Below are 142,432 nucleotides of genomic sequence, written 5' to 3'. Positions count from 1 at the left end.
GTTTTAGTGTTCTGTTCAATCCCTGCTCTAGTTTGAGTGCTCTGTTCAATCTCTGCTCTAGATTGAGTGCTCTGTTCAATACCTGCTCTAGTTTGAGTGTTCTGTTCAATCTCTGCTCTAGTTTGAGTGTTCTGTTCAATACGTGCTCTAGTTTGAGTGCTCTCTTCAATACCTGCTCTACTTTGAGTGCTCTGTTCAATCTCTGCTCTAGTTTGAGTGTTCTGTTCAATACCTGCTCTAGTTTGAGTACTCTGTTCAACACCTGCTCTAGTTTGAGTGTACTGTTCAATACCTGCTCTTGTTTGAGTGTTCTGTTCAATCTCTGCTCTAGTTTGAGTGTTCTGTTCAATACCTGCTCTCGTTTGAGTGTTCTGTTCCATACATGCTCTAGTTTGAGAGTTCTGTTCAATACCTGCTCTAGTTTGAGTGTTCTGTTCAATCTCTGCTCCAGTTTGAGTGTTCTGTTCAATACCTGCTCTAGTTTGAGTGTTCTGTTCAATCCCTGCTCCAGTTTGAGTGTTCTGTTCAATCTCTGCTCTAGTTTGAGTGTTCTGTTCAATCTCTGCTCTAGTTTGAGTGTTCTGTTCAATCTCTGCTCTCGTTTGAGTGTTCTGTTCAATACCTGCTCTAGTTTGAGTGCCCTGTTCAATACCTGCTCTAGTTTGAGTGCTCTGTTCAATACCTGCTCTAGTTTGAGTGTTCTGTTCAATACCTGCTCTAGTTTGAGTGCTCTGTTCAATCTCTGCTTTAGTTTGAGCGCTCTGTTCAATACCTGCTCTAGTTTAAGTGTTCTGTTCAATACCTGCTCTAGTTTGAGTGCTTTGTTCAATACCTGCTCTAGTTTGAGTGTTCTGTTCAATACCTGCTCTAGTTTAAGTGCTCTGTTCAATCTCTGCTCTAGATTGAGTGCTCTGTTCAATACCCGCTCTAGTTTGAGTGTTCTGTTCAATACCTGCTCTAGTTTGAGTGTTCTGTTCAACCTCTGCTCTAGTTTGAGTGTTCTGTTCAATCTCTGCTCTAGTTTGAGGGTTCTGTTCAATACCTGCTCTAGTTTGAGTGTTCTGTTCAATAGCTGCTCTAGTTTGAGAGTACTGTTCAATCTCTGCTCTAGTTTGAGTGCTCTGTTCAATACCTGCTCTAGTTTGAGTGTACTGTTCAATCTCTGCTCTAGTTTGAGTGCTCTGTTCAATACCTGCTCTAGTTTGAGTGTTCTGTTCAATCTCTGCTCTAGTTTGAGTGCTCTGTTCAATGCCTGCTCTAGTTGGAGTGTTCTGTTCAATCTCTGCTCTAGTTTGAGTGTTCTGTTCAATACCTGCTTAGTTTGAGTGCTCTGTTCAATCACTGCTCTCGTTTGAGTGCTCTGTTCAATACCTGCTCTAGTTTGAGTGTTCCGTTCAATACCTGCTCTAGTTTGAGTGTTCTATTCAATACCTGCTCTAGTTTGAGTGCTCTGTTCTATACCTGCTCTAGTTTGAGTGTTCTGTTCAATCTCTGCTCTAGTTTGAGTGTTCTGTTCAATCTCTGCTCTAGCTTGAGTGTTCTGTTCAATACCTGCTCTAGTTTGAGTGTTCTGTTCAATACCTGCTCTAGTTGGAGTGTTCTGTTCAATACCTGCTCTAGTTTGAATGTTCTGTTCAATCTCTGCTCTAGTTTGAGTGCTCTGTTCAATACCTGCTCTAGTTTGAGTGTTCTGTTCAATACCTGCTCTAGTTTGAGTGTTCTGTTCAATACCTGCTCTAGTTTGAGTGCTCTGTTCAATACCTGCTCTCGTTTGAGTGCTCTGTTCAATACCTGCTCTAGTTTGAGTGCTCTGTTCAATCTCTGCTCTTGTTTCAGTGCTCTGTTCAATACCTGCTCTAGTTTGAGTGCTCTGTTCAATACCTGCTCTAGTTTGAGTGTTCTGTTCAATACCTGCTCTACTTTGAGTGTTCTGTTCAATACCTGCTCTAGTTTGAGTGCTCTGTTCAATACCTGCCCTAGTTTGAGTGTTCTGTTCAATCTCTGCTCTAGTTTGAGTGTTCTGTTCAATACCTGCTCTAGTTTGAGTGTTCTGTTCAATACCTGCTCTAGTTTGACTGTTCTGTTCAATACCTGCTATAGTTTGAGTGTTCTGTTCAATTCCTGCTCTAGTTTGAGTGCTCTGTTCAATCTCTGCTTTAGTTTGAGTGCTCTGTTCAATACCTGCTCTAGTTTGAGTGTTCTGTTCAATACCTGCTCTGGTTTGAGTGCTCTGTTCAATACCTGCTCTAGTTTTAGTGTTCTGTTCAATCCCTGCTCTAGTTTGAGTGCTCTGTTCAATCTCTGCTCTAGATTGAGTGCTCTGTTCAATACCTGCTCTAGTTTGAGTGTTCTGTTCAATATCTGCTCTAGTTGGAGTGTTCTGTTCAATCTCTGCTCTAGTTTGAGTGTTCTGTTCAATACCTGCTCTAGTTTGAGTGTTCCGTTCAATACCTGCTCTAGTTTGACTGTTCTGTTCAATACCTACACTAGTTTGAGTGTTCTGTTCAATGCCTGCTCTAGTTGCAGTGTTTTGTTCAATCTCTGCTCTAGTTTGAGTGTTCTGTTCAAAAGCTGCTTAGTTTGAGCGTTCTGTTCCATCTCTGCTCTAGTTTGAGTGTTCTGTTCAATACCTGTTCTAGTTTGAGTGCTCTGTTCAATCACTGCTCTAGTTTGAGTGCTCTGTTGAATACCTGCTCTAGTTTGAGTGTTCCGTTCAATACATGCTCTAGTTTGAGTGTTCTATTCAATACCTGCTCTCGTCTGAGTGCTCTGTTCAATAACTGCTCTAGTTTGAGTGTTCTGTTCAATCTCTGCTCTAGTTTGAGTGTTCCGTTCAATACCTGCTCTAGTTTGAATGTTCTGTTCAATCTCTGCTCTAGTTTGAGTGCTCTGTTCAATACCTGCTCTAGTTTGAGTGTTCTGTTCAATACCTGCTCTAGTTTGAGTGTTCTGTTCAATACCTGCACTAGCTTGAGTGCTCTGTTCAATACCTGCTCTAGTTTGAGTGTTCTGTTCAATCCCTGCTCTAGTTTGAGTGTTCTGTTCAATCTGTGGTCTAGTTTGATTGTTCTGTTCAATCTCTGCTCTAATTTGAGTGTTCTGTTCAATCTCTGCTCTAGTTTGAGTGTTCTGTTCAATCTCTGCTCTAGTTTGAGTGTTCTGTTCAATCTCTGCTCTAGTTTGAGTGTTCTGTTCAATACCTGCTCCAGTTTGAGTGTCCTGTTCAATACCTGCTCTAGTTTGAGTGCTCTGTTCAATCTCTGCTTTAGTTTGAGTGCTCTGTTCAATACCTGCTCTAGTTTGAGTGTTCTGTTCAATACCTGCTCTAGTTTGAGTGCTCTGTTCAAAACCTACTCTAGTTTGAGGGTTCTGTTCAATACCTGCTGTAGTTTGAGTGCTTTGTTCAATCTCTGCTCTAGTATGAGTGCTCTGTTCAATACCTGCTCTAGTTTGAGTGTTCTGTTCAATCTCTGCTCTAGTTTGAGTGCTCTGTTCAATGCCTGCTCCAGTTGGAGTGTTCTGTTCAATCTCTGATCTAGTTTGAGTGTTCTATTCAATACCTGCTTAGTTTGAGTGTTCTGTTCAATCTCTGCTCTAGTTTGAGTGTTCTGTTCAATACCTGTTCTAGTTTGAGTGCTCTGTTCAATCACTGCTCTAGTTTGAGTGCTCTGTTCAATACCTGCTCTAGTTTGAGTGTTCCGTTCAATACCTGCTCTAGTTTGAGTGTTCTATTCAATACCTGCTCTAGTTTGAGTGCTCTGTTCAATACCTGCTCTAGTTTGAGTGTTCTGTTCAATCTCTGCTCTAGTTTGAGTGTTCTGTTCAATCTCTGCTCTAGCTTGAGTGTTCTGTTCAATACCTGCTCTAGTTTGAGTGTTCTGTTCAATACCTGCTCTAGTTTGGGTGTTCTGTTCAATACCTGCTCTAGTTTGAATGTTCTGTTCAATCTCTGCTCTAGTTTGAGTGTTCTGTTCAATCTCTGCTCTAGCTTGAGTGTTCTGTTCAATACCTGCTCTAGTTTGAGTGTTCTGTTCAATACCTGCTCTAGTTTGAGTGTTCTGTTCAATACCTGCTCTAGTTTGAGTGCTCTGTTCAATACCTGCCCTAGTTTGAGTGTTCTGTTCAATCTCTGCTCTAGTTTGAGTGTTCTGTTCAATACCTGCTCTAGTTTGAGTGTTCTGTTCAATACCTGCTCTAGTTTGACTGTTCTGTTCAATACCTGCTATAGTTTGAGTGTTCTGTTCAATACCTGCTCTAGTTTGAGTGCTCTGTTCAATCTCTGCTTTAGTTTGAGTGCTCTGTTCAATACCTGCTCTAGTTTGAGTGTTCTGTTCAATACCTGCTCTGGTTTGAGTGCTCTGTTCAATACCTGCTCTAGTTTGAGTGTTCTGTTCAATACCTGCTCTAGTTTGAGTGCTCTGTTCAATCTCTGCTCTAGATTGAGTGCTCTGTTCAATACCTGCTCTAGTTTGAGTGTTCTGTTCAATATCTGCTCTAGTTGGAGTGTTCTGTTCAATCTCTGCTCTAGTTTGAGTGTTCTGTTCAATACCTGCTCTAGTTTGAGTGTTCCGTTCAATACCTGCTCTAGTTTGACTGTTCTGTTCAATACCTACCCTAGTTTGAGTGTTCTGTTCAATCTCTGCTCTAGTTTGAGTGCTCTGTTCAATCTCTGCTCTAGTTTGAGTGTTCTGTTCAATACCTGCTCTAGTTTGAGTGTTCTGTTCAATCTCTGCTCTAGTTTGAGTGTTCTGCTCAATACCTGCTCTAGTATGGGTGCTCTGTTCAATCTCTGCTCTAGTTTGAGTGCTCTGTTCAATACCTGCTCTCGTTTGAGTGTACTGTTCAATCTCTGCTCTAGTTTGAGTGCACTGTTCAATGCCTGCTCTAGTTGCAGTGTTTTGTTCAATCTCTGCTCTAGTTTGAGTGTTCTGTTCAATACCTGCTTAGTTTGAGCGTTCTGTTCCATCTCTGCTCTAGTTTGAGTGCTCTGTTCAATACCTGCTCTAGTTTGAGTGTTCTGTTCAATACCTGCTCTAGTTTGAGTGCTCTGTTCAATACCTGCTCTAGTTTGAATGTTCTGTTCAATACCTGCCCTAGTTTGAGTGCTCTGTTCAATCTCTGCTCTAGATTGAGTGCTCTGTTCAATACCTGCTCTAGTTTGAGTGCTCTGTTCAATACCTGCTCTAGTTTGAGTGTTCTGTTCAATACCTGCTCTTGTTTGAGTGTTCCGTTCAATACCTGCTCTAGTTTGACTGTTCTGTTCAATACCTGCTCTAGATTGAGTGTTCGGTTCAATCTCTGCTCTAGTTTGAGTGCTCTGTTCAATCTCTGCTCTAGTTTGAGTGCTCTGTTCAATACCTGCTCTAGTTTGAGTGTTCTGTTAAATCTCTGCTCTAGTTTGAGTGTTCTGTTCAATACCTGTTCTAGTTTGAGTGCTCTGTTCAATCACTGCTCTAGTTTGAGTGCTCTGTTCAATACCTGCTCTAGTTTGAGTGTTCCGTTCAATACCTGCTCTAGTTTGAGTGTTCTATTCAATACCTGCTCCAGTTTGAGTGCACTGTTCAATACCTGCTCTAGTTTGAGTGTTCTGTTCAATGTCTGCTCTAGTTTGAGTGTTCTGTTCAATCTCTGCTCTAGCTTGAGTGTTCTGTTCAATACCTGCTCTAGTTTGAGTGTTCTGTTCAATACCTGCTCTAGTTTGAGTGTTCTGTTCAATACCTGCTCTAGTTTGAATGTTCTGTTCAATCTCTGCTCTAGTTTGAGTGCTCTGTTCAAAACCTACTCTAGTTTGAGTGTTCTGTTCAATACCTGCTCTAGTTTGAGTGCTCTGTTCAATACCTACTCTAGTTTGAGTGCTCTGTTCAATACCTGCTCTAGTTTGAGTGTTCTGTTCAATACCTGCTCTAGCTTGAGTGCTCTGTTCAATACCTGCTCTGGTTTGAGTGTTCTGTTCAATACCTGCTCTAGTTTGAGTGCTCTGTTCAATCTCTGCTCTAGTTTGAGTGTTCTGTTCAATCTCTGCTCTAGTTTGAGTGTTCTGTTCCATACATGCTCTAGTTTGAGTGTTCTGTTCAATACCTGCTCTAGTTTGAGTGCTCTGTTCAATCTCAGCTCTCGTTTGACTGCTCTGTTCAATACCTGCTCTAGCTTGAGTGTTCTGTTCAATACCTGCTCTAGTTTGAGTGTTCTGTTCAATACCTGCTCTAGTTTGAGTGTTCTGTTCAATACCTGCTCTAGTTTGAGTGTTCTGTTCAATACCTGCTCTAGTCTGATTGTTCTGTTCAATACCTGCTCTAGTTTGAGTGTTCTGTTCAATCTCTGCTCTAGTTTGAGTGTTCTGTTCAATCTCTGCTCTAGTTTGAGTGTTCTGTTCAATCTCTGCTCTAGTTTGAGTGTTCTGTTCAATCTCTGCTCTAGTTTGAGTGTTCTGTTCAATACCGGCTCTAATTTGAGTGCTCTGTTCAATACCTGCAATAGTTTGAGTGCTCTGTTCAATACCTGCTCTAGTTTGAGTGTTCTCTTCAATACCTGCTCTAGTTTGAGTGTTCTGTTCAATACCTGCTCGAGTTTGAGTGTTCTGTTCCATGCATGCTCCAGTTTGAGTGTTCTGTTCAATAACTGCTCTAGTTTGAGTGCTCTGTTCAATACCGGCTCTAGTTTGAGTATTCTGTTCATTACCTGCTCCAGTTTGATTGTTCTCTTCAATACCTGCTCTAGTTTCAGTGTTCTGTTCAATCTCTGCTCTAGTTTGAGTGTTCTGTTCAATCTCTGCTCTAGTTTGTGTGTTCTGTTCAATCTCTGCTCTAGTTTGAGTGTTCTGTTGAATCTCTGCTCTAGTTTGAGTGTTCTGTTCAATACCTGCTCTAGTTTGAGTGCTGTCTTCAATACCTGCTCTCGTTTGAGTGTTCTGTTCAATCTCTGCTCTAGTTTGAGTGTTCTGTTCAATACCTGCTCTCGTTTGAGTGTTCTGTTCCATACATGCTCTAGTTTGAGTGTTCTGTTCAATACCTGCTCTAGTTTGAGTGTTCTGTTCAATCTCTGCTCTAGTTTGAGTGTTCTGTTCAATACCTGCTCTAGTTTGAGTGTTCTGTTCAATCCCTGCTCTAGTTTGAGTGTTCTGTTCAATCTCTGCTCTAGTTTGAGCGTTCTGTTCAATCTCTGCTCTAGTTTGAGTGTTCTGTTCAATCTCTGCTCTAGTTTGAGTGCTCTGTTCAATCTCTGCTTTAGTTTGAGTGCTCTGTTCAATACCTGCTCTAGTTTGAGTGCTCTGTTCAATACCTGCTCTAGTTTGAGTGTTCTGTTCAATACCTGCTCTAGTTTGAGTGCTCTGATCAATCTCTGCTCTAGATTGAGTGCTCTGTTCAATACCTGCTCTAGTTTGAGTCTTCTGTTCAATACCTGCTCTAGTTTGAGTGTTCTGTTCAATCTCTGCTCTAGTTTGAGTGTTCTGTTCAATACCTGCTCTAGTTTGAGTGTTCCGTTCAATACCTGCTCCAGTTTGACTGTTCTGTTCAATAACTACTCTAGTTTGAGTGTTCTGTTCAATACCTGCTCTAGTTTGAGTGCTCTGTTCAATACCTGCTCTAGTTTGAGTGCTCTGTTCAATACCTGCTCTAGTTTGAGTGTTCTGTTCAATACCTGCTCTAGTTTGAGTGCTCTGATCAATCTCTGCTCTAGATTGAGTGCTCTGTTCAATACCTGCTCTAGTTTGAGTCTTCTGTTCAATACCTGCTCTAGTTTGAGTGTTCTGTTCAATCTCTGCTCTAGTTTGAGTGTTCTGTTCAATACCTGCTCTAGTTTGAGTGTTCCGTTCAATACCTGCTCTAGTTTGACTGTTCTGTTCAATACCTACTCTAGTTTGAGTGTTCTGTTCAATCTCTGCTCTAGTTTGAGTGCTCCGTTCAATCTCTGCTCTAGTTTGAGTGTTCTGTTCAATACCTGCTCTAATTTGAGTGTTCTGTTCAATCTCTGCTCTAGTTTGAGTGTTCTGTTCAATACGTGCTCTAGTTTGAGTGCTCTCTTCAATACCTGCTCTAGTTTGAGTGCTCTGTTCAATCTCTGCTCTAGTTTGAGTGTTCTGTTCAATACCTGCTCTAGTTTGAGTACTCTGTTCAACACCTGCTCTAGTTTGAGTGTACTGTTCAATACCTGCTCTTGTTTGAGTGTTCTGTTCAATCTCTGCTCTAGTTTGAGTGTTCTGTTCAATACCTGCTCTCGTTTGAGTGTTCTGTTCCATACATGCTCTAGTTTGAGAGTTCTGTTCAATACCTGCTCTAGTTTGAGTGTTCTGTTCAATCTCTGCTCCAGTTTGAGTGTTCTGTTCAATACCTGCTCTAGTTTGAGTGTTCTGTTCAATCCCTGCTCCAGTTTGAGTGTTCTGTTCAATCTCTGCTCTAGTTTGAGTGTTCTGTTCAATCTCTGCTCTAGTTTGAGTGTTCTGTTCAATCTCTGCTCTCGTTTGAGTGTTCTGTTCAATACCTGCTCTAGTTTGAGTGCCCTGTTCAATACCTGCTCTAGTTTGAGTGCTCTGTTCAATACCTGCTCTAGTTTGAGTGTTCTGTTCAATACCTGCTCTAGTTTGAGTGCTCTGTTCAATCTCTGCTTTAGTTTGAGCGCTCTGTTCAATACCTGCTCTAGTTTAAGTGTTCTGTTCAATACCTGCTCTAGTTTGAGTGCTCTGTTCAATACCTGCTCTAGTTTGAGTGTTCTGTTCAATACCTGCTCTAGTTTAAGTGCTCTGTTCAATCTCTGCTCTAGATTGAGTGCTCTGTTCAATACCCGCTCTAGTTTGAGTGTTCTGTTCAATACCTGCTCTAGTTTGAGTGTTCTGTTCAACCTCTGCTCTAGTTTGAGTGTTCTGTTCAATCTCTGCTCTAGTTTGAGGGTTCTGTTCAATACCTGCTCTAGTTTGAGTGTTCTGTTCAATAGCTGCTCTAGTTTGAGAGTACTGTTCAATCTCTGCTCTAGTTTGAGTGCTCTGTTCAATACCTGCTCTAGTTTGAGTGTACTGTTCAATCTCTGCTCTAGTTTGAGTGCTCTGTTCAATACCTGCTCTAGTTTGAGTGTTCTGTTCAATCTCTGCTCTAGTTTGAGTGCTCTGTTCAATGCCTGCTCTAGTTGGAGTGTTCTGTTCAATCTCTGCTCTAGTTTGAGTGTTCTGTTCAATACCTGCTTAGTTTGAGTGCTCTGTTCAATCACTGCTCTCGTTTGAGTGCTCTGTTCAATACCTGCTCTAGTTTGAGTGTTCCGTTCAATACCTGCTCTAGTTTGAGTGTTCTATTCAATACCTGCTCTAGTTTGAGTGCTCTGTTCTATACCTGCTCTAGTTTGAGTGTTCTGTTCAATCTCTGCTCTAGTTTGAGTGTTCTGTTCAATCTCTGCTCTAGCTTGAGTGTTCTGTTCAATACCTGCTCTAGTTTGAGTGTTCTGTTCAATACCTGCTCTAGTTGGAGTGTTCTGTTCAATACCTGCTCTAGTTTGAATGTTCTGTTCAATCTCTGCTCTAGTTTGAGTGCTCTGTTCAATACCTGCTCTAGTTTGAGTGTTCTGTTCAATACCTGCTCTAGTTTGAGTGTTCTGTTCAATACCTGCTCTAGTTTGAGTGCTCTGTTCAATACCTGCTCTCGTTTGAGTGCTCTGTTCAATCTCTGCTCTTGTTTCAGTGCTCTGTTCAATACCTGCTCTAGTTTGAGTGCTCTGTTCAATACCTGCTCTAGTTTGAGTGTTCTGTTCAATACCTGCTCTACTTTGAGTGTTCTGTTCAATACCTGCTCTAGTTTGAGTGCTCTGTTCAATACCTGCCCTAGTTTGAGTGTTCTGTTCAATCTCTGCTCTAGTTTGAGTGTTCTGTTCAATACCTGCTCTAGTTTGAGTGTTCTGTTCAATACCTGCTCTAGTTTGACTGTTCTGTTCAATACCTGCTATAGTTTGAGTGTTCTGTTCAATTCCTGCTCTAGTTTGAGTGCTCTGTTCAATCTCTGCTTTAGTTTGAGTGCTCTGTTCAATACCTGCTCTAGTTTGAGTGTTCTGTTCAATACCTGCTCTGGTTTGAGTGCTCTGTTCAATACCTGCTCTAGTTTTAGTGTTCTGTTCAATCCCTGCTCTAGTTTGAGTGCTCTGTTCAATCTCTGCTCTAGATTGAGTGCTCTGTTCAATACCTGCTCTAGTTTGAGTGTTCTGTTCAATATCTGCTCTAGTTGGAGTGTTCTGTTCAATCTCTGCTCTAGTTTGAGTGTTCTGTTCAATACCTGCTCTAGTTTGAGTGTTCCGTTCAATACCTGCTCTAGTTTGACTGTTCTGTTCAATACCTACACTAGTTTGAGTGTTCTGTTCAATGCCTGCTCTAGTTGCAGTGTTTTGTTCAATCTCTGCTCTAGTTTGAGTGTTCTGTTCAATACCTGCTTAGTTTGAGCGTTCTGTTCCATCTCTGCTCTAGTTTGAGTGTTCTGTTCAATACCTGTTCTAGTTTGAGTGCTCTGTTCAATCACTGCTCTAGTTTGAGTGCTCTGTTGAATACCTGCTCTAGTTTGAGTGTTCCGTTCAATACATGCTCTAGTTTGAGTGTTCTATTCAATACCTGCTCTCGTCTGAGTGCTCTGTTCAATAACTGCTCTAGTTTGAGTGTTCTGTTCAATCTCTGCTCTAGTTTGAGTGTTCTGTTCAATACCTGCTCTAGTTTGAATGTTCTGTTCAATCTCTGCTCTAGTTTGAGTGCTCTGTTCAATACCTGCTCTAGTTTGAGTGTTCTGTTCAATACCTGCTCTAGTTTGAGTGTTCTGTTCAATACCTGCACTAGCTTGAGTGCTCTGTTCAATACCTGCTCTAGTTTGAGTGTTCTGTTCAATCCCTGCTCTAGTTTGAGTGTTCTGTTCAATCTGTGGTCTAGTTTGATTGTTCTGTTCAATCTCTGCTCTAATTTGAGTGTTCTGTTCAATCTCTGCTCTAGTTTGAGTGTTCTGTTCAATCTCTGCTCTAGTTTGAGTGTTCTGTTCAATCTCTGCTCTAGTTTGAGTGTTCTGTTCAATACCTGCTCCAGTTTGAGTGTCCTGTTCAATACCTGCTCTAGTTTGAGTGCTCTGTTCAATCTCTGCTTTAGTTTGAGTGCTCTGTTCAATACCTGCTCTAGTTTGAGTGTTCTGTTCAATACCTGCTCTAGTTTGAGTGCTCTGTTCAAAACCTACTCTAGTTTGAGGGTTCTGTTCAATACCTGCTGTAGTTTGAGTGCTTTGTTCAATCTCTGCTCTAGTATGAGTGCTCTGTTCAATACCTGCTCTAGTTTGAGTGTTCTGTTCAATCTCTGCTCTAGTTTGAGTGCTCTGTTCAATGCCTGCTCCAGTTGGAGTGTTCTGTTCAATCTCTGATCTAGTTTGAGTGTTCTATTCAATACCTGCTTAGTTTGAGTGTTCTGTTCAATCTCTGCTCTAGTTTGAGTGTTCTGTTCAATACCTGTTCTAGTTTGAGTGCTCTGTTCAATCACTGCTCTAGTTTGAGTGCTCTGTTCAATACCTGCTCTAGTTTGAGTGTTCCGTTCAATACCTGCTCTAGTTTGAGTGTTCTATTCAATACCTGCTCTAGTGTGAGTGCTCTGTTCAATACCTGCTCTAGTTTGAGTGTTCTGTTCAATCTCTGCTCTAGTTTGAGTGTTCTGTTCAATCTCTGCTCTAGCTTGAGTGTTCTGTTCAATACCTGCTCTAGTTTGAGTGTTCTGTTCAATACCTGCTCTAGTTTGGGTGTTCTGTTCAATACCTGCTCTAGTTTGAATGTTCTGTTCAATCTCTGCTCTAGTTTGAGTGTTCTGTTCAATCTCTGCTCTAGCTTGAGTGTTCTGTTCAATACCTGCTCTAGTTTGAGTGTTCTGTTCAATACCTGCTCTAGTTTGAGTGTTCTGTTCAATACCTGCTCTAGTTTGAGTGCTCTGTTCAATACCTGCCCTAGTTTGAGTGTTCTGTTCAATCTCTGCTCTAGTTTGAGTGTTCTGTTCAATACCTGCTCTAGTTTGAGTGTTCTGTTCAATACCTGCTCTAGTTTGACTGTTCTGTTCAATACCTGCTATAGTTTGAGTGTTCTGTTCAATACCTGCTCTAGTTTGAGTGCTCTGTTCAATCTCTGCTTTAGTTTGAGTGCTCTGTTCAATACCTGCTCTAGTTTGAGTGTTCTGTTCAATACCTGCTCTGGTTTGAGTGCTCTGTTCAATACCTGCTCTAGTTTGAGTGTTCTGTTCAATACCTGCTCTAGTTTGAGTGCTCTGTTCAATCTCTGCTCTAGATTGAGTGCTCTGTTCAATACCTGCTCTAGTTTGAGTGTTCTGTTCAATATCTGCTCTAGTTGGAGTGTTCTGTTCAATCTCTGCTCTAGTTTGAGTGTTCTGTTCAATACCTGCTCTAGTTTGAGTGTTCCGTTCAATACCTGCTCTAGTTTGACTGTTCTGTTCAATACCTACCCTAGTTTGAGTGTTCTGTTCAATCTCTGCTCTAGTTTGAGTGTTCTGTTCAATCTCTGATCTAGTTTGAGTGTTCTATTCAATACCTGCTTAGTTTGAGTGTTCTGTTCAATCTCTGCTCTAGTTTGAGTGTTCTGTTCAATACCTGTTCTAGTTTGAGTGCTCTGTTCAATCACTGCTCTAGTTTGAGTGCTCTGTTCAATACCTGCTCTAGTTTGAGTGTTCCGTTCAATACCTGCTCTAGTTTGAGTGTTCTATTCAATACCTGCTCTAGTTTGAGTGCTCTGTTCAATACCTGCTCTTGTTTGAGTGTTCTGTTCAATCTCTGCTCTAGTTTGAGTGTTCTGTTCAATCTCTGCTCTAGCTTGAGTGTTCTGTTCAATACCTGCTCTAGTTTGAGTGTTCTGTTCAATACCTGCTCTAGTTTGGGTGTTCTGTTCAATACCTGCTCTAGTTTGAATGTTCTGTTCAATCTCTGCTCTAGTTTGAGTGTTCTGTTCAATCTCTGCTCTAGCTTGAGTGTTCTGTTCAATACCTGCTCTAGTTTGAGTGTTCTGTTCAATACCTGCTCTAGTTTGAGTGTTCTGTTCAATACCTGCTCTAGTTTGAGTGCTCTGTTCAATACCTGCCCTACTTTGAGTGTTCTGTTCAATCTCTGCTCTAGTTTGAGTGTTCTGTTCAATACCTGCTCTAGTTTGAGTGTTCTGTTCAATACCTGCTCTAGTTTGACTGTTCTGTTCAATACCTGCTATAGTTTGAGTGTTCTGTTCAATACCTGCTCTAGTTTGAGTGCTCTGTTCAATCTCTGCTTTAGTTTGAGTGCTCTGTTCAATACCTGCTCTAGTTTGAGTGTTCTGTTCAATATCTGCTCTAGTTGGAGTGTTCTGTTCAATCTCTGCTCTAGTTTGAGTGTTCTGTTCAATACCTGCTCTAGTTTGAGTGTTCCGTTCTATACCTGCTCTAGTTTGACTGTTCTGTTCAATACCTACCCTAGTTTGAGTGTTCTGTTCAATCTCTGCTCTAGTTTGAGTGCTCTGTTCAATCTCTGCTCTAGTTTGAGTGTTCTGTTCAATACCTGCTCTAGTTTAAGTGTTCTGTTCAATCTCTGCTCTAGTTTGAGTGTTCTGTTCAATACCTGCTCTAGTTTGAGTGCTCTGTTCAATCTCTGCTCTAGTTTGAGTGCTCTGTTCAATACCTGCTCTCGTTTGAGTGTACTGTTCAATCTCTGCTCTAGTTTGAGTGCACTGTTCAATACCTGCTTAGTTTGAGCGTTCTGTTCCATCTCTGCTCTAGTTTGAGTGTTCTGTTCAATACCTGTTCTAGTTTGAGTGCTCTGTTCAATCACTGCTCTAGTTTGAGTGCTCTGTTCAATCTCTGCTCTAGTTTGAGTGCTCTGTTCAATACCTGCTCTAGTTTGAGTGTTCTGTTCAATACCTGCTCTTGCTTGAGTGCTCTGTTTAGTACCTGCTCTAGTTTGAGTATTCTGTTCAATACCTGCTCTAGTTTGAGTGTTCTGTTCAATCTCTGGTCTAGTTTGAGTGTTCTGTTCAATCTCTGCTCTAGTTTGAGTGTTCTGTTCAATCTCTGCTCTAGTTTGAGTGTTCTGTTCAATACCTGCTCTAGTTTGAGTGTTCTGTTCAATACCTGCCCTAGTTTGAGTGTTCTGTTCAATACCTGCTCTAGTTTGACTGTTCTGTTCAATACCTGCTCTAGTTTGAGTGTTCTGTTCAATCTCTGCTCTAGTTTGAGTGCTCTGTTCAATCTCTGCTCTAGTTTGAGTGTTCTTTTGAATACCTGCTCTAGTTTGAGTGTTCAGTTCAATACCTGCTCTAGTTTGAGTGCTCTGTTCAATACCTGCTCTAGTTTGAGTGTTCTGTTCAATACCTGCTCTAGTTTGAGTGTTCTGTTCAATACCTGCTCTAGTTTGAGTGCTCTGTTCAATACCTGCCCTAGTTTGAGTGTTCTGTTCAATCTCTGCTCTAGTTTGAGTGTTCTGATCAATACTTGCTCTAGTTTGAGTGTTCTGTTCAATACCTGCTCTAGTTTGACTGTTCTGTTCAATACCTGCTATAGTTTGAGTGTTCTGTTCAATACCTGCTCTAGTTTGAGTGCTCTGTTCAATCTCTGCTTTAGTTTGAGTGCTCTGTTCAATACCTGCTCTAGTTTGAGTGTTCTGTTCAATACCTGCTCTGGTTTGAGTGCTCTGTTCAATACCTGCTCTAGCTTGAGTGTTCTGTTCAATACCTGCTCTAGTTTGAGTGCTCTGTTCAATCTCTGCTCTAGATTGAGTGCTCTGTTCAATACCTGCTCTAGTTTGAGTGTTCTGTTCAATATCTGCTCTAGTTGGAGTGTTCTGTTCAATCTCTGCTCTAGTTTGAGTGTTCTGTTCAATACCTGCTCTAGTTTGAGTGTTCCGTTCAATACCTGCTCTAGTTTGACTGTTCTGTTCAATACCTACCCTAGTTTGAGTGTTCTGTTCAATCTCTGCTCTAGTTTGAGTGCTCTGTTCAATCTCTGCTCTAGTTTGAGTGCTCTGTTCAATACCTGCTCTAGTTTGAGTGTACTGTTCAATCTCTGCTCTAGCTTGAGTGCACTGTTCAATGCCTGCTCTAGTTGCAGTGTTTTGTTCAATCTCTGCTCTAGTTTGAGTGTTCTATTCAATACCTGCTCTCGTCTGAGTGCTCTGTTCAATCTCTGCTCTAGTTTGAGTGCTCTGTTCAATACCTGCTCTAGTTTGAGTGTTCTGTTCAATACCTGCTCTAGTTTGAGTGTTCTGTTCAATACCTGCACTAGCTTGAGTGCTCTGTTCAATACCTGCTCTAGTTTGAGTGTTCTGTTCAATCCCTGCTCTAGTTTGAGTGTTCTGTTCAATCTGTGGTCTGGTTTGATTGTTCTGTTCAATCTCTGCTCTAATTTGAGTGTTCTGTTCAATCTCTGCTCTAGTTTGAGTGTTCTGTTCAATCTCTGCTCTAGTTTGAGTGTTCTGTTCAATCTCTCCTCTAGTTGGAGTGTTCTGTTCAATCTCTGATCTAGTTTGAGTGTTCTATTCAATACCTGCTTAGTTTGAGTGTTCTGTTCAATCTCTGCTCTAGTTTGAGTGTTCTGCTCAATACCTGTTCTAGTTTGAGTACTCTGTTCAATACCTGCTCTAGTTTGAGTGCTCTGTTCAATACCTGCTCTAGTTTGAGTGCTCTGTTCAATACCTGCTCTAGTTTGAGTGTTCTGTTCAATCTCTGCTCTAGTTTGAGTGTTCTGTTCAATCTCTGCTCTAGCTTGAGTGTTCTGTTCAATACCTGCTCTAGTTTGAGTGTTCTGTTCAATACCTGCTCTAGTTTGAGTGTTCTGTTCAATCTCTGCTCTAGTTTGAGTGCTCTGTTCAATCTCTGCTCTAGTTTGAGTGTTCTGTTCAATACCTGCTCTAGTTTAAGTGTTCTGTTCAATCTCTGCTCTAGTTTGAGTGTTCTGTTCAATACCTGCTCTAGTTTGAGTGCTCTGTTCAATCTCTGCTCTAGTTTGAGTGCTCTGTTCAATACCTGCTCTCGTTTGAGTGTACTGTTCAATCTCTGCTCTAGTTTGAGTGCACTGTTCAATACCTGCTTAGTTTGAGCGTTCTGTTCCATCTCTGCTCTAGTTTGAGTGTTCTGTTCAATACCTGTTCTAGTTTGAGTGCTCTGTTCAATCACTGCTCTAGTTTGAGTGCTCTGTTCAATCTCTGCTCTAGTTTGAGTGCTCTGTTCAATACCTGCTCTAGTTTGAGTGTTCTGTTCAATACCTGCTCTTGCTTGAGTGCTCTGTTTAGTACCTGCTCTAGTTTGAGTATTCTGTTCAATACCTGCTCTAGTTTGAGTGTTCTGTTCAATCTCTGGTCTAGTTTGAGTGTTCTGTTCAATCTCTGCTCTAGTTTGAGTGTTCTGTTCAATCTCTGCTCTAGTTTGAGTGTTCTGTTCAATACCTGCTCTAGTTTGAGTGTTCTGTTCAATACCTGCCCTAGTTTGAGTGTTCTGTTCAATACCTGCTCTAGTTTGACTGTTCTGTTCAATACCTGCTCTAGTTTGAGTGTTCTGTTCAATCTCTGCTCTAGTTTGAGTGCTCTGTTCAATCTCTGCTCTAGTTTGAGTGTTCTTTTGAATACCTGCTCTAGTTTGAGTGTTCAGTTCAATACCTGCTCTAGTTTGAGTGCTCTGTTCAATACCTGCTCTAGTTTGAGTGTTCTGTTCAATACCTGCTCTAGTTTGAGTGTTCTGTTCAATACCTGCTCTAGTTTGAGTGCTCTGTTCAATACCTGCCCTAGTTTGAGTGTTCTGTTCAATCTCTGCTCTAGTTTGAGTGTTCTGATCAATACTTGCTCTAGTTTGAGTGTTCTGTTCAATACCTGCTCTAGTTTGACTGTTCTGTTCAATACCTGCTATAGTTTGAGTGTTCTGTTCAATACCTGCTCTAGTTTGAGTGCTCTGTTCAATCTCTGCTTTAGTTTGAGTGCTCTGTTCAATACCTGCTCTAGTTTGAGTGTTCTGTTCAATACCTGCTCTGGTTTGAGTGCTCTGTTCAATACCTGCTCTAGCTTGAGTGTTCTGTTCAATACCTGCTCTAGTTTGAGTGCTCTGTTCAATCTCTGCTCTAGATTGAGTGCTCTGTTCAATACCTGCTCTAGTTTGAGTGTTCTGTTCAATATCTGCTCTAGTTGGAGTGTTCTGTTCAATCTCTGCTCTAGTTTGAGTGTTCTGTTCAATACCTGCTCTAGTTTGAGTGTTCCGTTCAATACCTGCTCTAGTTTGACTGTTCTGTTCAATACCTACCCTAGTTTGAGTGTTCTGTTCAATCTCTGCTCTAGTTTGAGTGCTCTGTTCAATCTCTGCTCTAGTTTGAGTGCTCTGTTCAATACCTGCTCTAGTTTGAGTGTACTGTTCAATCTCTGCTCTAGCTTGAGTGCACTGTTCAATGCCTGCTCTAGTTGCAGTGTTTTGTTCAATCTCTGCTCTAGTTTGAGTGTTCTATTCAATACCTGCTCTCGTCTGAGTGCTCTGTTCAATCTCTGCTCTAGTTTGAGTGCTCTGTTCAATACCTGCTCTAGTTTGAGTGTTCTGTTCAATACCTGCTCTAGTTTGAGTGTTCTGTTCAATACCTGCACTAGCTTGAGTGCTCTGTTCAATACCTGCTCTAGTTTGAGTGTTCTGTTCAATCCCTGCTCTAGTTTGAGTGTTCTGTTCAATCTGTGGTCTGGTTTGATTGTTCTGTTCAATCTCTGCTCTAATTTGAGTGTTCTGTTCAATCTCTGCTCTAGTTTGAGTGTTCTGTTCAATCTCTGCTCTAGTTTGAGTGTTCTGTTCAATCTCTCCTCTAGTTGGAGTGTTCTGTTCAATCTCTGATCTAGTTTGAGTGTTCTATTCAATACCTGCTTAGTTTGAGTGTTCTGTTCAATCTCTGCTCTAGTTTGAGTGTTCTGCTCAATACCTGTTCTAGTTTGAGTACTCTGTTCAATACCTGCTCTAGTTTGAGTGCTCTGTTCAATACCTGCTCTAGTTTGAGTGCTCTGTTCAATACCTGCTCTAGTTTGAGTGTTCTGTTCAATCTCTGCTCTAGTTTGAGTGTTCTGTTCAATCTCTGCTCTAGCTTGAGTGTTCTGTTCAATACCTGCTCTAGTTTGAGTGTTCTGTTCAATACCTGCTCTAGTTTGAATGTTCTGTTCAATCTCTGCTCTAGTTTGAGTGCTCTGTTCAATACCTGCTCTAGTTTGAGTGTTCTGTTCAATACCTGCTCTAGTTTGAGTGCTCTGTTCAATACCTGCTCTAGCTTGAGTGCTCTGTTCAATAGCTGCTCTGGTTTGAGTGTTCTGTTCAATACCTGCTCTATTTTGAGTGTTCTGTTCAATCTCTGGTCTAGTTTGAGTGTTCTGTTCAATCTCTGCTCTAGTTTGAGAGTTCTGTTCAATCTCTGCTCTCGTTTGAGTGTTCTGTTCAATCTCTGCTCTAGTTTGAGTGTCCTGTTCAATACCTGCTCTAGTTTGAGTGCTCTGTTCAATCTCTGCTTTAGTTTGAGTGCTCTGTTCAATACCTGCTCTAGTTTGAGTGTCCTGTTCAATACCTGCTCTAGTTTGAGTGCTCTGTTCAATCTCTGCTTTAGTTTGAGTGCTCTGTTCAATACCTGCTCTGGTTTGAGTGTTCTGTTCAATACCTGCTCTAGTTTGAGTGTTCTGTACAATACCTGTTCCAGTTTGAGTGCTCTGTTCAATCTCTGCTCTAGTTTGAGTGCTCTGTTCAATACCTGCTCTAGTTTGAGTGTTCCGTTCAATACCTGCTCTAGTTTGAGTGTTCTGTTCAATCTCTGCTCTAGTTTGAGTGTTCTGTTCAATACCTGCTCTAGTTTGACTGTTCTGTTCAATACCTGCTCTAGTTTGAGTGTTCTGTTCAATCTCTGCTCGAGTTTGAGTGCTCTGTTCAATCTCTGCACTAGTTTGAGTGTGCTGTTCAATACCTGCTCTAGTTTGAGTGTTCGGTTCAATCTCTGCTCTAGTTTGAGTGTTCTGTTCAATACCTCCTCTAGTTTGAGTGCTCTGTTCAATCTCTGCTCTAGTTTGAGTGTGCTGTTCAATACCTGCTCTAGTTTGAGTGTTCGGTTCAATCTCTGCTCTAGTTTGAGTGTTCTGTTCAATACCTCCTCTAGTTTGAGAGCTCTGTTCAATCTCTGCTTTAGTTTGAGTGCTCTGTTCAATACCTGCTCTAGTTTGAGTGTTCTGTTCAATACCTGCTCCAGTTTGAGTGCTCTGTTCAAAACCTGCTCTAGTTTGAGGGTTCTGTTCAATACCTGCTCTAGTTTGAGTGCTCTGTTCAATCTCTGCTCTAGTTTGAGTGTTCTGTTCAATACCTGCTTAGTTTGAGTGCTCTGTTCAATACCTGCTCTAGTTTGAGTGTTCTGTTCAATACCTGCTCTAGTTTGAGTGCTCTGTTCAAAACCTGCTCTAGTTTGAGGGTTCTGTTCAATACCTGCTCTAGTTTGAGTGCTCTGTTCAATCTCTGCTCTAGTATGAGTGCTCTGTTCAATACCTGCTCTAGTTTGAGTGTTCTGTTCAATCTCTGCTCTAGTTTGAGTGCTCTGTTCAATGCCTGCTCTAGTTGGAGTGTTCTGTTCAATCTCTGCTCTAGTTTGAGTGTTCTGTTCAATACCTGCTTAGTTTGAGTGCTCTGTTCAATCTCTGCTCTAGTTTGAGTGCTCTGTTCAATGCCTGCTCTAGTTTGAGTGTTCTGTTCAATACCTGCTGTAGTTTGAGTGTTCTGTTCAATCTCTGCTCTAGTTTGAGTGTTCTGTTCAATACCTGCTCTAGTTTGACTGTTCTGTTCAAAACCTACTCGAGTTTGAGTGTTCTGTTCAATCTCTGCTCTAGTTTGAGTGTTCTGTTCAATCTCTGCTCTAGTTTGAGTGTTCTGTTCAATCTCTGCTCTAGTTTGAGTGTTCTGTTCAATCTCTGCTCTAGTTTGAGTGTTCTGTTCAAAACCTGCTCTAGTTTGAGTGCTCTGTTCAATCTCTGCTCTAGTTTGAGCGCTCTGTTCAATACCTGCTCTAGTTTGAGTGTACTGTTCAATCTCTGCTCTAGTTTGAGTGCTCTGTTCAATGCCTGCTCTAGTTAGAGTGTTCTGTTCAATCTCTGCTCAAGTTTGAGTGTTCTGTTCAATACCTGCTTAGTTTGAGTGTTCTGTTCAATCTCTGCTCTAGTTTGGGTGTTCTGTTCAATCTGTGCTCTAGTTTGAGTGCTCTGTTCAATACCTGCTCTAGTTTGAGTGTTCTGTTCAATACATGCTCCAGTTTGAGTGTTCTGTTCGATACCTGCTATAGTTTGAGTGTTATGTTCAATCTCTGCTCTAGTTTGAGTGCTCTGTTCAATCTCTGCACTAGTTTGAGTGCTCTGTTCAATCTCTGCTCTAGTTTGAGTGCTCTGTTCAATCTCTCCTCTAGTTTGAGTGTTCTGTTCAAATTCTGTTCTACTTTGAGTGTTCTGTTCAATACCTGCTCTAGTTTGAGCGCTGTGTTCAATATCTGCTCTAGTTAGAGTGTTCTGTTCAATACCTGCTCTCGTTTGAGTGCTCTGTTCAATCTCTGCTCTCGTTTGAGTGCTCTGTTCAATACCTGCTCTAGTTTGAGTGCTCTGTTCAAGACCTGCTCTAGTTTGAGTGTTCTGTTCAAGACCTGCTCTAGTTTGAGTGTTCTGTTGAATCTCTGCACTAGTTTGAGTGTTCTGTTCAATACCTGCTCTAGTTTGAGTGTTCTGTTCAATCTCTGCTCTAGTTTGAGTGTTCTGTTCAATACCTGCTCTAGTTTGAATGCTCTGTTCATTCTCTGCTCTAGTTTGAGTGTTCTGTTCAACACCTGCTCTAGTTTGAGTGTTCTGTTCAATCTCTGCTCTAGTTTGAGTGTTCTGTTCAATACCTGCTCTAGTTTGAATGCTCTGTTCAATCTCTGCTCTGGTTTGAGTGCTCTGTTCAATACCTGCTCTAGTTTGAGTGCTCTGTTCAATACCTTCTCTAGTTTGAGTGTTCTGTTCAATCTCTGCTCTTGTTTGAGTGTTCTCTTCAATACCTGCTCTAGTTTGAGTGTTCTGTTCAATCTCTGCTCTAGTTTGAGTGTTCTGTTCAATACCTGCTCTAGTTTGAGTGTTCTGTTCAATACCTGCTCTAGTTTGAGTGTTCTGTTCAATCTCTGCTCTAGTTTGAGTGTTCTATTCAATACCTGCTCTAGTTTGAGTGTTCTGTTCAATACCTGCTCTAGTTTGAGTGTTCTGTTCAATACCTGCTCTAGTTTGAGTGCTCTGTTCAATACCTGCTCTCGTTTGAGTGTTCTGTTCAATACCTGCTCTATTTTGAGTGCTCTGTTCAATCTCTGCTCTAGTTTCAGTGCTCTGTTCAATACCTGCTCTAGTTTGAGTGTTCTGTTCAATACCTGCTCTAGTTTGACTGTTCTGTTCAATACCGACTCGAGTTTGAGTGTTCTGTTCAATCTCTGCTCTAGTTTCAGTGCTCTGTTCAATCTCTGCTCTAGTTTGAGTGTTCTGTTCAATACCTGCTGTAGTTTGAGTGTTCTGTTCAATCTCTGCTCTAGTTTGAGTGTTCTGTTCAATACCTGCTCTAGTTTGAGTGCTCTGTTCAATCTCTGCTCTAGTTTGAGCGCTCTGTTCAATGCCTGCTCTAGTTGGAGTGTTCTGTTCAATCTCTGCTCAAGTTTGAGTGTTCTGTTCAATACCTGCTTAGTTTGAGTGTTCTGTTCAATCTCTGCTCTAGTTTGGGTGTTCTGTTCAATCTGTGCTCTAGTTTGAGTGCTCTGTTCAATACCTGCTCTAGTTTGAGTGTTCTGTTCAATACATGCTCCAGTTTGAGTGTTCTGTTCGATACCTGCTATAGTTTGAGTGTTATGTTCAATCTCTGCTCTAGTTTGAGTGCTCTGTTCAATCTCTGCACTAGTTTGAGTGCTCTGTTCAATCTCTGCTCTAGTTTGAGTGCTCTGTTCAATCTCTCCTCTAGTTTGAGTGTTCTGTTCAAATTCTGTTCTACTTTGAGTGTTCTGTTCAATACCTGCTCTAGTTTGAGAGCTCTGTTCAATCTCTGCTCTAGTTTGAGTGTTCTGTTCAAATTCTGTTCTACTTTGAGTGTTCTGTTCAATACCTGCTCTAGTTTGAGCGCTCTGTTCAATATCTGCTCTAGTTAGAGTGTTCTGTTCAATGCCTGCTCTCGTTTGAGTGCTCTGTTCAATCTCTGCTCTAGTTTGAGTGCTCTGTTCAATACCTGCTCTAGTTTGAGTGCTCTGTTCAAGACCTGCTCTAGTTTGAGTGTTCTGTTCAAGACCTGCTCTAGTTTGAGTGTTCTGTTGAATCTCTGCACTAGTTTGAGTGCTCTGTTCAATCTCTGCTCTAGTTTGAGTGCTCTGTTCAATACCTGCTCTAGTTTGAGTGTTCTGTTCAATCTCTGCTCTAGTTTGAGTGTTCTGTTCAATCTCTGCTCTAGTTTGAGTGCTCTGTTCAATACCTGCTCTAGTTTGAGTGTTCTGTTCAATTCCTGCTCTAGCTTGAGTGCTGTGTTCAATACCTGCTCTAGTTTGAGTATTCTGTTCAATACCTGCTCTAGTTTGAGTGTTCTGTTCAATCTCTGGTCTACTTTGAGTGTTCTGTTCAATCTCTGCTGTAGTTTGAGTGTTCTGTTCAATCTCTGCTCTAGTTTGAGTGTTCTGTTCAATACCTGCTCAAGTTTGAGTGTTCTGTTCAATACCTGCTCTAGTTTGAGTGTTCTGTTCTATACCTGCTCTAGTTTGAGTTTTCTCTTCAATCTCTGCTCTAGTTTGAGTGCTCTGTTCAATCTCTGCTCTAGTTTGAGTGTTCTGTTCAATACCTGCTCTCGTTTGAGTGTTCTGTTCAATCTCTGCTCTAGTTTGAGTGTTCTGTTCAATCTCTGCTCTAGTTTGAGTGCTCTGTTCAATCTCTGCTCTATTTTGAGTGTTCTGTTCAATCTCTGCTCTGGTTTGAGTGCTCTGTTCAATCTCTGCTCTAGTTTGAGTGTTCTGTTCAATACCTGCTCTAGTTTGAGTGTTCTGTTCAATCTCTGCTCTAGTTTGAGTGCTCTGTTCAATACCTGCTCTAGTTTGAATGTTCTTTTCAATCTGTGGTCTAGTTTGAGTGTTCTGTTCAATCTCTGCTCTCGTTTGAGTGTTCTGTTCAATCTCTGCTCCAATTTGAGTGCTCTGTTCAATACCTGCTCTAGTTTGAGTGTTCTGTTCAATCTCTGGTCTAGTTTGAGTGTTCTGTTCAATCTCTGCTCTAGTTTGAGTGTTCTGTTCAATACCTGCTCTAGTTTGAGTGTTCTGTTCAATACCTGCTCTAGTTTGAGTGTTGTGTTCAATACCTGCTCTAGTTTGAATGCTCTGTTCAATCTCTGCTCTGGTTTGAGTGCTCTGTTCAATACCTGCTCTAGTTTGAGTGCTCTGTTCAATCTCTGCTCTAGTTTGAGTGTTCTGTTCAACACCTGCTCTAGTTTGAGTGTTCTGTTCAATCTCTGCTCTAGTTTGAGTGTTCTGTTCAATACCTGCTCTAGTTTGAATGCTCTTTTCAATCTCTGCTCTGGTTTGAGTGCTCTGTTCAATACCTGCTCTAGTTTGAGTGCTCTGTTCAATACCTTCTCTAGTTTGAGTGTTCTGTTCAATCTCTGCTCTAGTTTGAGTGTTCTCTTCAATACCTGCTCTAGTTTGAGTGTTCTGTTCAATCTCTGCTCTAGTTTGAGTGTTCTGTTCAATACCTGCTCTAGTTTGAGTGTTCTGTTCAATACCTGCTCTAGTTTGAGTGTTCTGTTCAATACCTGCTCTAGTTTGAGTGTTCTGTTCAATCCCTGCTCTAGTTTGAGTGTTCTGTTCAATACCTGCTCTAGTTTGAGTGTTCTGTTCAATCTCTGCTCTAGTTTGAGTGTTCTATTCAATACCTGCTCTAGTTTGAGTGTTCTGTTCAATACCTGCTCTAGTTTGAGTGTTCTGTTCAATACCTGCTCTAGTTTGAGTGCTCTGTTCAACACCTGCTCTAGTTTGAGTGTTCTGTTCAATACCTGCTCTATTTTGAGTGCTCTGTTCAATCTCTGCTCTAGTTTGAGTGCTCTGTTCAACACCTGCTCTAGTTTGAGTGTTCTGTTCAATACCTGCTCTAGTTTGACTGTTCTGTTCAATACCTACTCGAGTTTGAGTGTTCTGTTCAATCTCTGCTCTAGTTTCAGTGCTCTGTTCAATCTCTGCTCTAGTTTGAGTGTTCTGTTCAATACCAGCTCTAGTTTGAGTGCTCTGTTCAATACCTGCTCTAGTTTGAGAGCTCTGTTCAATCTCTGCTCTAGTTTGAGCGTTCTGTTCAATCTCTGCTCTAGTTTGAGTGCTCTGTTCAAAACCTGCTCTAGTTTGAGTGTTCTGTTCAATACCTGCTCTAGCTTGAGTGCTCTGTTCAATACCTGCTCTAGTTTGAGTGTTCTGTTCAATCTCTGCTCTAGTTTGAGTTTTCTCTTCAATCTCTGCTCTAGTTTGAGTGCTCTGTTCAATCTCTGCTCTAGTTTGAGTGTTCTGTTCAATACCTGCTCTAGTTTGAGTGTTCTGTTCAATCTCTGCTCTAGTTTGAGTGTTCTGTTCAATCTCTGCTCTAGTTTGAGTGCTCTGTTCAATCTCTGCTCTAGTTTGAGTGCTCTGTTCAATCTCTGCGCTAGTTTGAGTGTTCTGTTCAATCTCTGCTCTATTTTGAGTGTTCTGTTCAATCTCTGCTCTAGTTTGAGTGCTCTGTTCAATCTCTGCTCTAGTTTGAGTGTTTTGTTCAATACCTGCTCTAGTTTGAGTGTTCTGTTCAATCTCTGCTCTATTTTGAGTGTTCTGTTCAATCTCTGCTCTAGTTTGAGTGCTCTGTTCAATCTCTGCTCTAGTTTGAGTGTTCTGTTCAATACCTGCTCTAGTTTGAGTGTTCTGTTCAATCTCTGCTCTAGTTTGAATGTTCTTTTCAATCTCTGGTCTAGTTTGAGTGCTCTGTTCAATCTCTGCTCTAGTTTGAGCGTTCTGTTCAATCTCTGCTCTAGTTTGAGTGCTCTGTTCAATACCTGCTCTAGTTTGAGTGTTCTGTTCAATCTCTGGTCTAGTTTGAGTGTTCTGTTCAATACCTGCTCTAGTTTGAGTGCTCTGTTCAATCTCTGCTCTAGTTTGAGTGTTCTGTTCAACACCTGCTCTAGTTTGAGTGTTCTGTTCAATCTCTGCTCTAGTTTGAGTGTTCTGTTCAATACCTGCTCTAGTTTGAATGCTCTGTTCAATCTCTGCTCTGGTTTGAGTGCTCTGTTCAACACCTGCTCTAGTTTGAGTGTTCTGTTCAATCTCTGCTCTTGTTTGAGTGTTCTGTTCAATACCTGCTCTAGTTTGAATGCTCTGTTCAATCTCTGCTCTAGTTTGAGTGCTCTGTTCAATACCTTCTCCAGTTTGAGTGTTCTGTTCAATCTCTGCTCTAGTTTGAGTGTTCTCTTCAATACCTGCTCTAGTTTGAGTGTTCTGTTCAATCTCTGCTCTAGTTTGAGTGTTCTGTTCAATACCTGCTCTAGTTTGAGTGTTCTGTTCAATCTCTGCTCTAGTTTGAATGTTCTTTTCAATCTCTGGTCTAGTTTGAGTGCTCTGTTCAATCTCTGCTCTAGTTTGAGCGTTCTGTTCAATCTCTGCTCTAGTTTGAGTGCTCTGTTCAATACCTGCTCTAGTTTGAGTGTTCTGTTCAATCTCTGGTCTAGTTTGAGTGTTCTGTTCAATCTCTGCTCTAGTTTAGTGTTCTGTTCAACACCTGCTCTAGTTTGAGTGTTCTGTTCAATCTCTGCTCTAGTTTGAGTGTTCTGTTCAATACCTGCTCTAGTTTGAATGCTCTGTTCAATCTCTGCTCTGGTTTGAGTGCTCTGTTCAACACCTGCTCTAGTTTGAGTGTTCTGTTCAATCTCTGCTCTAGTTTGAGTGTTCTGTTCAATACCTGCTCTAGTTTGAATGCTCTGTTCAATCTCTGCTCTAGTTTGAGTGCTCTGTTCAATACCTTCTCCAGTTTGAGTGTTCTGTTCAATCTCTGCTCTAGTTTGAGTGTTCTCTTCAATACCTGCTCTAGTTTGAGTGTTCTGTTCAATCTCTGCTCTAGTTTGAGTGTTCTGTTCAATACCTGCTCTAGTTTGAGTGTTCTGTTCAATACCTGCTCTAGTTTGAGTGTTCTGTTCAATACCTGCTCTAGTTTGAGTGTTCTGTTCAATCCCTGCTCTAGTTTGAGTGTTCTGTTCAATACCTGCTCTATTTTGAGTGCTCTGTTCAATCTCTGCTCTAGTTTGAGTGCTCTGTTCAATACCTGCTCTCGTTTGAGTGTTCCGTTCAATACCTGCTCTAGTTTGACTGTTCTGTTCAATACCTACTCGAGTTTGAGTGTTCTGTTCAATCTCTGCTCTAGTTTCAGTGCTCTGTTCAGTCTCTGCTCTAGTTTGAGTGTTCTGTTCAATACCTGCTGTAGTTTGAGTGTTCTGTTCAATCTCTGCTCTAGTTTGAGTGTTCTGTTCAATACCTGCTCTAGTTTGAGTGCTCTGTTCAATCTCTGCTCTAGTTTGAGTGCTCTGTTCAATACCTGCTCTAGTTTGAGTGTACTGTTCAATCTCTGCTCTACTTTGAGTGCTCTGTTCAATGCCTGCTCTAGTTGGAGTGTTCTGTTCAATCTCTGCTCAAGTTTGAGTGTTCTGTTCAATACCTGCTTAGTTTGAGTGTTCTGTTCAATCTCTGCTTTGTTTGGGTGTTCTGTTCAATCTGTGCTCTAGTTTGAGTGCTCTGTTCAATACCTGCTCTAGTTTGAGTGTTCTGTTCAATACATGCTCCAGTTTGAGTGTTCTGTTCGATACCTGCTATAGTTTGAGTGTTATGTTCAATCTCTGCTCTAGTTTGAGTGCTCTGTTCAATCTCTGCACTAGTTTGAGTGCTCTGTTCAATCTCTGCTCTAGTTTGAGTGCTCTGTTCAATCTCTGCTCTAGTTTGAGTGTTCTGTTCAAATTCTGTTCTACTTTGAGTGTTCTGTTCAATACCTGCTCTAGTTTGAGAGCTCTGTTCAATCTCTGCTCTAGTTTGAGTGTTCTGTTCAAATTCTGTTCTACTTTGAGTGTTCTGTTCAATACCTGCTCTAGTTTGAGCGCTCTGTTCAATATCTGCTCTAGTTAGAGTGTTCTGTTCAATACCTGCTCTCGTTTGAGTGCTCTGTTGAATCTCTGCTCTAGTTTGAGTGCTCTGTTCAATACCTGCTCTAGTTTGAGTGCTCTGTTCAAGACCTGCTCTAGTTTGAGTGTTCTGTTCAAGACCTGCTCTAGTTTGAATGTTCTGTTGAATCTCTGCACTAGTTTGAGTGCTCTGTTCAATCTCTGCTCTAGTTTGAGTGCTCTGTTCAATACCTGCTCTAGTTTGAGTGTTCTGTTCAATCTCTGCTCTAGTTTGAGTGTTCTGTTCAATCTCTGCTCTAGTTTGAGTGCTCTGTTCAATACCTGCTCCAGTTTGAGTGTTCTGTTCAATACCTGCTCTAGCTTGAGTGCTGTGTTCAATACCTGCTCTAGTTTGAGTATTCTGTTCAATACCTGCTCTAGTTTGAGTGTTCTGTTCAATCTCTGCTCTAGTTTGAGTGTTCTGTTCAATACCTGCTCAAGTTTGAGTGTTCTGTTCAATCTCTGCTCTAGTTTGAGTGTTCTGTTCAATACCTGCTCTAGTTTGAGTGTTCTGTTCAACACCTGCTCTAGTTTGACTGTTCTGTTCAATACCTGCTCTAGTTTGAGTGTTCTGTTCAATCTCTGCTCTAGTTTGAGTGCTCTGTTCAATCTCTGCTCTAGTTTGAGTGTTCTTTTGAATACCTGCTCTAGTTTGAGTGTTCTGTTCAATACCTGCTTTAGTTTGAGTGTTCTGTTCAATACCAGCTCTAGTTTGAGTGCTCTGTTCAATACCTGCTCTAGTTTGAGAGCTCTGTTCAATCTCTGCTCTAGTTTGAGCGTTCTGTTCAATCTCTGCTCTAGTTTGAGTGTTCTGTTCAAATTCTGTTCTACTTTGTGTGTTCTGTTCAATACCTGCTCTAGTTTGACTGCTCTGTTCAATCTCTGCTCTAGTTTGAGTGCTCTGTTCAATCTCTTCTCTACTTTGAGTGTTCTGTTCAATCTCTGCTCTAGTTTGAGTGCTCTGTTCAAAACCTGCTCTAGTTTGAGTGTTCTGTTCAATACCTGCTCTAGCTTGAGTGCTCTGTTCAATACCTGCTCTAGTTTGAGTGTTCTGTTCAATCTCTGCTCTAGTTTGAGTTTTCTCTTCAATCTCTGCTCTAGTTTGAGTGCTCTGTTCAATCTCTGCTCTAGTTTGAGTGTTCTGTTCAATACCTGCTCTAGTTTGAATGTTCTGTTCAATCTCTGCTCTAGTTTGACTGTTCTGTTCAATCTCTGCTCTAGTTTGAGTGCTCTGTTCAATCTCTGCTCTAGTTTGAGTGCTCTGTTCAATCTCTGCGCTAGTTTGAGTGTTCTGTTCAATCTCTGCTCTATTTTGAGTGTTCTGTTCAATCTCTGCTCTAGTTTGAGTGCTCTGTTCAATCTCTGCTCTAGTTTGAGTGTTCTGTTCAATACCTGCTCTAGTTTGAGTGTTCTGTTCAATCTCTGCTCTATTTTGAGTGTTCTGTTCAATCTCTGCTCTAGTTTGAGTGCTCTGTTCAATCTCTGCTCTAGTTTGAGTGTTCTGTTCAATACCTGCTCTAGTTTGAGTGTTCTGTTCAATCTCTGCTCTAGGTTGAATGTTCTTTTCAATCTCTGGTCTAGTTTGAGTGCTCTGTTCAATCTCTGCTCTAGTTTGAGTGTTCTGTTCAATCTCTGCTCTAGTTTGAGTGCTCTGTTCAATACCTGCTCTAGTTTGAGTGTTCTGTTCAATCTCTGGTCTAGTTTGAGTGTTCTGTTCAATCTCTGCTCTAGTTTGAGTGTTCTGTTCAATACCTGCTCTAGTTTGAGTGCTCTGTTCAATCTCTGCTCTAGTTTGAGTGTTCTGTTCAACACCTGCTCTAGTTTGAGTGTTCTGTTCAATCTCTGCTCTAGTTTGAGTGTTCTGTTCAATCTCTGCTCTAGTTTGAATGCTCTGTTCAATCTCTGCTCTGGTTTGAGTGCTCTGTTCAATACCTGCTCTAGTTTGAGTGCTCTGTTCAATACCTTCTCCAGTTTGAGTGTTCTGTTCAATCTCTGCTCTAGTTTGAGTGTTCTCTTCAATACCTGCTCTAGTTTGAGTGTTCTGTTCAATCTCTGCTCTAGTTTGAGTGTTCTGTTCAATACCTGCTCTAGTTTGAGTGTTCTGATCAATACCTGCTCTAGATTGAGTGCTCTGTTCAATACCTGCTCTAGTTTGAGTGTTCTGTTCAATACCTGCTCTAGTTTGAGTGTTCTGTTCAATACCTGCTCTAGTTTGAGTGCTCTGTTCAATACCTGCTCTAGTTTGAGTGTTCTGTTCAATACCTGCTCTAGTTTGAGTGTTCTGTTCAATCCCTGCGCTAGTTTGAGTGTTCTGTTCAATACCTGCTCTAGTTTGAGTGTTCTGTTCAATCTCTGCTCTAGTTTGAGTGTTCTATTCAATACCTGCTCTAGTTTGAGTGTTCTGTTCAATACCTGCTCTAGTTTGAGTGTTCTGTTCAATCTCTGCTCTAGTTTGAGTGCTCTGTTCAATACCTGCTCTAGTTTGAGTGTTCTGTTCAATACCTGCTGTAGTTTGAGTCTTCTGTTCAATCGCTGCATCAAATTTGAGTGTTCTGTTCAATACCTGCTCTAGTTTGAGTGTTCTGTTCAATACCTGCTCTAGTTTGAGTGTTCTGTTCAATACCTGCTCTAGTTTGAGTGCTCTGTTCAATACCTGCTCTAGTTTGAGTGTTCTGTTCAATACCTGCTCTAGTTTGAGTGTTCTGTTCAATACCTGCTCTAGTTTGAGTGCTCTGTTCAATACCTGCTCTAGTTTGAGTGTTCTGTTCAATACCTGCTCTAGTTTGAGTGTTCTGTTCAATACCTGCTCTAGTTTGAGTGTTCTGTTCAATACCTGCTCTAGTTTGAGTGTTCTGTTCAATCTCTGCTCTAGTTTGAGTGTTCTGTTCAATACCTGCTCTAGTTTGAATGTTCTGTTCAATCTCTGCTCTAGTTTGAGTGCTCTGTTCAATACCTGCTCTAGTTTGAGTGTTCTGTTCAATACCTGCTCTAGTTTGAGTGCTCTGTTCAATACCTGCTCTAGTTTGAGTGCTCTGTTCAATACCTGCTCTAGTTTGAGTGTTCTGTTCAATACCTGCTCTAGTTTGAGTGTTCTGTTCAATACCTGCTCTAGTTTGAGTGCTCTGTTCAATACCTGCTCTAGTTTGAGTGTTCTGATCAATACCTGCTCTAGTTTGAGTGTTCTGTTCAATACCTGCTCTAGTTTGAGTGCTCTGTTCAATACCTGCTCTAGTTTGAGTGCTCTGTTCAATACCTGCTCTAGTTTGAGTGCTCTGTTCAATCTCTGCTCTAGTTTGAGTGTTCTGTTCAATCTCTGCTCTAGTTTGAGTGTTCTGTTCAATACCTGCTCTAGTTTGAGTGTTCTGTTCAATACCTGCTCTAGTTTGAGTGTTCTGTTCAATACCTGCTCTAATTTGAGTGCATAGGTTTAGGTTAACCACGGAGCTAAAAATAACGCGGAGAGGAAGTTAAACCCAAAGTCAGCTGCTTTTTCTTTCAGTTTTCATTTTCTTCCGCCTCTTTCTCATGTCTTCTCCTGCTGCTGTGGGTTTTGCAGTCTAACACAGCAGCAGTGCTAACATTTCACCCGACTATTGACTTTCACTAAATGACTTGCATGGTGTGAGTTATGACAGTGTTAGGTCTGCTGAGTCAGTTGTGCAGCGTTAGAATGACCCCATCCGCCACCTTAAACATTCACTCCCTCCCCCACCGGCGCACCGTGGCTGCAGTGTGTACCATCTACAAGATGCACTGCAGCAACTCGCCAAGGCTTCTTCAGCAGCACCTCCCAAACCCGCCACCTCTTCCTCCTAGAAGGACAAGGGCAGCAGGCGCATGGGACACCACCACCTCCAAGTCACACACCATCCTGACTTGGAAATATATCGGTCGTTCCTTCATCGTCGCTGGGTCAAAATCCTGGAACTCCCTCCCTAACAGAGCTGTGGGAGCACCTTCACCACACGGACTGCAGCGGTTCAAGAAGGCGGCTCACCACCACCTTCTCAAGGGCTACTAGGGATGGGCAATAAATGCTGGGCGTGGCCAGCGACGCCCACATCCCGTGAATTAATCTTTAAAATCTTAGCAGTCGCTGACATGCATATCCTGTACTCCAGTACGCTCTGTTATGATTGGTTGAATGAGCCACCCTCTCTGAGCCTCAGTGCCCTTTGGCCCTGGCGGGCTCAGCACGCAGCAGGCAGCTGACGGGAAAATCATGGGTGCGTTGATTTCGACGGAGACTAAACCGTGAGCAGAGCCCCTGCGATTCTCTCCCGGTCCGCAGGAGACCCCGCCAGTGGAGCAGGGCTTCGGAGAAATCTTTGGGCCCAAAGTCAAATTCCAGTTGTACTGTGTCGGAATCCATGGGGACTTTTAACCGCTATTTCAGGGATCACGTTCCATGAAAAAGTTATGCTCAACCTTGATAAAACACTGGGTCGGCCCCAGCTGGAGTATTGCGTCCAATTCTGGGCACCACACTTTAGGAAGGATGTCAAGGCCTTGGAGAGGGTGCAGAGGAGATTTACTGGAATGGTCCCAGGGATGAGGGACTTCAGTTATGTGGAGAGACTGGAGAAGCTGGGCTTGTTCTCCTGAGAGCAGAGGGGAGATTTAACAGAGGTGTTCAAAATCATGAAGGGTTTTGATCGAGTAAATAAGGAGAAACTGTTTCCAGTGGCAGGAGGGTCGGTAACCAGAGGACACAGAGTGAAGCTATTTGGGAAAAGAACCAGAGGGAGGTGAGCAGAATGTTTTTCTGCAGCGAGTTGTTGTGATCCGGAATGCGCTGCCTGAAAGGGCGGTGGAAGCAGATTCAATCGTAACTTTCGAAAGGGAATTGGATAAATACTTGGAAAGAGCAGGGGAGGCGTTGGGACGTTTTACTATGTTAACGGCGCGAGATAAATTCAAGTTGTTGTTAGTGTTGATAGCTCTTTCAAAGAGCCGGCACATAACAGTGACTAAACATCAAAAGGTACTTCATTGGCTGTGAAGCGCTTTGGGATGTCCCGAGGGTGTGAAAGGCGCTATAGAAATGCAAGTCTTTCTATTACAATTAGGCCCATTTGTTTATCCGTGATTGAATAAGTTTTATTACGGGGGGTTGCAGAGTAAATTCAGCACCAGTGCCAGAGGTGACCAGGGCAGATGTGGAAATGAGAACCTGCTGCTGGGAATGAGCCATTCCAGCAACACAACCTGAGTAACACTGGGCATGAGGAATAGCGACACACTCCCCGAGTCCAGCTCTGGTGACACTGGGCGTGAGGAACAGCGACACACGCCCTGAGTCCAGCTCTGGTAACACTGGGCGTGAGGAACAGCGACACACTCCCTGAGTCCAGCTCTGGTAACACTGGGCGTGAGGAATAGCGACACACTCCCCGAGTCCAGCTCTGGTAACACTGGGCGTGAGGAATAGCGACACACTCCCCGAGTCCAGCTCTGGTAACACTGGGCGTGAGGAACAGCGACACACTCCCTGAGTCCAGCTCTGGTAACGCTGGGCGTGAGGAATAGCGACACACTCCCCGAGTCCAGCTCTGGTAACACTTGGCATGAGGAATAGCGACACACTCCCCGAATCCGGCTCTGGTAACACTGGGCGTGAGGAATAGCGACACACTCCACGAGTCCAGCTCTGGTAACGCTGGGCGTGAGGAATAGCGACACACTCCCCGAGTCCAGCTCTGGTAACACTGGGCGTGAGGAATAGCGACACACTCCCCGAGTCCAGCTCTGGTAATACTGGGCATGAGGAATAGCGACACACTCCCCGAGTCCAGCTCTGGTAACACTGGGCGTGTGGAATAGCGACACACTCCCCGAGTCCAGCTCTGGTAACACTGGGCGTGAGGAATAGCGACACACTCCCCGAGTCCAGCTCTGGTAACACTGGGTGTGAGGAATAGCGACACACTCCCCGAGTCCAGCTCTGGTAACACTGAGTGTGAGGAATAGCGACCCACTCCCCGAGTCCAGTTCTGGAAATACTGGGCGTGAGGAATAGCGACACACTCCCCGAGTCCAGCTCTGGTAACGCTCGGCGTGAGGAACAGCGACACACTCCCCGAGTCCAGCTCTGGTAACACTGGGTGTGAGGAATAGCGACACAGTCCCCGAGTCCAGCTCTGGTAACACTGGGTGTGAGGAATAGCGACCCACTCCCCGAGTCCAGTTCTGGTAATACTGGGCGTGAGGAATAGCGACACACTCCCCGAGTCCAGCTCTGGTAACGCTCGGCGTGAGGAACAGCGACACACTCCCCGAGTCCAGCTCTGGTAACACTTGGCGTGAGGAATAGCGACACACTCCCCGAGTCCAGCTCTGGTAACGCTGGGCGTGAGGAATAGCGACACACTCCCCGAGTCCAGCTCTGCTAACGCTGGGCGTGAGGAATAGCGACACACTCCAGGAGTCCAGCTCTGGTAACGCTGGGCGTGAGGAGTAGCGACACAGTCCCCGAGTCCAGCTCTGGTAACGCTGGGCATGAGGAATAGCGACACGCTCCACGAGTCCAGCTCTGGTAACGCTGGGCGTGAGGAATAGCGACACACTCCACGAGTCCAGCTCTGGTAACGCTGGGCGTGAGGAATAGCGACACACTCCACGAGTCCAGCTCTGGTAACGCTGGGCGTGAGGAATAGCGACACACTCCCCGAGTCCAGCTCTGGTAACGCTGGGCGTGTGGAATAGCGACACACTCCCCGAGTCCAGCTCTGGTAACACTGGGCGTGAGGAATAGCCACACACTCCCCGAGTCCAGCTCTGGTAACACTGGGCGTGAAGAACAGCGACACACTCCCCGAGTCCAGCTCTGGTAACGCTGGGCGTGAGGAACAGCGACACACTCCCCAAGTCCAGCTCTGGTAACACTGGGTGTGAGGAATAACGACACACTCCCCGATTCCAGCTCTGGTAACACTGGGCATGAGGAATAGCGACACACTCCCCGAGTCCAGCTCTGGTAACACTGGGCGTGAGGAACAGCGACACACTCCCTGAGTCCAGCTCTGGTAACACTGGGCGTGAGGAACAGCGACACACTCCCTGAGTCCAGCTCTGGTAACACTGGGCGTGAGGAATAGCGACACACTCCCCGAGTCCGGCTCTGGTAACACTGGGCGTGAGGAATAGCGACACACTCCCCGAGTCCAGCTCTGGTAACACTGGGCGTGAGGAACAGCGACACACTCCCTGAGTCCAGCTCTGGTAACGCTGGGCATGAGGAATAGCGACACACTCCCCGAGTCCAGCTCTGGTAACACTTGGCATGAGGAATAGCGACACACTCCCCGAGTCCGGCTCTGGTAACACTGGGCGTGAGGAATAGCGACACACTCCACGAGTCCAGCTCTGGTAACGCTGGGCGTGAGGAATAGCGACACACTCCCCGAGTCCAGCTCTGGTAACACTGGGCGTGAGGAATAGCGACACACTCCCCGAGTCCAGCTCTGGTAATACTGGGCATGAGTAATAGCGACACACTCCCCGAGTCCAGCTCTGGTAACACTGGGCGTGTGGAATAGCGACACACTCCCCGAGTCCAGCTCCGGTAATGCTGGGTGTGAGGAATAGCGACACACTCCCCAGGTCCAGCTCTGGTAACGCTGGGCGTGAGGAATAGCGACACACTCCCCGAGTCCAGCTCTGGTAATGCTGGGTGTGAGGAATAGCGACACACTCCCCGAGTCCAGCTCTGGTAACACTGGGCGTGAGGAATAGCGACACACTCCCCGAGTCCAGCTCTGGTAACACTGGGCGTGAGGAATAGCGACACACTCCCCGAGTCCAGCTCTGGTAACATTGGGCGTGAGGAATAGCGACACACTCCCCGAGTCCAGCTCTGGTAACACTTGGCGTGAGGAATAGCGACACAGTCCCCGAGTCCAGCTCTGGTAAAACTGGGGGTGAGGAATAGCGACACGCTCCCCGAGTCCAGCTCTGGTAACACTGGGTGTGAGGAATAGCGACACACTCCCCGAGTCCAGCTCTGGAAACACTGGGCGTGAGGAATAGCGACACACTCCCCGAGTCCAGCTCTGGTAACACTGGGTGTGAGGAATAGCGACCCACTCCCCGAGTCCAGTTCTGGAAATACTGGGCGTGAGGAATAGCGACACACTCCCCGAGTCCAGCTCTGGTAACGCTCGGCGTGAGGAACAGCGACACACTCCCCGAGTCCAGCTCTGGTAACACTGGGCGTGAGGAATAGCGACACACTCCCCGAGTCCAGCTCTGGTAACACTGGGCGTGAGGAATAGCGACACACTCCCCGAGTCCAGCTCTGGTAACACTGGGTGTGAGGAATAGCGACACACTCCCCGAGTCCAGCTCTGGTAACACTGGGTGTGAGGAATAGCGACCCACTCCCCGAGTCCAGTTCTGGTAATACTGGGCGTGAGGAATAGCGACACACTCCCCGAGTCCAGCTCTGGTAACGCTCGGCGTGAGGAACAGCGACACACTCCCCGAGTCCAGCTCTGGTAACACTTGGCGTGAGGAATAGCGACACACTCCCCGAGTCCAGCTCTGGTAACACTGGGCGTGAGGAATAGCGACACACTCCCCGAGTCCAGCTCTGCTAACGCTGGGCGTGAGGAATAGCGACACACTCCAGGAGTCCAGCTCTGGTAACGCTGGGCGTGAGGAACAGCGACACACTCCCCGAGTCCAGCTCTGGTAACGCTGGGCGTGAGGAGTAGCGACGCACTCCCCGAGTCCAGCTCTGGTAACGCTGGGCATGAGGAATAGCGACACACTCCACGAGTCCAACTCTGGTAACGCTGGGCGTGAGGAATAGCGACACACTCCACGAGTCCAGCTCTGGTAACGCTGGGCGTGAGGAATAGCGACACACTCCATGAATCCAGCTCTGGTAACGCTGGGCGTGAGGAATAGTGACACACTCCCCGAGTCCAGCTCTGGTAACGCTGGGCGTGTGGAATAGCGACACACTCCCCGAGTCCAGCTCTGGTAACACTGGGCGTGAGGAATAGCCACACACTCCCCGAGTCCAGCTCTGGTAACACTGGGCGTGAGGAATAACGACACACTCCCCGATTCCAGCTCTGGTAACACTGGGCGTGAGGAATAGCCACACACTCCCCGAGTCCAGCTCTGGTAACACTGGGCATGAGGAATAGCGACACACTCCCCGAGTCCAGCTCTGGTAACACTGGGCGTGAGGAACAGCGACACACTCCCTGAGTCCAGCTCTGGTAACGCTGGGCATGAGGAATAGCGACACACTCCCCGAGTCCAGCTCTGGTAACACTTGGCATGAGGAATAGCGACACACTCCCCGAGTCCGGCTCTGGTAACACTGGGCGTGAGGAATAGCGACACACTCCACGAGTCCAGCTCTGGTAACGCTGGGCGTGAGGAATAGCGACACACTCCCCGAGTCCAGCTCTGGTAACACTGGGCGTGAGGAATAGCGACACACTCCCCGAGTCCAGCTCTGGTAATACTGGGCATGAGTAATAGCGACACACTCCCCGAGTCCAGCTCTGGTAACACTGGGCGTGTGGAATAGCGACACACTCCCCGAGTCCAGCTCTGGTAATGCTGGGTGTGAGGAATAGCGACACACTCCCCAGGTCCAGCTCTGGTAACGCTGGGCATGAGGAATAGCGACACACTCCCCGAGTCCAGCTCTGGTAACACTGGGCGTGAGGAATAGCGACACACTCCCCGAGTCCAGCTCTGGTAACACTGGGCGTGAGGAATAGCGACACACTCCCCGAGTCCAGCTCTGCCAACACTGGGCATGTGGAATAGCGACACACTCCCTGAGTCCAGTTCTGGTAACACTGGGCATGAGGAATAGCGACACACTCCCCGAGTCCAGCTCTGGTAACACTGGGCGTGAGGAATAACGACACACTCCCCGAGTCCAGCTCTGGTAACACTGGGCGTGAGGAATAGCGACACACTCCCCGAGTCCAGCTCTGGTAACACTGGGCGTGAGGAATAGCGACACACTCCCCAAGTCCAGCTCTGGTAACACTGGGCGTGTGGAATAGCGAAACACTCCCCGAGTCCAGCTCTGGTAACACTGGGCGTGTGGAATAGCGACACACTCCCCGAGTCCAGCTCTGGTAACACTTGGCGTGAGGAATAGCGACACACTCCCCGAGTCCAGCTCTGGTAACACTGGGCGTGAGGAATAGCGACACACTCCCCGAGTCCAGCTCTGGGAGCACTGGGCGTGAGGAATAGCGACACACTCCCCGAGTCCAGCTCTGGTAACAGTGGGCGTGTGGAATAGCGACACACTCCCCGAGTCCAGCTCTGGTAACACTGGGCGTGAGGAATAGCGACGCACTCCCCGAGTCCAGCTCTGGTAACACTGGGCGTGTGGAATAGCGACACACTCCCCGAGTCCAGCTCTGGTAACACTGGGTGTGAGGAATAGCGACACACTCCCCGAGTCCAGCTCTGGTAATGCTGGGCGTGAGGAATAGCGACACACTCCCCGAGTCCAGCTCTGGTAACACTGGGCATGAGGAATAGCGACACACTCCCCGAGTCCAGCTCTGGTAACACTGGGTGTGAGGAATAGCGACACACTCCCCGAGTCCAGCTCTGGTAACACTGGGTGTGAGGAATAGCGACCCACTCCCCGAGTCCAGTTCTGGTAATGCTGGGTGTGAGGAATAGCGACACACTCCCCGAGTCCAGCTCTGGTAACGCTGGGCGTGAGGAATAGCGACACACTCCCCGAGTCCAGCTCTGGTAACGCTGGGCGTGAGGAACAGCGACACACTCCCGAGTCCAGCTCTGGTAACACTTGGCGTGAGGAATAGCGACACACTCCCCGAGTCCAGCTCTGGTAACACTGGGCGTGAGGAATAGCGACACACTCCCCGAGTCCAGCTCTGCTAACGCTGGGCGTGAGGAATAGCGACACACTCCAGGAGTCCAGCTCTGGTAACGCTGGGCGTGAGGAACAGCGACACACTCCCCGAGTCCAGCTCTGGTAACGCTGGGCGTGAGGAATAGCGACACACTCCCCGAGTCCAGCTCTGGTAACGCTGGGTGTGAGGAATAGCGACACACTCCCCGAGTCCAGCTCTGGTAACGCTGGGCATGAGGAATAGCGACACACTCCACGAGTCCAGCTCTGGTAACGCTGGGCGTGAGGAATAGCGACACACTCCCCGAGTCCAGCTCTGGTAACGCTGGGCGTGTGGAATAGCGACACACTCCCCGAGTCCAGCTCTGGTAACACTGGGCGTGTGGAATAGCGACACACTCCCCGAGTCCAGCTCTGGTAACACTGGGCGTGAGGAATAGCGACACACTCCCCGAGTCCAGCTCTGGTAACACTGGGCGTGAGGAATAACGACACACTCCCCGATTCCAGCTCTGGTAACACTGGGCGTGAGGAATAGCGACACACTCCCCGAGCCCAGCTCTGGTAACGCTGGGCGTGAGGAATAGCGACACACTCCCCGAGTCCAGCTCTGCTAACGCTGGGCGTGAGGAATAGCGACACACTCCAGGAGTCCAGCTCTGGTAACGCTGGGCGTGAGGAGTAGCGACACAGTCCCCGAGTCCAGCTCTGGTAACGCTGGGCATGAGGAATAGCGACACGCTCCACGAGTCCAGCTCTGGTAACGCTGGGCGTGAGGAATAGCGACACACTCCACGAGTCCAGCTCTGGTAACGCTGGGCGTGAGGAATAGCGACACACTCCACGAGTCCAGCTCTGGTAACGCTGGGCGTGAGGAATAGCGACACACTCCCCGAGTCCAGCTCTGGTAACGCTGGGCGTGTGGAATAGCGACACACTCCCCGAGTCCAGCTCTGGTAACACTGGGCGTGAGGAATAGCCACACACTCCCCGAGTCCAGCTCTGGTAACACTGGGCGTGAAGAACAGCGACACACTCCCCGAGTCCAGCTCTGGTAACGCTGGGCGTGAGGAACAGCGACACACTCCCCAAGTCCAGCTCTGGTAACACTGGGTGTGAGGAATAACGACACACTCCCCGATTCCAGCTCTGGTAACACTGGGCGTGAGGAATAGCGACACACTCCCCGAGTCCAGCTCTGGTAACACTGGGCGTGAGGAACAGCGACACACTCCCTGAGTCCAGCTCTGGTAACACTGGGCGTGAGGAACAGCGACACACTCCCTGAGTCCAGCTCTGGTAACACTGGGCGTGAGGAATAGCGACACACTCCCCGAGTCCGGCTCTGGTAACACTGGGCGTGAGGAATAGCGACACACTCCCCGAGTCCAGCTCTGGTAACACTGGGCGTGAGGAACAGCGACACACTCCCTGAGTCCAGCTCTGGTAACGCTGGGCATGAGGAATAGCGACACACTCCCCGAGTCCAGCTCTGGTAACACTTGGCATGAGGAATAGCGACACACTCCCCGAGTCCGGCTCTGGTAACACTGGGCGTGAGGAATAGCGAAACACTCCACGAGTCCAGCTCTGGTAACGCTGGGCGTGAGGAATAGCGACACACTCCCCGAGTCCAGCTCTGGTAACACTGGGCGTGAGGAATAGCGACACACTCCCCGAGTCCAGCTCTGGTAATACTGGGCATGAGTAATAGCGACACACTCCCCGAGTCCAGCTCTGGTAACACTGGGCGTGTGGAATAGCGACACACTCCCCGAGTCCAGCTCCGGTAATGCTGGGTGTGAGGAATAGCGACACACTCCCCAGGTCCAGCTCTGGTAACGCTGGGCGTGAGGAATAGCGACACACTCCCCGAGTCCAGCTCTGGTAATGCTGGGTGTGAGGAATAGCGACACACTCCCCGAGTCCAGCTCTGGTAACACTGGGCGTGAGGAATAGCGACACACTCCCCGAGTCCAGCTCTGGTAACACTGGGCGTGAGGAATAGCGACACACTCCCCGAGTCCAGCTCTGGTAACATTGGGCGTGAGGAATAGCGACACACTCCCCGAGTCCAGCTCTGGTAACACTTGGCGTGAGGAATAGCGACACAGTCCCCGAGTCCAGCTCTGGTAAAACTGGGGGTGAGGAATAGCGACACGCTCCCCGAGTCCAGCTCTGGTAACACTGGGTGTGAGGAATAGCGACACACTCCCCGAGTCCAGCTCTGGAAACACTGGGCGTGAGGAATAGCGACACACTCCCCGAGTCCAGCTCTGGTAACACTGGGTGTGAGGAATAGCGACCCACTCCCCGAGTCCAGTTCTGGAAATACTGGGCGTGAGGAATAGCGACACACTCCCCGAGTCCAGCTCTGGTAACGCTCGGCGTGAGGAACAGCGACACACTCCCCGAGTCCAGCTCTGGTAACACTGGGCGTGAGGAATAGCGACACACTCCCCGAGTCCAGCTCTGGTAACACTGGGCGTGAGGAATAGCGACACACTCCCCGAGTCCAGCTCTGGTAACACTGGGTGTGAGGAATAGCGACACACTCCCCGAGTCCAGCTCTGGTAACACTGGGTGTGAGGAATAGCGACCCACTCCCCGAGTCCAGTTCTGGTAATACTGGGCGTGAGGAATAGCGACACACTCCCCGAGTCCAGCTCTGGTAACGCTCGGCGTGAGGAACAGCGACACACTCCCCGAGTCCAGCTCTGGTAACACTTGGCGTGAGGAATAGCGACACACTCCCCGAGTCCAGCTCTGGTAACACTGGGCGTGAGGAATAGCGACACACTCCCCGAGTCCAGCTCTGCTAACGCTGGGCGTGAGGAATAGCGACACACTCCAGGAGTCCAGCTCTGGTAACGCTGGGCGTGAGGAACAGCGACACACTCCCCGAGTCCAGCTCTGGTAACGCTGGGCGTGAGGAGTAGCGACGCACTCCCCGAGTCCAGCTCTGGTAACGCTGGGCATGAGGAATAGCGACACACTCCACGAGTCCAACTCTGGTAACGCTGGGCGTGAGGAATAGCGACACACTCCACGAGTCCAGCTCTGGTAACGCTGGGCGTGAGGAATAGCGACACACTCCATGAATCCAGCTCTGGTAACGCTGGGCGTGAGGAATAGCGACACACTCCCCGAGTCCAGCTCTGGTAACGCTGGGCGTGTGGAATAGCGACACACTCCCCGAGTCCAGCTCTGGTAACACTGGGCGTGAGGAATAGCCACACACTCCCCGAGTCCAGCTCTGGTAACACTGGGCGTGAGGAATAACGACACACTCCCCGATTCCAGCTCTGGTAACACTGGGCGTGAGGAATAGCCACACACTCCCCGAGTCCAGCTCTGGTAACACTGGGCATGAGGAATAGCGACACACTCCCCGAGTCCAGCTCTGGTAACACTGGGCGTGAGGAACAGCGACACACTCCCTGAGTCCAGCTCTGGTAACGCTGGGCATGAGGAATAGCGACACACTCCCCGAGTCCAGCTCTGGTAACACTTGGCATGAGGAATAGCGACACACTCCCCGAGTCCGGCTCTGGTAACACTGGGCGTGAGGAATAGCGACACACTCCACGAGTCCAGCTCTGGTAACGCTGGGCGTGAGGAATAGCGACACACTCCCCGAGTCCAGCTCTGGTAACACTGGGCGTGAGGAATAGCGACACACTCCCCGAGTCCAGCTCTGGTAATACTGGGCATGAGTAATAGCGACACACTCCCCGAGTCCAGCTCTGGTAACACTGGGCGTGTGGAATAGCGACACACTCCCCGAGTCCAGCTCTGGTAATGCTGGGTGTGAGGAATAGCGACACACTCCCCAGGTCCAGCTCTGGTAACGCTGGGCATGAGGAATAGCGACACACTCCCCGAGTCCAGCTCTGGTAACACTGGGCGTGAGGAATAGCGACACACTCCCCGAGTCCAGCTCTGGTAACACTGGGCGTGAGGAATAGCGACACACTCCCCGAGTCCAGCTCTGCCAACACTGGGCATGTGGAATAGCGACACACTCCCTGAGTCCAGTTCTGGTAACACTGGGCATGAGGAATAGCGACACACTCCCCGAGTCCAGCTCTGGTAACACTGGGCGTGAGGAATAACGACACACTCCCCGAGTCCAGCTCTGGTAACACTGGGCGTGAGGAATAGCGACACACTCCCCGAGTCCAGCTCTGGTAACACTGGGCGTGAGGAATAGCGACACACTCCCCAAGTCCAGCTCTGGTAACACTGGGCGTGTGGAATAGCGAAACACTCCCCGAGTCCAGCTCTGGTAACACTGGGCGTGTGGAATAGCGACACACTCCCCGAGTCCAGCTCTGGTAACACTTGGCGTGAGGAATAGCGACACACTCCCCGAGTCCAGCTCTGGTAACACTGGGCGTGAGGAATAGCGACACACTCCCCGAGTCCAGCTCTGGGAGCACTGGGCGTGAGGAATAGCGACACACTCCCCGAGTCCAGCTCTGGTAACAGTGGGCGTGTGGAATAGCGACACACTCCCCGAGTCCAGCTCTGGTAACACTGGGCGTGAGGAATAGCGACGCACTCCCCGAGTCCAGCTCTGGTAACACTGGGCGTGTGGAATAGCGACACACTCCCCGAGTCCAGCTCTGGTAACACTGGGTGTGAGGAATAGCGACACACTCCCCGAGTCCAGCTCTGGTAATGCTGGGCGTGAGGAATAGCGACACACTCCCCGAGTCCAGCTCTGGTAACACTGGGCATGAGGAATAGCGACACACTCCCCGAGTCCAGCTCTGGTAACACTGGGTGTGAGGAATAGCGACACACTCCCCGAGTCCAGCTCTGGTAACACTGGGTGTGAGGAATAGCGACCCACTCCCCGAGTCCAGTTCTGGTAATGCTGGGTGTGAGGAATAGCGACACACTCCCCGAGTCCAGCTCTGGTAACGCTGGGCGTGAGGAATAGCGACACACTCCCCGAGTCCAGCTCTGGTAACGCTGGGCGTGAGGAACAGCGACACACTCCCGAGTCCAGCTCTGGTAACACTTGGCGTGAGGAATAGCGACACACTCCCCGAGTCCAGCTCTGGTAACACTGGGCGTGAGGAATAGCGACACACTCCCCGAGTCCAGCTCTGCTAACGCTGGGCGTGAGGAATAGCGACACACTCCAGGAGTCCAGCTCTGGTAACGCTGGGCGTGAGGAACAGCGACACACTCCCCGAGTCCAGCTCTGGTAACGCTGGGCGTGAGGAATAGCGACACACTCCCCGAGTCCAGCTCTGGTAACGCTGGGTGTGAGGAATAGCGACACACTCCCCGAGTCCAGCTCTGGTAACGCTGGGCATGAGGAATAGCGACACACTCCACGAGTCCAGCTCTGGTAACGCTGGGCGTGAGGAATAGCGACACACTCCCCGAGTCCAGCTCTGGTAACGCTGGGCGTGTGGAATAGCGACACACTCCCCGAGTCCAGCTCTGGTAACACTGGGCGTGTGGAATAGCGACACACTCCCCGAGTCCAGCTCTGGTAACACTGGGCGTGAGGAATAGCGACACACTCCCCGAGTCCAGCTCTGGTAACACTGGGCGTGAGGAATAACGACACACTCCCCGATTCCAGCTCTGGTAACACTGGGCGTGAGGAATAGCGACACACTCCCCGAGCCCAGCTCTGGTAACGCTGGGCGTGAGGAATAGCCACACACTCCCCGAGTCCAGCTCTGGTAACACTGGGCGTGAGGAATAGCGACACACTCCCCGAGTCCAGCTCTGCTAACGCTGGGCGTGAGGAATAGCGACACACTCCAGGAGTCCAGCTCTGGTAACGCTGGGCGTGAGGAACAGCGACACACTCCCCGAGTCCAGCTCTGGTAACGCTGGGCGTGAGGAATAGCGACACACTCCCCGAGTCCAGCTCTGGTAACGCTGGGCGTGAGGAATAGCGACACACTCCCCGAGTCCAGCTCTGGTAACGCTGGGCATGAGGAATAGCGACACACTCCACGAGTCCAGCTCTGGTAACGCTGGGCGTGAGGAATAGAGACACACTCCACGAGTCCAGCTCTGGTAACGCTGGGCGTGAGGAATAGCGACACACTCCCCGAGTCCAGCTCTGGTAACATTGGGCGTGTGGAATAGCGACACACTCCCCGAGTCCAGTTCTGGAAATACTGGGCGTGAGGAATAGCGACACACTCCCCGAGTCCAGCTCTGGTAACGCTCGGCGTGAGGAACAGCGACACACTCCCCGAGTCCAGCTCTGGTAACACTGGGCGTGAGGAATAGCGACACACTCCCCGAGTCCAGCTCTGGTAACACTGGGCGTGAGGAATAGCGACACACTCCCCGAGTCCAGCTCTGGTAACACTGGGTGTGAGGAATAGCGACACACTCCCCGAGTCCAGCTCTGGTAACACTGGGTGTGAGGAATAGCGACCCACTCCCCGAGTCCAGTTCTGGTAATACTGGGCGTGAGGAATAGCGACACACTCCCCGAGTCCAGCTCTGGTAACGCTCGGCGTGAGGAACAGCGACACACTCCCCGAGTCCAGCTCTGGTAACACTTGGCGTGAGGAATAGCGACACACTCCCCGAGTCCAGCTCTGGTAACACTGGGCGTGAGGAATAGCGACACACTCCCCGAGTCCAGCTCTGCTAACGCTGGGCGTGAGGAATAGCGACACACTCCAGGAGTCCAGCTCTGGTAACGCTGGGCGTGAGGAACAGCGACACACTCCCCGAGTCCAGCTCTGGTAACGCTGGGCGTGAGGAGTAGCGACGCACTCCCCGAGTCCAGCTCTGGTAACGCTGGGCATGAGGAATAGCGACACACTCCACGAGTCCAACTCTGGTAACGCTGGGCGTGAGGAATAGCGACACACTCCACGAGTCCAGCTCTGGTAACGCTGGGCGTGAGGAATAGCGACACACTCCATGAATCCAGCTCTGGTAACGCTGGGCGTGAGGAATAGCGACACACTCCCCGAGTCCAGCTCTGGTAACGCTGGGCGTGTGGAATAGCGACACACTCCCCGAGTCCAGCTCTGGTAACACTGGGCGTGAGGAATAGCCACACACTCCCCGAGTCCAGCTCTGGTAACACTGGGCGTGAGGAATAACGACACACTCCCCGATTCCAGCTCTGGTAACACTGGGCGTGAGGAATAGCCACACACTCCCCGAGTCCAGCTCTGGTAACACTGGGCATGAGGAATAGCAACACACTCCCCGAGTCCAGCTCTGGTAACACTGGGCGTGAGGAACAGCGACACACTCCCTGAGTCCAGCTCTGGTAACGCTGGGCATGAGGAATAGCGACACACTCCCCGAGTCCAGCTCTGGTAACACTTGGCATGAGGAATAGCGACACACTCCCCGAGTCCGGCTCTGGTAACACTGGGCGTGAGGAATAGCGACACACTCCACGAGTCCAGCTCTGGTAACGCTGGGCGTGAGGAATAGCGACACACTCCCCGAGTCCAGCTCTGGTAACACTGGGCGTGAGGAATAGCGACACACTCCCCGAGTCCAGCTCTGGTAATACTGGGCATGAGTAATAGCGACACACTCCCCGAGTCCAGCTCTGGTAACACTGGGCGTGTGGAATAGCGACACACTCCCCGAGTCCAGCTCTGGTAATGCTGGGTGTGAGGAATAGCGACACACTCCCCAGGTCCAGCTCTGGTAACGCTGGGCATGAGGAATAGCGACACACTCCCCGAGTCCAGCTCTGGTAACACTGGGCGTGAGGAATAGCGACACACTCCCCGAGTCCAGCTCTGGTAACACTGGGCGTGAGGAATAGCGACACACTCCCCGAGTCCAGCTCTGCCAACACTGGGCATGTGGAATAGCGACACACTCCCTGAGTCCAGTTCTGGTAACACTGGGCATGAGGAATAGCGACACACTCCCCGAGTCCAGCTCTGGTAACACTGGGCGTGAGGAATAACGACACACTCCCCGAGTCCAGCTCTGGTAACACTGGGCGTGAGGAATAGCGACACACTCCCCGAGTCCAGCTCTGGTAACACTGGGCGTGAGGAATAGCGACACACTCCCCAAGTCCAGCTCTGGTAACACTGGGCGTGTGGAATAGCGAAACACTCCCCGAGTCCAGCTCTGGTAACACTGGGCGTGTGGAATAGCGACACACTCCCCGAGTCCAGCTCTGGTAACACTTGGCGTGAGGAATAGCGACACACTCCCCGAGTCCAGCTCTGGTAACACTGGGCGTGAGGAATAGCGACACACTCCCCGAGTCCAGCTCTGGGAGCACTGGGCGTGAGGAATAGCGACACACTCCCCGAGTCCAGCTCTGGTAACAGTGGGCGTGTGGAATAGCGACACACTCCCCGAGTCCAGCTCTGGTAACACTGGGCGTGAGGAATAGCGACGCACTCCCCGAGTCCAGCTCTGGTAACACTGGGCGTGTGGAATAGCGACACACTCCCCGAGTCCAGCTCTGGTAACACTGGGTGTGAGGAATAGCGACACACTCCCCGAGTCCAGCTCTGGTAATGCTGGGCGTGAGGAATAGCGACACACTCCCCGAGTCCAGCTCTGGTAACACTGGGCATGAGGAATAGCGACACACTCCCCGAGTCCAGCTCTGGTAACACTGGGTGTGAGGAATAGCGACACACTCCCCGAGTCCAGCTCTGGTAACACTGGGTGTGAGGAATAGCGACCCACTCCCCGAGTCCAGTTCTGGTAATGCTGGGTGTGAGGAATAGCGACACACTCCCCGAGTCCAGCTCTGGTAACGCTGGGCGTGAGGAATAGCGACACACTCCCCGAGTCCAGCTCTGGTAACGCTGGGCGTGAGGAACAGCGACACACTCCCGAGTCCAGCTCTGGTAACACTTGGCGTGAGGAATAGCGACACACTCCCCGAGTCCAGCTCTGGTAACACTGGGCGTGAGGAATAGCGACACACTCCCCGAGTCCAGCTCTGCTAACGCTGGGCGTGAGGAATAGCGACACACTCCAGGAGTCCAGCTCTGGTAACGCTGGGCGTGAGGAACAGCGACACACTCCCCGAGTCCAGCTCTGGTAACGCTGGGCGTGAGGAATAGCGACACACTCCCCGAGTCCAGCTCTGGTAACGCTGGGTGTGAGGAATAGCGACACACTCCCCGAGTCCAGCTCTGGTAACGCTGGGCATGAGGAATAGCGACACACTCCACGAGTCCAGCTCTGGTAACGCTGGGCGTGAGGAATAGCGACACACTCCCCGAGTCCAGCTCTGGTAACGCTGGGCGTGTGGAATAGCGACACACTCCCCGAGTCCAGCTCTGGTAACACTGGGCGTGTGGAATAGCGACACACTCCCCGAGTCCAGCTCTGGTAACACTGGGCGTGAGGAATAGCGACACACTCCCCGAGTCCAGCTCTGGTAACACTGGGCGTGAGGAATAACGACACACTCCCCGATTCCAGCTCTGGTAACACTGGGCGTGAGGAATAGCGACACACTCCCCGAGCCCAGCTCTGGTAACGCTGGGCGTGAGGAATAGCGACACACTCCCCGAGTCCAGCTCTGGTAACACTGGGCGTGAGGAATAGCGACACACTCCCCGAGTCCAGCTCTGCTAACGCTGGGCGTGAGGAATAGCGACACACTCCAGGAGTCCAGCTCTGGTAACGCTGGGCGTGAGGAACAGCGACACACTCCCCGAGTCCAGCTCTGGTAACGCTGGGCGTGAGGAATAGCGACACACTCCCCGAGTCCAGCTCTGGTAACGCTGGGCGTGAGGAATAGCGACACACTCCCCGAGTCCAGCTCTGGTAACGCTGGGCATGAGGAATAGCGACACACTCCACGAGTCCAGCTCTGGTAACGCTGGGCGTGAGGAATAGCGACACACTCCACGAGTCCAGCTCTGGTAACGCTGGGCGTGAGGAATAGCGACACACTCCCCGAGTCCAGCTCTGGTAACATTGGGCGTGTGGAATAGCGACACACTCCCCGAGTCCAGCTCTGGTAACACTGGGCGTGAGGAATAGCGACACACTCCCCGAGTCCAGCTCTGGTAACACTGGGCGTGAGGAATAACGACACACTCCCCGATTCCAGCTCTGGTAACACTGGGCGTGAGGAATAGCGACACACTCCCCGCGTCCAGCTCTGGTAACACTGGGCGTGAGGAATAGCGACACACTCCCCGAGTCCAGCTCTGGTAACACTGGGCGTGAGGAATAGCGACACACTCCCCGAGTCCAGCTCTGGTAACACTGCAGGGTGTGGAAGAGGACTTTAGGAGTTAAAGGGCCTCCTTGCCTTGCAGCATGATTGATTGACAGGCCCGCAGGACGCTCTACACCACAACAGGTACTTTGGCAATAACCGCCGCACCCACACCCCACCCCACAGCGGGCACAGCCGGGAAACCGCCAGGTGATTTAAATGTTTCTCCGCCAGGGTCTGCACTGACGGGGACAGATGGCTCCAAAGTTTGTCGGGGAGTCCAGACCTCGAGGGGCTGGATGGCCTACTGCTGTTCCTATGTTCCTATAGAATGACGGGAGATGGGGATAAAGGCCGTTTGACTGACGGTCAGGATTCATCCAGTTGGGTGATGAAGCGTTTATTCACTTTCCGATTGGTTGTGGGTAGGCGGGGCGCCGAGGGGATGGACATGCCGGGCGACCAATGGCGTGGGGGGGTGGGGCAGTGGGAGGCGAGAGGTCTCGCGATGAGTCCTTCAGGAATATGACCAACCAGATTTGGCAACCCCAGTGCTGGCGGGTTGGCACAAAAAGCAAGGAAGACTTGCATTTATATCGCGCCTTTCACAACCACCGGACGTCCCAAAGCACTTTATACCCAAATGAAGTACTTTTTTTTTTGAAGTGTGCGCACTGTTGTAATGTAGGAAACGCGGCAGCCAATCTGCACACAGCAAGCTCCCACAAGCAGCAATGTGATAAATGACCAGATAATCTGTTTTACAAGAGCCTTTGTCTCTTGGGATGGAGCCTGGGATACTCCAATGAGCAGCAGTTATTTCTTCTGCAACAACCTGCCGCGCAGTGCACGCCCAGAAAGCGGTGCGGGCGGTTCTGAAGTAGATACTCAGTCCGATGAGTCCACACACTGAGGAGAAACACACTGGAGACAGAAAGTATCAGCATCGCGAAAATCCAATGGCTTGTGCACCATCGTGGTGAGATTTGAAGGAAAATCTATCCCTTAGTCAATCAACATTTGGCCACTCAATTATTGTTGTCGTTTGCCCGCCGATCGCTGACAGTTTATAGACTGGCTACTGTGGTGCTGGGGACCTCAGGAGGAGGCCGATATGGATCATCCACTCGGCACTTCTGGCTGAAGATGGTTGCAAATGCTTCAGCCTTGTCTTTTGCACGCGTGTGCTGGGCTCCACCATCTTTGAAGATGGGGATATTCATGGAGCCTCCTCCTCCTGTCAGTTGTTTAATGGTCCACCATCATTCACAACTGGATGTGGCAGGACTGCAGAGCTTTGATCTGATCCATTGATTGTGGGATCGCTTAGCCCTGTCTTTAGCATGCTGCTTCTACTGTTTAGCATGCCTGTAGTCCTGTGTTGCAGCTTCCCCAGGTTGGCATCTCATTTTTAGGTACGCCTGGTGCTGCTCCTGACATGCCCTTCTACACTGCTTATTGAACCAGGGTTGGTCCCCTGGCTTGGTGGTAATGATAGAGTGAGTGATATGCCGGGCCATGAGGTTACAGATTGTGGTGGAGTACAATTCTGCTGCTGCTGATGGCCCACAGCGCCTCATGGATGCCCAGTTTTGTGGTGGTCACTGCTACTAATGCTGTCATAGACACATGCATCTGCAACAGGTAAATTATTGAGGACGAGGTCAAGTAGGTTTTTCCCTCGTGTTAGCTCTCTCACCACCCTCCGCAGGCCCAGACTGGCAGCTAAGCCCTTCAGGACTCGGCCAGCTCGGTCAGTAGTGGTGCTACCGAGCCACTTGTGGCGATGGACATTGAAGTCCCCAACCCAGATCTGTGCCCTTGCTACTCTCAGTGCTTCTTCCAAGTGGTGTTCAAAACGGAGGAGTACTGATTCATCAGCTGAGGGAGGGCGGTAGGTGGGAATCAGCAGGAGGTTTCCTTGCCCATGCTTGACCTGAAGCCACGAGACTTCATGTGGTCCAGAGTCAATGTTGAGGACTCCCAGGGGCACTCCCTCCAGACTGTATACCACTGTGCCACCACCCCTGGTGGGTCTGTCCTGCCGGTGGGACAGGATATACCAGGGATGCTGATGGAGGAGTTTGGGACATTGGCGGAAAGGTATGATTCTGTGAGTATGACTATGTCAGGCTGTTGCTTGACTAGTCTGTGGGACAGCTCTCCCAATTTTGGCTGAAGATGTTAACCTTCCAGACGTTAGTGAGGAGGACTTTGCAGGGTCGACTGGGCTGGGTGTGCTGTTGTCGTGTCCGTAGCCGGTGCCGAGGTCGATGCTGGGTGGTCGTTCCTGTTTTGTTATTATTGTTTCTCATAGCGTTTTGTTACAACTGAGTGTCTCGCTCGGCCATTTCAGAGGCCAGTTAAGAGTGAACCACATTGCTGTGAGTCTGGAGACACATATCGGCCAGACCGGGTAAGGGCGGCAGATTTCCTTCCCTAAAGGACATTAGTGAACCAGACGGGTTTTTACGACAATCCGATAGTTTCATGATCACCGTTACTGATATATATATTCCAGATTTATTTAATTAATTGAATTTAAATTCCCCAGTTGCCGCGGTGAACTCACGCTCTCGATCATCAGTAACCTAACCTCTATGCTACCGTTCCCAGTAGCATACACGCATACATATTTTACACATACATACAGAGACAAATCAAACATAGCCAAAACATCCGTTACTCCAACTTACTACTTTATTTTAATTTTGCCAACTTTGTATTAAGTTATGAAGATATAACTTCAGGACAGAAACAAGTGAACAACAGAGGGAGCAGTTATATTTCAACATGTAGTTATACACATCAGGTACATGTACAACAGGCTAGGGAGGTAGGCACGTGATGGGATGTGGAAGGTCTTACTTATCAATAACCATTTAGTACTGAGGGAGCGCCGCACTGTTGGAGGGGCAGTACTGAGGGAGCACCGCACTGTCAGAGGGGCAGTACTGAGGGAGCGCCGCACTGTCGGAGGGGCAGTACTGAGGGAGCGCCGCACTGTCGGAGGGGCAGTACTGAGGGAGCGCCGCACTGTCGGAGGGGCAGTACTGAGGGAGTGCCGCACTGTCGGAGGGGCAGTACTGAGGGAGCGCCGCACTGTCGGAGGGGCAGTACTGAGGGAGCGCTGCACTGTCGGAGGGGCAGTACTGAGGGAGCGCCGCACTGTCGGAGGGGCAGTACTGAGGGAGCGCCGCACTGTCGGAGGGGCAGTACTGAGGGAGCGCCGCACTGTCGGAGGGGCAGTACTGAGGGAGCGCCGCACTGTCGGAGGGGCAGCACTGAGGGAGCGCCGCACTGTTGGAGGGGCAGTACTGAGGGAGCGCCACACTGTTGGAGGGGCAGTACTGAGGGAGCGCCGCACTGTTGGAGGGGCAGTACTGAGGGAGCGCCGCACTGTTGGAGGGGGCAGTACTGAGGGAGCACCGCACTGTCAGAGGGGCAGTACTGAGGGAGCGCAGCACTGTCGGTGGGGCAATACTAAGGGAGCACTGCACTGTCAGAGGGGCAGTACTGAGGGAGCGCAGCACTGTCAGTGGGGCAGTACTGAGGGAGTGCCACACTGTCGGAGGGGCAGTACTGAGGGAGCACTGCACTGTCAGAGGGGCAGTACTGAGGGAGTGCAGCACTGTCAGTGGGGCAGTACTGAGGGAGTGCCGCACTGTCAGAGGGGCAGTACTGAGGGAGCGCCGCACTGTCAGTGGGGCAGTACTGAGGGAGTGCCGCACTGTCAGTGGGGCAGTACTGAGGGAGTGCCGCACTGTCAGAGGGGCTGTACTGAGGGAGCACCGCACTGTCGGAGGGGCAGTACTGAGGGAGCGCCGCACTGTCAGTGGGGCAGTACTGAGGGAGTGCCGCACTGTCAGAGGGGCTGTACTGAGGGAGCACCGCACTGTCAGTGGGGCAGTACTGAGGGAGCGCCGCACTGTCAGTGGGGCAGTACTGAGGGAGTGCCGCACTGTCAGAGGGGCTGTACTGAGGGAGCACCGCACTGTCGGAGGGGCAGTACTGAGGGAGCGCTGCACTGACAGAGGTGCCGTCTTTCGGATGAGATGTTAAACCGAGGCCTCATCTGCCCTCTCAGGTGGACGTAAAAGATCCCAAGGCACTATTCAAAGAAAAGCAGGGGCGTTCTCCCCGGTCTCCTGGCCAATATTTATTCATCAATCAACGTCACTAAAGCAGTCTGGTCATTATCACATTGGTTTTATTTGGGAGCTTGCTGTGCACAAATTGGTTGCATTAGAAATGTAATTCATTGGTTGTGAAGCGCTTTGGGGTGTCCTGAGCTTGTGAAACCCGCGCTGTCTGTCTTTCTTTCGAAGTTGACTAAATCTGCCTGAACAAAGAATTAAGAGCATTATAGGGAGCAGGGCTACACCTGACGGTTCCCGGGACAACTCCGACGCTCTCCATCTGCAGTGCAACTTGTTGAACAAGTAGCGCCATTTGACAGACGAGCAAGTCCCAGAGTCAGCCTCAATGCCAGTTTCTGACTGGATCTGAGCCACTTGAACTGCCTAAAGATGAGGGCATGTCGCCGAGACCAGAATCATTGTTTTTTGCCCAGAGAGAGAAAAGAATAGCAAAATGGAATACAATTTTATTGGGAATGAAAGCCTGTAAAACACGATGAGCTGAAGCATTGAGACAGCAGGTTGGCTGGAAAGGATAATTGTTGCTACAATCATCAGTTTACTTCCAGCTGTCGGAGCCGAGAGGCTTTACCTGCTTCTCTCTCCCCCTCCCTCCCTCCCCTCACCCCACTGTACTAATCCTCGGCCAGAGGGCTCGCAGGCAACCCGCTCGCAGGCTTCCACGGCCGAGTTGCCCCAGAAGGAGAGGCTCGTGTCCCAGGTTTCCTCCTCCCAATTTCATTCCCCACCCCCCTCTCCCTCATGATTCATTCAGGGCCGTGTGGCAAATTGCAGGGGCAAATCTTCGAGAGTGTCCGTCAGTGCTAAGTCTCCTCAGCTCACCTCCAATCATCATTTAGGATTGGCTTACCCCCTTGCTCAAATTATTTGGTCCCCTTTTTCTCCAGGATTTTTACGAGTACATTGTCATATTCGCTTTCCACGTTGAGGTTGTCCTTTTGGCGCAACCTCTCTCTCGATTTCTTCTTCCCGATGCGCTGTTTGGCTGCTTTGGGCACCGCATAGTCATCCATGTTTGGGTTGTACGGGTACTCGTGGCCCCGTGGGTCGCAATCCAAGCCCTGAAGCTTCCACGCGTGGCCTTTGACCTCTTCCGGGTTGTCGTAGACGGAAGGAGCGGCCACTCCTTCCGGGTCATCGTAGATGTGGTCCTTCGGGGAGCAGTTGGACGAAGCTGGCTTTACCTTGCTCCGGAAGTTAGATTCATCGATGGTGTCGTAAAGAGGGTCTGCAAATTCCTCATCGCTCAGAGGTAGAAATGTAGAAAATGTCATTTCAGAAACTTCGTTGTCCAGTCGGCCTAAAGGAGGAAGGCGCAATGTCTTCGCTATGGCGTCGAAAGGGATCGCATATTCAGACTCAGCCGCCGGCTGGTTCTCTTGCGATTTCTTCCCAGCTTGACTTTTGGTGGTTGGTTTTGCATTGCCGCGTGTGCTGGGCTGCACAATGACATCCCTTACCTCAGAGTAGGTTGACTGGACCTCCGGAAGAAGTTGAAGCAGGTTTCCTTTGGCCCCGGCACCCTGCAGCGTTTTGCCACCGGTCACTGGGTATGGCTGGTGATGGCTCTTTGCCGCCATCCGCCAGGGCATCGTGGAGGCCGACTTGGCATCGCAGGTGGACTCCAGCGACAAACCCCTCAGGGAAGGGAGAGTGGCATTTGACATTTCACCTTTGACCTTGATTGGCTGCGGCCCTTCATCAAGGTCACTTGGCGTTGCCTCCTCTTCCGCCTCATGCGCACGGATTGGTAAAGGCCTCGAACTTAGAAGCGTCTCATTCTCCAAACTGCTGGGTAGCTGGTTATCCTCCTCGTTGCTTTGCTTCTGCACTTTGATGGCGGATTCAATGATTTGGAAAATCCCATTCCCCTGCCTGGTGTCAAACTCAAAGTTGCCTTCTCCAGATGCACATCGCCTCCCAGCCTCAAAGGAAAATGTCACCTAAAAACATAACAGACAGACAACATGTTTTACAAAGCCGGGTCATCACGGTGGACCTTCAGTTCCAAGTAGACATCAATGATTATTTTCCCTCCCTAAACCTCTCCGCCTCTCTCCCCTCCTTTAAGACACTCCTTAAAACCAACCTCTTTCACCAAGCTTTTGGTCACCTGCCCTAATATCTCCTTTTGTGGCGCGGTGTCAAATTTTTGTTGGATTACGTTCCTGTGCAGCGCCTTGGGACGTTTTACCACGTTAGAGGGTCTATATAAATGCAAGTTATTGTTGCTGTTGTTGGAATGACCGTGTGATGCCTCCCAAAAGCACAATAAACACCAGGAACAGTGTCCTGTGTCACGAGGTGGCAGCCAGCAGACTGCGATGATTGAAATGCCTAGCAAATGTTTCAGAATAATGAGTTTGTTTGGACAATGTCGGAGGTGGACTTTGGAGTGAGTTAAAATGTGTAACTCAATCTAATAATAATAATAATAATAATCAACTTTATTGTCATTGTTAGTGCACAAGTGCAGTACAACGAAATGTAGGCTTGCGGCTCCCGAGAGTGTACATTTAGATTAAGACATTTAAACATTCAACATTCATTTGGCTTGTAATACATTAACATAAACATAATAAAGTGCATTGGCAGATGTGCAGGCTTTAGAGTTTATTTGTGGAGTTCAGTAGGATGACAGCCCTGGGAAAGAAGCTGTTCCTAAATCTGGTCGTTCGGGTGCGAATGCATCTGTAGCGTCTCCCAGATGGCAGGAGGGCGAACAGACTGTGGCTGGGGTGGGTAGGGTCTTTGATGATGGTCCGTGACCTCCGTAAACAGCGTTTCTGGTATATGTGCTCTATGGTCGGTAGCCGGGTGCCGGTAATGCGTTGGGCAGTTTTGACTACCCGCTGCAGGGCTTTCCGGTCATAGTAGCTACAGCTGCCATACCATACTGTGATACAGTTCGTCAGGATGCTCTCTATTGTGCAGCGGTAAAAGTTAGAGAGGATCAGGGGTGACAGGTTACATCCCTTCAGCCTCCTTAGGAAATATAGGCGCTCAGGTGGCATTTTATAAAAGCCTCAAGCTTCGAATATAATTAAAACTCCTCAATTGAATTACAACCTCATAATGCAGCTCAGGAAATCTGCGGTTCTGAAGATTAAAATCCTGTTAAAGCAGACACATTGTGTTGCTGACAGAGCGGCTGGTTCAGATCAACACTGCGTTACCAACACTGCACACCTAGTGGAGGATCGGTACGGTACGGCACTGCACTGAATCAACATGAGAAATCCAAGCGTTTACCTTGTCCCGTCCAAAACGTCTCAGAAACCTGTATGGCCAGATGTGGAGGACCTCCCCGCTTTTAGGATCCTTCAGCTCCAAGCCATCCTTCTCTGCTTTGAGAAGGAATATTCCCCGCAGTCGACATCTCTCCGCCGCTTCCGTCTTCCTCACTGTCACCCGGAATTCATTCACTGCAACAAAACAAATGTACGACGTGAAAGATGTAGATCGGGCGGGCGGGGGTGCGGGGAAACTGCGATGACAATTCGTTCTCACTGCTGATGCGCCGGGTTGAGAGATGGGACTCACTGCAATTCATCTTATACGATAGCAAAATACTGCGGATGCTGGAAATCCGAAATTACAACAGAAAACGCTGGAAAAACTCAGCAGGCCAGGGCAGCATCCGTGGAGAGAGAAACGGAGTCAAAGTTTCAGGTCAAAGACCCTTCGTCAGAACCGGAAAAAAGCAGGAAATGGAAAGCATATTTAGGGGCTGGGAAAAAGGGGAGGGGAGGAAAGAACGAAAGGGAAGGTCAGAGATCGGATAGATGAACAAGGTTGAAGAGACAAATGGAAATCCCGTCGAAGAGAAGAGCAGAACTTCTTCAAGGTGTGAGAATTGCAGTACTGAGGGAGTCCTGCTCAGTACTGAGGGAGTCCCGCTCAGGACTGAGTGAGTCCCGCTCAGTACTGAGGGAGTCCCGCTCAGCACTGAGGGAGTCCCGCTCAGTACTGAGGGAGTCCTGCTCAGTACTGAGGGAGCCCTGCTCAGTACTGAGGGAGTCCTGCTCAGTCCTGAGGGAGTCCTGCTCAGTACTGAGGGAGGCCCGCTCAGTACTGAGGGAGTCCTGCTCAGTACTGAGGGAGTCCTGCTCAGTCCTGAGGGAGTCCTGCTCAGTACTGAGGGACTCCTGCTCAGTACTGAGGGACTCCTGCTCAGTCCTGAGGGAGTCCTGCTCAGTACTGAGGGACTCCTGCTCAGTACTGAGGGACTCCTGCTCAGTACTGAGGGAGTCCTGCTCAGTACTGAGGGAGGCCCGCTCAGTACTGAGGGAGTCCTGCTCAGTACTGAGGGAGTTCTGCTCAGTACTGAGGGACTCCTGCTCAGTACTGAGGGAGTCCCGCTCAGTACTGAGGGAGTCCCGCTCAGCACTGAGGGAGTCCTGCTCAGTACTGAGGGAGGCCCGCTCAGTACTGAGGGAGCCCCGCTCAGTACTGAGGGAGTCCCGCTCAGTACTGAGGGAGCCCCGCTCAGTACTGAGGGAGTCCTGCTCAGTACTGTGCGAGCCACCATATTTTAGATGAGATGTTAAACCGAAGTCCTATTTCTCTGTTCTGATGATGCAACTCCCCATGGAACTATTCAAAGACCGTCACCTGGTCAATATGTCTTCCCTCAGCCAACACCACTAAATACAGAATCATTGGTCATTCACCTCACTTTTTGTTAGTGAGATCTTGCTGCACAACCCAGGCTGACACTCCAGTGCAGTACTGAGGGAGTGCTGCACTGTCGGGGGGGCAGTACTGAAGGAGTGCTGCACTGTCGGAGGGGCAGTACTGAGGGAGCGCCGCACTGTTGGAGGGGCAGTACTGAGGGAGCGCTGCACTGTCGAAGGGGCAGTACTGAGGGAGCGCTGCACTGTCGGACGGGCAGTACTGAGGGAGAGCTGCACTGTCGGAGGGGCAGTACTGAGGGAGCGCTGCACTGTCGGAGGGGCAGTACTGAGGGAGTGCTGCACTGTCGGAGGGGCAGTACTGAGGGAGCGCTGCACTGTCGAAGGGGCAGTACTGAGGGAGCGCTGCACTGTCGGAGGGGCAGTACTGAGGGAGAGCTGCACTGTCGGAGGGGCAGTGCTGAGGGAGCGCTGCACTGTCGGAGGGGCAGTGCTGAGGGAGAGCTGCACTGTCGGAGGGGCAGTACTGAGGGAGTGCTGCACTGTCGGAGGGGCAGTACTGAGGGAGTGCTGCACTGTCGGAGGGGCAGTACTGAGGGAGCGCTGCACTGTCGAAGGGGCAGTACTGAGGGAGCGCTGCACTGTCGGAGGGGCAGTACTGAGGGAGAGCTGCACTGTCGGAGGGGCAGTACTGAGGGAGCACTGCACTGTCGGAGGGGCAGTACTGAGGGAGTGTGACACTGTTGGAGGGGCAGTACTGAGGGAGCGCCACACTGTTGGAGGGGCAGTAGTGAGGGAGCGCTGCACTGTCGGAGGGGCAGTACTGAGGGAGCGCCGCACTGTCGGAGGTGCCGTCTTTCAGTTGAGACGTTAAACCAAGGCCCCATCTGCCCTCTCTCAGGTGGATGTAAAAGATCCCACGGACACTATTGGAAGAAGAGCAGGGTGTCCTGGGGCCAATATTTATCCCTCAACCAACATCACTAAAACAGATTATCTGGTCATTATCACATTGCTGTTTGTGGGAGCTTGCTGTGCACATATTGGCTGCTGCGTTTCCTACATTACAACAGTGACTACACTTCAAAAAGTACTTCATTGGCTGTACAGCGTTTTGAGACATCCTGAGGTGGTGAAATGCAAGTTCTTTCTTTTTCTTTTAATTTCACTGTACGTGACATGTTTTCAGATGTTTTTAAGAATCTCGGTCTTGAATATACTCAACGACTGAGCGTCCACAGCCTGTGGGGTAGAGAATTCCAAAGATTCACCACCCTCTGAGTGAAGAAATTTCTCCTCATCTCAGTCTTAATTGGCCGACCCCTTATTCTGAGACTGTGACCCCTGGTTCTAGACTCCCCAGCCAGGGGAAACATCCTCCCTGCATCTACCCTGTCGAGCCCTGTAAGAATTTTGTATGTTTCAATGAGGTCACCTCTTATTCTTCTAAACTCTAGAGAATATAGGCCTAGTCTACTCAATCTCTCCTCATAGGACAATCCCCCCATCCCAGGAACCAGTCTGGTGAACCTTCGTTGCACTCCCTGTATGGCAAGTATATCCTTCCTTAGGTAAGGAGACCAAAACTGTACACAATACTCCAGGTGTGGTCTCACCAGGGACCTATATAATTGCAGTAAGATGTCTTGGCTGAAAAATTCGGTTGCTTTGCGCTTCCCGTTAGCATCTTAAGAGGGCGCTAATGGGTCGCAAAGCAACTAGCACCCGGGCGCGGCGATATTTGCGCCACTCGCGAATTTGACCAGACATTTTGCAGCAGCGCTAAACACTACCGCCACGATCTCCTGCGCCGGCAGATTGTGACGTCAGTCGAGCGTGCAATGACCTGGTACCGCCCCGGACTGGATATTGAGTGGCGCCCCCTGCCTTACCGCCTGCCGCTAGCAACGACAGGTTGAGGGGAGCGTTTTGCAGTCAGGAAGGGACTGGGGGAGCACTATTTAAAGGTGACCACTTCCTGCCTTTTTGTGTCGGCGACATTTTTTCACCACGCATTCTGAGAGAGAGAGAGAGACTTCTGGAGAGATTCAACGCTGTGTGAAGGAGTTTTGGGGACTGAGCAACACTTTGCAGGTTCATTTTAATTTGACCTTCCTTGTATCGATTTAGAAGAGACTGTGGGGGCTGCACTCTGAGCTCTTTCCCTGGGCCTCTCCATTGTTCTTTCCAGCAGATTTGATGTATAGGTCTCTCCAGGCCAAGACTCAAGGCTGCAATGAGCAGGATGTGGATGGAGAGCAAGATCGACCCTCCCTTTTAAGAACTGGCCGGCGCCAGTGTGTCTGTGTTCCATTGCTGACTGACATCACATGAGCTTCGCTGGCGCTCTGAGGTAGCACCTCGCTCCTCGGCATTAGCGCCTTAAGAGAGGTGTGTAGCGCCTGATTTAGTGCTCCAATCACCTCCAGGGGCGATAGAGGCCAAGTTTGCAGTCGGAGGCGATAATTAGCGCCAGGCGATAATCTTTGCGCCCGGCTGATAATCTCGCCCCAAACGGGGTGATACCGAATTTCTCCCCCCTTTACTCTTATACTCAAATCCTCTTGTAATAAAGGCCAACATACCATTTGCTTTCTTCATTGCTTGCTGTACCTGCATGTTAACTTTCAGTGATTCGTGTACAAGGACACCCAGGTCCCTCTGAACACCAACATTTCCCAATCTCGCACCATTTAAAAAATACTTTGCTTTTCTATTTTTCCTACCAAAGTGGATAACTTCACATTATATTCCATTTGCCATGTTCTTGCCCATTCACTTAGCCTGCCTATATCCCCTTGAAGCCTCTTTGCATCCTCCTCACAACTTACATTCCCACCCAGCTTTGTATCAGCAGCAAACTTGGACATTTGGTCCCCTCTTCCAAATCATTGATGTAGATTGTGAATAGCTGAGGCCCAAGCACTGATCCTTGCGGTACCCCACTAGTTACAGCCTGCCAACCCGAAAATGACCCATTTATTCCTACTCTCTGTTTTCTGTCCGTTAACCAGGTGGAAAACCCTTAAAATTACATTAGTTAAGGTGAAATATCGCGTTAAAGATCAACTGAAATGATAATAAACATTTGGCGCATGTTCACAGCATGTTTGGAGTTCCAGTGAGTGAAATGCATGTTTGATGGCACGTTCCTTCAGAGCAACAGGACACAGGTGGGCGCAGCAGAGGGGAGGCGGAGGCGGCAGCGAAAAATGGAAAACCGAGGACAACCTCGACATCGAAAATTGCATGAAAGTGCACTGGTCCCACACTCCCAGGCTGAAAGGGAATGCGAGTCAAAATAAAATCAGCCCTCGGTGTTGTAGACACTGGTGGGTGCGGTCACAACTCCTGCGGGGAGTGTGGGATTGCTGAATCTCAGGTAAAGTGTGGCCACAGTGACTTCACTCAAAGCTGTGGGCGGTGTGTTTCTGTTCTGCGCTGCAGTGTGTGTTGTGGTACCTTTCACCTTGCCCGTACCTTCCACTGCCGATCGGTCAGTCTGGCGTGTTAGTTGTAGGAGGCTCCTGTTCTACTCTTTCACAATAAAACGCAAGGAAAGTACAAGTCACCCAGCTCAGGAAATAAAAAAGTGGGCTAAGAACTGTAGAACGCTTTAAATGAAGAAATTCGACACGTTTTTCTCCAGGTGTGACTATACTATACTTGATAAGTGTAACAAAGTGGTTTACTTGTGATAGTTTGTTTTCCACCCACGAGCATCAAGTGTAGGGTGTCGCAATCTAAACTTATTTCAATTTGAATGACGACCAAAAACTCCCATACCTACTCGGGGAAGAGAGAAATTGTGTAACCTGAGCGGCACACGATGTTACAGCTTGCCATAAACAGAGGGACAACCACTAAATATAAGAAAAGAGTATATACAAATTATATGAATGTATATTTATACACTCAGGGATATATCTGTTTATACACTGTATGAATAGATCTGTATTTATGTGTTCAACCATGAATGTTTTTCGATGCTTTGGCAACATAAGATGTACCTTGTCATGCCAATAAAGCGATTTGAATTGAATTGAATACCCCTCGGTCCTTGTTATCAGTTGAGAAGAAGAAAAACACACTTGCATTTCTGTAGCACCTTGTACATTCTCAGGACATCACAAAGCGCTCCACAGCCAATGAAATACTTTTGAAGTGTGGTCACTGTTGTAATGTAGGGAAACGTGGCTGCCAATCTGCGCACAGCAAGCTCCCACAAACAGCAATGAGTTAAATGACCAGACGACGCGTTCTTGATGCTGGTTGAAGATGATTGTTGTCCAGGACACCCCTGCTCTTCTTTGAATAGTTCCAAGGGATCTTTCACGTCCAAGAATGCTGCTGAGTAAACCAGCTGACCCTTATTAACCTGTAGACTGTGGGAGGAATGGAGGACTGGCGAGATGAGGAGTTCTATAGTTTTGAGGCCGAGAAAGGACGGGTCAGAGTAGGAAATGGTGAGAGTCTCTTTAAAATGAGAAGGCAGGGAGCAAGAACATGCAATATTTTATATCAGACAAGTCAAGGGACAAGAGGAGCGATCTACATAGCGGTATCAAGAGAGACAAGAACGGCTGTGAGAGACAGAGGTTGGAGGCAAGATTTGGGAAAGTTTGCTAATTGGTAAATTTCAGAGATAGAAACTAGGAGCAAGGATTGGTCAGCACCGTCAGTGTACAGACCAGGTATTGGCCATATTAAATTCAACAAACCATTGAATACATAGAATCTACAGCACAGAAACAGGCCATTCGGCCCAACTGGTCCGTGCCGGTGTTTATGCTCCACATGAGCCTCCTCTCACCCCTCTTCATCTCACCCTATCCTTCTATTCCTTTCTCCCTACAACTATCTCCCAGACAAACACTTATATTTATAAACACTTTTAACATTAAAAGGTGCCTCACTAATGGAAATAGGGAATGGATGCCAAGCCATGGTGGGAGAGATCAGATGGGGAGATCGGAAGTCTAATTGGTCAAAAAGTTCTTTTAAGGGAGAGGCGAGAAGTAGAGAGGCAAAGGGTTTCGGTGGGGAATAGCAAGTGGGCCAAGGTGGCTGAAGGCACAGCCGCCAATGGTGGGGTGAAGGGGCGGTGGGGAGGAACGGATACACAAAAAGACCAGAGTGAGAAGGCGGAATGATGTGAGGGTGGAAGAGCGGAAGGCTGCAGGAGATTGCAGAGACAGGGTGAGACAATGCCCTCAAAAACAGATAGTGTGATTCTGTCTCACTGCGTTCACAGAAAAGATAGGCCGGGTCAGGAAACAAGAGACCTGCAGGAACATCTGCTTTTTCCTTTGTAGCATAAAAAACATTCCAACTACTCTCCCTACAGAGCAGTGAGTTCGTGCGGTATCCTGGTCAACGCTCCTCTCTCACCCAGCAATACCAAAAAAAAACAGATTAACCCATTATTCATCTCATCGTTGTTTGTGGGATCTTGCTGTGCATAAAACGGCTGTCACGTTTGCTAACAAAACAGTGACCACGCTTCAAAGTAATCGATTGTATGTGAAGCACTTTGGGGTATTCCTGATAGATCCGACCAGGTGCGAGGTAAAAGCTTCTTTCTCGCTCTTTGGCCGGTGCTGAGAGGACGGGATCAGAGGTGGGTCAGCCGTGAAAATGGACATGATTGATAGCGGGTAGGGAACCCACTGTCAACCCGCCTCCATGCGCGTCTCCCTGGTGTCGGGTCTGTCAGCGCTGAACAGACCCAACACCAAGCGGCGGGGGAGACAATTGATATCATTAAATGCATTGTTGAGAAGCAATTAAGTCTTATTTTAACCTCACTTTTAGAATTTTAGAGTTCGCCCACGGCTTCCGCGCTGCTTGGGGATCACGTCAGGTCAGGAGGTCGGGAGTTGTGTCAGCATGTGATGGTTTCTTTACTTCACAGCTCCAAATGGTCTATAAAAGCTTCCATTTCATAGAGCTCACTCTCCAAGGTTAGAAGCTGTTGCTTACTGCATTTGGAAGACAGATTGAGCTTTATGCAGCTTGCAAGTGTTTGGAGCAAATTCTCTATCCAGTGTCACCTCATTAGGACAACCTCTCTCACCATTGACAGATCGCTTTTGTCATCTCAACCTCACCTGCCATCTATTCCATCAGCATCAGTGCCCTTGAACAAATCTCACCTTGGTCCTCAGAATCCCATCACGATCAGCCCCAACACCAGCATCACTGGGCACACCAGCAACACCAACATCAACACCAACTTTCTCTGCAATCACCTGATGCTGCACAGAACACAGGGCATCAGCACCCGACCACAATGCTGCCCGGCAGGCCAGCGATGGCCTCACCATGGCCACATTTACTTCACTTGACGCTGTACACCCTGGCTGCCACATGATGCACCAGGTTGGCACCACCCCACACCAACATCATAAAGCATCCCTACAATGCCCAAGCCATTCCTTTCACACTCATCAGTTTAGCAGGGGGTACCGTTATGTCTCACCATTCACTGCAACTCACTAAGCCAATCGAAAGGCGCACACAAATCTGTCCAAGAAATTAAGTGTTCAAAATAAAGATTTCAATGTTTGACACCACATTAACAGAAACTTCACATGACCATTGGATAAACCATGGCTGCATTCATTTTGACAGTTGTGCTGTCAGTGTTCTACAGCATTGAGGTGCTGCAAACACTAACAAGCACTACACAGAGGGGCAGGGCTGCACTCAGGCTCTCCCATGACTCCCTCCATAAGCATATGGAGGGAGTCACAGCACACAGGGAGGTCCTCTTCCCTTCCCATGGGTGGAAGAGACCTTCCAAGGAGATCAACACAGCCTGGTTGCACATTGCACAGGAGGACACAAGCAGGGATGTGGTCAGGAGGACCAGGCTGCAGTGACGCAAACCTTTCAATGATCTCAGTAGATCACGAAACGTTACTGCAAAGCCACACTCAACCTCATCCTGCTGTGTCACTCATCACATCCCCATCACTCTGCCTTCCCTACCCTACTCCTGCACATCCTTACTCACACCAACTTACCTTGCACCTCCACCCATCCCTCTCTATCTATATTATCACTTCCCCATCTCACTAGCCACCCCTCACACTCACCCTCATTCAAGTCCAATCATACCAACTAACACCACACAAGGGTAGGCACTTGGGTGTTTTATGCAATGTTCATGTAATTTTTCTGTTAATGTGTTGTCAAACATTGAAATCTTTATTTTCAACACTTTGCCTTATTGTACAGATCTGTGCTCACCTTTGGAAGTGTCTTAGTGAGTTGCAGTGAATGGTGAGACATAACGGAATCCCCGCAATGGCGATGAGTGTGAAAGGAACGGCTTGGGCATTGTAGGGATGCTTTATGGTGCTGGTGTGGGGTGGTGCCAACCTGGCGCATCATGTGGCAGCCAGGGTGTACAGCATCAAGTGAAGTAAATCTGGGCATGGTGAGGCCATCGCTGGCCTCCCGGGCAGCAATGTGGTCGGGTGCTGATGCCCTGTGTCCTGTGCAGCATCAGGTGATTGCGGAGAAGGTTGGTGTTGTTGTTGGTGATGTTGGTGTTGGAGCTGATCGTGGAGGGATTCTGAGGACCAAGGTCTGATTTTTTCAAGGGCACCGATATTGCTGGAATAGATGGCAGCTGAAGTTGAGATGACAGAAGTGAGCTGTCAATGGTGAAAGAGCTTGCTCCAAGGAGGTGACAATGGATAGAGAGTTTACTCCAAACACTTCCAAATTGCTTACAGCTCAAAAGTGTCTTCCAAGTCCTGAAGGCTCAAGCTTCTGACATTGGAAAGTGAACAGCTGTGAAATTGGAGCTTTCAGACCACTTTTGCAGCTGTCACCTATTCACAGCAATGGGGAGACATAGAGAACCCGACCTACTTACCTGACGTGATCTCCAAACAACGTGAACCCCGGTAAAAATGTGGGAAAATAGAAAAAGGCTGGTAAAATAGTAGTAAACAAGCGTTTAACAAACATTTAACTATCTGAAATGCCTCCCCCACCGCTTGGTGTCGGGTCTGTTCTGAAATCGCAGACCCAACACTTTGAAAACTTGCATGGAGGCGGGTTCGGAGTGGGCTCTCAACCCGCTATCAATCATTTCGAATTTGACAGCGGACCCGCCTCTGAACCCGCCCTCTGAGCGCCGGCAAAATTCAGCCCACTGTCTGGTTTTACCCCGGCCGCGATTTCACCAGCCATGGCGAGTCCAGTGCAGCCGGAGCAGACAGCGGCCTCAAACTCCGCAGCCGTCTTCATCCCGCCTCCTCCAAGTGACTTTGCTCTGATTGGGCTTGTTACGCCCTGCGAGGTTCCCGGCCAATTAAAAGGAAGCGGGTCTAATGACGTCATCTGATGATGCATCATCAGCCAGTTTCCTTAAAGGGACCATGTCCACATTAATTTTGACAGTTGTGCTGTCTGTGTTCTGAAGCATTGAGGTGCTGCAAACACTAACAAGCGCTGCACAGAGGTGCACGGCTACACTCAGGCTCTCCCATGACTTCCTCCTTATGCTTATGGAGGGAATAACAGCACGCAGGGAGGTCCTCTTCCCTTCCCATGGGTGGAAGAGACCTCCCCAGGACACCAACACAGCCTGGTTGCACATTGCACAGGAGGGCACACGCAGGGATGTGGTCAGGAGGACCAGGCTGCAGTGGCGCAAACCTTTCAATGATCTCAGTAGATCACGAAACATTACTGAAAAGCCACACTCAACCTCATCCTGCTGTGCCACTCATCACATCCTCATAACTCTGCCTTCCCTACCCTACTCCTGCACATCTTTACTCACACCAACTTACCTTGCACCTCCACCATCCCTCTCTATCTACATTATCACTTCCCCATCTCACTAGCCACCCTTCACACTTACCCTCATCCTAGTCCAATCATACCAACTAACAACTCACAAGGGTAGGCACTTGTGTGTTTTAGCCAATGTTCTTGTAAACTTTCTGTTAATGTGCTGTCAAACATTGAAATTCTTATTGTCACCACTTCCCCTTCTTGGACAGATTTGTGGCACCTTTGGAAGTGGCTTTGTGAGTTGCAGCGAATGGTGAGACATAACCGTACCCCCGCAATGGTGGTGAGTTTGAAAGGAATGGCTTGGGCATTGTAGGGATGCTTTATGATGCTGGTGTGGGGTGGTTTTAACCTGGCGCATCATGTGGCAGCGAGGGTGTACAGCATCAAGTGAAGCAAATCTGGACATGATGAGGCCATCGCTGGCCTCCCGGGCAGCAATGTGCACAGGTGATGATTGTTTTGATTTCGTTTTGGGTTCAATAAAGACTCATTTCTGAAAGAGAATGTTGTTTAATCTAAAGTCTTGTTCAAGACTTTCTACAGCTTTTTACAGAACACACTATGCTGTGACGCATCTAGAATGAAACTGAAAGTAAAACTCCTCTGGACTGCTTGTCTCTCACATGACCTCTGCTGGTCAGGCACAAGTAATCAAAAACACAGACAAATATGCTGTAAGGCATAAGTAATCAAACACAGACAAATATCATCACTATTTGCTGATATCATTACATCTCCCTTTCTTAAAACAAAAGTATTTTACTTTTAACTAACAACATTTAATGAACTTACATTATCATTATCATGATCAAGGTTTTTTACCCTTGCTTTGTGTGTTCACATGAAATATGTCAATACACTAGAACTTGAAGAAAGAATAAGATAACATTACTTCCTTCTTTAACAATAGTCCTTAAATTTGCTCAATGAGTCTCTCAGGAGGCTTCACGTGTCTTGAGGATTTTCTGATTGATTGTCCTTGAATCTGAGTTGTTGCCTCAGATGATTGGTTCTCAGCTGTGTGATCAGGTTGTTCACCAGTATCAGTCTCTTGACCTGCTGTGGCTGGTCCCATGAGAAGATCTCGACGATTTCTTCTCAGAACAGCACCCTCATCAGTCTGAATGGTGTATGATCTTGGTTGAACTTCATTCAGGACAGCTCCCTTCTGAGTCCATGTGTTTGTTTTGTCTTTCAACCTTACTTGGTCACCAGTGTGGAGTTCAGGTAGGTTTTGTGTTCCTCTGTCATAGTAGTACTTTTGCTTTTCTTTCTGTTGCTCTTTGAACTTCCTCACTTTCTCCCCCTCTTTTGTTTTCAGGAGGTTCTCCGGGATGGGTAGGTTTGACCTTAGCCGACGTCCCATCAGGAGTTGGGCTGGTGACATACCACACTCGAGCGGCGTTGTGCGGTATACAAGCATGCTTTGGTAGAAGTCAGTTCCACTGTCTTTTGCCTTGTACATCAGTCTTTTCACTGTCTGGACCGATTTTTCCACTAGTCCATTGGACTGTGGATAGTGAGGACTTGATGTTGTGTGGACAAAGTCCCACTCTTTGGCAAAGTGTCGGAAATTTGCATTGTTAAACTGGGGTCCGTTGTCTGTGAAGACCTCACTTGCCACGCCATGTCTGGAGAATATGGCTTTCATACTTCTTATCACAGCTTCTGCAGTGGTGGTGTACAGTCTACAAACCTCTGGATACAGGGAGTAATAGTCTGTGACGACAAGATAGTCCTTCCCTTGACATACGAATAGGTCAGCGCCTACCTTCTGGTAAGGTCTGTCTGGTGCTGGGTGTGGCTTTAGTGGTTCTACCGGATTGCTTGCTCGATATTTCAGGCATATTGTGCAGTTTGACACCTCATTTGTCACATCTTGGTTGATTCGTGGCCAGTACATCACCTCTCGTGCTCTTTTCTTACACTTTTCGATTCCCAGATGTCCTCCATGGATCTTTTTTAGCATCTCTCTTCTCAGACTCTTTGGGATAACTATTTTACTTCCTTTGTAGATGATGTCTTCGACCACTGATAGTTCCGCCCTGCAGTTCCAGTACTCTGCCATGTCAGGTGAGCAGTCTTGCTTCATGTTGGGCCATCCATCCAAGATGCTTTTTCTCAGTCGTCTCATTGTTTCATCTTTGTTTGTCTCAGTCTTTATGAGTTCCATTTTTGCATCTGCTATGGGCAGTGCACTTGTGATCATGTCCATGTAGGCGTTCACTTTTTCATCCATTGTGGTGTTTGCGGGCTCACTTGGGTCAACAGCTCTGGACAACGTGTCTGCTGTATACATCAGCTTACCCGGTGTGTACGCAACATTCAGTGTATAGCGTTGCAGCCTGATCATCATTCTTTGTATTCTAAGCGGACAGCTATTCAGTGGCTTTTGGAACAATGCAATCAAGGGCTTATGGTCAGTCTCTACACTGATTGCTTGTCCTGCCACAAACTGGTGAAATCTTTCACAGGCGTATGTGATGCTGAGCAGCTCCTTTTCGATTTGAGCATATCGCGTCTCCGCGTCTGTCATTGAGCGCGATGCATATGCAATAGGTTGCCAGTAGTCATATTGTTGCAGAAGAACGGCACCGAGCCCACTCTGTGATGCATCTGATGATATCTTGATGGGTCTCGCTGGGTCATAAAACCTCAGAACTGGTTCCTCTGTGAGCAGTTTATTTAGATCGCTCCATGACTTCTCATGCTCATGATTCCGTTCCCATTCTATGTTCTTTTCAGTTAGTCTTCTCAGTGGCGCTATTTTTTCTGAGAGGTTGGATATGAATTTACCCATGTAGTTGATCATTCCATTAAACCTCTGCACGTCCTTTTTGCATTGTGGCCTTGGCATATTCTCAATGGCGGACACCTTTCTGGGATCTGGTCTGATGCCCTCACTGCTAAGGATATCTCCCACGAATGTCAGTTCTGTCACCCCGAGCTGGCATTTCTCTCTATTCAGCTTCAGGTTTGTTTTCCTTGTTGCTTCCAGCACTTTTTTCAGTCTCTCGTCATGCTCAGTTCTCGTGGTTCCCCATACTATGATGTCATCCATTGATGTATCAACTCCCTCCAGGTGCTCATAGATCATTTGGATAGTCTTGTGATACACTTCAGGAGCTGAGGCAATGTCAAATGGTAACCTTAGGAATCTGTATCTGCCAAATGGAGTGTTGAACATGCACAGTCTTGAACTTGCTTCGTCCAGCTTCATCTGCCAAAATCCTGAGGACGCATCTAACTTGCTGAAATATTTTGCATTTGCAAACTGTGCCATGATTTCCTCACGTGTAGGAAGCTTGAAGTGCTCTCTCTTTATTGCTCTGTTTAGATCTCTTGGATCCAGGCAAATTCTGAGCTTTCCATTCTTTTTGTCCACTACGACGAGGGAACTCACCCACTCAGTTGGCTCATCTATCTTCTGAATCATGTTCAGGCTTTCCATCCTGTCCAACTCTGCCTTCAGTTGCTTTTGAAGAGCAAACGGAACTTTTCTGCATGGATGTATGACCGGTGTCATACTTTTATCTACTCTGATCGTGTGTTCTCCTGGAATGCAGCCTAGACCCTTAAATAGGTCTTTGTACTCTTTCATGAGTTCATCATAGACTGTCTCTCCTTCGCTTTCCAGAACGAGGACTCTCTTTACCAGGTTCAGTCTCTCACAGGCTTTTAACCCTAGTATGGCTTGCACATCCTTTGGCACCACGATTAATGCTAGCGTGTGCTCTCTGTCCTTGTGTGTTACTTTGACAATGCATTTTCCTTTCACTGGTATATCAGTACCTGAGTATCCGGTCACTTTCACTTGTATTCCATGTAACTTTGGTCTGGGTCTAATTCTCTTAAAATCGGTCTCTGATATCACATTAACTTGTGCTCCAGTATCCAATTTAAATGGAATGTGTATGCCATTCACTTTTAGTGTCAACATCCAGTCTCTTTCTTTTTTGTTTTCAGACACAACATCTACATTGAATTCCTCTATCTCGCTTTCATCTACTGTATGGACCTTGCTTTGTTGCGCTTGGTTCTTACAGCAACGGGCATAATGGTTGTTTTTGTTGCATCTATTGCATGTTTTACCATATGCTGGACACTTTCTTGGTGGATGCTGTGTACCGCATCGACTACATGACTTCCGATTGTCTCTTTCATTTTCATTTGCTGGCCACGTCTCTTTTTTCACATTGGCGCTCTCTTTGTTAAACGGTTTGTATCCGTTCTTTCTCACTGCATCCACGTTGCAGCTACTGTCACTGAACAGCTCCTTTGCCTGCAACTTCACAGTCTCTGTAGCCCTACACAATGCTATGGCTTTTCCCAGGTCTAGATCTTGCTCTCTTAGCAGCCTTTCCCTTTGACCATTATCTGGAATACCACACACCAGTCTGTCTTTTATCAGCGAGTCTGTGAGTCCCCCAAATTCACACGATTTGCTCCGGTTTCTCAGTTCAGTCACATACTGATCAATAGTCTCGCCGATTTTCCGTACACATGTGAAAAATTTGTGCCTCTCAAAGGTCACGTTGCGTTTAGGTATGCAGTAGGCCTCAAACTGTTCCATTATTTTATCTAGCTTCATTTTGTAGTGTATGTAACGTTCCACCTTTAAGAGAACTATTTTAAGGGTTGCACTACTTTGTCTTGGCTACTGTACACTGTAATACCGGTGGTGACCACACCGGTATATAAGTGCTGTGTAAGGATTGATTGGGCAGATTCGCCCTGACCTTCGAATAGTAAAGTCCTGTTAAAGTTACTCTTGTAGTCTGTGTATTAATTCACCATATAACCCACAGACTTTACAGTGGCGACGAGTTCGATCTTACCCTGCGGCAGCGATACATCCGAAGCAGTTAACGAGCGTCGAGAGGAGGCACCCGCCCTCGTCATTCTGCTGAGAGAAGACTCAAGTCTGCAGAGCAAGGAAGAAGGAAGAATTCAGACACGAAGCCTTCCATCAGCAACAGGCAGTGATCGTCCCTTCTGCCATGGTGGTGAGTGAGCCGATCAGCCACGAGAAGCAAGTCGGCCACGTTGACTGTGAGTAGGGGGAAAATAAAAATAAAAAACGGAGGAAGGGCGGTGAACTCGACCACGGTCGGGGGGAAAGGAGCCGGACAGAAGTCGGGCCCAGAGGTGCTGAGACTGGGGCAGCGTGGGGCACGGAAGCCGCGGTGCAAGCGGGAATGCAGCCGGTGTGAGAGACTGGGCTACCAGCGGGAACGCAGCCGGTGTGAGAGACCGGGCTACAAGCGGGCTGGGAGATGCAACAGCGTCGTGAGACAGCTCGACCGCGACCGGCGAAAGGCCGGGCAGCTACCGAGGCCGCGAGGCGCTGCGACCGGGATCGTAAGGCGCGGGAAGAAATAAAAATAAGAAACCGCGGAGAACTCAGCCGCAGCCGGGGGAGGAAAGGACCGGACTGCGAGAGGGCTGGGAGGCGCGATTGGAAGCCGCTGAGGGAGAGACAGAGCCCGAGCGAGCGGGAGAGACAGAGCCGAGCGAGGGAGACCGAGGAGATTCAGCCAGCGGCTGGAACTGTTCGCCGTCAACGGGTTGTCCCCAGCGCCGGTTGCCCTGCCGAGAAAAGGGAACAAAGAACGCACTGAAGCCGGCGCGCAGGCTGCGAACCCCGAAAGCCAGCGGTCGTCGCCCAAGGGAAAAGCTTACCCCTCCCGCCAGTAGGCGGAGAAGAAGACAGGAGCGGGAAACCGCCATTTTGAAAGTGGGCGGGGAAGAAGACAAGCGCGGGAAACCGCCATTTTTGGAAAAAAAAAGTTGAAGAAAAATTTCGTTGTTGTTTCTCAGGAAGAGTGTGAAGATGCCTAAGCGTGGCAACATCAACGAATTCGATTCTGATGTGGAAGATTGGACCACGTATGTAGAACGCATCGAGATATATTGTAAGGTCAATAAGATAGCAAATTATGATAAAGCTCTAACCTTACTAAACTCAATGGGTGCGAAGACATACGGGTTATTGAAGCATCTTCTATCACCAGCTAAACCGGCGGATCAGTCTTTCGCTAATAGTGTTGCTGTCCTGAAGGATCATGTGAACCCCACACCGCTGATGTTAGCGGAACGAGCTAAATTTTACGGGAGAACGCAACTAAAGGAGGAAAGCAACGCGGAGTACCTGGTTGAACTGCGTAGGCTAGCAAAATACTGTGAGTTTGGGGTAAATCTGACAGAGGCACTGAGAGACAAGTTTGTGTGCGGGATGTCGAAGGAAGGAACACAAAAGCGACTGCTCGAAGAGAACGATCTTACACTTGATAAGGCTGTCCTTATTGCAGCATCGCACGAAGCCGCAGCGAGAGGCACGGCGGAAATGCAGCTGAAGACAGCGGTACTCAGTGTGGATCAAATGACTTCGGGTACAACGAAATGTTACCGTTGTGGGAAGACAACACACGACCAGAACCAATGCTGGTTTAAAAACCAGGAATGTAGAAAATGTGGCAAACTTGGTCACATATCTAAAGTATGCCGGTCAGGAAAGAAGACCAGCAACAATAAGTCACCGCAGAAGAAGTACAGAAAGGTACATAAGGTGACTGTGAAGAGTCCAGATGAACTGAATTCGGATTCAGACCCCAACAGCAAGGAACTGGGTAGTCTGAGGATTCACAATGTGAGTAAAGAAGCTGACCGACAAACTATCTGGGTCACACTGCAGATTGCAAAAGTCCAAGTGAAGATGGAAGTGGACATCGGATCGGCGTTGACGGTCATGAATAAACAAGATTACAAAAAGTTATTCAAACATATTCCCCTACGGGATACGGAGATAGTATTGCAGACATACACGGGGCATAAAGTATACCCCATCGGAAAGATAAAAGTCAAGGTGAGACACAAGGGCAAAGATCACCAAGGAATGGACTTATATGTACTACCCGAGGGAGGTCCACCACTTCTGGGACGGGAGTGGATCAGGAAAATAAAGATAGACTGGAACTCACTAAACACAATGACGGTAGATTTCGGAAAGAAAGATGTCAAACCTGAACGGTTGTCCAGAATATTGGACGAGGCTAAAGAGGTATTCCAGCAGGGACTGGGAACACTGAGAGGAATTAAGGGAAAAATCAAGATTGCAGAACATGCAAGCCCAAAATTTTTCAAAGCCAGATCGGTACCTTACGCGATACGACCTGCTGTGGAGGCAGAACTGGAGGAGCTTGAACGTGCAGGGGTACTGTCGAAGGTGGACTGGAGTGAGTGGGCCACGCCCATTGTTCCCGTCATGAAGTCTTCATCAAGTAACAAGCCAGGGGGACCGGGGAAGGTCCGCATCTGCGGAGACTTCAAGATCACAGTTAATCCGGTGCTTCACACGGTACAATACCCGCTTCCGCGGATTGAGGATATCTTTGCTTCATTGTCTGGCGGGAAACACTTCACCAAGATAGACCTGGCACAAGCATATTTACAGATGGAGGTCGAGGAAGAGTCACGCCAGTATCTCACAATCAACACGCACAGAGGCTTGTATCGATATAATAGACTGGTTTTTGGAGTAGCTTCGGCTCCAGCAATTTGGCAGAGGGCCATGGAGCAGGTCTTACAGGGTATTCCAAGCACTCAGTGTTACTTGGACGATATCCTGATTACGGGAGAAGACGAGGAGGAACACCTCACAAATTTGAAACTGGTGCTCACCAGGTTGAAGGAATATGGCCTTCGAGTTAATCGCCAGAAATGTGAGTTCTTCCAGAAACGGATCTCGTACTGCGGTCATGTCATTGACCAAGAGGGGCTGCACAAGTCACCTGACAAGATCGAAGCGGTCGTGAAGGCCCCCGCTCCAGAAAATGTATCACAGTTGAGGTCGTTTCTGGGGTTGATTAATTATTACCATAAGTTTCTGCCAAATCTATCCACGGTGCTGCATCCGCTGAATGCTCTGTTGCGGAAAGAAGTACCATGGAAGTGGAGCGAGGACTGTAAGAAGGCCTTTCGCAGAAGCAAGGCGTTGATTACCTCTGAGGAAGTGTTGGCTCACTTCAACCCAACGCTACCTCTTCGTCTAGCTTGTGATGCTTCCCCTTATGGTATTGGAGCTGTACTCTCACACAAGTTACCAAATGGCTCGGAAAGGCCAGTCGCATTTGGGTCCCGATCATTGACCTCCGCTGAGCGAAATTATGCTCAGATAGATAGGGAGGCTCTCAGCCTTGTGTGGGGAGTAAAGAAATTCAATCATTACCTGCAGGGCAAGAAGTTTACATTGCTGACAGACCACCAGCCGTTGGTGTCCATATTCAACCCTAACAAGGCCGTTTCCACTATGACAGCACAAAGGCTACAGAGGTGGTCCATTCTACTAGGGGCACACCAATATGACATCGAATACAAAAGGTCCAAACAGCATGGAAATGCTGATGGGTTATCGCGCCTACCGTTGCCAGTGGAAGAAGAGGCGACTACAGTGGACCCAGTGGAGATGTTCCACTCAACCATAATGGAATGTCTACCAGTAACAAATTCCATGATCGAAAAGGAAACAAGAAATGACCCGACTCTCTCACGAGTCTACGATTTAACGGTGGAGGGATGGCCAGTACATGGCGAACCAATGCTGCCAGCATTTTCGCACAGAAGAGAACAGCTGTCAGTATGCCGAGGAACCTTGATGTGTGGATCTAGAGTGGTGATTCCACCCAAACTCCAGCAGAAAGTACTAAAGGAGCTTCACGAGGGGCATCTGGGTGGAGTGAAAATGAAGAACCTAGCCAGAGCGTTTGTGTGGTGGCCAGGTATTGATGGAGACATCGAAGAAATAACCAAGAGCTGTCTAGGATGCCAGAAGGTCCAAAACGCGCCACCACAAGCTCCTCTGCATCCATGGGAGTGGCCCTCATCTCCATGGCAAAGGGTACATATCGACTTTGCTGGTCCATTTATGGACTCAATGTTTTTAATCGCGGTGGATGCACACTCCAAGTGGCCGGAGGTAATAAAAATGTCCTCCACCACCACGGAAAAAACCATCACAGTATTAAGGACCATATTTGCCAGAAATGGGCTGCCGGAACAGATCTGTTCTGATAATGGACCGCAATTTGTGTCCGAAGAATTCAGGAAGTTCTTAAAAAGCAATGGGGTTAAGCACTATACGTCCGCCCCATACCATCCCGCCACCAATGGATTAGCTGAAAGGTTTGTCCAGACCTTCAAGAAGGCCATAAAGGCCATGGGTAATGAAGACATAAATCTACAACATAAGGTAGATAACTTCTTGTTGGCGTACAGGAATGCAACACATGCGGTCACAAATCAAACTCCCGCCATGATGTTTTTCAATAGAAGAATAAGATGCCGGCTGGATTTGATTAAGCCAAACGTCAGAAGGGACGTAGAGAACCGGCAATTTCAAGGCATGAATGAAAGGCCAACTAGATCCTTTCAGATAGGTCAACAAGTTTTGGCCCGGGACTACCGTACCGAGAAATGGCAGCCTGGAACTATTGGAAAATGGCTAGGACCGTTGATGTATACCGTGGACATTGGTGAAAGCATAATAAGGCGCCATGTTGACCAGATCATAGAATCATCCACAAAGGCCCAACCTACTCCACAACTCTATACGTCTAATGTTGAAGCAGAGATACCCAGAGCATCTACCTCCGCTCCGGTAATACTGGAATCCGATGAACCTGAAACGGTCCTTCAAGCCGAATCGACCTTGACAGAAGAACCTACTACACCACCGAAAACGACTACACCACCGAGGCGTTATCCGGACAGAGTCCGGAAGCCTCCAGAGAGACTGAATCTGTGAACTGTTTCACATAAAGTTGTATATATGTTAAGATGTTATATTAATGGGAATATGTATATATTGTTAACCTAAAAAGGGAGGATTGTAGTGTATGTAACGTTCCACCTTTAAGAGAACTATTTTAAGGGTTGCACTACTTTGTCTTGGCTACTGTATACTGTAATACCGGTGGTGACCACACCGGTATATAAGTGCTGTGTAAGGATTGATTGGGCAGATTCGCCCTGACCTTCGAATAGTAAAGTCCTGTTAAAGTTACTCTTGTAGTCTGTGTATTAATTCACCATATAACCCACAGACTTTACACATTTTGTCTCCATCAACAGCAAATATGAAATTATTATATACCTCCAGCGCTGCATCACCCACGACATGTAAGAACACGGACGATTTTTGTTTATCACTTTTCTCGTCAGCTCCGATTGCCGCTAAATATAACTCTAAACGTTGTTTGAACCTTCTCCAATTTTCAGCCACATTATCTGTCAATTGAAGCGTCGCCGGTGGGAGTAAACCTTCCATTTTTTCACTTCGTTAGCTATTCTCTAATGGTAAGCAACGATGTTCTCTTCTGGCTTGCTAATATGTGGAGAGCTGATTTCGCTTACTTGCCACAACTGCTTTCACTGTCCCATCAAGTTGCTAACTTCAGATTTTTTCTCTTTCAGCCACTTCTGACATCATGTTTTGATTTCTTTTTGGGCTCAATAAAGACTCATTTCTGAAAGAGAATGTTGTTTAATCTAAAGTCTTGTTCAAGACTTTGTACAGCTTTTTACAGAACACACTATGCTGTGATGCATCTAGAATGAAACTGAAAGTAAAACTCCTCTGGACTGCTTGTCTCTCACATGACCTCTGCTGGTCAGGCACAAGTAATCAAAAACACAGACAAATATGCTGTAAGGCATAAGTAATCAAACACAGACAAATATCATCACTATTTGCTGATATCATTACAATGATGCCCTGTGTCCTCTGCAGCATCAGTTGATTGCGGAGAGGGTTGGTGTGGATGTTGGTGCTGCTGGTGTGCCCGGTGAAGCTGGTGTTGGGGCTGGAAGGATTCTGAGGACCAAGGTGAGATTTTCTCAAGGGCACCGATGCTGATGAAATAGATGGCAGGTGAGGTTGAGATGACAGAAGTAATCTGTCAGTGTTGAGAGAGGTTGTTCCAAGGAGGTGACAGTGGATAGAGAGATTACTCCAAACACTTCAAAAGTGCATGAAGCTCTAAAGTGGTTTCCAAATCATTAATGCTCCAGCTTCTAAGATTGGGACGTGAACAACTGTGAAATGGTGGGTTTTAGACCACTTCTGCAGCTTTCACCTATTCACAGCAATCCACAGTCATTGAGAACCCGACATACTCACCAGAAGTGATAGCCGCTCTCTGGGAACTTCGTTAAAAACCTGGTGAAATGGTAAGTACATGGGGAAAAGGTTCTTAACTACCTTTTAACTGTCTAAATTAGCTGACCGGCCGCTTGGTGTCAGGTCTGTTCAGGGATGACAGACTCGACACTTGGGAAACTCACAAGGAGGCGGGTTCAGAGTGGGATACCAACTCGTTGTCAATCTTTGTGATTTTAACAGCGGACCCGCCTCCAAACCCGTACTCTGAGCGCCGGCAAATTCAGCCTACATTCCCTGATTTTACACTCCCTGATTTTACACTCCCTGATTTTACACTCTCTGATTTTAGATTCTCTGATTTTACACTCCCTGATTTTACACTCCCTGATTTTACATTCTCTGATTTTACACTCCCTGATTTTACACTCCCTGATTTTACATTCTCTGATTTTACACTCCCTGATTTTACACTCTCTGATTTAACATTCTCTGATTTAACATTCTCTGATTTTACACTCCCTGGTTTTACACTCCCTGATTTTACACTCCCTGATTTTACACTCTCTGATTTAACATTCTCTGATTTTACACGCTCTGATTTTACCCCCTGTCCGATTTTAAACGCCTTTTGTTTGTGCCACGATGTCTGGAGATCTTCTGACCAAATTTTAAGCAGGGGCCCACCTTTGCATGGTGATTGATTGTTAACGTTGTTGGTGTTGTTTCCTTCCACCGCCAGTGGAATATTCAAATTTCAAGTACCTGACCGACTGTTCCTTGCAAAGGGCTCAGTATAAATTTGCATTGTGCTGTGTCATGGAATCAGGGAAGAGTTTTCACCACAGGAGTTCTCTCCTCTCCGTCGTCCTAGCAGTTTGAGAGTGGGCAGGACACAAGGTTTCACTGTCTCGTAGGGAGGAGGAGCATTGCTGGGTCTAACGATCATTGTTTCACCCTACTTTCCATATGTTCCCAACACGTGCAGCAGGCTGTGATCTCTCTGATACATGGCTCGCTGTGGTAAGCGATTCCTGAATTATCCAGCCTCGCTTGCACTGACTATTGTCAGTTCCACATCAGACGCGTGGTTACATAGAACTAGAGGTTGAATGACAAGATAAAATCTAGCTCTTTGGAGTGAGGGCGGGAAGGGTCCGGGCGGGGGTGTTATCTGTTTTCGGAATGTGAGCGATGTTGGAAAGGCTGCCTTTATTGTCCATCACTACCCTAATATTAATGACCTAGATGAGGGAACTAGATGTAATATCTCCAAGTTTGCAGACAACACAAAGCTGGGTGGGCGTGTGTGCTGTGAGGAGGATGCCGAGAAACTCCAGTATGATTTGGACAGGTTGGGTGATTGGGCAGATGCATGGCAGATGCAGTATAATGTGGATAAATGCAAGGTTATCCACTTTGGTGGCAAAAACAGGAAGGCAGATTATTATTTGAATGGCAATAGATTGGGAGAAGGGGAAGTGCAACAAGACCTGAGTGTCCTTGTGCACCAGTCGCTGAAGGTAAGCATGCAGGTGCAGCAGGCGGTTAAGAAGGCAAATGGTATGCTGGCCTTCGTAGCGAGAGGGTTTGAGTACAGGAACAAGGATGTCTTGCTGCAGTTGTACAGGGCCTTGTTGAAACCACATCTTGAGTATTGTGTGCAGTTTTGGTCGCCTTATCTGAGGAAGGATGTTCTTGCCGTGGAGGGAGTGCAGCGAAGATTCACCAGACTGATACCTGGGATGGCAAGAATGACGTATGAGGAGAGATTGTGCCGATTGGGCTTATACTCACTGGAGTTTAGAAGATTGAGAGGGGATCTCATCGAAACCTATAAAATTCTGTCAGGCCTGGACAGACTAGATGCAGGAAGGATGTTTCTGATGGCCGGGGAGTCCAGAACCAGGGGTCACAGTCTAAGGATAAGGGGTAAGCCATTTAGGACTGAAATGAGGAGGAATTTCTTCACCCTGAGAGTGGTGAACCTGTGGAATTCTCTACCACAGAAGGCAGTAGAGGCCAATTCATTAAATATATTCAAGAAGGAGTTAGATATATTTCTTAAGGCTAAAGGGATCAAGGGATATGGGGAGAAAGCAGGGACAGGGTACTGAGTTTGGATGATCAGCCATGATCTCATTGAATGGCAGAGCAGGCTTGAGGGGCCGAATGGCCGACTCCTGCTCCTATCTTCTATGTTTCTATGTTTCTAACTCATGGGATGGGATTGGTTGCCCGATTTTACTCGTACTTGTCTTTGGCCACAATGTCTGGAGATTTCTGTGACTGATGGGGACCCACTTTTGCATGGCCATTTGAAAGTTAAATATTCTACTGATGTTCGGAGGCTAATAACTCAATTAACATTCACCACCCCTGCGTGGGAGTGGTTAAAGTGGCCTGTGGAGATACTTCAAAGTGACAGATTTTACAACGAAGTGACTTCAGCAGGTCCCCTTCACTGAAGGTGAACCAGTTGGGATTTTCCAACAATCTGCCAGCTTTCACCGTCAATTTATGCCAAAGCCATAACGGCTGCACTACCCGTGGGATTAGCGAGGGCACCTCGACATTGGCAGGTTTTATTACTGGCCCCTCCAGGCCTGTTGCTCATCGCCCTGATGGCCTAGTAGTGCCTTTCAAGCTGGGCTGGCCAGACTGGAGCAGAGCATTGCCATCGGCAACCCAGCTCTCGAAACCGACCCATCTCATTCTGGTACCCCTTATATTTCATGTTGGTCGGTTTGTCCTGTTTCAGCCCTCTGGTGCCTGGAGGTTTGGGAAGGGCCGTTCTTAGCGCTGTCTCCACATTGTTGGATAAATCCTCGATCAGAACCCGAGAGCTGCTGCTATCAGTGGCTTGAGATATCGGCAAATTAACGGTGGATTTAAACTTAAGTGGCTCCTCGACGGTCCATGGTATGCATCAGGACAGGAAGCTGGGACAGACCTACAGTGCAGCACTGTGGATTTGAGTGGAAGGTGAATCCCTTCCTCTGCTAGATGTGGAGAATGCCACGCTCTCCCAAACCTGGGTCACCACTGGCCATTTGTATAGGTGCAGTTCAATTCAATTCAATTCAATTCAAATCGCTTTATTGGCATGATAAGGTACATCTTATGTTGCCAAAGCATCGAAATACATTTATGGTTGAACACATAAACGCAGATCTATTCATACATTGTATAAACAGATATATCCCTGAGTGTATAAATATACATTTGTATAATTTGTATATACTCATTTCTTAGGTTTACTGGTTGTCCCTCTGTCTATGGCAAGCTGTAACATAGTGTGCCGCTAAGGTTACACAGTTTCTCTGTTCCCCTAGTAGGTATGGGAGTTTTTGGTCGTCATTCAAATTTCTGAATTCAGGGCATATTTGTGTGAATTTTTGGTAGAAATTCTCCCTGATGCCCTGATATTTTCCACAAGCTGTGAGGAAGTGCATCTCTGTCTCCACCACTCCCTGACTGCAGTGAGAGCATATCCTGTCCTCTCTTGGCAGCCGGGTCTGTCTGTGTCTGCCTTTTTCGATGGCCAGGCTATGTTCACTAAGTCTGTACCTTGTCAAGGTTTTTCTCAGTTTGCTATCCTTTACCATGGTCAGGTATTCAGCCATGTTGTATTGTCTGTTTAGGGCCAAGTAGCAATTGAGTTTGTTTTGGGTTTTTGTTGTTTCTGCCCAATATGACAGGTATTTTTCCTTTTGCTTAGTGACAATTGTGTTGGGCCGAATTCTCAGTGCTACGATGTCACTGTCCTGGGGCTGGTTATTGTTAGTAGTGTTAGTGGTTGCTTCACTGAGTCCCAGGACTAGTTGACTGAGGGTATTCTTCTTTATGGTCCTCTCTTGGCATTTCAGGGCTTCGTAATGATAGCAGTGGGGGTTGCTCATTTTTAGGTGTTTCCAAAATTTGGTGGCTCTTTTTTGGATAGTAATTATTAATGGATATTGGCCTAGTTCTGCCCTGCATGCATTGTTTACGGTTTTCCTTTGAGTCCGGAGGATACTTTTACGGAATACAGTTCATACCTACCTCACTGTCACTGTGCCTTCCATATGGGGGGGCGGAGGGGCGGGGGGGGGGGTGAGGTGTTGGGAAGGCTGTTGTGGCGTTTGTTGTAATGTGGGAAATGAGGCCGCCAATTTTACGCACAGCAAGCTCCCGCAAACAACAATGTGATGATGACCAGATTGGACATTGGGAAGGAGGTGACTTTGCTCACACTCTCTGCCTGCTGCAGTACATCGCCGAGAGGCAAGTGTGGAGAACGGAGAACAGAGGATAGGAGAGAGAGAGAGAGAAGGAAGGAGGGAGGGAAGGAAGGAGGGAGAGAGGGAGGGAAGGAGAGAGAGAGAGAGGGAAGGAAGGAGGGAGAGAGGGAGGGAAGGAGAGAGAGAGAGAATCATTTTGCTGAATTTCCTCTGCAGTGAGAAGTTCTGGAGGCCTTGTTTGTAAACACACACGCACGGAGGAACATAGACGGGGAATCATAGCCATGGCACTTATATAACATCTCTCACCACCTCAGATCATCCCAAAGCACTTTCCATCCAGTCATAGAGTCATAGAGTTTTACAGCACAGAAAGAGGCCCTTCGGCCCATCGTGTCTGCGCCGCCCATCCATCCCTGTCCAGTCTAATCCCATTTTCCAGCATTTGGTCCATAGCCTTGTATGCAATGGCATTTCAAGTGCTCATCCAAATGCTTCTTGAATGTTGTGAGGGTTCCTGCCTCCACCACCCTTTCAGGCATTGAGTTCCACATTCCAACCACCCTCTGGGTGAAAAAGTTCCTCCTCAAATCCCCTCTAAATCTCCTGCCCCTTACCCTGAATCTATGCCCCCTTGTTATTGACCCCCCCACTAAGGGGAAAAGTTCCTCTTTATCTACCCTATCTATGCCCCTCATTATTTTGTACACCTCAATCAGGTCCCCCCTCAGCCTTCTCTGCTCCAAGGAAAACAACTCCAGCCTGTCCAGCCTCTCTTCATAGCTGAGGCGCTCCATCCCAGGTAACATCCTGGTGAATCTCCTCTGCACCCTCTCCAAAGCAATCACATCCTTCCTATAGTGAGGCAACCAGAACTGCACACAGTACTCCAGCTGTGGCCTCACCAGCGTTTTGTACAGCTCCATCATAACCTCCCTGCTCTTATATTCTATGCCTCGGCTAATGAAGGCAAGTATCCCATATGCCTTTTTAACCACCTTATCTACCTGCTCCGCTGCCTTCAGGGATCTATGTACATGTACACCAAGGTCCCTCTGACCCTCTGTACTTCCTAGGGTCCTACCACTCATTGTGTATTCCCTTGCCTTATTTGTCCGTCCAAAATGCATCACCTCGCACTTTTCAGGGTTAAATTCCATTTGCCACTTTTCCGCCCATCTGACCAACCCGTTTATATCGTCCTGTAGCCGAAGGCTTTCCTCCTCGCAATTTACCACCCCACCAATTTTCGTGTCATCTGCGAACTTACTGATCATACCTTTTACATTCTCATCCAAATCATTTATGTAGATCACAAACAATAAGGGACCCAGCACCGATCCCTGAGGTACCCCACTGAACACAGGCTTCCAGTCACAAAAGCAACCTTCGACCATCACCCTCTGCCTCCTGCCACTCAGCCAGTTTAGGATCCAACGCGCCAAGGCACCCTGGATCCCATGGGCTCTTACCTTCTTGACCAGTCTCCTATGCGGGACTTTGTCAAAAGCTTTACTGAAGTCCATGTAAACCACATCCACAGCATTTCCCTCATCCACCCCACTAGTCACCCCCTCGAAAAATTCGATCAGATTTGTTAGACATGATTTACCCTTGACAAAGCCATGCTGACTATCCCCGATTAATCCTTGCCTCTCCAAGTGGAGATTAATTTTGTCCCTCAGAATTTTTTCCAATAATTTCCCCACCACAGATGTTAGACTCACTGGCCTGTAATTCCCTGGTTTATCCCTGCTACCCTTCTTGAATAATGGTACTACGTTAGCTGTTCTCCAGTCCTCTGGTACATCCCCTGTGGCCAGAGAGGTTCTGAAAATTAGTGTCAGAGCCCCTGCAATCTCCTCCCTTGCCTCCCACAGCAGCCTGGGATACATCTCGTCCGGGCCTGGGGATTTATCCACTTTTTGGCCCGCTAAAACCGCTAGCACCTCCTCCCTCTCGATGCTAATATGTTCAAGTATGTCACAGTCCCCTTGCCCGATTTCTATGTCTGCATCGTCTTTCTCCATAGTGAACACAGATGCAAAAAATTCATTTAAAACCCCGCCTACATCCTCTGGCTCGACACACAGATTGCCACTTTGGTCCCTAATGGGCCCTACCCTTTCCCTGGTTATCCTCTTGCCCTTAATATACTTATAAAACATCTTAGGATTTTCCTTTATTTTGCTCGCCAGTGTTATTTCATGGCCCCTCCTCGCCCTCCTAATTTCTTTTTTAAGTATGCCCCTGCACTTTTTATACTCCTCTAGGGCTTCTTCTGTCTTTAGTCTTTTATAACTGCCAAAAGCCCCCCTTTTATTTCTAATGCATTTTTGTATATCCCTTGTCATCCAAGGTTCCCTTTGCTTGTTGGTCCCACCCTTGACCTTTACAGGAACATGTTGGCGTTGTACTCTCTCTATTTCCCTTCTGAAAGTCTCCCAGTGAAATACTTTTGAAGTATTGTTGCTATCTCGGAAACGCGGCAGCCAATTTGTCTGTTTGTGGTCCCAGAAAACAACAATGTGATAATGAGCAGATAATCTGTTTCAGTGATGTTGATTAGGGGATAAACATTGGCCCCAGGACACCGGGGAGAATTTCCTGCTCTTCCTTGAAGCAGTGACCCGTCAGGCCATTTCCCTAATTACAAATAAAACAATATCTCTTTTCTCATGCGATTTGTGCTGGTTAAAAAGCTGCAATTGCGTTCACACAGACCAAACCACGTAACTTTCCAAGCTGCCTTCTCTTGTCGTGAGCTCAGCCTTGCAGTGTCTTATTGTTCTGTCGATAAGATCTTGGGTGCTTCCTCCTTTGAAAAAAGCACACAATATCCTGCCTGTGTTCTTGGACTCGAGGCCAAGCACATCAAATGCCGAGAGCAGAAAGAAGCACTTCCGTATGAGGTTTGCGTTTATGCCAGTGTGTCGGTGCCAGAACACAAACAACAAAGGGCAGAACAATACCTGCCTCACACAAGGTCCCAGCTGCTGACAAGCTCAGTGGGCAGCACTCTTATCTCTGAGTCAGAAGGTCGTGGGTTCAGAGTCCCACTCCAATGACTTGAGCACAAAAATCCAGGCTGACACTCCCAGTGCAAACTGAGGGAGCGCTGTACTGTCGAAGGGGCAGTGCTGAGGGAGTGCCGCACTGTCGGAGGGATAGTACTGAGGGAGCGCTGCAGTGTCGAAGGGGCAGTACTGAGGGAGCGCTGCACTGTCGGTGGTGCCGTCTTTCGGATGAGGTGTTAAACTGAAGCCCCATCTGTACTGCTTTTTTCCCGAAATAGTGCAAAGGGATCTTTTAATTCTATCTGAGAGAGCAGACAGGACCTTGGTTTAATATCTCATCCGAAGTACTGCCCCTCCGACAGTGCGGCGCTCCCTCAGTACTGCCCCTCCGACATGCGGCGCTCCCTCAGTACTGCCCCTCCGACAATGCGGCGCTCCCTCAGTACTGACCCTCCGACAGTGCGGCGCTCCCTCAGTACTGCCCCTCCGACAGTGCAGCATTCCCTCAGTACTGCCCCTCCGACAGTGCGGCGCTCCCTCAGTACTGCCCCTCCGACAGTGCGGCGCTCCCTCGGTACTGCCCCTCCGACAGTGCAGCGCTCCCTCAGTACTGCCCCTCCGACAGTGCGGCGGTCCCTCAGTACTGCCCCTCCGACAGTGCGACGCTCCCTCAGGACTGCCCCTCCGACGGTGCGGCGCTCCCTCAGTACTGCCCCTCCGACAGTGTGGCACTCCCTCAGTACTGACCCTCCAACAGTGCGGCGCTCCCTCAGTACTGCCCCTCCGACAGTGCGGCGCTCCCTCAGTACTGCCCCTCCGACAGTGCGGCGCTCCCTCAGTACTGACCCTCCGACAGTGCGGCACTCGCTCAGTACTGCCCCTCCGACAGTGCAGCCCTCCCTCAGTACTGCCCCTCCGACAGTGCGGCACTCCCTCAGTTCTGCCCCTCCGACAGTGCGGCACTCCCTCAGTACTGCCCCTCCGACAGTGCGGCACTCCCTCAGTACTGCCCCTCCGACAGTGCGGTGCTCCCTCTGTACTGCCCCTCCGACAGTGCAGCACTCCCTCAGTACTGCCCCTCCGACAGTGCGGTGCTCCCTCAGCACTGCCCCTCCGACAATGCCGCGCTCCCTCAGTACTGCCCCTCCGACAGTGCAGCGATCCCTCAATACTGACACTCCAACAGTGCGGCGCTCCCTCGGTACTGCCCCTCCGACAGTGCGGCACTCCCTCAGTACTGCCCCTCCGACAGTGTGGCACTCCCTCAGTACTGCCCCTCCGACAGTGGAGCGCTCCCTCAGTACAGCCCCTCTGACAGTGCGGCACTCCCTCAGTACTGCCCCTCCGACAGTGCGGCACTCCCTCAGTACTGCCCCTCCGACAGTGCGGCACTACCTCAGTACTGCCCGTCCGACAGTGCGGCACTCCCTCAGTACTGCCCCTCTGACAGTGCAGTGCTCCCTCAGTACTGCCCCACCGACAGTGCGGCACTCCCTCAGTACTGCCCCTCCGACAGTGACAGTGCAGCACTCCCTCAGCGCTGCCCCTCCGACAGTGCGGTGCTCCCTCAGTACTGCCCCTCCAACAGTGCAGCACTCCCTCAGTACTGCCCCTCCGACAGTGCGGCGCTCCCTCAGTACTGCCCCTCCGACAGTGCGGCGCTCCCTCAGTACTGCCCCTCCGAAAGTGCGGCGCTCCCTCAGTACTGCCCCTCCGAAAGTGCGGCGCTCCCTCAGTACTGCACTGGGAGTGTCGGGCTGGATTTTGTGATCAGATCTCTGGAGCGTGACTTGAACCCACAACCTTCAGACTCAGAGGTGAGGACTCGACCCACTGTGCCACGGCTGGTATCTCAATGCCATCTGAAGTTGCAGAAATAGTTGCTCAAGGTCCTATCACCACTTCCTCAGATCACATTGCGATTGCCACCGACTGGCCACAAGCTACTGAAATAAAATGACCAGCATTTTCCATCGTTAACCTTGTTCCCCATCCAATGATTATATAAATACATCGAACATATGCCTATTTAGGACACGATGATAAAACCCGACTGTAGAGACCATGCTAGCTTTATAATCAGGAGCATCTTTTCTCCTGTGACTTGTGGTCAGTTTCTACACTGGCCGATACAGACCCGAGCGTCAGTTGCAGTCTTGCTGTGCTCAGAATGTTAAGATGATGCTGAGCATCTCAGTGAGGCACCAGGCAGGAAACCGAGAAAGCCACTTCGCCAAAGCCCTTTCCATGACGTGGCTGGCTCTCACTTCTGTGCAGAAACTCACTGATCTTCAAGCTCAGTTTGCAGGTTAACCCCGCCAGTGCTGGCTCGAATTCCCCACCGCTCACAAGCCCCAGTGAACAGCCCCTTCACCCCCCCCCCCCGCACTCCTCACGTGACGGTCACTTCTGCACGGGTGGCAGGGCGAAGTACTGAATCCGTGCTAAGGCAAGATTTCGGGCCGCTTTTCCCCAAGGTACTTCCGAGAGCGCGCTTCCGCACGTCAGCTCCCCAGACTTAGCAGCCAATTTGCGCACAGCAAGCTCCCACAAACAGCAATGTGTTCATGACCCACAAATCTGTTCTAGTGATGTTGGTTGAGGGATAAATATTGGCCCAGGACACCGGGGAGAACTCTTTGAATAGTGTTATGGGATCTTTTACATCCGGCTGAGAGTGGTTTAAAGTCTCATCTGAAAGACGGCACCTACGACAGTACAGCACTCCCTCAGTACTGCCCCTCCGACAGTGCAGCACTCCCTCAGTACTGCCCCTCCGACAGTGCAGCACTCCCTCAGTACTGCCCCTCCGACAGTGCGGCACTCCCTCAGTACTGCCCCTCCGACAGTGCGGCGCTCCCTCAGTACTGCCCCTCCGACAGTGCAGCACTCTCTCAGTACTGCCCCTCCGACAGTGCAGCACTCCCTCAGTACTGACCCTCCGACAGTGCGGCGCTCCCTCAGTACTGACCCTCCGACAGTGCGGCGCAACCTCAGTACTGACCCTCTGACAGTGCAGCACTCCCTCAGTACTGCCTCTCCGACAGTGCGGCACTCCCTCAGTACTGCCCCTCCGACAGTGCGGCGCTCCCTCAGTACTGCCCCTCCGACAGTGCAGCACTCTCTCAGTACTGCCTCTCCGACAGTGCAGCACTCTCTCAGTACTGCCTCTCCGACAGTGCAGCACTCTCTCAGTACTGCCTCTCTGACAGTGCAGCACTCTCTCAGTGCTGCCTCTCCGACAGTGCGGCGCTCCCTCGGTGCTGCACAGCGAGTGTCAGTGGCGTGTGTAAATGCAAGCCCTGTCTCAGAGTCAAACACGCTGGAGTCACATATGGGTCAATACAAAGCTGGGTGGGAATGTAAGTTGTGAGGAGGATCCAAAGAGTTTTCAAGGGGATATAGACAAGCTAAGTGAGTGGGCAACAACATGGCAAATGGAATATAATGTGGAGAAATGTGAAGTTATCCACTTTGGTAGGAAAAATAGAAAAGCAGAGTATTTTAAAATGGTGCGAGATTGGGAAATGTTGGTGCTCAGGGGGATCTGGGTGTCCTTGTACACGAATCACTGAAAGTTAACAGGCAGGTACAGCAAGCAATTAGGAAAGCAAATGGTATGTTGGCCTTTATTACAAGAGGATTTGAGAATAAGAGTAAAGACGTCTTACTGCAATTATATAGGGCCCTGGGGAGACCACACCTGGAGTACTGTGTACAGTTTTGGTCTCCTTACCTCAGGAAGGATATACTTGCCATAGAGGGAGTGCAACGAAGGTTCACCAGACTGGTTCCTGGGATGGGGGGATTGTCCTATGAGGAGAGATTGAGGAGACTAGGCCTATATTCTCTAGAGTTTAGAAGAATGAGAGGTGATCTCATTGAAATATACAAAATTCTTACAGACCTTGACAGGATAGATGCAGGGAGGATGTTTCCCCGGCTGGGGAGTCTAGAACCAGGGGTCACAGTCTCAGAATAAGGGGTCGGCCATTTAGGACTGAGATGAGGAGGAATTTCTTCACTCAGAGGGTGGTGAATCTTTGGAATTCTCTACCCCAGAGGGCTGTGGAGGCTCAGTCATTGAGTATATTCAAGACAGAGATCGATAGAATTTTGGGATATTAAGGGAATCAAGGGATATGGGGATAGTGCAGGAAAGTGGTAGAAGATCAGACATGATCTTATTGAATGGCGGAGCAGGCTCGAGGGGCCAAATGGCCGACTCCTGCTCCTATTTCTTATGTTCTTATGACAGATAAAAATTGATAAAGAGGAGGTACTAGAAAGGCTGGCTGTACTTAAAGTACTGTAGATAAGTCACCAGGGCCGGATGGGATGCATCCTAGGATGCTGAGGGAGGTTAAGGAGGTAATTCGCGGAGATACTGGCCATAATCTTCCAATCCTCCTTGGATACCGGGGTGGTGCCAGAGGACTGGAGAATTGCACATGTTACACCGTTGTTCAAAAAGGGTGTAAGGATAAACCCAGCAACTACAGGCCAGTCAGTTTAACCTCGGTAGTGGGGAAGCTTTTCGAAACAATAATCAGGGATAAAATTAACAGTCAATTGGACAAGTGTGGATTAATTAAGGAAAGCCAGCACGGATTTGTTAAAGGCAAATCGTGTTTAACCAACTTGATCGAATTTTTTGGATGAGGTAACAGAGAGGCTTGATGAAGGCAATGTGGTTGATGTGGTGTACATGGATTTCCAAAAGGCGGTTGATAAAGTGCCACATAATAGGCTTGCCAGTAAAGTTGAAGCCCATGGAATAAAAGGGACAGTGGCAGCGTGCATACGAAATTGGCCATGTGACAGGAAACAGAATAGTGGAGAACGGTTGTTTTCCGGACTGGAGGAAGGTATACAGTGGTGTTCCCCAGGGGTCGGTTCTAGGACCACTGCTTTTCTTGATATATATTAATGACTTGGATGTGGGTGTACAGGGCACAGTTTCAAAATGTGCATATGACACAAAACCTGGAAGTATAGTGAACAGTGAGGAGGATAGTGATAGACTTCAAGAGGACATAGACAGGCTGGTGAAATAGGCGGACACGTGGCAGATGAAATTTAACTCAGAAAAGTGCGAAGTGATACATTTTGGTAGGAAAAATGAGGAGAGGCAATATAAACTAAAGGGTACAATTCTAAAGGGGGTGCAGGAACAGAGAGACCTCAGGGTATATGTGCACAAATCGTTGAAGGTGGCAGGGCAGGTTGAGAAAGCGGTTAAAAAGGCTAATGGGATCCTGGGCTTCATAAATAGAGGTATAGAGTACAAAAGCAAAGAAGTTATGATGAACCTTTATAAAACACTGGTTCGGCCTCAACTGGAGTAGTGTGTCCAATTCTGGGCACCGCACTTTAGGAAGGATGTGAAGGCCTTAGAGAGGGTGCAGGAAAGATTTACAAGAATGATTCCAGGGATGAGGGACTTCAGTTACGTGGATAGACTGGAGAAGCTGGGGTTGTTCTCCTTGGAGCAGAGAAGGTTGAGAGGAGATTTGATAGAGGTGTTCAAAATAATGAGGGATCAGGACAGAGTAGATAGAGAGAAACTGTTCCCATTGGCGGAAGGGTCGAGAACCAGAGGACACAGATTTAAGGTGATTGGCAGAAGAACCAAAGGCGATGCAAGGAAAAACTTTTTTACGCAGCGAGTGGTTAGAATCTGGAATGCACGGCCTGAAAGGGTGGTGGAGGCAGACTCAATCACAGCTTTCAAAAGGGAATTGGATAAGTACCTGAAGGGAAAAAAAATGCAGGGCTCCGGGGAAAGGGCGGGGGAGTGGGACTAGCTGAAGTGCTCTTGCAGAGAGCCGGCACGGGCTCGACGGGCTGAATGGCCTCCTTCTGTGCTGTAAACATTCTATGATTCTATGTTTCCTTCCCCCAGGCCAGTGCTGAACCGGTGCGATTGCTAAGACGGGCTGGCTTATCCTAAGGGCCGAATCAGAAATTTGAAAGTGTTTTCCAATACAGCACGCCTGTTTTGGGGCATGAGTATTCAGCAGCCAAGGAAGGTCGATGGAGTTGAGATACAGATTAGCCATGATCTAATAGAATGCTGGAACAGGCTCGAGGGGCTGAATGGCCTCCTCCTGTTCCTGTGTAACAGGCTCGAGGGGCTGAATGGCCTCCTCCTGTTCCTGTGTAACAGGCTCGAAGGGCTGAATGGCCTCCTCCTGTTCCTGTGTAACAGGCTTGAGGGGCTAAATGGCCTCCTCCTGTTCCTGTGTAACAGGCTCGAGGGGCTGAATGGCCTCCTCCTGTTCTGGTGATACAGGCTCGAGGGGCTGAATGGTCTCCTCCTGTTCCTGTGTAACAGGCTTGAGGGGCTAAATGGCCTCCTCCTGTTCCTGTGTAACAGGCTCGAGGGGCTGAATGGTCTCCTCCTGTTCCTGTGTAACAGGCTCCAGGGGTTGAATGACCTCCTCCTGTTCCTGCGTAACAGGCTCGAGGGGCTGAATGGCCTCCTCCTGCTCCTGTGTAACAGGCTCGAGGGGCTGAATGGCCTCCTCCTGTTCCTGTGTAACAAGCTTGAGGGGCAGAATGGCCTCCTCCTGTTTCTGTGTAACAGACTCGAGGGGCTAAAAAAAAAATTTAATTCGTTTTTATGGGATGTGGGCGTCGCTGGCAGTGCCAGCATTTATTGCCCATCCCTAGTTGCTGTTGAGAAGGTGGCGGTGAGCCGCCTTCTTGAACCGCTGCAGTCCGTGTGGTGAAGGTACTCCCACAGTGCTGTTAGGGAGGGAGTTCCGGGATTTTCACCCAGCGACGATGAAGGATCGGCGGTATACTTCCAAGTCAGGATGGTGTGTGACATGGAGGGGAACTTGGAGGTGGTGGTGTTCCCATGCGCCTGCTGCCCTTCTCCTTCTAAGTGGAAGAGGTCGTGGGTTTGGGAGGTGCTGCCAAAGAAGCCTTGGCGAGTTGCTGCAGTGCATCTTGTAGATGGTGCACACTGCAGCCACGGTGCGCCAGTGGTGGATGGGGTGCCGATCAAGCGGGCTGCTTTGCCCTGGATGGTGTTGAGCTTCTTGAGTGTTGTTGGAGCTGCACTCATCCAGGTAAGTGGAGAGTATTCCATCACACTCCTAACTTGTGCCTTGTAGATGGTGGAAAGGCTTTGGGGAGTCAGGAGGTGGTCAGTGGTGACCCCCAGGATGTTGACGGTGGGGGATTCGGCGATGGTAATGCCATTGAATGTCAAGGGGCGGTGGTTAGACTCTCGCTTGTTGGAGATAGTCATTGCCTGGCCCTTCTGTGGCGCGAATGTTACCTGCTACTTATCAGCCCAAACCTGAACGTCATCTAGGTCTTGCTGCATGCGAGCATGGACTACTTCATTATCTGTGGAGTTGCGAATGGCACTGAAAACTGTGCAGTCATCAGCGAACATCCCCATTTCTGACCCTATGTTGGAGGGAAGGTCATTGATGAAGCAGCTGAATGGCCTCCTCCTGTTCCTATGGTAACAGGATCGAGGGGCTGAATGGCCTCCTCCTGTTCCTATGGTAACAGGATCGAGGGGCTGAATGGCCGCCTCCTGTTCCTATGGTTACAGGATCGAGGGGCTGAATGGCCTCCTCCTGGTTCTCTGCTCTAGTTGAACTGTTCTGTCCCATTATTCAAGTTTGGAGGGATGTTATGAATAAATCCTTTCTTCCATTTAGGAGCAAAAGGCTTCAAAGAAAGAAAGACAGACTCGCATTTCTACAGCGCCTTTCACCACCACAGGACGTCCCAAAGCCGTGGCTCAGTGGACAGCACTCTCTCTCTCTCTCTCTCTCTCTCACCTCTGAGTCAGAAGGTTGTGGGTTCAAGTCCCACTCCAGAGACTTGAGCTCAAAATCTAAGCTGACACTCCAGTGCAGTACTGAGGGAGCACCGCCCTGTCGGAGGGGCAGTACTGAGGGAGTGCCGCACTGTCGGAGGGGCAGTACTGAGGGAGCGCCGCACTGTCGGAGGGGCAGTACTGAGGGAGCACCGCCCTGTCGGAGGGGCAGTACTGAGGGAGCGCCGCACTGTCGGAGGGTCAGCACTGAGGGAGCGCCGCACTGTCGGAGGGGCAGCACTGAGGGAGCGCCGCACTGTCGGAGGGGCAGTACTGAGGGAGTGCCGCACTGTCGGAGGGGCAGCACTGAGGGAGTGCCGCACTGTCGGATGGGCAGTACTGAGGGAGCGCCGCACTGTCGGAGGGGCAGCACTGAGGGAGTGCCGCACTGTCGGAGGGGCAGTACTGAGGGAGCGCCGCACTGTCGGAGGGACAGTACTGAGGGAGCACCACACTGTTGGAGGGGCAGCACTGACGGGGGGGCAGTACTGAGGGAGCGCTGCACTGTCAGAGGGGCAGTACTGAGGGAGCGCCGCACTGTCGGAGGGGCAGTACTGAGGGAGCGCCGCACTGTCGGAGGGGCAGTACTGAGGGAGCGCCGCACTGTCGGAGGGGCAGTACTGAGGGAGTGCCGCACTGTCAAAGGAACAGTACTGAGGGGGCGCCGCACTGTCAGAGGGGCAGTACTGAGGGAGCGCCGCACTGTCGGAGGGGTAGTACTGAGGGAATGCCGCACTGTCGGAGGGGCAGTACTGAGGAAGCGCCGCACTGTCGAAGGGGCAGTACTGAGGGAGCGCTTCACTGTCGGAGGGGCAGTACTGAGGGAGCGCCGCACTGTCGGAGGGGCAGTACTGAGGGAGCGCCGCACTGTCGGAGGGACAGTACTGAGGGAGCGCCGCACTGTCGGAGGGGCAGTACTGAGGGAGTGCCGCACTGTCAAAGGAACAGTACTGAGGGGGCGCCGCACTGTCAGAGGGGCAGTACTGAGGGAGCGCCGCACTGTCGGAGGGGCAGTGCTGAGGGAGCGCCGCACTGTCGGAGGGGCAGTACTGAGGGAGCGCCGCACTGTCAGAGGGACAGTACTGAGGGAGCGCCGCACTGTCGGAGTGGCAGTACTGAGGGAGTGCTGCTCTGTCAGAGGGTCAGTGCTGAGGGAGTGCTGCACTATCAGAGGTGCCGTCTTTTCGATGACCGAGGCCCCGTCTGCTCTCAGGCGGGTGTAAAAGATCCCACGGCACTATTTCATAGAAGAGCAGGAAAATACTCCCCAGTGTCCTGGCCAATATTTATCCCTCAACCAACATAAAAAAAACTGATTATCTGGTCATTATCACATTGCTGTTTGTGGGAGCTTGCTGTGCGCAAATTGGCTGCCGCGTTTCCCACATTACAAAAGTGACTACACTTCAAAGAGTCCTTCATTGGCTGTAAAGCGCTTTGAGACGTCCTGAGGTGGTGAAAGGCGCTGGAGAAATGTGAGTCTTTCTTCCTTTCACAGCCAGCAAGGTACTTTTGGGAGTGTAGTCACTGTTGTAATGTAGGAAACACGGCAGCCAATTTGCGCACAGCAAGCTCCCACAAAGTGAACTGAAATGTACCAAACTGCCAGGGTCATAATCCTCTGGGCTGAATGTGTCACCAAGTGTTTTACAAAACAAAGAAACCCTTCCTGCAGTCTAGACAGGAACAGAAAACCTGCAGAGTTTCCTAAAACAATGAGGACCGCCGTAATGAAGGCAGCGGGGGCGCTTCTCCGACCAAGCACACGCATGTGGAGCAGAGCGTGGGTGTGACCCCGCAGTGTCTGCCTGGGAGCATTCAGAAGCAGCCCTGCCATATCACAGTACTATCTTACCTGAATCTCGGTATTTCTAGAGCACCACAAATCGCACTTCACTCAGGCACAGCCCCCACGCTGAAACTGTCCGACCCCACGTTCAATGGGTGCGCGGGTCGGAGCCGGAGCTTATGTGCCGAGTCCTCCCACCCACATCCCATTGGAATCCAGCTCTCCCACCCCCGGGAGCGCGGAATCAATGCTCCCCACTTCCACCACTTGCCCCGTTCGGTGAAACCGCTGAAAAAATACATGTCCGATTCTCTCAAGTGGAGGTCAGCAACTTGAAGGAAAAGGGGTGGTTTGATGTGGAGTTGTGGCGTTAATTGTCTCCTTCTATATCACAGACTCTGCATTTCTTTCCTCCACCTCCCCAGTTGTTCCCCGCCCCCCTTTCTATTGGAGACGGTGGGTCATAGGTCAGACTCCCAGTAGTTACCCCTGGATTGACCCCGCCTGTTCCCACCTGCACTGGTGCTGCCGGAGTTTGCAGGGTCAGTGGGAAAGACCATCATTTATATGGGACGGAGCGCGGGGGAGGGGATTGAGCAGGCCCCTGTACACCCCCGCCCCTCCCTCTGCCCCCCTCCAACCACAGCCATGGCCCCATAGTGAGGAGGCTGATCTGTAAAATAGCAGCAGAACTCTCACCTCTAAGTCAGAAGTTGTGGGTTCCTTCCTCACCCTCAACCACCCACACTCCCCAATGGAGGAGCAGGGGGGCACCGGACAGTGCTCAGCAGCAGGGGCGCTGGCTGTGTTAGGTTTTTGTATTATTTTTCCATTCCCGTATCTAGACGCACCGAGATCAGCTAACATCGCAGACCCAGGGGTCCGACCTGGGTCCCGGCCCCTGACCTGCGCGTTAGTTTTTTTTTGTTCTTGACCAGTTTGCTGAGCTGACTTGATGTATTGTGAGGGAACCTGTTGGCAGCAGAAACAACAACAGCCGCCTGCACGGCCTCGGAAAGCTTGGGGTCCGATTCTCGGATCGACGGAGATTTCCCGTAAAACACACCAGAAGGTTTCTTACATCCCACACTCTGCCGTTCGCACACCCAGCACTCTCACTCTTTCCATGTAGGAAACACTGCACAGAAAGACGTGAAAGTTGTCTCTAGATTGTCAGACAGAGAACAAAACTGATGCCTATCTCGTTTCTATTCATCTCTGAACATGCTCGCTCGAGTTGGAGTGAAAATACATTTTTTTTTGGTAGCAAAAAAATCTGAGCTGTGTCTGATTGGTTCTCTGGGACCGGTGCTTGGGGTTTGTCTTGGATTGGATGGGTGCTGACAGTCTTTGGGTGGGTCTTCTGTGAGTTGGAGGAAGAGAAGACTGGCAACAGCGTGTGTGGTTTCATTCATTCTCGGGATGTGGGTGTCTCTGGCGAGACCGGCATTTATTGCCCATCCCTCGTTGAGCCCTGAGAAGGTGGTGTCGAGCCTTCTGCTGCAGCATGTTTGATACAACTGAGTGCCTTGCTGGGCCACTTCAGAGGGGTGGAAAGAGTCAACCCCAGAGTCACATATTGGCCAGACTGGGTAAGGACGGCAGGTTTCCTTCCCTCAAGGACATTAGTGAACCAGTTGGGTTTTTATGGCAATCCGACAGCCTCATGCTCACCATTTCTAGATTTTTGAACTGAATCCAAGTTCTCAAACTGCCATGGTCATGCTCTCTGGCCTGGGAAATACTAGTCCAGTAACATAACTGCTACACCACCTTACCCGGCCAGCGGGTGAGTGAGTAGTTAACGGGATAAAAATTGGATAGCGCCCTGAAACAGTTAGCGCCCCCGCGGCCGATTTTCCCAGGTAGCTCCCCAAGAGGGAGGAGGGGCGCTACTAGAAGTGCCCCGCGTCCCGCTTGGGGAGCTGCGAGCCAATATCAAGGCGCTACGGCACGTCACGGCACGGTTCTGCAGGCCTTCCTCCCCTTATTAAAGGAGATGGGCTGAGCGCAGAGTGTCCCAGCGCCCAGCTGGGCCACCAGGGATCAGGAGTGCCGGCAAACAAGCCTGGCACTCAAGAGGAGTGCCGGGCTCACGGAGAGCAGCCGGCACCCCGCGGGGGGCATCATGGGGGCCGGGGACATCAACGGGGGCAGGTCCTGGCAGGCGGCCGGCAACAAAAATGGCCGCCTCCCCTTTAACTAGCGGCGCCCCGGCTGCAGGTAGCCCTCCCTGACCCCGGCGGACATAGCGTCCGGCAGTAATTCGGGGGTGCCCCCCAATATTACAGCCGGGGCGCTGCGCACAGCGGTGATGTCATCGCCAGCGGTGCATTGCTGCGCGATGCTAACGGTTAGCGCCGCCGCTAACCTCCCGCTGAATTTCGCGGGAGGCATTAGCGGCGCCACGCCCAGGCGCTAGTTGATTTTCACTAACGGGAGGCACAAATCAACCGAATTTAGCCCCCAGCATGTTCGCACCCCACCCAGAAATTGTCCAGGAGATTAAACTGACGGTGCATGTCAGTTGTGCTGCACCATTCTCTGAGGGGAGAATACAGTTACGGGGGCTGACAAACATCACGCACACCAGACATCTCCGTGTCGCAAAGGTTACAACTTCAAGGTGAAACCCCAGACGTTTTTAGAGGCCGAACGGAAAAGAATGCGCCTCTGTGCTCTGTGTAAAGAGAAAGGCAGGAGCACTGTCACCCTGTGTTTCTGTGCGGAAGGGCCAATGATATTGGAGCTCGGGGAGGCCGATCTTTAATCATTGGCAGCAGTTTGATTCTGTAGCAACAGTTCGGATTTAAAATGGCGTCTGCGTCAGCGTATCACGTAACAAACGCTGGAGCGCTTTACATTTTTATCTTGGTGAGCGTGACGAGCAACTATTTCCACTCCACTATGAGTCAGTTGTTCTCTGAACGCTGAAAGCCATGGGACCAGCGCCAGAGCCATGTGACGGTTGTGTGAGCAGCTTGTTCTCTCACACTTAAAGAAACTACTTTGCAGAAAATTGATTTTTTTTAAAAGAACGACTTATAGGGTCATATAGAGTCATAACGGCACGGAAGAAGGCCATTCGGCCCATCGAGTCCGTGCCAGCTCTCTGTGGAGCAATCCAGTCAGTCCCATTCCCCCGCTCTATCCCCGTAGCCCTGCAAGTTTATTTCCCTCAAGTGCCTATCCAGTCTTCCCTTGAAAACATTGAGGCCTAGAAATTCAGTGGGCTGCGCCACCAGTTAGCGCCCAAAGAGGGCACTCAGTGGCTTTAGCGCCACTGGCCACACCTCCCATGATATTTAGCAGGGCGCTAATGGCGGCGTTAGCCTGTAGCGCTGCGCCGCCACCGATGACGTCATCAGTGTGCGCAGCGCCCCGCTCCCGCCCCGATCACCATATTTGGTCGCGCCCGCCTCTTTAACGCTGGTCGCAAATAGCGACCGGTTCACAGGGCCTACCTGTGGCGGTAGTGGCGCAAATTAAGGTGGAGGTGCGGGGCGGCCGCTTTTTCGGCGGCCGCCTGTCAGCACCTCCGTCCCCGGCCTCCTAAACACCCCCCCCACGGCATTGCCAGCTGTTTCCCGAGAGCCCGGCACTTCTCCTTGGTGCCAGGCTCATTTGCCGGCACTCGCGAGCGGGGCTCGCGCTGTTGCAGGCACCTCCCCCTTAACAGTGAGAGGAAGGCCTGCAGTACCGCAGCGTGCCGTGCCGCAGTGTGTGGCGCTGCGGCATGTTGCGCTGCGATAATCGGTTTCAGCGCCCCAAGCGGGACGCGGGGAGCCTCGAGTAGCGGCCCGCTTCCGTTTGGGGCGCTGAAACTGAATATCGGGATGGCGCTAGTGGCTCCGCTCGCAGCGGTAATTCCGGCGCCCAGGCGAGCTTGGCGCCCCAAACGGGGCCCAACTGAATTTCTAGGCCTGAGTGTCTCCGCTTCCACCACTTCCGACGGCAGCGAGTTCCAGGTCCTCAGCACTCGCTGCGGAAAGGGGATTACAGCCACTTAACTGCCTGTTAACAGATAGTTAACAAGCAGTTAAGAGGATTACCCCCATTTTACTCCTGCAAGTGCAGGCTTCCCGACGTCGGGAACGCAGCCAGAGTCAGTGAAACGAGCAGTGGGTCTGCGGGGACAGAACGGGCCTCTACCTCTGGGCAGCCTAAGCATCCTCTGCTTTCAGGCCTATCATAATATGATAGAATTCTTCATTAAGATGGAGAGTGAAGTAGTTGACTCAGAGACTAAGGTCCTGAATTTAAATAAAGGAAACTACGATGGTCTGAGGAGCGAGTTGGGTAGGATTGATTGGGGAATGTCACTCAAAGGGTTGACGGTGGATAGGCAATGGCAAACATTCAAAGACTGCATGGATGAACTACAGAATTTGTTTATCCCAGTTTGGCATTAAAATAAATCAAAAAAGGTGACTCAACCATGGCTAACAAGGGAAATTAGGGATAACATAAGATCCAAAGAGAGGACATATAAATTGGCCAAAAAAAGCAGCAAACCTGAGGATTGGGAGCAGTTTAGGATTCAGCAAAGGAGGACAAAGGGATTAATTAAGAGTGGGAAAATAGATTATGAAAGTAAGCTTGCAGGGAACATAAAAACTGACTGTAAAAGCTTTTATAGATATGTGAAGAGATAAAGATTGGTGAAGTCAAGCGTAGGTCCCTTACAGTCAGAATCAGGGGAATTTATAATGGGGAACAAAGAAATGGCTGACCAATTAAATACATACTTTGGTTCTGTCTTCACAAAGGAGGACACAAATAACCTCCCAGAGATGTCGGGGAACATAGGGACTAATGAGAGGGAGGAACTGAAAGAAATCAGTATTTGTAGGGAAATGGTGTTAAGGAAATTGACGGGATTGAAGGGCCGCTAAATCCCCAGGGCCTGATAATCTACATCCTAGGGTACTTAAAGAAGTGGCCCTGGAGATAGCAGATGCATTGCTGGTCATCTTCCAGAACTCGATAGACTCTGGAACAGTACCCATGGATTGGCGGGTAGCTAATGTTACCCCACTATTCAAAAAAGGTGGTAGAGAAAAAGCGGGGAATTATTGACAAGCCTGACCTCGGTAGTGGGGAAAATGCTAGAGTCCATTATAAAGATGTAATAGCAGAGCACTTGGAAAGCAGTGACAGGATCGAACAAAGTCAACATGGATTTACAAAAGGTAAGTCTTGCTTGACTAATCACTGGAATTTTTTGAGGATGTAACTGGTAAAATAGATAAGGGAGAACCAGTGGATGTGGTGTTTTTGGACTTTCAGAAGGCTTTCGATAAGGTCCCGCATAAGAGATTAGCGTGCAAAATTAAGGCACATGGGATTGGGGGCAAGGTATTGACTTGGATAGAGAACTGGTTGGCAGATAGAAAGCAAAGAGTTGGAATAAACGGGTCATTTTCCGAGTGGCAGGCAGTGACTAGTGGGTTACCGCAAGGATCAGTCCTAGGACCCCAGCTGTTCACAATATATATTAATGATCTGGACGAGGGAATTGGATGTAGTATCTCCAAATTTGCAGACGACACAAAGCTGGGTGGGAGGGTATGCTGTGAGGAGGATGTCGTGAAACTCCAGTAGGATTTGGCCAGGTTGGGTGATTGGGCAGAAACATGGCAAATGCACTATAATGTGGATAAATGTGAGGTTATCCACTTTGGTGGCAAAAACAGGAAGGCAGATTATTATTTGAATGGCAATAGATTGGGAGAAGGGGAAGTGCAAAGAGACCTGGGTGTTCTTATGCACCAGTCGCTGAAGGTAAGCATGCAGGTGCAGCAGGCGGTTAAGAAGGCAAATGGTATGTTGGCCTTCATAGCAAGAGGGTTCGAGTACAGGAACAAGGATGTCTTGCTGCAGTTGTACAGGGCCTTGGTGAGACTGCACCTTGAGTACTGTGTGCAGTTTTGGTCGCCTTATTTGAGGATGTTCTTGCCATGGAAGGAGTGCAGCGAAGATTCACCAGGCTGATACCTGGGATGGCAGGAATGACGTATGAGGAGAGATTGTGCCGATTGGGCTTATACTCACTGGAGTTTAGAAGATTGAGAGGGGATCTCATCGAAACCTATAAAATTCTGTCAGGCCTGGACAGACTAGATGCAGGAAGGATGTTTCTGATGGCCGGGGAGTCCAGAACCAGGGGTCACAGTCTAAGGATAAGGGGTAAGCCATTTAGGACTGAAATGAGGAGGAATTTCTTCACCCAGAGAGTGGCGAACCTGTGGAATTCTCTACCACAGGGGGCGGTGGAGGCCAGTTCATTAAATATATTCAAGAAGGAGTTGGATATATTTCTTGAGGCTAAAGGGATCAAGGGATATGGGGAGAAGGCAGGGACAGGGTACTGAATTTGGATGATCAGCCATGATCTCATTGAATGGCGGAGCAGGCTCGAGGGGCCGAATGGCCGACTCCTGCTCCTATCTTCTATGTTTCTATGTTTCGGCCTTTTCAATAAGTTTTGGGGATTAAGGATGTCGAGGATGCTATTCGGGGGCGCATGTCTAAGAATCAACACCGTGTAATGGCAGCAGCTGAACGATTAGATCATTGTGCAGCACAGCAACACAGTGTCACACTGGAGACTTACGAGTCTTTGAAGTTAATGCGAATGAATTTTTATGCAAATAGCACACCTTACAAATAATTGGAAAAGGGATTCTTCATACTCAACTGCCCTTGTAGAGGGTTCGATAAGAATTCTGAAATCTGTAGTGTGGACAGCTGATAAATGTTACCAGCTGGTCAGCCATGGCTCAGTGGGTACCTCACACTCCGCATCAGTAGGTTGTGGGTTCAAGCCCCACTCCAGAGACTTGAGCACAAAATCTAGGTTGACACCAGTGCAGTACTGAGGGAGCGCTGTACTGTCAGAGGGGCAGTACTGACGGAGCGCCGCACTGTCAGAGGGGCAGTACTGAGGGAGCGCTGCACTGTCGGAGTGTCAGTACTGAGGGAGTGCTGCACTGTCAGAGGGGCAGTACTGAGGGAGTGCTGCACTGTCGGAGGGGCAGTACTGAGGGAGCGCCGCACTGTCGGAGGGGCAGTACTGAGGGAGTGCTGCACTGTCAGAGGGGCAGTACTGAGGGAGTGCTGCACTGTCGGAGGGGCAGTACTGAGGGAGCGCCGCACTGTCGGAGGGGCAGTACTGAGGGAGCGCTGCACTGTCGGAGGGGCAGTACTGAGGGAGCGCCGCACTGTCGGAGGGGCAGTACTGAGGGAGCACTGCACTGTCGGAGGGGCAGTACTGAGGGAGCGCTGCACTGTCGGAGTGTCAGTACTGAGGGAGTGCTGCACTGTCAGAGGGGCAGTACTGAGGGAGTGCTGCACTGTCGGAGTGTCAGTACTGAGGGAGTGCTGCACTGTCAGAGGGGCAGTACTGAGGGAGTGCTGTATTGTCGGAGGGGCAGTACTGAGGGAGTGCTGCACTGTCGGAGGGGCAGTACTGAGGGAGTGCTGTATTGTCAGAGGGGCAGTACTGAGGGAGTGCCACACGGTCGGAGGGGCGGTACTGAGGGAGCACCGCACTGTCGGAGGGTCAGTACTGAGGGAGCGCTGCACTGTCAGAGGGTCAGTACTGAGGGAGCGCTGCACTGTCAGAGGGTCAGTACTGAGGGAGCGCTGCACTGTCAGAGGGTCAGTACTGAGGGAGCGCTGCACTGTCAGAGGGTCAGTACTGAGGGAGCGCTGCACTTTGAGAGGGGCAGTACTGAGGGAGTGCTGTATTGTCGGAGGGGCAGTACTGAGGGAGCGCTGCACTGTCGGAAGGGCAGTACTGAGGGAGTGCTGCACTGTCAGAGGGTCAGTACTGAGGGAGCGCTGCACTGTCAGAGGGGCAGTACTGAGGGAGTGCTGTATTGTCGGAGGGGCAGTACTGAGGGAGCGCCGCACTGTCGGAGGGGCAGTACTGAGGGAGTGCTGCACTGTCGGAGGGGCAGTACTGAGGGAGTGCTGTATTGTCGGAGGGGCAGTACTGAGGGAGTGCTGTATTGTCGGAGGGCCAGTACTGAGGGAGCGCCGCACTGTCGGAGGGGCAGTACTGAGGGAGTGCTGCACTGTCGGAGGGGCAGTACTGAGGGAGTGCTGTATTGTCGGAGGGGCAGTACTGAGGGAGTGCCGCACGGTCGGAGGGGCGGTACTGAGGGAGCACCGCACTGTCGGAGGGTCAGTACTGAGGGAGCGCTGCACTGTCAGAGGGTCAGTACTGAGGGAGCGCTGCACTGTCAGAGGGTCAGTACTGAGGGAGCGCTGCACTGTCAGAGGGTCAGTACTGAGGGAGCGCTGCACTTTCAGAGGGGCAGTACTGAGGGAGTGCTGTATTGTCGGAGGGGCAGTACTGAGGGAGCGCCGCACTGTCAGAGGGGCAGTACTGAGGGAGTGCTGTATTGTCGGAAGGGCAGTACTGAGGGAGCGCCGCACTTTCGGAGGGGCAGTACTGAGGGAGTGCTGCACTGTCGGAGGGGCAGTACTGAGGGAGTGCTGTATTGTCGGAGGGGCAGTACTGAGGGAGTGCCGCACGGTTGGAGGGGCAGTACTGAGGGAGCACTGCACTGTCGGAGGGGCGGTACTGAGGGAGTGCTGCACTGTCGGAGGGGCAGTACTGAGGGAGCGCTGCACTGTCGGAGGGGCAGTACTGAGGGAGGGCTGCACTGTCGGAGGGGCAGTACTGAGGGAGCGCTGCACTGTCGGGGGGGCAGTACTGAGGGAGCGCTGCACTGTCGGAGGGGCAGTACTGAGGGAGGGCTGCACTGTCGGAGGGGCAGTACTGAGGGAGCGCTGCACTGTCGGGGGGGCAGTACTGAGGGAGCGCTGCACTGTCGGAGGGGCAGTACTGAGGGAGGGCTGCACTGTCGGAGGGGCAGTACTGAGGGAGTGCTGCACTGTCGGGGGGGCAGTACTGAGGGAGCACTGCACTGTCGGGGGGGCAGTACTGAGGGAGCACCGCACTGTCGGAGGGGCAGTACTGAGGGAGCACTGCACTGTCGGAGGTGCCGACTTTCAGATGAGCCGTTAAACCAAGGCCCCGTCTACCCTCTCAGGTGGATATAAAACATCCCGTGGCCACTGTTGGAACAAGAGCAGGGGAGTTCTCCCCGGTGTCCTAGGGCCAATATTTATCCCTCAACCAACATCACGAAAACAGATTTTCTGATTTTTATCACATTGCTGTATTACTTTATCTTATATTTATGACCCTGTAATGGGACAATGAGCTGCCTTTAAAGAGAAAATACTTCAAGTACAGTTGAGGTATGTTTTGATTTCTTTTTGGGTTCAATAAAGACTCATTTCTGAAAGAGAATGTTGTTTAATCTAAAGTCTTGTTCAAGACTTTCTACAGCTTTTTACAGAACACACTATGCTGTGATGCATCTAGAATGAAACTGAAAGTAAAACTCCTCTGGACTGCTTGTCTCTCACATGACCTCTGCTGGTCAGGCACAAGTAATCAAAAACACAGACAAATATGCTGTAAGGCATAAGTAATCAAACACAGACAAATATCATCACTATTTGCTGATATCATTACAAGGTATATTCCCACGAGGGGGAAAGGCAGGGCAACTAAAGTCAGGGCTCCCAGGATGACAAAACAGATAGAGAATATGATGAAGCAGAAAGAGAACACGTATGACAGATGTTAGTTTGAAAATCAGGCTATATATAGAAAAGTCAGAGGAGAAGTGAAAAAGAAAATAAGAGGGGCAAAGAGAGGGTATGAGAATAGAATGGTAGCCAACATAAAAGGTCATCCAAAAGTCTTCTATAGGCATATAAATAGTAAACAGGTCGTAAGAGGAGGGGTGGACCGATTGGAGACCTACGCATGGAGGCAGAGGGTGTGGCTGAGGTAATAAACGAGTACTTTGCATCTGTCTTCACCAAGGAAGAGGATGCTGCCATCGACATAGTGAAGGAGGAGGTAGTGGAGGAACTTGATAGGATAAAAATTGATAAAGAGGAGATATTAGAAAGGCTGGCTGTACTTAAAGTAGATAAATCACCAGGAGTGGATGGGATGCATCCTAGGATGCTGAGGGAATTTAGGAAGGAAATCGCGGAGATACTGGCCGTAATATTCCAATCCTCCTTAGATACGGGGGTGGTGCCAGAGGACTGGAGAATTGCACATGAAAACGGTGTAAAGATAAACCCAGCAACTACAGGCCAGTCAGTTTAACCTCGGTAGTGGGGAAACTTTTAGAAACAGTAATCAGGGACAAAATTAACAGTCACTTGGATAGATGTGGATTAATTAAGGAAAGCCAGCACGGATTTGTTAAAGGCAAATTGTGTTTAACTAACTTGATTGAGTTTTTTGATGAGGTAAGAGAGGGTTGATGAGGGTAATGTGGTTGACGTGGTGTACATGGCTTTCCGAAAGGCGTTCGACAAAGTGCCACATAATAGGCTTGTCAGCAAAGTTGAAGCCCATGGAATAAAAGGGACAGTGGCAGCATGGATACGAAATTGGCTCAGTGACAGGAAACAGACAGCAGTGGTGAAAGGTTGTTTTTCGGACTGGAGGAAGGTATACAGTGGTGTTCCCCAGGGGTCGGTTCTAGGACCACTGCTTTTATTGATATATATTAATGACTTGGATGTGGGTGTACAGGGCACAATTTCAAAATTTGCAGGTGACACAAAACTTGGAAGTATAGTGAACAGTGAGGAGAGTGATAGACTTCAGGAGGACATAGACAGGCTGGTGGAATGGGCAGACACGCGGCAGATGAAGCTTAACGCAAAAAAGTGCGAAGTGATACATTTTGGTCGAAAGAATGAGGAGAGGACATATAAACTAAAGGGTACAATCCTAAAGTGGGTGCATGAACAGAGAGACCTGGGGGTATATGTGCACAAATCGTTGAAGGCGGCAGGGCAGGTTGAGAAAACAGTTGAAAAGGCTTATGGAATCCTGGGCTTCATGAATAGAGGTATAGAGCTCAAAAGCGTGGAAATTATGATGAACCTGCATAAAACACTGGTTCGGCCCCAACTGGAGTATTGTGTTCATTTCTGGGCACCACACTTCAGGAAGGATGTGAAGGCTTTAGAGAGGGTGCAGGAAAGATTTACGAGAATTATTCCAGGGATGAGGGACTTCAGTTACGTGGATAGACTGGAGAAGCTGAGGTTGTTCTCCTTCGAGCTGAGAAGATTGAGAGGAGATTTGATAGAGGTGTTCAAAATCATGAGGGGCCTGGACAGAGTAGATAGAGAGAAACTGTTCCCATTGGCGGAAGGGTCGAGAACCAGAGGACACAGATTTAAGGTGATTGGCAAAAGAACCAAAGGCGATGTAAGAAAAAACTTTTTTACGCAGCGAGTGGTTAGGATCTGGAATGCACGGCCTGAAAGGGTGGTGGAGGCAGATTCAATCACGGCTTTCAAAAGGGAGTTGGATAAGTACCTGAAAGAAAAAAAATTGAAGGGCAGGGCAGTGGGACTAGCTGAGAGTTGGCACGGGCTCAACGGGCCGAATGGCCTTCTTCCGTGCTGTAACCATTCTATGATTCTATGACCCCGCCCCTAGTTTGGGACTTCACCACAAGTGGAAACATCTTCTCTACGTCTACTTAATTGAACCCTTGCGTGGGAATGAGCATGAACACAAATAAAGGGGAGACTGAGCGAGGAATCTCCCTTACCTGTCACTCGAGTGCTGTACAGTGTGTTCTCCTCCATTGCAACCAGATTGTTCTTCCCCTTCTGTGACCAGTACGTGCCATCATTCTTACTAAGCGTTGACCAATCACCCCGATTCATCTGGAAAAAGAAATTGCTATCAGTAAAATATATCAGCCCAGGGAAGCCAGCACCCCACCCCTCCATTTCTTCCGGATACACTCTGTAGCTTTCTCTTCTATTCCTGTTTGTACCTCACTTTCATTGCCTCGATCCGTCTCTATCTCTTTCCATCTCCCTTTCTCGATGTCGCGCTGGCACAGGAAGGATGGGGATGATTGAAAGAAAGAAAGACTTGCATTTCTCCAGCGCCTTTCACGACCACTGGACGTCTCAAAGCGCTTTACAGCCAATGGAGTACTTTTATTTTTGAAGTGTAGCCACTGTTGTAATGTGGGAAAGATGGCAGCCAATTTGCACACAGCAAGCTCCCACAAACAGCAACGTGATAATGACCAGATCATCTGTTTTTAGTGATGTTGGTTGAGGGATAAATATTGGCCCCAGGACCCCGGGGAAAACTCCCCCCTGCTCTTCTTCGAAATTGGCCTCCTTCTGTGCTATAAATTGTAGAGTAAGTTCATCGCTCCCACACTCCCAGCGGGAAACCACGCTCAAAAGGAGCGCAGGACGGAAAACTGTTACTGCAGTCTTGTAGCCTGATCCTCACTCCATCCTGCGAGACTTTGGTTAAAAGATGGCGCTTCTTTATGGTATGACTAGATTCTATTCACGCGCATATTCCCAGTGTGACTAGCTCTTCAATACTGGTACTTTTATTTTTGTATCCAAGCTATTTTGAGATATAATTAGCCGATAGCCCCTGGCATTGCTCACTACTGGTTGTGACGTTTAGCCAATGGCTTGTCCCTTTAAGGACACAGCTCAACGGCTCCCCGAGGGAAGGTGATCTAAATAAGTAGATCCAGCTCACTGTAAACTTGTCAATACCTGAGGTCAATCAGAGGACAATTGTAACAGAGGGCGCAAAAGTTCCTAGCTCCAGGTCAGAAGAACCCAGAATGAGATTATTTGGTTTTCTTTGTCTTTATTTTTTTAAATAGTTATCTGCAACTGAAATAAAGTGTGACACTTTGAAGTGTGACACCTGGAGCACAATGTCACAGGCAGGTGCTACGCGCAAGACTTTACCTATTGGATGCGCCCATTATTTACAACAGAGCATGCAGATAGTTTGCATTTTGCTCCTCTGGTGTCAGACCCATGTTCCACTAAAAGTTCACACTTCAGTGCAGCCTAGAATGGAAGTACAGCTTGTCACAAGATTGCCTTTCACACAGATTCAATGGTGGAAACTTCGACAGAGGCCTGGGACTGCTAGGTAGATCAGATAACCTGCAGGATCTGGGGAGGAATTTCAAATGGCCCAGTGTTCTTGCTTATCTAGAAAGAGTTTTACCGTTTACACTTTTCACTGATAGGTTTGTAGTGACAGAAACACAAATACTGCAGGCTTACCGTGCTACTGAGAGCCTCCTTTGAGAGAGTCCAGCAAGGTCTGGCAATGCCTAGATTTTAAAATTCTTGCTTTCAAATCCCTCCATGGCCCTCGCCCCTCCCCATCACTGTAACCTCCTCCAGACCTACAACCCCCCCCCCCCGCACCGAGATCACCGCGCTCTTCCAATTCTGGCCTCTTGTGCGTCCCTGATTTTCATCGCTCCACCATTGACGGCCGTGCCTTCAGCTGCAAAGGCCCTAATCTCTGGAATTATCTCCCTAAACCTCTCCGTCTCTCCCTCCTCCTTAAAACCTATCTCTTAGACCAAGCTTTCGGTCATCTGTCTTATTATATCTCCTTATGTGGCTCGGTGTCAAAGTTTGTTTGATAATCGCTCCTGTGAAGCGCCTTGGGACCTTTTACTATGTTAAAGGTGCTATATAAATGCAAGTTATTGTTGAATCATTCGGAGCCTGGGTTAAAGGGTCCTTGTGAAGCTGAGGTGTATCTCTAGAAATGAAGAGGTTAAGAAGTGATCTGATTCCAGTGTTTAAAATAATGAAGAGAATTGACAAGGTCGTAAGGAAAGATTCTTCCCTCTAGTAGGGGTGTGGGATGTGGAATGTATTGCCTCAGTGGAGGTGTTTGAAAGAGATGGATCTCTGCTTGGAGAGGAGGGTATGGAGCGTGAGCAGGAGTTGGGGATACAGAAGGTAGAGCGATCACAGCCAACACAATGGTGGAGCAGGCCCAATGAGCTGATCGGCCTACTCCTGCTCCTATTAATGTTTTACTGCTATCAGGTCCCAGAGCCCAAATTACCACACCTGAAAACTGTCTGCACCTGACACCAACTTACCTCGGTGAGGCAGCTTCTGCATATTGCTGGATGGCACTAGGCCGTTAGCGATGCATTCAATCTCAGCGAGTAGGATAGCTGTCCACTTCTTGACTCAATGGGCTCGATTTTGCCAGGCCCGAGGAAGCGGGATTGGAGGCGAGTGAGTTGTTAAAATCGCCAAAAATGGCGGGCGGGCCCGATCCCACCTCCATCCTGCCTCCGAGCAATTTTCCCTAATGCGCGTTTTCTGACTCCCTTTCCAATCCGCCTCCAAGAGGCGGGATAGGCCCTTAAGGCCCTTAACACCCACTTAATAGCCTCTATAATCCCATTTTAAGAGGACTTTCCGATTTTTAGTCATTCCCCCCATCCCTCACACCTCCTCTGGAACACGCCATGTAATCCTGGCGGCCTCACTAGTGGATTGCTTACGAACAGCTGCAGCTCCACCATTACAAAGGAGTTTTCACCAATGATCATTTGCAGGTGGCAGAACTTTGTTGTTTCAGGTCTGGGGGAACTTTTAGCAGGTATACCCATTGTTGTGGAAGGTTGGAGCCTGACACCCAGTGTGACCTCCTGGGAAACCCCTCTCACCACCTTGACTAAGCACTTCCTCAACTGAGGCATATACCAGAAGAATGAGAACCATTTAATTCCTTTCCTCCTGGACATCAGATTCGGATGAAGACCAGCTGCGGCAGCAGCAGAACCCTGAACAACAGCAGCACCAACAGCAGGAGCATCAACAGGAGCGCCAAGCTGCTGCTCACCCAGCTGAAGATGCACAGGCCAGAAGTCGCCAGAGCACGACCATATTGCTGCCCGGGATGCAACGGACACACTCATATTGGTCACATTTGCTTAGCCTGCACAATCAAACACTTTTGCCTCACACCTTCTTACCAGAGCATCGACAATGGACAAGAACCCACGGATTCCTATCACTCTGACCACCATACTGACAATTGCAAGTCACTCTGAGCTCTCAATGTGGAAGTCCCATTAGCGAAATGACACACGCCACAACTGCAACAGTTTGCCATCAGAATGTTTTATGACAATAAGCAACTGACGGCTTTTCAAAATTAAACACAAAATTACACCCAAGTGACTACCCTTGTGACTATTTGTGCATTATCTTCCTCTTACACGTGCTCCTACGTGGTGCTTCCACTGTGGCTTCAGCAGATGTGGAGGCCCCTTGCTCACTTTCTTGCTGCTCCTGTCTCGACACCTTTGGCGGGCATCCTCTGGGGTTGCGAACCTGTGAGGGCTCAGCAACAGTCTGCTGCTCCTGCGGCTGTGCAGGGGTTGAGACGCCGATCTCAGTTGGATGGGGACTCTGGTGGGGCTCTGACCGAGGGCTCTGCAGTAGCATGGTCGTGTGAGCGCTTGGAGAGGAGCCCCCACTTCCTTGTTGTCTGCCACCAACATCCCTCTCATGGGTCAGCCCCACTTCAGAGCTAGCAAGTGGCTGGACAGCACCTTGCTGCACTTCAGGGGGGCTATGAGGACCCATTTCTGCACTGGAAGTCCTACTCCAGAGGACTTGCATGAAGGTCTGGTTTCTCTGCTCAATAGCTGACCATCGCTCCTCAAGCGACGTCAGTCTATTCTGAACAATGACCATGTTTTCCATACCCTGGCGACTAAGCTCCTCCATCGCCGTAGCCCTCCTCTCCTCTACCGTAGCCATTCCTCTCCTCTACGGTAGCCAGCCTTACCATGGAGGTAGACATCCTTTCCAAGGAGTTTGCCATCCATTCCGTGGTGATGCGTTCATGCGCCAATGCCTCCACAAAGGCTCTGCTCATGTTCGCGATGGACTTCTTCATTCGCTCCACACTCGCAGCAACCCTGGAGACAAAACCTGCCAGAGACTCCTGCACCTGTTCCTGGAGTTGCAGCACCGCTCTCCTTCTGGATGGACCCGGAGGCACAGGGTCGACATGCAGCGGAGCCGAGCTGGGAGCCTCCTCTGCACTGCGACGAGGACTCTCCACTGCTGTCCCTGTCTCCACCATCTGCTGATGCTCACTTGTGAGCTGTGATACACCAGGTGACAACACTACTCTATGTCCCGAAGGTCCCACCGAGGTGTGAGTGTCTGCGCTGGTGCAGGGTGCACTTAATTCTGCTGACGCTGCGCCCTCAGAGGTTGCAGCTTCCTCTGAGGAGTCTGGAAGCTCAGGCTCTTCCTCCTGAACAGTGGGGACGGGGGCTCTCGATGGTCCTGTGGGGGAGTAAAGGAAAGAGTTAGAGATGTGAGGTAAAGGTTGCATGCACATTGAATTGTGCAGATGATCATAAGTCAATCTGTTAGAGCATCAGAATCATTACCAGTCACTCATGCAATGTCAGTGAGAGAGATGACAAACTATTCTGTCACCAGCTTGCTGTGATGCGCCCACCTGTCCATCCCCCACTTGGGAATCCTCCTCGATCCCAGTGATTTCCAGGGCCGCCTCCTCCGAAATGGTGAGCTGGGCTACTGAGGGTGGCCCTCCTCCTGTCCTCGCTCTTTCCCTCTTATTGTGGGCTCTCTTTTCCTGCAATGAGGGGTAGAAGTGGCGTTTGAGTGAGAATGAAGGAGTGAGTGTAGAGAATCCATAGCATAGATGCTTAGAAGGATACCAAGAGCCCTCCCTGTGTGTTGTAAGTTGTTGTCATTGCGTCACAGTGATAGAGAGTGTGAGGGCTGCATGGGCGAATAGTTAAGTGACTGTGACCATAGAGAAAGAGGGAATGGGTAAGGGTGCAGGGATGTCAGTGTCAAGTGGGATGTGGAGGAAGAGGTTGGCAAAGCAGAGTGCTGGTGATGAGAGGCGATGGGGATGAGATTGAGGGTGATGAAAAAGTCATACTCACTTTTCCTGTGCGGAGAAGGTCATGAAACCTCTTCCTGCATTGCAGCCAGGTTCTGCAGAACATAGAGACTGCATTGACCTCCTGGGCCGCTTGCAGCCACACAGCTTTAGTCTGTTGTGGTGGCTTTTTTCTCCCTGAGGAAGGGACGAGCACCTCCTTATTGGTTCTTGCTCCCTCCACCAGAGCTTGGAGGGAGGGCTCATCATATCGTGGAGCACATTTTTGCCTGCTGGTGGACATATTCGTACAATAAATTCCTCAGTTCAATCAGCATAAAGATTGCAGTCTCCAGAAGAAGCAAGGCTGCTTGAAGACCTTAAAAGCAGCAGCACTGATGATGTCATCGGAGGCGACTTTCTGGATGGAAAGACTAATTGGACCAGGGGTTCCCACACGCTGGAAATCAATTGCCCAATTAGGGGAAAATCACACTTTTTCAGCACTTCAATTAGGAGTCAGGCTCCTGCCACGATTTTCACCTGACTCGCCCCAGCCCGCCCACACTGACCCACCCCAGCCCGCCCACACTGACCCGCCCCAGCCCGCCCACACTGACCCGCCCCAGCCCGCCCACACTGACCCGCCCCAGCCCGCCCACACTGACCCGCCCCAACCCGCCCACACTGACCCGCCCCAGCCCGCCCACACTGACCCGCCCCAGCCCGCCCACACTGACCCACCCCAGCCCGCCCACACTGACCCGCCCCAGCCCGCCCACACTGACCCGCCCCAGCCCGCCCACACTGACCCGCCCCAGCCCGCCCACACTGACCCGCCCCAGCCCGCCCACACTGACCCGCCCCAGCCCGCCCACACTGACAAAATCCAGCCCAATGTGTGGGTACGGTGGCGCGTTGGCTATGTTACTGGACTAGTAACCCAGAGGCTTGGAGTAATGAGTCCAGCTGGACATGAGTTCAAATCCCACCATGGCAGCTGGAGAATTTAAATTTAATTAAACAAATCTGTAATAAAAATCTAATATCAGTAATGGTGACCTTGAAACTACCAGATTGTGGTAAAAACCCATCTGGTTCACTAATGTCCTTTGGGGAAGGAAATCTGCCGCCCTTACCCGGTCTGGCCGATATGTGACTCCAGACCCACAGCAATGTGGTTGACTCTTAACTGCCCCTGAAATGGCCGAGGGAAACATTCAGGGCTGGATTTTGTCAATGGGGAGCTTTTGGAGGCGGGACTCCCACTTGTTGGGTTTTAATCCCGCCTCCATCGACTTGTGGCCAACCCACGCTACTTTCCCTTGATTGACCTTGTTAAGCCCGCCCAGCGGGCTCAGCAGGCCGCTTAAGGGAAAGCCAGTTACAGGTGACGTCAGCGAGTGCCGTTTCATCTGTCAAGAGCTTTTGACAGATGAAACGTCATCGTTTGACAGCTCTGTGAAGCTGTCAAACACCGACAATCTGTCTTCTAAGTTGTGTCTTTACTCAGACTCAGTTAGAAAGCCTTCCTGACCAGAAAGCTGAAGGCTGCAGCTTTTGACAGGTCAGCGGCCATTCTGCTTTCTGTGCCGGTGAGCTGAGGGACCCCCGCGACCTGAAGGGAGGAAGCCTGCAGGAAGAAGTAAAGGTAAGTAAAACTTATTAAAACACTTTTCACACACCTCACACACTTACCTCTGCACACATGCACCCATCACTCACCTGCACACCGGACATCTCGGCCCCTCCGACTCCCGCAGACCGACGGCCCACCTCGCTGACCCTGGCGAGGTTCGGAGCCGTCGGGAAGCCCACACTTCAGGGCTCAAAATAGGGATTAGCCAAAAAACTGCCTGTTAACTACCTGTTAATAGGCAGTTAATTGGCATTAATCCCCTTCCCGCCTCGAGGAGGCGGGACCCGGCGCGGGTCAGCTACCCGCCTCCTGGCAAGGTGGCATGGAGGAGGGTTGGGGGCCCCCTAATTCTGCCATTTTCCCGGCAGTCCCGCCTCCAGACCCGCCTCCTCAGTGCAGGCAAAATCCAGCCCTCAGTCATATCAGGCGGCTCACCACCACCTTCTCGGGGCAACTCGGGACGGGCAATAAATGCCGGCCTTGCCAGCGACGCCCACATCCCAAGAATTAATTATAAAGAATTCGAAAGCCGCAGCATGAAATACACGAGCAGTTACAGTGACCGCTGCAGTTACCTGGGATTGCCTTAAAGGGACAGGATAGCCGCTAAACATCAGAACCGAGCTGCCGATCCCAGACTAGCCGCGGGCAACTCCGCCAAGAGATCCCGCAAGCACTTGTTTTTGTTCCCCAAAACTTTGCAGGCTGGTCTTACCGGAAAGGCCATTTCGCACAGGCTCTGGCTCCAGTCCTCGTACTCTGACGCCTCGACCGCAAAGACGAACAGTTTCTCGATGGTTTCCAAATGAAACGACCGGCATTCACTGGGGCAGCTCTCGCCCGGGGCCTCTGTGATCCGAATGCAGTCGCTGAGCTTGATGACTTTCTTGTTCTCCGTCTTCCGGGTCCCTTGCCTTTCTGACACGCTCGTTCCCTCCTTGAACTCGAAATATTCCAGGCGAGCGACAGAGCAAGTGCTCTCGCCGTAGAGCAAAACCCAAACTTTCTTCCATTTCTGCAAAGAGAGAGAAGATTTCATTCCGGCCCGGCCAATTTCATCGAATCACAGATTGATACAGCACAGAGCGAGGCCACTCAGCCCATCGTGCCTGTGCCGGCTCTTTGAACGAGCTCTCCAATTAGTCCCACTCCCCCTGCTCTTTTCCCCATAGCCCTGCAAATGTTTCCCCTTCAAGTATTTATCCAATTTCCAAGTTATTATTGAATCTCCTTGCACCGCCCTTTCAGGCAGATCACAACAACTCGCTGTATAAAAAAATTCCCCTCATCCAAGGCTTCCCCTACGGGCCGCGCACCAATCACGAGGCCCCGCGTAGGCCACTCATCAGCGCTGCCGCTGGAAGAGATACCGCGCAAATTCAAAGAGCCCGCACGGGGGAAAAAAATTAGAGGTCAATTATCACTTGGAGGGTGCGCGTCTGGGTGGGGTAGAGCAACAAAGGGATCTCGGAGTACAAATACACAAATCACTAAAAGTAGCGACACAGGTTAGCAAGGCCATAAAAAAGCAAACCAAGCACTAGGGTTTATTTCTAGAGGGATAGAATTCAAAAGTAGGGAAGTTACTTAAGAAAAAACATACTTGCTCTCGAGTCAGTACAGGTAGACTATCCTTTATCCGAAAACCTCGGGACCAGCCGTGTTTCGGTTTTCGGAAAATTTCGGATTTCAGAAGGTATTTTATAAGACTGGGAAATTTGTCGGGGGTGGGGGTCAGCGGGGGGGTCGGCGGGGGGTCGGGGGTGGGGTTCGGCGGGGGTCGGCGTCGGCGGGGGGTCGGGGGCGGTGGGGGGGTCGGCAGGGGGGTCGGGGGCGGGGGGGTCGGCGGGGGGGGCGGGGGCGGCGTCGTGCGCACGACTTACGCTGAACGAAAAAACTTTCGGTTTTTAGAGGTTTTCGGTTTTCGGAAGTTCGGATAAAGGATAGTCTACCTGTACAAGGAAGGTTCACTCAGTTAATCCCGGGGATGAGGGGGTGGTCATATGAGGAGAGGTTGAGTAGATTGGGACTCTACTCATTGGAGTTCAGAAGAATGAGAGGCGATCTTATTGAAACATATAAGATTGTGAAGGGGCTTGATCGGGTGGATGCGGTGAGGATGTTCCCAATGATGGGTGAAACTAGAACTAGGGGGCATAATCTTAAAATAAGGGGCTGCTCTTTCAAAACTGAGATGAGGAGAAACTTCTTCACTCAGAGGGTGGTAGGTTTGTGGAATATGCTGCCCCAGAAAGCTGTGGAAGCTACATCATTAAATAAATTTAAAACAGAAATAGATAGTTTCCTAGAAGTAAAGGGAATTAAGGGTTACGGGGAGCGGGCAGGAAATTGGACATGAGTCTAGGTTCGGAATGGTCATGGCCCTGTGGGTAGCGGAGTGGGCCCAGGGGCCGTGTAGCCTGGTTCTGCTCCTACTGTGTTCTAATTCTGTTAGATTTCAGGAGATGGTTTTATTCCTGTTCCTGGCTGGGGTGGAGATCGCCTTTACAGAAGGTAAGCACTGTAGAAAATATAGGGACAGAGTGATCTCCTGGACGAGTTTCGATCGCCTAGATGGGTCGGAGAGGAATTTCCCAGATTTTTTCTCCCAAATTGGCCATTGGGTTTTTTAGCTGGTTTTTCGCCTCTCCCGGGAGATCACATGGGTTCGGGTGGATGCACAGTGATAGAAGATTTGAGGTTAGGATCAGATCAGCCATGATCTTATTGAATGGTGGAGCAGGCTCGAGGGGCCAATTGGCCTACTCCTGCTCCTATTTCTTATGTTCTTATGCTAAACTTGAGTCGAACCTTGGTCAGACCACACTTAGAGCACTGCGTACAGTACTGGTGGCCATATTATAAAAAGAATATAGAGGCACTGGAGAGGGTGCAGAGAGGATTTACAAGGATGATACCAGAAATGTGAGGGTATACATATCAGGGAAGGATGAACAGGCTGGGTCTCTTTTCTGTTGAAAAAAGAGGGCTGAGGGGTGACCTAATAGAGGTCTTTAAAATTATGAAAGGTTTTGATAGAGTGGATACAGAAAGAATGTTTCCACTTGTGGGGAAGAGCATAACTAGAGGCCATCAATATAAGACCGTCACCAAGAAATCAAATAGGGAATTCAGGAGAAACTTCTTTACCCAGAGAGTGGTGAGAATGTGGAACTCGCTACCACAGGGAGTGGTTGAAGCGAATAGTTGTAGTGTATGTAACGTTCCACCTTTAAGAGAACTATTTTAAGGGTTGCACTACTTTGTCTTGGCTACTGTACACTGTAATACCGGTGGTGACCACACCCGTATATAAGTGCTGTGTAAGGATTGATTGGGCAGATTCGCCCTGACCTTCGAATAGTAAAGTCCTGTTAAAGTTACCCTTGTAGTCTGTGTATTAATTCACCATATAACCCACAGACTTTACAATAGTATCGATGCATTTAAGGGGAGGCTGGACAAGCATATGAGGGAGAAGGGAATAGAGGGTTACGCTGATAGATTTAGATGAGGAAAGACGGGAGGAGGCTCGAGTGGAGCATAAACAAGGAATGGCCTGTTTCTGTGCCGTATATCCTGTGTAATCTTGTGTAATTGCTCTCATCTCCCCTTTGTGCGTTTGCTAATTATCTTCAATCTGTGTCCTCTGGTTACCGACCCTCCTGCCGCAGGAAACAGTTTCTCCTTACTATCAAAACCCCTCATGATTTTGAACACCTCAAGTAAATCTCCCCCTAACCTTCACTGCTCTATTATTGTCATTGTGCATGACCCTGCAGTAACTGGGAGACAGACATGCAGCTGTTTGCTCTGATGCGGACCCCTGGGTTCTTACAGTAACCTTTAATAAATGTCGGAATGGGTACAATTCCCAGCACCACAGCACTGCTTAAGTAATCAATCCATTTTGTAAGTCTACACGTGTGAGGGCCCTGGGGGGGTCATGCCGGTCTTTCTCCAGATCAATGTAGCGATCTACGGTCAAGTATTTCCTCACAGCTCCTCTCGTTCCACCGCTGGAAGTCTGGGGGAGCCCCACTTACGCATGTAGACGGGTTTTTGTGCGGCACTTCCGGTGAAGTTACACCAGCTCCCGGCCTAGCTACCGATGTGATTTTAACCAGACCTGCCCTGCAGGAAACTGACAGGATTGGTTCGGCCTCCCAGGCGGTGTGTAAAACGGGCAGCCCACCTGATCCCATCAATCTCACGCTGGGCGCGTTAGGTTAAAATCACAACCGTGTATCATTGTATAACTTGCTATTTCTCTTCCTATTATGTCAGTCGAGCTGTCTGTCTTTATTTATCTCTATATATCTATCTAACTATGTCTGTCTCACTTTCAATCTGTCTAATATTACCACAACTTTACATATGTGCACACTTCCTGTTTGTCACACCTCCTGTCTGTCACACTTCCTGTTTGTCACACCTCCTGTCTGTCACACTTCCTGTTTGTCACACCTCCTGTCTGTCACACACTGCAAAATTTTGTGTTACACGCAGTTAAAAAAAAGTGCCAAGAAACAAAGGCAGACATTTGTAATGCAAAGGAAAAACTATCACAACAGAAAATACCAGAGTCACAATATCTGCAGGCTCTTCAGTTGCCTTCCCATAAACAAAGCCAGGGTTCCAATTGCTGGCCTGAATAGCAATTAACATTTCCATGAAGTCAATTGCACTGTTTCAGCATTAAGGGGACACATAACACCACATCAGCAGCAGAATATTACGTGGTATGTTGGTCCTGCCCGTATAAAACATTGCAGATTTACAGATAGAGTCATAAAGTCATAACGGCACAGAAGGAGGCCATTCGGCCCATTGAATCCATGCCGGCTCTCTGTAGAGCAATCCAGTGAGATGTGCTAGATTTAAATATCTATCGTTTGCCATGCACCATCGCACTCTGCCACTTACACTCAAGAAGTCAAACTTTGTTATAGATTCAAAATTATCTCTTCAAAAAATTAGAGAAAGAAAGCCAGACTGGGTTCTTCTGATGTGCAGCCTGAAATCTACGAGCAAGTTCCTGATCTCAGCAATTTACAAGCTGCTCGCGCTTTCCTGTGTTCCCAAAGGGAGTACGTGAATGCTGCTCTTAAAGGCGAGGTTAGCAAATCAGCCATGGTCCAGATCCCAGGCTACCCACAAGCAATGCCACAGGAACTCTGTTGGCCGAGTAAAATTCTGCGCCGCCACACATTTCCTCGGGGCAAGGATGAATTGTTGGAAGACAACGCTCCCATCACTGCGGAGCGGTGCCGAGGGGTCCTTCATTAACCAGCGCCGTCTTCACCAGCACGAGCCAATTCTCAGTGTTATTTTTATCCCCACTCCTGGGTTTTTGCTCCATAGGCTTTAGCTGATAAATGAGACAGTTTAATTTCCCTGACCAATTAACCAGCTTGAATTCCATCAGCTTTATTTACAATGCGTTTCCCAATAGCGTGTCCGGCTCAACAGGAAACAGGCTAGGAATGGTTGGGAGCGAGAATAGGGGCTGGCTGATAAATACTTTACCCGGTGATAGAATGTCACTGCCACTGCTTCTGTGCTTCCCAGAAGATTAACACTGGTTCAGAATAAATCTTCTGCGGTTGTGTAATCAATCACAATGATGGCAACAGGAGTGCAACCATGACAGCCTCTGATTGGGACTAAACCCTCGTCTATCAAGAGACTTCCAAATGCTTGCACAACATAAGAAGGTAATTATGGGTGAGGAAGGCCATTCAGCCCATCTTAATCCTTTCATCTTCACTCCCCAACGTTCCCCCACCTCCCATTGGAACATCCGAATGTCTCTTAAATGATTCATGGGTTTTAGCTTCCACTATTCCACCCAGGAGCCCATTCCACGTGTTGGTCACTTTGTGCGTAGCACGAACTGATATTGGTCCTAAATTTGTACTTTTACTAGTGTGACCCTGTGTCCCTCTGCCCTTGTCTCACAATTCACTTCAATCGCATTATGATGCCTCTCAGACGCTTCCTTTCCAGGCTGAACAGCTCAGCCTTTCCAAGTAGCTCAGACCCGTAACCCTGGGAATCAGAAGCATGCTCTGCCTCCAACTCTAGAATCTCTCCCTTGTGTCTGGACGGCCAGAACTGGACTCAGTGCTCAAGGTGCGATCTGACCAGAACTGGACACAGTGCTCAAGGTGCGATCTGACCAGAACTAGACACAGTGCTCAAGGTGCGGTCTGACCAGAACTGGACTCAGTGCTCAAGGTGCGATCTGACCAGAACTGGACACAGTGCTCAAAGTGCGGTCTGACCAGAACTGGACTCAGTGCTCAAGGTGCGGTCTGACCAGAACTGGACTCAGTGCTCAAGGTGCGGTCTGACCAGAACTGGACTCAGTGCTCAAGGTGCGATCTGACCAGAACTGGACACTGTGCTCAAAGTGCGGTCTGACCAGAACTGGACTCAGTGCTCAAGGTGCGGTCTGACCAGAACTGGACTCAGTGCTCAAGGTGCGGTCTGACCAGAACTGGACTCAGTGCTCAAGGTGCGGTCTGACCAGAACTGGACTCAGTGCTCAAGGTGCGGTCTGACCAGAACTGGACTCAGTGCTCAAGGTGCGATCTGACCAGAACTGGACACAGTGCTCAAGGTGCGATCTGACCATAGAAACATAGAAGATAGGAGCAGGAGTAGGCCATTCGGCCCCTCGAGCCCGCTCCGCCATTTAATGAGATCATGGCTGATCATCCAAACTCAGTACCCTGTTCCTGCCTTCTCTCCATATCCCTTGATCCCTTTAGTCTGAAGAAATATATCCAACACCTTCTTGGATATATTTAATGAATTGGCCTCAACTGCCTTCTGTGGTAGAGAATTCCACAGGCTCACCACTCTCTGGGTGAAGAAATTCCTCCTCATCTCAGTCCTAAATGGCTTACCCCTTATCCTTAGACTGTGACCCCTGGTTCTGGACTCCCCGGCCATCAGGCACATCCTTCCTGCATCTAGTTTGTCTAGTCCTGTTACAATTTTCTAAGTTTTAATGAGATCCCCTCTCATTCTTCTAAACTCCAGCGAATATAAGCCTAATCGACCCAATCTCTCCTCATACGTCATTCCTGCCATCCCAGGTATCAGTCTGGTGAATCTTCGCTGCACTCCCTCCATGGCAAGAACATCCTTCCTCAGATAAGGCGACCAAAACTGCACACAATACTCAAGGTGTGGTCTCACCAAGGTCCTGTTCAACTGCAGCAAGACATCCTTGCTCCTGTACTCGAATCCTCTCGCTATGAAGGCCAACATACCGTTTGCCTTCTTAACCGCCTGCTGCACCTGCATGCTTACCTTCAGCGACTGGTGCAAAAGGACACTCAGGTCTCGTTGCACTTCCCCTTCTCCCAATCTATTGCCATTCAGATAATAATCTGCCTTCCTGTTTTTGCCACCGAAGTGGATAACCTCGCATTGATCCACATTATAATGCATCTGCCATACATCTGCCCAATCACCCAACCTGTCCAAATCATACTGGAGCTTCTCGGCATCCTCCTCACAGCACACACGCCCACCCAGCTTTGTGTCGTCTGCAAACTTAGAGATATTACATCTAGTTCCCTCGTCTAGATCAGTAATATATATAGTGAATAGCTGGGGTCCTAGCACCGATCCCTGCGGTACCCCACTAGTCACTGCCTGCCACTCAGAAAAAGACCCATTTATTCCAACTCTTTGCTTCCTGTCTGCCAGCCAGTTCTCTATCCAAGTCAGTACCTTGCCCCCAATCCCATGTGCTTTAACTTTACACGCTAATCTCCTTTGCGGGACCTGATCGAAAACCTTCTGAAAGTCCAAATACACCACATCCACTGGTTCTCCCTTATCTATTTTACCAGTTACATCCTCAAAAAATTCCAGTAGATTAGTCAAGCACGATTTACCTTTTGTAATCCCATGTTGACTTTGTCCGATCCTGTCACTGTTTTCCAAGTGCTCTGCTATTACATCTTTTATAATGGACTCTAGCATTTTCCCCACTACCGATGTCAGGCTTACCGGTCTATAATTCCCCGTTTTCTCTCTACCACCTTTTTTGAATAGTGGGGTAACATTAGCTACCCTCCAATCCATGGGTACTGTTCCAGAGTCTATCGAATTTTGGAAGATGACCAGCAATGCATCTATTATTTCTAGGGCCACTTCCTTAAGTACCCTAGGATGTAGATTATCAGGCCCTGGGGATTTATCGGCCATCAATCCCGTCAATTTCCCTAACACCATTTCCCTACAAATACTGATTTCATTGAATGCCTCCCTCTCATTAGGCCCTATGTTCCCCGACATCTCTGGGAGGTTATTTGTGTCCTTCTTTGTGAAGACAGAACCAAAGTATGTATTTAATTGGTCTGCCGGCACAGGCACAGGCATGATGGGCCGAATGGCCGCCTTCCGTGCTGTATCAGTCTCTGTCATGTGTCAGCCGTGGCTCAGTGGGCAGCACACTCGCTTCTGAGTCAGGAGGTTGTGGGTTCAAGTCTCACTCCAGGGACTTGAGCACAAGAATCTAGGCTGACACTCCAATGCAGTGCTGAGGGAGTGCTGCACTGTTGGAGGTGCCGTCTTTTGGATGAGGTGTTAAACTGAGGCCCCGTCTACTCGCTCAGATGGACATAAAAGATCCCATGGCACTATTTGAAGAACAGCAGGGGAGTTCTCCCCAGTATCCTGGCCAATATTTATCCCTCAATCAACATAACAAAAACAGATGATCTAGTCATTATCACATTGCTATTTGTGGGAGCTTGCTGTGCACAAATTGTCTGCCGCGTTTCCTACATTACAACAGTGACCACACTTCCAAAAAGTACTTCATTGACGGTAAAGCGCTTTGAGACGTCCGGTGGTCGTGAAAGGCGCTGTAGAAATGCGAGTCTTTCTTTGTTTTTTATGATTCTGAAATCTGCCAATATGTTCTCAGGGTGGTTTTAGTTCACTTGCAGTCGGTGTCTGGTCATAAAATTGGGGGCAGAGTCATCATACTGAAGGGTTTGCTCAAATGGGCTCGAACTGTGTAATCAAACACCCTCTGCTACCTCCAGTTAACTGCCCCATCTTGTGTACAAGGAGACGTTCCCTGTGTGCTGGACTCAGTATCTGCTGCACAGACACGATTGGAAGGTGGATCACGGGTATCTTAGGGCTAATTTTAACCTAAGGCCGGATCCAGTAGGTCGACGGTTTTACATCCCCACCTGATTTTATTCTCCACTGACCTCGTGGCGATTTAGCTTATTTTACCTCCTTCATTTTTACTCCCAATTCCTGCAGCCCCCCGCACCTGCCCCCAGCCATTGTGCAGATATTGAGACAGATCGTGATGTCTCCTATTCAAACCTGAGGTATTCTTTCACCCGCCTCTGCCTTCTCATTCTCCTGTAACCTCGAGATTTTTAACGGGCAAGCTTGGTGTCACCGATCCTCACTCTTCTGATCTGGGCTGGTCTTCTCTCCTAGGATATCTCCTGCGATAATGTCACAGGTTTTATCACATCCCTCCGTGTGTCCGAGGAGCCTGGAAAAGGTGGCACCTCCGACAGTGCGGCGCCCCCTCAGTACTGACCCGCTGACAGTGCGGCACTCCCTCAGTGCTGCCTCTCCGACAGTGCGGCGCTCCCTCAGTACTGCCCCTCCGACAGTGCGGCGCTCCCTCAGTACTGCCCTTCCGACAGTGCGGCGCTCCCTCAGTACTGCCCTTCCAACAATGCGGCGCTCCCTCAGTACTGACCCTCTGACAGTGCAGCGCTCCCTCAGTACTGACCCGCTGACAGTGCAGCACTCCCTCAGTACTGCCCTTCCGACAGTGCGGCATTCCCTCAGTACTGCCCTTCCGACAGTGCGGCACTCCCTCAGTACTGCCCTTCTGAAAGTGCGGCGCTCCCTCAGTACTGACCCGCTGACAGTGCAGCACTCCCTCAGTACTGACCCGCTGACAGTGCAGTGCTCTCTCAGTACTGCCCCTCCGACAGTGCGGCACTCCCTCAGTACTGCCCCTCCGACAGTGCGGCGCTCCCTCAGTACTGCCCCTCCGACAGTGCGGCACTCCCTCAGCACTTCCGCTCCGACAGTGCGGCGCTCACTCATTACTACCCCTCCGACAGTGCAGCGCTCCCTCAGTACTGCCCCTCCGACAGTGCGGCGCTCCCTCAGTACTGCCCCTCCGACACTGCGGCGCTCCCTCAGTACTGCCCCTCCGACAGTGCGGCACTCCCTCAGTACTGCCCCTCCGACAGTGCAGCACTCCCTCATGCCCCTCAACAGTGCGGCACTCCCTCAGTACTGCCCCTCCGACAGTGCGGCACTCCCTCAGTACTGCCCCTCCGACAGTGCGGCGCTCCCTCAGTACTGACCCGCTGACAGTGCAGTGCTCCCTCAGTACTGCCCCTCCTGTTGAGTCTGTGTGTCCCAGTTATGCTTATGATCAATCACTGGACACAGACAACAAGAATAACTTTTAACAGGTCTTTACTATTCGGAGGTCAGGGCTGAACTGCCCAGCAAATCCCTACACAACACTTATATACCGGTGTGGTCACCACCGGTATTACAGTATACAGCAGCCAAGAGAAAGTAGCACATCTCTTAAGGTAGTTCTCTTAAGGTGGAACAGGTTACATACACCACAATCCTCCCTTTTTAGCTTAACAGTTATATCCCCATTTAACATAACATAATAACATATCTATATATATAAATCGGTACTTCTGTCTGTCTGTCTGTCTGTCATTCTGTCATTCTGTCTGTCATCGCGTGTGCGTCTGTCGGGCTATGCGCTCGAAAGTTACAGGGCGTACCTACGCGCGCGTTACCTCCAAAGAAAGCTTACGCTTCCGAGACGGTTTTAAGCGTATTTACGTTTCGGCCAGGCTAAAATCGCGCCCGCGGTATCCCAAAAACCTTCAACGTTCCGCTCATTAGCATCTCATTATCCGCTCATTAGCGACAGAGTGACCTCGAGCTCAACCAATCGTACGCCGGGTTGCTGGCGTGTGCCGCCGGGCCAATCGGTGCGTGTGTGGCCGGGCCTCATCGTTCTGAACCGAGGTGAGTCGGCGCCATCTTGATTCCAAACTTTTCCTTTCTTTTTCCCGCTTTCTGCGTCTTAAAAAAAAACGTTGCTTTTAAAACACATATTGTTTTTTAAAAAAATGATTTAGAAAGTAATTAACTTATCTAATCTCATTAATTTTCCTACCTTTCCCCGTTTTTCCAGGTAGGCCTAGAAACCTCGGCGTCTCCTCCGCACCCACACCCGAGCTAGGCACCTCCCGGCCCCACTCGAAGGCTGGAGGGCCGAGCCTCAGCCCAGCGCCGCGAGGGTGCGCGCACAGCAGGAGCTGAGATGCGGCGTCTCTCTCTGGCTCGGCCGGGGGGCGGGGCTTGCTGAGCGTCAAGCGTTACCCTGGCAACCGGACCCGCCGGCCGTCTCGCACAGCCGCAATCGGCGGTCTTAACCTCGGGGGGGGGGCCGCGACCGGGGGGGGGGGGCCGCGACCCTCGGGGGGGGGGGCCGCGACCCTCGGGGGGGCCGCGACTGTCGGGGGGGCCGCGACCCTCGGCGGGGGGCCGCGCGCGCAGCAGGAGCAGCTGAGACGCGGCGTCTCTCTCTCTGGTTCGGCCGGGGGGCGGGGCTTGGTCAGCGTCACGGTTACCCTGGCAACCGGGCCCTCCGGCCGTCTCGCACAGCCGCAATGTTGAAGCCAGCTCGGGAGGCCGGTGCTCGGAAGATCGCGCCTCCGGAGTTCGGTACTTGGTTGGTGGGGTGGGCGAGCCTCGGGGGTGGGGGTGGGGGTGCGAGTCTCGGGGGGGCCAACCTCTGGAGTTCGGGGGGTGGGGATCAGGGGGCTCGGGAGTTTGGGGGGACGGGGATCAGGGGGCTCGTGGACTCTCCCCCTTCCCCTCCCCCCTCCTCTCTCCTCCTCTCTCCTCCTCCCTCCTCCCCCCTCCTCCCCTCCCCTCCCCCCTCCCCTCCCCCCCGCCCTCCCCTCCCCTCCCCCCGCCCTCCCTTCCCCGCCCTCCCCTCCCCCCTCCCCTCCCCCTCCCCCCCACCCCCTCCCCTCCCCCCTCCCCTCCCCTCGCCCCCTCCCCTCCCCTCCCCTCTCTTCCCCCCAGTCGCGCTCTCTCTTCCCCCCAGTCGCTCTCTCTCTTCCCCCCAGTCGCTCTCTCTCTTCCCCCCAGTCGCTCTCTCTCTTCCCCCCAGTCGCTCTCTCTCTCTCTTCCAACAACAACATGCCCTCGAAAAAGCCTCGGCACCGCCGGGCACTTCAGCTAGTCTATATATATAAATCGGTACTTCTGTCTGTCATTCTGTCATTCTGTCTGTCATTCTGTCTGTCATCACGTGTGCGTCTGGCGGGCTATGCGCTCGAAAGTTACAGGGCGTACCTACGCGCGCGTTACCTCCAAAGAAAGCTTACGCTTCCGAGACGGTTTTAAGCGTATTTACGTTTCGGCCGGGCTAAAATCGCGCCCGCGGTATCCCAAAAACCTTCAACATTCCGCTCATTAGCATCTCATTATCCGCTCATTAGTGACAGAGTGACCTCAAGGTCGACCAATTGTACGGCGGCTTGCTGCCGCGTGCGGCCGGGCCAATCGGTGCGTGTGTGGGCGGTCCTTATCGATCTGAACCGAGGTGAGTCGCCGCCATCTTGCTTCCATTCTTTTTCCTGCTTTCTGCGTCTTTCTTTTCAAATATACATTTCCACCAAAATAAAATTGAATTTATTCAATTGTTTTTAAATAAATCGCTCATTTGTAAACCTAACCTGAACATTCTTTTTCCTACCTTTCCCCGTTTTTTTCTTAGGCCTCAAAGCCTGCGCCTTTCTTCCCCAGCCAGGCCCGAGCTAGGTGATTCCACTTCTGCTAAGCTCCTCACCAACCCCCCCCCCGTGTCACATTACCCAGGGCAACGGCGTCAGCCACGAGGGTCAGGGTGCGCGCGCAGCAGGAGCAGGTGAGACGCGGCGTCTCTGTTCCGTGCTCGGCGGGGGGGGCGGGGCTCGGCCGCCGGCCGTCTCTCAGAGCCGCAATCGGGCTCGGTCGGGGGGGTGGCGGGGCTCGGCCGCCGGCCGTCTCTCAGAGCCGCAATCGGGCTCGGCCGGGGGGGGGGGGGCGGGGCTCGGCCGCCGGCCGTCTCTCAGAACCCCGCAATCGGGCTCGGCCGTCGGCCGTCTCTCAGAGCCGCAATCGGGCTCGGCCGGGGGGGGGTGGCGGGGCTCGGAGAGCGGGGCTCTCGGCCGGGGGGGGCGGGGCTTGGAGAGCGGGGCTTTCGGCCTGGGCCCCCCCCGCCCCCCCTTCCCGCCCCCTTCCCCCCCGCCGCCCCTTCCCCCCCCCGCCCCGCCCCCCCTTCCCCCCCCGCCCCGCCCCGCCCCCCCTTCCCCCCCCTGCGGCCCCCCTTCCCCCCCCGCCCCCCCTTCCCCCTCTTCCCTCCCGCCCCCCCTTCCCCCCTCCCTTCCCCCATCCCTTCCCCCCTCCCTTCCCCCCCGCACCTTCCCCCCTCCCTTCCCCCCCGCCCCTTCCCCCCTCCCTTCCCCTCCCTCTCCCTTCCCCCCTCCCTTCCCCCCCGCTCTCTGCCCCCACCCGCTCTCTCTCTTACCCCCAGTCGCTATCTCTCTTCCCCCCAGTTGCTCTCTCTCTACCCCCCAGTCGCTCTCTCTCTTCCCCCCAGCCACGCTCTCTCTCTCTCTTCTCCTCCCCCCCCCCCGCCAGTCGCTCTCTCTCTCTCTCTTCCAACAACAACATGCCCTCGAAAAAGCCTCGGCACCGCCGGGCACTTCAGCTAGTATATATATACAACTTCATGCAAAACAGTTCAAAGATTCAGTCTCTGAGGAGGCCTCCTGATTCGAGTTGGATAACGCCTTTCAGGGGTCTCTGATTCTCGTTGCTGGGGTGACTCATCTAGTTGGTCTCTTATGGATTGGACATCATCATCAGGTACATTCACTTCTGAGGTAGATGCTTCAGGTTCACTAACTTCTTCCACGGTTGTCTCTGCCGTAACCATGGGTTCGACCCTTGTTCTCGATTCTACCAGTTGGTCAGCATGATGCCGTATTACATTTTCACCAATATCTACCGTGTACATCAGGGGTCCTTGTCTGGCCCGAATTGTTCCAGATTGCCATTTCTCGTTTTTATAGTCCCGGGCTAACACTGGTTGTCCTATTTCGAAACTCCGAGTGGTCTTGTTATTTATATGCTGGAACTGTTTGTTTTCAACTTCCCTCCGCACATTTGGTTTTAACAAGTCCAACCTGGGCCGCAACCTCCTGTTATAGAACATCATGGCAGGACTTTGGTTTGACACTGCATGAGTGGCGTTTCGATATGCCAGTAGGAATTTGTCCACCTTGTGTTGTAGTGGAATCTGATCTTCGCTCATGGCCTTTATTGCTTTTTTGAACGTTTGTACAAATCTCTCGGCCAACCCGTTTGTAGCCGGATGATATGGGGCAGAGGTATAATGTTTCACCCCATTCTTCTTCATGAATTTCTGGAATTCTTCTGACATGAACTGCGGTCCGTTGTCTGAACATATTTGTTCTGGCAATCCATTTCTTGCAAATATCGTTCTTAGCACCGCGATCGTCTTTTCCGAGGTAGTGGTAGTCATCTTAATCACTTCTGGCCATTTAGAATGTGCGTCCACCGCAATTAAAAACATGGAGTCCATGAATGGACCAGCAAAGTCAATATGTACATGTTGCCATGGGGTTGAAGGCCATTCCCATGGATGCAGCGGTGCAATCGGAGGTGCATTTTGCACTTTTTGGCACCCTGAGCAGCTTTTCGTCAGATCCTCTATCTGTTGGTCGATACCCGGCCACCACACATAAGCCCTAGCAAGGCTTTTCATCTTGACTCCCCCCAGATGACCTTCATGCAGTTCCTTTAGAACTCTCTCTCTTAACTTAGGAGGAATAATCACCCTTGTTCCATACATCAATGTTCCTTGACAGACTGACAGCTGTTCTCGTCTTGCTGAGAATGCCGGTAACAGTGGATCACCATGTGCTGGCCATCCCTTCACTGTCACTTCGTAGACCCGGGACAGTGTCGGGTTGTTCCTGGTTTCTCTTTCAATACTTGCATTGGTGACTGGTAAACATTCGATGATGGTCGAGTGAAATAACTCAACAGGGTCAACCGTCGGTGCCTCCTCCTCTGTCGGTAGTGGCAGGCGCGACAGCCCATCAGCATTACCATGCTGCTTTGTACCTTTGAATTCAATCTGATATTGATGTGCCCCTAGGAAAAGGGACCATCTCTGGAGTCTCTGCGCTGTCATCACCGAAACACCCTTCTTAGGGTTAAAAATGGATACCAACGGCTGGTGGTCTGTCAGAAGCGTAAACTTTTGGCCCTGCAGGTAATGATTAAACTTCGTTACTCCCCACACAAGGCTGAGAGCCTCCCTATCTATCTGAGCATAGTTGCGCTCAGTGGAGATCAATGATCTGGATGCGAACGCGACTGGCCTCTCCAGGCCATTTGGCAACTTGTGTGAGAGTACTGCCCCAATACCATATGGAGAAGCATCACAAGCCAAACGAATAGGCAGCGTTGGGTTGAAGTGAGCCAACACTTCCTCTGAGGTGATCAATGCCTTGCTTTTGCGAAAGGCCCTCTTACAGTCCTCGCTCCACTTCCATGGTACTCCCTTCTGCAAAAGAGCGTTCAGCGGGTGCAGCGCCGTGGATAAATTTGGCAGAAACTTATGGAAATAGTTAATCAACCCTAGGAACGACCTCAACTGGGATACATTATCCGGAGCGGGAGCCTTCACAACAGCTTCGATCTTGTCAGGAGACTTATGAAGCCCCTCCTGGTCAATGACATGACCACAGTACGAGATCCGCTTCTGAAAGAACTCACATTTCTGGCGATTAACTCGAAGTCCATATTCTTTCAATCTGGTGAGCACCAGTTCCAAATTTGCAAGGTGTTCCTCGTCATCATCTCCTGTAATCAGAATATCGTCCAGGTAACATTGTGTGCCTGGAATTCCCTGTAATACCTGCTCCATGGCCCTCTGCCAAATTGCTGGAGCCGATGCCACTCCAAAAAACAGTCTATTATAGCGGTACAAGCCTCTCTGCGTGTTGATCGTGAGATACTGGCGTGACTCTTCCTCAACTTCCATCTGTAAGTACGCCTGCGCCAGGTCTATCTTGGTGAAGTGTTTCCCGCCAGACAACGAAGCGAAGATATCCTCAATCCGCGGAAGCGGATACTGCACCGTGTGAAGTACCGGATTAACAGTGATCTTGAAATCTCCACAGATGCGAACCTTCCCCGGTTCCCCCGGCTTGTTGCTCGATGAACGCTTCATGACGGGAACAATGGGCGTGGCCCACTGACTCCAGTCTACCTTAGACAGTACTCCTGAACGTTCTAGCCCTTCCAGCACAGCTTCCACAGCAGGTCGTATCGCATAAGGTACCGGGCTGGCTTTGAAAAATTTCGGGGTTGCATGTTCTTCAACCTTGATGTTTGCCGTAATTCCTCTCAGTGTTCCCCGTCCCTGTTGGAACACCTCTTTAGCATCGTCCAATATTCTGGACAATCGTTTAGGTTTGACATCTTTTTTACCGAAATCTACCGTTAGTGCTTTTAAGGAATGCCAGTCCATATTTATTTTCCTAATCCACTCCCGTCCCAGTAGTGGTGGACCTCCCTCAGGTTGCACATATAAGTCCATTCCTCGGCTTTCTTTGCCCTTGTGGACCACCTTTACCTCTATCTTCCCGATGGGGTATACTCTTTGCCCCGTGTATGTTTTCAATACAATCTCCGTATCCCGTAGGGGAATATGTGGGAATAACCTTTTGTAATCTTGCTTATTCATGACCGTCAATGCCGATCCAGTGTCCAATTCCGTCTTCACTTGGACTCCTGCTATCTGAAGTGTGACCCAAATTGGAGGTCTGCTTCCTTACCAACATTGTGTACCCTTAGACTACCCAGTTCATTACTGCTGGAGTCTGAATCTGACTTCTGTTCGTTCGAACTGTTCTCTGTCACCTTGTGTACCTTTCTGTACTTTTCCTGCGGTGACTTTTTGTTGTTGGTCTTCTTTCCTGACCGGCATACTTTAGCTATGTGACCAAGCCTGCCACATTTTCTGCATTCCTGATTTTTGAACCAGCACTGGTTCTGATCGTGCGTTGTCTTTCCACAACGATAACATTTTACTGTACCCAAGACCATTTGATTGGTGCTGAGTTCCGGTGACCATAGCTGCATTTCCGCCGTGCCTCTCGCTGCGGCTTCGTGCGATGCTGCAATAGTGACAGCTTTATCAAGCGTAAGATCATTCTCCTCAAGCAGTCGCTTTTGTGTTCCTTCTTTTAACAATCCACACACAAATTTATCTCTCAGCGCATCTGCTAGTCCTGTTCCAAACTGACAGTACTTTGATAGCTTACGCAGTTCAATTAAAAATTCAGCGTTGCTTTCGTCTTTCAGCTGCGTTCTTCTGTAAAATTTAAATCGTTCCGCTATCATCAGCGACGTGGGGTTTAAATGATTTTTCAGGACAGTAACAATATTCGCGAAAGTCTGATCCGCTGGTTTATCTGGTGATAGAAGGTGCTTCAATAGCCCATATGTCTTCGCACCCATTGAGCTTAATAAGGTTAGTGCTTTCTCATCATCTGGTACCTTATTTGCTTTACAATAAACTTCCATGCGTTCTACATACGTGGTCCAATCTTCGATATCGCTATCAAAGGTATTAATGTTCCCATGTTTAGGCATCCTTGCAAGTTTTTAAATTTTTCTTTTTCTCAAAATGGCGGCTTCCCGCGCTTGTCTTCTTCCCCCGCCTACTAAAATGGCGGCTTCCCGTGCTTGGCGGTCTTTCCCGCGCTCGTCTTCTTCCCCCACCGACTACAATGGCGGATTCCCGCGTTTGCCTTCTTCCCCCGCTGGCTGCAATGGCGATTGCCGTGCTGCTGCCGTTCTCGCCTCCCCAGCGGTTCTCAATTCCCCGACGCTGCTTTGCCTCGCAGCCCCGCTTGCAGCCCGGTCCTTTACACCGGCTGCGTTTGAGTTCTCCGCGGCTCTCGTGCCTTAAGCTGCCCCAGTCGCTGCGCTTCTCGGCCTCGATTGCAGCCCGGCCCTTTTTACCGGCCGTGGTCGAGTTCTCCGCCCTTATTCCTCCGTTTTCCCTCCCCTACTCCACAGCCAACGCGGCCGACTTTCTGCTCGTGTCGCTGATCGGCTTACCCACCACCGTGGTAGAAGGGATGATCACTGCCTGTCGCTGGTGGAGGGCTTCGTGGTCAGAATTTTTCTTTTTAACCCGGGTTCTCGATGCCTCCCGTGCGATGGTGCTCAGCAGGATGATGAGGGCGGATGCCTCTTCTCGACGCCCGTTCTGAGGACGAAGCTGCCCTGGATGTAAAACTGCCGCAGGGTAAGATCGGACTCGTCGCCACTGTTGAGTCTGTGTGTCCCAGTTATGCTTATGATCAATCACTGGACACAGACAACAAGAATAACTTTTAACAGGTCTTTACTATTCGGAGGTCAGGGCTGAACTGCCCAGCAAATCCCTACACAACACTTATATACCGGTGTGGTCACCACCGGTATTACAGTATACAGCAGCCAAGAGAAAGTAGTACACCTCTTAAGGTAGTTCTCTTAAGGTGGAACAGGTTACATACACCACACCTCCGACAGTGCGGCACTCCCTCAGTACTGACCCGCTGACAGTGCAGCGCTCCCTCAGTACTGCCCCTCAGACAGTGCAGCACTCCCTCAGTACTACCCCTCCGACAGAGCGGCGCTCCCTCAGTACTGCCCCTCCGACACTGCGGCGCTCCCTCAGTACTGCCCCTCCGACAGTGCGGCACTCCCTCAGTGCTGCCCCTCCAACAGTGCGGTGCTCCCTCAGTACTGCCCCTCCGACACTGCGGCGCTCCCTCAGTACTGCCCCTCCGACAGTGCGGCACTCCCTCAGTACTGCCCCTCCGACAGTGCGGCACTCCCTCAGTACTGCCCCTCCGACAGTGCGGCGCTCCCTCAGTACTGCCCCTCTGACAGTGCGGCGCTCCCTCAGTACTGCCCCTCCGACAGTGCGGCACTCCCTCAGTACTGCCCCTCCGACAGTGCGGCGCTCCCTCAGTACTGCCCCTCCGACAGTGCTGTGCTCCCTCAGTACTGCCCCTCCGACAGTGCAGCGCTCCCTCAGTACTGCCCCTCCGACAGTGCAGCGCTCCCTCAGTACTGCACTTCCGACACTGCGGCGCTCCCTCAGTACTGCCCCTCCGACAGTGCAGGGCTCCCTCAGTACTGCCCCTCCGACAGTGCGCCGCTCCCTCTGTACTGACCCTCAGACAGTGCAGCACTCCCTCAGTGCTGCCCCTCCGACAGTGCGGCACTCTCTCAGTGCTGCCCCTCCGACAGTGCAGCACTCCTTCAGTACTGCCCCTCCGACAATGCAGCGCTCCCTCAGTACTGCACTTCCGACAGTGCAGCGCTCCCTCAGTACTGCCCCTCTGACAGTGTGGCACTCCCTCACTGCTTCCCCTCCGACTATGCCGCACTCCCTCAGTACTGCCCCTCCGACAGTACTGCCCCTCCGACAGTGCGGCACTCCCTCAGTACTGCCCCTCCGACAGTGCGGCACTCCCTCAGTACTGCCCCTCCGGCAGTGCGGCGCTCTCTCAGTACTGCCCCTCCGACACTGCAGCGCTCCCTCAGTACTGCCCCTCCAACAGTGCGGCACTTCCTCAGTACTGCCCCTCCGACAGTGCGGCACTCCCTCAGTACTGCCCCTCCGACACTGCAGCGCTCCCTCAGTACTGCCCCTCCAACAGTGCGGCACTTCCTCAGTACTGCCCCTCCGACAGTGCGGCACTCCCTCAGTACTGCCCCTCCGACAGTGCGGCGCTCCCTCATTACTGCCCCTCCGACAGTGCGGCGCTCCCTCAGTACTGCCCCTCTGACAGTGCGGCACTCCCTCAGTACTGCCCCTCCAACAGTGCGGCGCTCCCTCAGTACTGCCCCTCCGACAGTGCTGTGCTCCCTCAGTACTGCCCCTCCGACAGTGCAGCACTCCCTCAGTACTGCCCCTCCGACAGTGTAGCGCTCCCTCAGTACTGCCCCTCCGACAGTGCAGCGCTCCCTCAGTACCGCCCCTCCGACAGTGCAGTGCTCCCTCAGTACTGCCCCTCCGACAGTGTGGCACTCCCTCACTGCTGCCCCTCCGACAGTGCGGCACTCCCTCAGTACTGCCCCTCCGACAGTGCAGCACTCCCTCAGTACTTCCCCTCCGACAGTGCGGTGCTCCCTCAGTACTGCCCCTCTGACAGTGCGGCGCTCCCTCACTGCAGCACTAGGGTGTCGGCCTGGATTTTGTGCTGAAATCTCTGGAGTGGTGTTCGAACCCACAACCTTCTGATTGTGAGGGTGAGAGTGCTGCCCACTGAGCCACGGCTGACATCTGAACGTACAAGGCTGTCTAGCCTTGGTTGCAGCCCACCTGGGAGAAGGCCTCCGAAGATAAAAACCGCGGGGAAGACAACGGGAAACCACCTCAGCTACTCTTCCCTAGAAAGCGGCTGATGAATGTCATGTCAGACTTGAGTCAGGGTAGAACAGCACGGATGCACTCCTCCCCTACAACCTCGTTCTCCCAGGCTCTTGAGTTATTTTATTGACTTGTTCAGCGTCAGGTGCATGCCACGGTTGGTGATGGTGGTGGGACGGATACGCTGCACCTGCTCTCCGGTTCCTGACTGTATGGCTCATGATAACATCAAAGATGCGGCAGTTTGAGTTGGGGCACAAATCTACATTGGTATCTAAAAATATACAAGATTTGTGTTTGGGAAACTTCCACCACACCCTGAGTTCTGTTACAAACCCAAAGCGACCTTAAAAACGAGAAGGGAAGTCCAGCGGTTCAGGCTGGCTTCTTCTGACCCTGGAGGAATACATTTACACAACATTTTCTATTCTCTAATTAACATAAGAACATAAGAATTAGAAGCAGGAAGAGGTCATTCGGCCCCTCGAGCCATTCAATAAGATCATGGCTGATCTTCTACCTCATCTCCACTTCCCTGCACTATCCCCATATCCCTTGATTCCCTTAATATTCAAAAATCTATCGATCTCTGTCTTGAATATACTCAACGACTGAGCCTCCACAGCCCTCTGGGGTCGAGAATTCCAAAGATTCACCACCCTCTGAGTGAAGGAATTCCTCCTCATCTCAGTCCTAAATGGCTGACCCCTTATTCTGGGACTGTGACCCCTGGTTCTAGACTCCCCAGCCAGGGGAAACATCCTCCCTGCATCTACCCTGTCAAGCAATGAGATGAGGAGGAATTTCTTCACCCAGAGAGTGGTGAACCTGTGGAATTCTCTACCACACAAGGCAGTTGAGGCCAATTCATTAAATATATTCAAGAAGGAGTTAGATATATTTCTTAAAACTAAAGGGATCAAGGGATATGGGGAGAATGCAGGGACAGGGTACTGAATTTGGATGATCAGCCATGATCTCATTAAATGGCAGAGCAGGCTTGAGGGGCCGAATGGCCTATTCCTGCTCCTATCTTCTATGTTTCTTTGAAAGAGCTCTCCAATTAATCCCACTCCCCCTTGCTCTTTCCCCATAGCCCTGTAAATTTTTTCCCTTCAAGTATTTCTCCAATTCCCTTTTGAAAGTTACTATTGAATCTGCTCCCACCGCCCTTTCAGGCAGCGCGTTCCAGATCACAACAACTCGCTGCATTTTCTGAAAATAGCTACAGGTCGCTGACCATGAGTAAAGTGATGGTGAGGTGTGAATGACAACATTGTTGCAATAAACAGCCACACAGACGCGCGTAAGTACGTGTGAATATTATTTGTACTGAAGGCACGATCTAAAGATAAGTAAGTGATCCCTATCAGATCAAAAGTCAACAAAATTCTGCTAAAGAGAGAACTGTTGCTTGGCGGAATATTGAAGGACCAGAAGAGGCCGCAGGTAGTTACAGCAACTTAACTATCTTGAGTCGGGTGACGATCTGACTGGAGTTTGGTGCAAACACGAAACTAGATCCAAAACCTGCAAAGATTCTCCAACCATCCCATATAAAAGCAAGATAATTACCCAGCCCAAGCATGACACCATATATCGGGAGTTGTAGGACATACATACTGTTCAGCCGACCTGTGCCCAATTTAAGGTCAGATCGCTCTGGCCTCTCGAGATGTGGCATTGCAGTTGCCGTTGGCAGTGACAGATTCAATGCAGGAAGGATGTTCCCGACGGCGGGGGAGTCCCGAACCAGGGGTCACAGTCTAAGGATAAGGGGTAAGCCATTTAGGACAGAGATGAGGAGGAATTTCTTCACCCAGAGAGTGGTGAACCTGTGGAATTCTCTACCACAGAAGGCAGTAGAGGCCAATTCATTAAATATATTCAAGAAAGAGTTGGATATATTTCTTGAGGCTAAAGGGATCAAGGGATATGGGGAGAAGGCAGGGACAGGGTACTGAATTTGGATGATCAGTCATGATCTCATTAAATGGCGGAGCAGGCTCGAGGGGCCGAATGGCTTACTCCTGCTCCTATCTTCTTTGTTTCTATGTTCCTATGTTTCTATGACAGCCTCGCAATTCCACACCCAACTGCCCATTCAGCGTGAGTGAGCCCGGCCAGCGAGACTCGACAGGTTAGACAACTGGCCAGGTTGTTCCCATTGAGTGGAAATTCCTCTCCTTATTCCTCCTCCCACAACGTGTCACCTCACACGTCTCCACCTTGAACTTCATGTGACAGCTCTCCGCCCGTTCTGAGAACCTCTTCCTAAAATCAAGCTTCTTACAGTCATCACATTCAGTATTTTTGCAGTCTTCAAAGTCTATCGCCTAGAAATTGGGTTGTGGGCTCGCCAGGGCTGTAGCGCCAGAAATTTTGCGCCAGCGTTAATGCAGCAGCGCCTGACGAAAATTCGGTTGCGCCGGCCCCAGACGGCGGCGGGCGCTAAAGGAGGGTTTTAGCGCCTGAAAACGGGCGTTGAATTGGGTTTCCCGGCGCTAATCCCCCGCTGCGGCACCCGATGCGGTGCAGCAGGCTGGGGAACTGCAGGCCTCCTCCTTCTGTTAAGAGGAGCTGCCTGCAGCCGACAACTGTCCGGCGGATTCCCCCGACATCTGAGCCCGGCACCTCGGGGAAGTGCCGGGCTCGCAGCACACACTCATCAGGGCCGCGGGGGGGGGTGATGCAGGAGTCCGGGAAGGGAGGTGCGGGCAGGCGGCCGCCGGGAACGCGGCCGGCCGCCGCTCCACCTTTATGCGCCGGCGCAAAGGCGTGTAAGAACACTTTTCACATTCGTTAGTTGCGCCTGCCACGGGCGAGGTGGGCGCAACTGAATTTGGGCTTGGGGCCAGGTTACCACGGCAACCGGGACGCTGCGCACACCGATGACGTCATCGGTGCCGGCGCAGCGCTACCGGCTAACGCCGATGGTAAGGCCCAAGTCAATTTGCAAAACGGCTATAAGTCCGGCGCAAGGCCCTCTAGCGCCACTAATTGGGCGCTAAGCCCACTCAATTTCTAGGCCTATGGCTCTGAGTCATAGATCATTTATATATATATATTGAAAAGCACAATGTTTTCAAAGTCTAGTCACAGTTGTTATGTAGGCCAATGCAGCAGCCAACTAGTGCACAGCAAGATCCCACATACAGCTATGAAATGACTGATCAGTCCATCTGTTTTTTGGGTGGTGTTGGTTTTGGGAGTCATGGTGAGGGAGGGACATTGGCCAGGACACGAGGAGAACTCCCCTGCCCGGCTCTCAATGGTGCCATGGATTTGTTTGAACCTGAGCAGGCAGATTTGTTTAAACATCTCATCTGAAAGACAACACTCCTCCGTCAAGGTAGCACTCCGCGAAGCGTCGGCCTGGATTGTGGTGCTCAAGTCACTGAAGTGGGAGCTTGAACCCACGACCTTCTGACTCAGAGGCGAGAGTGCTACTGACTGAGCCAAGCTGACACTGGGCCAGTGCCCGCTCTGAGATGTCAACTGTGGGTGTTCAAATTTCCCGTTTTGTTTTATTGACACACCAACCATGACAAATAAAATGTGTACAACTTCCTGGTGGCTGTTCCGATTCAAAGGGAGACATTTTTAAAAGCCCATTCGTTCCCATGCTGTTCTGCTCAGTGTATATTGAAGGGCTGGATTTTGGGGTCAGTACATATCGAGTGGAGCTGATAAATACCTGATATGTCTCCACTGGACCTGTGGTTTAAATTAAAAATCTCATCCTTGTGTTCAAATCCCTCCATGGCCTCGTCCCCTCCCTCTCTTTGTAACCTCCTCCAGCTCTGCAACCCTCCGAGATCTCTGCGCTCCCCCAATTCTGGCCTCTGTTCTGGTTCCTATTTCAATCGCTACACCATGGGTGGCCGTGCCTTCAGCTGCCTGGGCCCCGAGCTCTGGAATTCCCTCCCTAATCCTCTCCGCCTCTCTCTATTTCTCTCTTTGCCTTTAAGACGCTCCCTAAAACCGACCTCTTTCACCAGGCTTTTAGTCACCTGTCCTAATATCTCCTTCAGTGGCTCGGTGTCGATTTGTGTCTGATTACGGCGCTGCGCTTCGCCTCGGGACGTTTCCAAACATTAAAGGCGCTGTATAAATGCAAGTTGTTGTTGTAGTAGTGGGCATTTTATGTCACGATATTGTGCAGACATTACAGCTGCACGGAGTGAATGGATCTAATGGGCCGGTTAAAATTACTCAAGAATTAGATATTACACAGAATGTGCAGCACAGAAACAGGCCATTCGGCCCCACTGGCCCGTGCCGGTGTTTGTGACCCACACCAGCCCCCTCCCACCCCTCTATCTCACCCTATCCATATATCCTGCTACTCCCTTCTCCCTCATGTGATCCCCTCCTGTGAAGGGCTTTGGGACGCTCCAGCAGGCTGTGACGCGGCACCGCAGCGATGCCAGCCCTTTCTCTCCTCTGCAGAAATGAAACGGTGTTGAATGTTCCTGCAGGAGCAGATCAGTTTCACTGCCGCATTATTTGAGAAACAAATTTAATTCAGTTCAATGCTGTGCCTCGCGGCTATTCCATCCTCTTCACCAGGCTGCGAAAAATACTTCCTCAAATCTTGTTTACTTTGAGTGGGGATCAAGCGTCTTTGGAGGAGGTTGTTTGGATTATAATAAACCTGTTTCTGTGGTACCTTTCACTTCAAATACTGCAAAGTGCTTCACATACTGAACTACTCCAAAAGTGCAATGATTATGTAGAGAAATATTCTGTAGCTGCACAAACAGCAATTAAATAAATGACTTGTTAATCCGAAATAACAACAGAAAACGCTGGAAAAACTCAGCCGGCCAGAGCAGCATCCGTGGAGAAAGAAACAGAGTTAACGTTTCAGGCCGAAAACCTTTAAGGTCTTCGACCTGAAACGTTAACTCTGTTTCTTTTTCCACGGATGTTGCCTGGCCTGCTGAGTTTTTCCAGCGTTTTCTGTTGTTATTTCGGATTTCCAGCATCCGCAGTATTTTGCTATCGACTTGTTAATCTGTTTCTGGTTGGGTGGCTTGAGATAGAAAGACTTGTATTTCTCCAGCGCCTTTCACCTCCTCAGGACGTCCCAAAGCGCTTTACAGACAATGAAGTACTTTTTTGAAGTGTGGTCATTGTTGTAATGTAGGAAACACGGCAGCCAATATGCGCACAGCAAGCTCCCACAAACAGCAATGGGATCTTTCATATCCACCTGATCCACTGCATCACGCAGATAGCGCCTCGGTTTAACATCTCACGCTAAGAACGGCATCTCCAACAGTGTAGCATGCCCCCAGTGCTGCATTAAAATGTCAGCCTGGATTCTGCACTCAAGGCCTGGAGTGGAGCTGGAACCCACAGCCTTCTGACCCAAAGGCGAGAGTGCGACCATCAGAGCCCAGCTGACATTAAAAGCTGATATTTTCAATAACTTTCTGTCTCCCGATGTGCCATCTGGATAGAAAGTTTTTGTCGGGAAAGAGGTGTATAGTTGAAATTTAAAAGATTCAAGTTTATATTTGCGAACAAGAATCCAACTGTATTAGAAATTAAACCATTCATGTGTGTCTCTGTGAGTCTGTATCAGTGTGTGTGTGAGTCTGTGTGAGTCTGTGTGTGAGTGTGTCTGTGTGTGAGTCTGTGCGTCTGCGCGTCTGTGCGTGTGTGTGTGTGTGTGTGTGAGTGTGTCTGTGTGTGAGTGAGTGTGTGCATCTGCGTGTCTGTGTGCATGTGTGTGTGTCTGTGTGCATGTGTGGTCTGTGTGTGTGTGTGTGTCTGTGTGTCTGTGTGTATGTGTCTGTGTGTCTGTGTATATGTGCCTGTGTGTCTGTGTGTGTGTCTGTGTGTGTGAGTGTGTGTGTGTGTCTGTGTCTGTGTGTGTGTCTGTGTGTGTGTCTGTGTGTGTGTGTGTCTGTCTGTGTGTAAGTGTGTGTGTCTGTGTGTGTGTGTGTATGTGTGTGTGTGTGTGTGTGTCTGTGCGTGTGTCTGTGTCTGTGTGTGTGTCTGTGTGTCTGTGTGTGTGTGTGTGTCTGTGTGTCTGTGTGTGTGCGTGTGTCTGTGTCTGTGTGTGTGTCTGTGTGTGTCTGTGTCTGTGTGTGTGAGTGTGTCTGTATGTGTGTGTATGTGTGTGTGTGTGTGTCTGTGTCTGTGTGTGTGCGTGTGTCTGTGTCTGCGTGTGTGTCTGTGTGTGTGTGTTTGTGTGTCTGTGTGTGTGTGTCTGTGTGTCTGTGCGTGTCCTGGATCCAGCACACGTGTCCATCACACTGTCGAGGTCACACACTAAGCGTCACACATTGTTACAGATTCAAAGCAATCTTTAAAGAGGAAAGGAAGGAAAGCCAGACATTAACCCGGAGCGTGAAATTTACAAGCAGTTGCAATTGCCCTCTGATTGACCTTATCAATTTTCAAACAGCGACAGTGAACCCGGATTTTCCCATTCAGAGCTGTGGTCTTAAAGGCACGGGACAGGCACGAGTGTAACATCGCTCCCGTGGTCCGCAACCCAGAGGATCAGCCGGCAATGCCGGGGAAATCGGCTAGTTCCACCCAAATTAAATTCATCGTAATCTCGTTTTCCCCTCCTCTAAATAAAGGCACCAGATAAGGCGACACAGTGGAAAGAAATGCTCACTGAGTTATACAGCTGTCAATACACTAACACTTTGCAAAGGAACGCTCTGTGCTGATTCCTCAGCAAGTTTCATTCAATTTGCATCAACTGCCTAAGGTTGAAGTCGATAGTGACCAGGAAGGATGAAACCGAACAACGATCTTGAACTGGGGGGGGTGGTGGGTAGGGGAGAGGGTGTGTCACCATAGCCGCGGCTCCCGGGCAAGCCCTACTCTAAACACTGATAGAAAGAAAGAAAGACTTGCATTTCTATAGCGCCTTTCATGACCACCAGGCGTTGGAGGCCGTGCAGAGCTCGCAGCGTCCCTCCCCTTTGACGGAAGGGAGGGCGCGGTGAAGCGCGTCAGTGCTACGCGGAGCGGCCTTGGAGCACTTCGGCGCTACCACATTCTGCGCCCCCAACATTGCCCCGAGAAGGAAGTGGCGCGCCCGAGATAGCGCGCCGCTTCCTCGCTGGGGCGGTAAGCCGAATTTAGCAGCCGGGGCGCTAAATCTCCGGCGATAGTTCAGTTATTGCCCCCAAATGGGGGGTAACCAAATTTTGCTCCCTAGGAGTCATCACTGTGTTAAAAATCTCACACACGCGCACACAGCGTTTTTTCACAACCACGCAGGGACATCTTCTCAAAAGTACGGGAAACTAACTACACGGAGTCTGAGAGCAAGCGATGCGCAGTCGAACTGCTCCGTTAGGATTCAAGTCCCACTCCCGAGACTTGAGGCCATAATGCAGGCTGACACTCCCAGTGCAGTGCGGCGCTGTCGGAGGCACCGTCTTTCAGATGAGACGTTAAACCGAGGGCCCAGCCTTCTCTCTAAGGTGGACGTAAAATATCCCACAGAATTATTTTGAAGAAGAGCAGGGGAGTTCTCCCTGGTGTCCTGGGGCCAATATTTATCCCTCAACCAACATCACTAAAAACAGATGATCATTGCTGCTTGTGGAACTTTGCTCTGAGCAAATTGGCTGCTGCGTTTCCCTGCAGTGCAACTTCAATAAGGCACTCGAGTGGCTGTGAAGCACTGCGGGACATCCCGAGGTTGTGAAAGGCGCTATAGAAATGTAAGTTCTCTCTTTCTTTAACACAGAAGCTGAGCGTTGCCACGTTCATGTAAATGTGCCTCATTTAAATTAAACAAGAATTTCATGCAAATGTTTAACAGTTGTAGAATCCAGTTGTGAAAGATAAGAGGAAGTCTGAAACAATAATTCACGTAACCGTCTCAAAATGCCAAAAATCAGAAGCCCGAGCCTCCCCCCACTCCGCCCCACCCCGCGCCCCCAATCACACCCCAGAAAATACAAGCCTGCCTTTTAAAAAGTATCTTTTACCTTTCCAAATTTCTGCTGCAGCTGCACGTGAAGGACTCCCTGCTTTAAGACCTCTTCCATTTTGTCAGGTTCATCCTCTTGTGCCAGATTGCGATCAGCTCTGGGCTGTGAGTGAGCCCCGAGCTCAGGAACTGTGGTTTCACTCTGCTCGCAAGCGTCAGCTGCCTGTCTCACACTGGAGGCGGGCGTTACACGGAGCCAGCCTCCCCTCGCTCCCAGCTCGCGCCCCACAGCCTTGCTCGAGGCACCTCGAAATGATGCGCGAGCCAACAGGCGCAGCGCGCTCTCAAAGACCGCAAAAAATAAATAAATACTCAGTGACACCCAGAGAGTGGTGAGAATGTGGAACTCGCTACCACAGGGAGCGGTTGAGGTGAATAGTGTCGATGCATTTAAGGGGAAGCTGGATAAACACATGAGGGAGAAAGGAATAGAAGGATATGGTGATGGGGTGAGATGAAGAGGGTGGGAGGAGGCTCGTGTGGAGCAGAAACACTGGCACGGAGCAGTGGGGCCGAATGGCCTGTTTCAATGCTGTAAATACTCTGTAGTTACTTTGACAGTCGGGTTGAGGTTACTCTCGGTGGGCAAGATGTGCCCTTACGATATTCCTCGTAGGTTAGAGTAGAGACATTTAAAATAAAGCAGTCACCACTCGCCTCCAGCCAGCAGGCAAAGGAACGTAAGCCTCAGCTCGTCAGTATCGCCGGCGGTAATCTGTCGGTTGTAATGTTCTTGCCGTCGCTGCTTCAGGTGCATGGAGTGTGACGGTGACTACACTTCGACATGACTCCATTCGTTGTGAAAGGCTTTGGGATGTCCTGAGGTTACATCGAATTCGATGGAATATACGGCACTGAAACAGGCCATTCAGCTCGTCTGTGCTGGTGTGTATACTCCACTCGCGTCTCCTCCCATTCCGCCTGCCTCATCTCAGACTTTCAGCAGATCTTTCTGTTCCCTTTTACTCTCATGTACTCATTTACTTTCCTTTTGAATGCATCGAAGCTATTTGCCTCAACCACTTCCTGCGCTATGAAAGGCGCTATCTAAACACAAGTTCTTTCTTTATAAAGCTACATTTCTTTTTGTTGGCGGGGGGGGTTCAGGGATGGGACTACGAAGAGTTTTTCTACAACCTATTTTCAGGGTCAGAAAGTTAGATTGCCGGTTTGCCGAACAAGCTTTGGAAGACCCTGGAAGGAGGAAGCTGCTTTTTTACAGCACTTTCTCACACCCTCGTTGACATGAATCCTGTCATTCATGTGGAAATAACTTATGAAATAATACTGGGTGGCCTGCGGGTGGCGCTGTCCAGGGAGAGTATAAATACTCGGGCACGGGCCCAGCTTGCTCAGGACATTCTTAACAGGAACTAGTGAAGGACACAACTAGACCTCCATGTTGTAAAACAGTTGATTAAAGCCTTGTTTAATGCTTAGACCAAGTGCCTAGTAGTTTTCTTACATCACTCGTATCTCAAAAACACGTCACATCCCATGAGACACTGTTGCTATGGAGACAAAGGTGGCAGCCACCTTACAAAGAGCAAGAT

The 142,432-nt window shown here is 49.6% G+C and overlaps 1 protein-coding gene across 1 annotated transcript; it reads right to left on the bottom strand.

The window, feature by feature from the left end:
* Window positions 1-52,806: 52,806 nt before the first annotated feature.
* Window positions 52,807-141,114, bottom strand: LOC147097863 (docking protein 2-like). The gene is made up of 5 exons (XM_085970897.1): window positions 140,878-141,114; window positions 113,039-113,338; window positions 105,538-105,655; window positions 55,628-55,800; window positions 52,807-54,318 (listed from the first exon to the last, which is right to left on the bottom strand). The coding sequence occupies exons 1-5, from the start codon at window positions 140,935-140,937 to the stop codon at window positions 53,239-53,241; spliced, it is 1,731 nt and encodes a 576-aa protein (XP_085827023.1). The 5' UTR covers window positions 140,938-141,114; the 3' UTR covers window positions 52,807-53,238.
* Window positions 141,115-142,432: the final 1,318 nt, after the last annotated feature.

The sequence above is a fragment of the Somniosus microcephalus genome, chromosome 30 (genome assembly GCF_052327205.1).
Source record: "Somniosus microcephalus isolate GS21.2 chromosome 30, FLI_Smic_1.0, whole genome shotgun sequence".
In the NCBI taxonomy this organism is placed as follows: Eukaryota; Metazoa; Chordata; class Chondrichthyes; order Squaliformes; family Somniosidae; genus Somniosus; species Somniosus microcephalus.
Note: the sequence above shows the minus strand (reverse complement) of the source record. Positions and strands in the feature narration are given on the sequence as shown.

Bases quoted from the DNA above. Each gene is read 5' to 3' on its own strand.
- LOC147097863 (XM_085970897.1), bottom strand. From the start codon at position 140,937: ATGGAAGAGGTCTTAAAGCAGGGAGTCCTTCACGTGCAGCTGCAGCAG. The intron at 113,339-140,877 runs GTAAAAGATACT...CTCTCTTTGCAG, and splicing joins TGCAGCAGAAATTTGGAAAG to AAATGGAAGAAAGTTTGGGT. The intron at 55,801-105,537 runs GTAAGGGAGATT...GTTTTGTTGCAG, and splicing joins GTACAGCACTCGAGTGACAG to TGAATGAATTCCGGGTGACA.